Source organism: Lagenorhynchus albirostris, chromosome 3, assembly GCF_949774975.1.
Source record: "Lagenorhynchus albirostris chromosome 3, mLagAlb1.1, whole genome shotgun sequence".
Taxonomy (NCBI): domain Eukaryota; kingdom Metazoa; phylum Chordata; class Mammalia; order Artiodactyla; family Delphinidae; genus Lagenorhynchus; species Lagenorhynchus albirostris.
In genome coordinates this window covers 100,146,427-100,282,053 of record NC_083097.1, presented here as the reverse complement: position 1 = coordinate 100,282,053, position 135,627 = coordinate 100,146,427, and the positions used below count along the sequence as shown (strand labels likewise).

General features: G+C 35.2%; 2 protein-coding genes across 2 annotated transcripts in view; one reads left to right on the top strand and one right to left on the bottom strand.

Moving 5' to 3' along the window:
- LOX (lysyl oxidase) overlaps window positions 1-5,686 on the top strand; it is a 14,756-nt gene extending 9,070 nt beyond the window's left edge. Inside the window, exon 7 of the mRNA XM_060143472.1 lies at window positions 2,039-5,686. Within this exon, the coding sequence (XP_059999455.1) occupies window positions 2,039-2,045 (7 nt within the window). The 3' untranslated portion in view covers window positions 2,046-5,686. The remainder of the gene's footprint in view (window positions 1-2,038) is intronic.
- Window positions 5,687-32,991: 27,305 nt separating this feature from the next.
- SRFBP1 (serum response factor binding protein 1) lies at window positions 32,992-86,422 on the bottom strand. Its single transcript, XM_060143471.1, has 8 exons — window positions 86,237-86,422; window positions 75,882-75,970; window positions 74,729-74,801; window positions 50,140-50,211; window positions 40,536-40,617; window positions 38,811-39,522; window positions 37,517-37,554; window positions 32,992-34,367 (listed from the first exon to the last, which is right to left on the bottom strand). The coding sequence occupies exons 1-8, from the start codon at window positions 86,270-86,272 to the stop codon at window positions 34,183-34,185; spliced, it is 1,287 nt and encodes a 428-aa protein (XP_059999454.1). The 5' UTR covers window positions 86,273-86,422; the 3' UTR covers window positions 32,992-34,182.
- Window positions 86,423-135,627: the final 49,205 nt, after the last annotated feature.

Genomic DNA, 135,627 nt, shown 5'->3' with positions numbered 1-135,627 from the left:
GCTTTTTAAGTGTCATCATAGCATTAGAGACAGATGTAGTCTATGACAGCAAAGGTGTAGCACTGAAAGAAGATTATCAAGTATATTCTTCTGAACATGCCCAAAATACAGAAAACCTGGCTGTTTATGGCCCATATTGTGTGGAGCTGATCACCGTATAACTGAAAATCCCCAGAAGAGGAGGAACTTAAAGTAAAATAATTTAAAATAAGTGGATTAATTTCCCTTAATTTTTATAATTCCTTAATTTATTCACTCATTATGTATTCATTGGCACTTTCATTTTTGATACAAGATGAAAATTCCATGGTGGGGGGTAAAATAAAATGCAGTCTAAACAGGATGATCTCTGCTACAATAAGCTAAGTGACTCTCAGGGACAACTGCTGCCCTCCCATGAGGAAAAGGTCTGGTGAGGTGATTCTGTTGTTGTATAGAAGGTGTCTTGCTTGTCATCAGTAGAATCCATTGAATTGGGTATTGCTAGATATTTAGAACAAATAAAACTTGTTATTTTGTTCCAGCATAGTTTCTTTCTCTTTTTTTAGCCACTTGTCACTGACTATAAATTGCAAGAGTGGTTGATGTAAAATTTTAATGAGCAATATTGATCAGATGAAAATATGAAAAAATGAAAGGACCCATAGGTAGTGATTTGTAATAAAATAACGAGCTCATACTTCTCTACGAGTGGAAAATAATGGGAGAAGTACAGAAACCTTGACTTGCGAAAGAAACCCTCACCTTTAGAATGATGCTCACCTCTTATATTTTGACTTTCACTTTCGCCTCCCTTGGTAGGGATCAGAGTTCAGAGGAAGGCGAAATTTTCTCTGGCTGAGATTCAGGAGTGGCTTTAGGACAGCATTTGAATTGGGCCTTGAGGGCTGAGGAGGACTGCACTGGAGAGAGTTAAGGAAGGGCATGCTGGGAGGAGTCAACATCACCTGCAACTGCATGGCAAGAAGAAATTGCAGGGCATGTTTGGAAAAGCAAGTCTTCTAGTCTGGCTAAGGCATAAGTTTCATGGGCAAAAAGAATGGAAAATTTGGGACCAGATCAAAGCGAGCACTGAAGAGCAAGCTAAAATGTTTGAACTTCATCCTGGTGGCCACGGGGAGTCTTTGAAGTTTCTTGAGCAAGGTGTGTATCTTGCCTAAAGCCATGTGGTCAGTCCATGGCTCTGTAAGCAAGTGCGTGTGATTCCGTTGGTAACGTTATTGTACTTTTTTTTTAACTCTTAAAGACACATCATCTCTTAGTTCACCGATTGTTTTTCATGCTAATCAAATATTTGAGAGCATTCTACTGGTGTGTAAAAACCACCCAGTAAGAAAGTGTGTGCCTTTGATGTGTCCTATCTCCCTCATCTTCCTCACTGTAAACCCAACGTATGAACCAGGTAACTCTGTGGCCCAGTTCAATTCTAAGATACCATGATTAAGTTCTTTTTTCATAGAAATGACTATTTGGAAACTGATGGTTTATGATTTGGACTAAGTGATTCTTATTTCATTTATGTGGGGATCTATGATCACAGTATAAATACAATATTAGGTTTATTGGCTTTGACCCAGTCTCGGCCTGTTAATGTAACATTCTACATCCAGAACCATGCTGGGAAAGGACTAATGCAGGACAGTGCAGAGGTCATGAACCTGCTTCTTAGTGGACATGCCACACTTGCTGCAAGGAGTGAACTCACCGGGCCAGGGCTGCTGTTCCTATAAATCCTGCTTTAGCCTTGATTGTTTCAGAGGATGTTTCTTTTAACTCTAAACATCAAGTTTGTAGGTATCAGGCATACACTTTCTGCTACTGACATAGTCACTTTCTTCAAATCAGTATTAAAATAATGTATTAATGGATAATTTCAGAAGGTGACTATCCCTTTGGTTGAGGGAAATTGCTATCTATCTATCCATCTATCTGTATACACAGACACATATTTTAAAAAGGTGACTTTAAACTTGTCTACTATACTCATTCAGAGTATTATCAGGTTAATAACTTGTCTTATTTTGTTTTCTTAATCTAGGTATTAGAAAGCAAGCCAAAACTTCCAATGGATAAATCAGTACCTGGTGTTCTGAAGTGGGAAAAAATAGATTAACTTCAGTAGGATTCATGTATTTTGAAAGAGAGAACAGAAAACAACAAAGGAATTTTTGTTTGGACTGTTTTGTAACAAAGCACATAACTGGATTTTGAACATTTAAATCGGCATTATTTTGGAAATTTTTAATATTATCATTCACATTACTTTGTGAATTAACGCAGTGTTTCAAGTCTGTAATTGCACACTTGGCTCTTTCAAAGAAATCCAAATTTCTTATGCTCCTTCTGAAATTATAGTGCAAAACGAAAAAAAATATTTCAATGAATGAGTCAAAATTATTTTAAACCGAGAATTTTCTAAAGTTCTGAAACTTTAGTGAACCATAATAACTGGCTTATATATGTCCTAGAATAGATTACTTTAGAAATGAGGCTCCTACTGTTTAAATAGATATGGACACATTTGGTGCTGAGGAAGGAACAAACACGTTACCATTGGTGTCAAGAAATATTACTATATAGCAGAGAAATGGCAATATATGTATTCAGATAGTTACACCCTATATAAAATTTATGTTTACATTTTAAAATTAGTAGATAAACTCCTTTCTTTCTGTCAAGTGTAAAATTTAATTCTGACTTAAGTCAGCTTTTGTTTTGGAATTAATTAAGTAATTGAGCTGCCCAACTCCTGTCTGACCTTTGTTGATGCTCCCCTCTATTCTTTAGTTTTCCTACGGGCAGAGACCTTTTAATTGGCATTCTTAAAATTACTGTTCTGGGGACTGCTATACATAGGACAACTGTGTCAATGGGAAGTCATTCTGATGATAGATGTAATACATCCAGAGATAGTATGCATTTAAGTATATTAAACTATTAGCCAAAAAAATTTCCTTGCTTACATGAAAATCATTCAAACAAGTACCCCAAACCACAACTGTCTCTAAAATACTTAGAAATATTAATGAAAAACACCTTAGGATTTTCAACTTTTCTACATTTTTTAAATGATCAGCTTTAAAAAGAATATGACTGAAAAATTTTAAATTATCCAGAATAAATGACAATGTATATGGATACAAGAACATTATCCTAGGTCATCCAGGAATCAGTCATACATGTTTTTTTGTGTGTGTCTGAAATATAATACAAATTAGCAAAGCACATAGCATTATATACTTGAGATGTTGGTCAATAAGGAAAGAAACAACAACTTTCTGCAAAACCAAGGACTGTGTTGCATGAGACAGCTGTGATTTTATTTTAAACTGTGAAACCATGTGCCACAACAGAATTTGGAGAATTTCTATTTTTCTGAGATTCAAAAGGTACAGAAAGAAATCAAATTACACGTTTAAGTTAGTGGTGCTTAAGCAGAAATTTTCCTCCCCTAACCAGTATTAAAATCTCAAGCAAGGTATTTCCAGTGCCAGGACACATTAGGTAGAATTTAAAAGTGAGTTGGCATCCCTGTATTATATGTCATAGAGCTGTAATGTCAACACCAGCTACAAGTAACCGTTCTGCACTCAACGAGTGCCTAGCAAGGCAAGAGGGGCTAGAGATGGACAGTAATCAAGGGTAGATAGAGTGGGCCACATGATCCTCATCTGCCAGGGCACACACTTACCAAGAGACAATACAGACAGCTTGATAGAGACCCAGAACTTCCACTGAGCTAGTATCTGAGCTATGGGATAGCTTCTTTGATGTACCTCTTTGCCTTAAATTGCTTTTAGTTTTAAGATTGTAGAATGATCCTTTTAAATTGTAATCTTTTCTAATAGAGATATTTTAATATACTTGCTTTTTTAAAAACAAAAACTACTGTCAGTATTAATACTGAGCCAGACTGGCATCTACAGATTTAAGACCTGTCATTTCATTAAGATTCTTACCCCTATACTAAAAACTAGCTAATATCATGGCCTTTGGATACATATGAGAAGATGTATTTACTATCATTCCATGGGCCTTCCATCTATCTGTACATCCATCATCATTTAAAGGCCTAATATACACTAGGCACTCACATGCTAGGCATTGGGATATGAAAATGATTGTCCCTAACCTCAATAAGTATTTGAAATGTCATTATAACCCATGAGGTTCAGCTTATTTCATTTTTAACATCGTAAGTACATGTCTGAAAGAATTTCTGTTTTAAGCACTATTGTTTTTCATGACCATAGTTTATTAAAGAAAATGTTAAAAATGAATAGATATATGCATGTATGTGTTACTAACAGTTAAAACTATGTTTCCAACCCCTGAAGTGTCTGCCTTTTAAATGTAACACATACTATTTCGTTGATTTTAGAAAAAAACAGTTTCGATTAAGAGGCTAAAGATTCTCACTTACTCCTTATATAAATATTCCTCCCCACCCCTAAACACTCCCACATAACTCACAAGTATTGATTTAACACTCAATATTTTTGAACCTCAAGTAATCTCTTCTCTGAATAACCACCAAGACTCACAGATAATGATTAGCTGGTAAAATTTATCCATTAATAAAATAAAAAATATAATCCAGTCTTACCAAACTATAAATAAAAAATCTTTTAAACAGGAAGTAGAAATGATACAAAGAATGTTGAGTACTGAAAAGAGACTGGTTTTTAAACTAATAAGAACTGTGAAAAAGTTGGCTAAATGGAAAGATAACTTAGTGAGTCTTCCACATGCCATATTAGTGGCCTCATAATTATTCAGACCACAGTCTGTATTAAAGATGTCTTGACCTTTGAGGCTAGGATTCAGTCTCGCAACAGTACCATAACAAACACATAACTTGCCTATTTCCAGGAAATCTTTATATTTTTACATAATGACTTTATTCACAATTGCTATCATCTAATTATTCACTAGGCATTATTTTTAATAATGAACAATTTTTTTTCTCCTTGACCTCACAGGAGATAATCACACTCATAAACGTTCCCAATACTTAGATTGTAGAGGAAATGCAGTTCACTAAAATTATCATGGTACTAAGAATTTATCTTTACCAAATTTGTTAAAATATTGAATTTATGGTCAGAAGATATTTTGTTTTAAAAATAGCTTGATAGTTAATAGTATAACTGATAAATAAAATTACCCTTTTCTATATTTTTTATGTTTAGAATTCATATTCACAATCAATATATTCAATCAATAGCCAGCCATATTTCATTCCCAGCTACCAAAAGTCCTGGGTCACTTTTGAACACTTAAAGCATTTCATTTAACCTTCTAGCCAAAATGGTGCTGAATTATTTCAACTTGAATGTAAAATGTGTTGTCTTAGCTCACAGGATATAAACATTTAATATATAACTGCTTGCTATGAACTGAGTAACATGTGATTTGGTATTGTAATGTTTTTAATGAAGTTTTAGTTTCTCCCAAATTTTTCAGGAATTCTAGTTGTAAAACATTTTTAACTTTTTTGAAGAGCTCTTATTTTAAATGCCCAGACACTGGCTTTATATTCTTCTTTACACTCTCACATTCTTTTATTATATGCCTACACTATGATTGCAAGATTATGTAAAAATGCCTTGAATAAATGATTTCAAGTGTCTAGAGTGGTCATTTATTGTTACATATAAATAAATGATATGAATTTCACTTTAGATTAAGATCTTAAAGCCATGTGTATGGTTGGTGGTTTTGCTTAATTGCCTTTTGTATTAACAAATTATTTAACAAGCTCACATGACTTGAAACTTGTCTGTGATGGATAAAAATCTAGCTGACGTTTTAAAAAGAAACTATCATACATGAACAGATTCTAATGTTTGTCATCATTACCGACCACTTCCAAGGATGCAGGGCAAGCATTGTAAGAATAACCACTCTCTGTTTTGATTAGCATTTCTTAGAAATATACAAGAGCATATATACACCCAGGGGACACATCCAGCTCTAGATACAAATTATTTATATGAAGAAAAATATTGCTATCTTAGTAATCCTTATTTAAACGTGTACCAGATTAGCCTGGAAGCTGGTAACCTGAGAGGACAAACAGGCCCCAAACTGTGGGCAAGTGTTTTGGGAGGACAATTTGAAAAATTAACCCACGAACAATTCACCTTTAAGGAGCTCTTGCAGGCAAAGTAGACGTAGGCTTGTGTGTGGCAATTTTCAGATTTGACATTAGCAGGACATTAGTGACACTGGAAACCACCAATTTCCTGCTTTCCTCGCCTGCTCAAGGCAAAATATGTTATTAGTGTAAAAGATGTTTACCTTTCTCTCATCAGTGTTGACTGTTTCAGGCACTGTTCATTATTATTAGCTCACTAACCAAAGATAGGGAAAGGCAGGTTTTCCCTTCTATCAGAAACTTTGACTGCCTTAAGTTACTCATTTATTAATATTTCTAATCCTTGCCACATATTAGTAGGTAATTAACACATAGGTTGAATAAATCACTTAAAGCATGTATTAAGGAATTCTAGTTTCACAAATACTCTACTCAAAAAGAACCCCACAGTAAAATAACTATGGGAAATGTTATCTTTATGGCGGCGATTCACAATACATATTACCATGTTAAAGATTCTGAGAAGCCCTGCAGGAAAGAAACCAGTTTGTTAGCCAGTGTTTCTCAAATTTATTTTGCCACAAGTCTTCTTTTTTTTTTTTAAATAGCACTTGTTATCCTGTTAAACTTTTTTTTCTTCTTGGAAAACTCTGGAATATGACATATTAAGTAATTATCAATTCATAAAAATAAGGTCATTTACAAATTACTTAAAGTATGATTGAGGTAGCATTTGCACTATAGGACATAGGAATACCTGAAACCCACCAATTTACTGCCTGCCTTGCTTCCAAAAAACTGCATGGTTAAATAGGGTCCTTTCAAAGGAAACGATTATTTCAGCTTCTAAATCACGTTCTCTTTCAGAAGGAAACAGAGATCTTTCTTATTTGTTAGGTAACTTGAAAGCTTTATATACCCCTAATTAAAATCTCTCCTCTCCTACATATTGTTTATAACATTCAGGATGAACCAGTCATTTTCTTCATGGCTCATTCATTTTGTATAACTGAAATTATTATGTTATACATAATAGCATAGCTTAAGTAAATTTCAATTAAATCTTAGTACTTCTCACAGTGGGCAGGGAAAAACAAAACTGCTAATGAATGACTTGGAAGGATATATGCATGTATTTACAGTTTGCAATAATTTGCTGTTTAAACTGTTGATAATAGGCACCAACTTTGGAGAGAGAAAAAATAGCCGCAAACCACAAGGTGAACCATCAATACAATGACCAAGAACATGTCTTTGCCGATGTTAGAAATACAATATTTCCAGTTCCTAATTCCTTTAAATACTAAGTCAAGCCAGAGTTCATGACACAACTGTACATAATAGGGACTAGGGACAAATGCAATGATAGAAACTTTTAAGAGATAACTCCTTTTAAAAATGAATCAATAATGCTGGATGTTTATTCACATATCTTTACTGAACTAATGCATACATTTGGAGCCTGAAAATTTTGGAGCCAATATTGCCAACCAGTCATTTGCAAACTAGTAAATTATACCATTGTCATACAGCAAACCATGAGAATCAACCATTTTCAATTATTCCAACGACAGTTTTTCAGTGAGATGGTTTTAGGAAAAAAACTTATAACAATCTATAGTTGGGTTGATGCTGGGGCTAAGATTCATGGATATATAAACAATCTGATAGTTGTGATCACTTCACTTTTGTTTTAGGGCTCTTTGGTTTCTGGTAACAGGAATATATTTTAAACTTGATTACTCCAAAGAGGAATTTTTAGGCTTATGTAACCAAACAGAGGAGGGGCAAGTTAGGGTTTGCCTCAGGAGCAGATGGAACCAGGAAATCAAATACTATCAAGACCACATTCTTGCTACCTTTTCTCTGTTTGTGTGTCAACTTCATTCTCTTAATTTAGTTTCTCAATAAGGATGGAAACCTTATTGCCTGCAGATCTGGGTACACACCAACATAGCTTGTTGATCAGAAAGAAAATGGCATTAGCCTGTTACTCAAGTGTGAAAATTCTAAGGGAAGGCATTTCATAGGCTCAGTCTGGGTCACGTGCCAATGTCCGTTCCAGTCATTGTGGATACTATGACAGGTCCATCTGAGTCAAGTTCTTTACCCTATTAAATCACCAAAGTCAAGGAGACAGAGTCAAGGAAGAGGATGGCTACTCCCATCCAAAGCAAGTGACTGCATTTTTGGCTTCATGTGTGGGTATGAGGGGAAGGTGGGGCATGGACAATGGTAACTCCAGAGGAAGGGGGTGAGTTATGATGGGTATTGTCAATGAAAAGATTACTGGGAGCCAGCAAGTCACTCAATTTATGTCCAGCAAAAAGACTAATAAAATCAATATCTATAAAATTCAACTCATAACGTTTCCTTCCAAAATACTCACCCACCTCATTTCTGTTAAGAGAACCCCATAGTCTCTGTATCTAAGGGCTGACTATTCACCCAGAAAGAAGTAATGCCATCTTGCTCTCCCTTTCAAGATTATTCACCTCCCCTATTGGCAAGTCTGAACACCGTGTTCACTCTCACTCACCATTTCACGACATCTTTAGTAGGGCATTTCAGGAGGGAAGCTCATCTTTACACATGCGAGAAGATCCTAGTTCCTTTTTATTCAACCAGTCACCTTGAAGTTGCAAAAAAGAAAAAAAAAATCCATCCAAAGAGGAAAAGGAAAACAAATAAGAAAAAGAGCCATTCTTTTAAGATTTTGATCCTCCAAATGCTACCCATTCTCACTGACCCGTCTACTATCCCTCTACCCTGTTGTCTCTGACCATCAGTGAGAGACTCCATCTAGAAAGGATATCTTAGAGGGAACGTTGCCTTCTTTAGTTCTGTTAGTTGCATTATGCTTCTAACACATTTACAGTCCCTGTAGAGTAGGTATAATTCAATGGCAGGGAAAGTGGGGAATGAAAACCTCAGAGAAAAGCACAGCAAAATATTAGTGTTCTGGAAGAACTGCAGCTGTAATGAGAGGCTTGGGTGAGAGTAATAAGTAGTCAGCTATACCCATCCCTCTCCCAATATTATCTTAGTGTTTTCACCATTCTTTTAAATCCACAGTATAGAAAAATTTACACAGGGTTGATGCTGGGGTGAGGCAGGAGTGGTGCACAGGTATGACAACTCATCCCAGACGTTTCTGAACCTTAGTCCAAGAGCATCAGCAACTGGGTTAAATTTGCTTTGCAGATGAGGATGAGCTCAGAGGAATGGGATGGAAAACATACATGGTGCAACTTCTTCACTAATTTAGGCAACTAGCTCTCTGGAAAGTGACCTACAAAGCCAAGATATTCTCCAAGGCCTAGGCTGACCAGAGTTGTCTTTTCGTCCGCAGGGAGTTATTCTGTTACTCTTTCAGAGTTTGAGAAGGTTTATCAGGAGCTAGGCACACATAGCCTTATTTCCTGCCCCCCTTCTCCCCAATTTTCTAAAAGGAATACTTTTGAGTATTAGAGACATGGAAAAAAATGACATTCTCCTTTTCTCTCTCATCATGTACAAGATTTCACAATTTAGCAACAGGGGTTCCTCTCTTAATGATCAACAAGAGGCCAATAACAGTGCTTTAACCTCAAACATTGGTCTCATTTGAATGTACTTAGAAAAAAATCTAAGAGTTAGACTTTGCCCTATCAGAGTATTTTAGATTTTCACTCAAAATCAATACTTCCATCCTGGTTCCACTGAAATCCTTTAAGTTGGTTATCATCAATAAATAATTTTCATTTCCCTGCAGTAATTACTAAGGTAACAGTTCCTTAATATCATCAGATATCTAGTTAGCATTCAAATTTCACCAACTGTCTCATAATTTTTTTCCTTCTAAGTTGATTTGTTTGATTGAGGAGCAAACAAGGACCACACACTGGCTTGGTTATTATGTGTTTTAGTCTCTTTAAAATATATATATTTCCTTTTTATCATTCTTTATCTTGCTCTTAATGTGTGTGAAAAAATAGGTATTTTTATAGAATACCTACTGTCTCATAGAATTTTCCACATCCTAGATTTTCCAGACTGTGTCCTGGTGGTGTCACTTAATACATTCTTCTGTTCCTTGTATTTCCTATGAAAAGTCAAATCTAGAGGCTTGACCAGATGTAGGTTAGGTGATTTGGGGGAGCAAGAAGACATGATACGTGGTGGTGTGTTATTCATAAATGCATCATATGACGAAGCCCAGGATGTCTCTACCATCTATCTTTTGGTGATGTTAAGAATGACTAGTGGGTTCAGTGTTGTCAGTCTGATCCATCCAATATAGAAGTCCCCATCAGATTTTCACCTACTCATTTTAGCAGCCATTATTGATCATTGCTAGATCCATTATCAAATTTTCAAAATAGGTGATTTTAAAATTTTTTTAACTTTTTTTTTTTTACTTATTCCTTCTTTTTAAAAAATTTTTATTGGAGTACAGTTGCTTTACAATATTGTGTTAGTTTATACTGTACAGCAAAGTGAATGATATATATATATATATATATATATATATATACACACACACACATATATCCCCTCTTTTTTGGATTTCCTTCTCATCTAGGTCAAAATAAGTAATTTTCTTAAAAAAAGAACAGTGAGTATTCCATAATGCTATATATGCTTTTTCATTTGAATTGAACTACTTGTTTCTTTCATTAATGCACTTTATTAAATTAAATAACATTTAACATGAAACTTGATAACTGATCTTTTTTTTTTTTTCTTTTAGTAATTTGAGATAGTTTTGGAACCTTATAAAAGACATTTAAGGTGCTGTGCTCTTTCACAAGAAAGGCCAAAACGTTGTTTTTGGAGCTGTTTTTCTCATGTGCGTGTATATTTTTCTCCCCTTATTGTCAAAGGTAATTTTAACCTTACACAAGTGATCTGTTGACTTGAAATATCATGGGAAAACTTTGACCTAGAACATTTTCAAAGAGGATAGTTACTGGAAATACACAAAAGCTAAGGACACTTGGCAAGGAGGTTATATTACTTGCTTCAAATCTCTACACAAGTACATAGCTTTCTCCTTCCTCAGATTTTTCAATTTTAAATTTGGTTTCTCAATTTCCTGTAAACTAAATTTCAAGAACTTTAAATGACATTCAAGGCCTACCTTTATCTCACCCTAATTCTTCACTTTATTGGTTTCATATCTACTACTTTTGTGCATTGTCTCCTCTGGCCAAACTAGACAACTGACTATTCTCCTTACCCCTCTTGTCGCCCCAGGAGTTAAGTACTTCCTGGGGTACACAGAGGGACTTCACTTCTCTCTCAAGGTGTTTGTTTTTTTTTTATAGATTCATATATATTCACGCTCTCTTACTAGACTTGTAGTGGACAGCTACTCTTTCTCGGCTAACACCATGTCTTCCCACTATTTAAAAGAAATTAGCACCCTGATTTCCTTTTGGGGGAATACTTCTCCCACATTGCATTGTTAATCATGGTATCCTACACCAAGCAGGACACAGCTCCAGGTCCCAAGCTCGATGAATTAAAGGAGACTTTCTCCCTAAAATTTTAATTATCAGCAAAGTGACTAAAAGATTGATAATGGTTATAAAGGATTAACTGGCAGCCAGATGAGTTTCTCAAGAACTAATAGCTATTATTTACTGGGCGCTTGACAAAGAACCCTAAATACTATGTATAGACTACTATTTGCAAATATAGCAGGGCTAGGTCTTAGTATTTATTTTGTTGTTTTCAGGGTATTTCTTACCCTCTTTTCTTTCTCACTTACCCTCAATTGGTCATTTCTCTACTCCCAGTTCATATTCACTCAGGAACAAAGATTCAAAAAAAACTCACCCCTGAAGTGTCAGATGAGTTCTTTTCTATTTATTTTTTTATGAATTACAGAGATTTATTTAAGAGCTCCTTCTCTTTCCCCCATAAAACACACACAAAACACTTCTGAAAATCAGCAAAATCACTCAAAGGCTTTTGTTTCCTGAATTTTATTTATTTATTTATACAGCAGGTTCTGATTATCTATTTTATACATATTAGTGTATATATGTCAATCCCAATCTCCCAGTTCATCACACCACCCTCCTCCCCGTTTTCCCCCCATGGTACCTATACGTTTGTTCTCTATATCTGTGTTTCTATTTCTGACTTGCAAACCAGTTCATTGGTACCATTTTTCTAGATTCCACATATATGCGCTAATATACAATATTTGTTTTTCTCTTTCTGACTTACTTCACTCTGCATGACAGTCTCTAGGTCCATCCATGTCTCTACAAATGACCCAATTACGTTCCTTTTAATGGACGAGTAATATTCCATTGTATATATGTACCACTTCTTCTTTATCCATTCGTTTGTTGATGGGCATTTACATTGTTTCCATGACCTGGCTATTGTAAATAGTGCTGCAATGAACACTGGGGTGCATGTGCCTTTTTTAATTATGGTTTTCTCTGGGTATATGCCCAGTAGTGGGATTACTAGGTCATATGGTAATTCTGCTGTTAGTCTTTTTTTGTTTTTCTTTTTTTGCGGTACACGGGCCTCTCACTGTTGTGGCCTCTCCCATTGCGGAGCACAGGCTCCGGACGCACAGGCTCAGCGGCCATGGCTCACGGGCCCAGCCGCTCCGCGGCATGTGGGATCCTCCCGGACCGGGGCACGAACCCATGTCCTCTGCATCGGCAGGCAGACTCTCAACCACTGTGCCACCAGGGAAGCCCCTGCTGTTAGTTTTTTAAGGAACGTCCATACTGTTCTCCATAGTGGCTGTATCAATTTACATTCCCACCAACAGTGCAAGAGGGTTCTCTTTTCTCCACACCCTCTCCAGCATTTGTTGTTTCTAGGTTTTCTAATGATGCCCATTCTAACTGGTGTGAGGTGATACCTCATTGTAGTTTTGATTTGCATTTCTCTAATAATTAGTGATGTTGAGCAGCTCTTCATGTGCCTCTTGGCCATCTGTATGTCTTCCTTGGAGAAATGTCTATTTAGATCTTCTGCCCATTTTTTGATTAGGTTGTTTGCTTTTTTAATATTGAGCTGCATGAGCTGTTTAAATATTTTGGAGATCAATCCTTTGTTGATTCGTTTGTAAATATTTTCTTCCATTCTGAGAGTTGTCTTTTCGTCTTGTTTATAGTTTCCTTTGCTGTGCAAAAGCTTTAAAATTTCATTAGGTCCCATTTGTTTATTTTTGTTTTTATTTCCATTACTGTAGGAGGTGGGTCAAAAAAGATTTTGCTGTGATTTACATCAAAGAGTGTTCTTCCTATGTTTCCCTCTAAGAGTTTAATAGTGTCCAGTCTTACATTTAGGTCTTTAATCCATTTTGAGTTTATTTTTGTGCATGGTATTAGGGAGTGTTCTAATTTCATTCTTTTACATAAAGCTGTCCAGTTTTCCCAGCACTGTTTATTGAAGAGACTGTCTTCTCGATTGTATATCCTTGCCTCCTTTGTCATAGATTAGGTGACCAAAGGTGCATGAGTTTATCTCTGGGCTTTCTATCCTGTTCCATTGATCTACATTTTTGTTTTTGTGCCAGTACCATATTGTCTTGAGTACTGTAGCTTTGTAGTATAGTCTGAAGTCAGAGAGTCTGATTCCTCCAGCTCTATTTTTTTCCCTCAAGATTGCTTTGGCTATTTGGGGTCTTTTGTGTCTCCATAAGATTTTTTGTTCTAGTTCTGTAAAAAATGTCATTGGTAATTTGATAGGGATTGCATTGAATCTGTAGATTGCTTTGGGTAGTATAGTCACTTTCACAATATTGATTCTTCCAAGCCAAGAACATGGTATATCTCTCCATCTGTTTGTGTCATCTTTATTTCTTTCATCAGTGTCTTATAGTTTTCTGAGTACAGGTATTTTACCTCCTTAGGTAGGTTTATTCCTAGGTATTTTATTCTTTTTGTTGCAATGGTGAATGGGATTGTTTCCTTAATATCTCTTTCTGATCTGTCATTGTTAGTGTATAGGAATGCAAGAGATTTCTGTGCATTGATTTTGTATAGTGCAACTTTACCAAATTCATTGATTAGCTCTAGTAGTTTTCTGGTAGCATCTTTAGGATTCTCTATGTATAGTATCATGTCATCTGCAGACAGTGAAAGTTTTACTTCTTCTTTTCCAATTTGGATTCCTTTTATTTCTTTTTATTCTCTGACTGCCATGGCTAGGACTTCCAAAGCTATGTTGAATAACAGTGGTGAGAGTGGACATCCTTGTCTTGTTCCTGATCTTAGAGGAAATGCTTTCAGTTTTTCACCACTGAGAATGATGTTTGCTGTGGGTTTGCCATATATGGTCTTTATTATGTTGAGGTAGATTCCCTCTATACCCACTTTCTGGAGAATTTTTATCATAAATGGATGTTGAATTTTGTCAAAAGCTTTTTCTACATCTGTTGAGATGATCATATGGTTTTTATTCTTCAGTTTGCTAATATGATCTATCACATTGATTGATTTACATATATTGAAGAATCCTTACATCACTGGGATAAATCCCACTTTATTATAGTGTATGATCCTTTTAATGTTTTGTTGGATTCTGTTTGCTAGTATTTTGTTGAGGATTTTTGCATCTATATTCATCAGTGATATTGGCCTGTAATTTTCTTTTTTTGTAGCATCTCTGTCTGGTTTTGGTGTCAGGGTGATGGTGGCCTCGTAGAATGAGTTTGGGAGTGTTCCTTCCTCTGCAATTTTTTGGAGGTGTTTGAGAAGGATAGGTGTTAGCTCTTCTCTAAATGTTTGATAGAATTCACCTGTGAAACCATCTGGTACTGGACTTTTGGTTGTTGGAAGATTTTTAATCACAGTTTTAATTTCAGTGCCTGTGAGTGGTCTGTTCATATTTTCTATTTCTTCGTGATTCAGTCTTGGAAGATTATACCTAAGAATTTGTCGAATTCTTCCAGGTTGTCCATTTTATTGGCATAGAGTTGCTTGTAGTAGTCTCTTATGATGCTTTGTATATCTGCAGTGTCCTTTGTAACTTCTCCTTTTTCATTTCTAATTTTATTGATTTGAGTCCTCTCCCTCTTTTTCTTGATGAATCTGGCTTAAGATTTACCAATTTTGTTTATCTCCTTAAAGAACCAGCTTTTAGTTTTATCGATCTTTGCTACTGTTTTCTTTGTTTGTATTTCATTTATTTCTGCTCTGATCTGTATGATTTCTTTCCTGCTACTAACTTTGGGTTTTCTTTGTTCTTCTTTCTCTACTTCCTTTAGCTGTAAGGTTAGATCATTTACTTGAGATTCTTCTTGTTTCTTGAGGTAGGATTGTATTGCTATAATCTTCCCTCTTAGAACTGCTTTTGCTACATCCCATAGGTTTTGGATTGCTGTGTTTTCTTTGTTATTTGTCTCTATGTATTTTTTGATTTCCTCTTTGATTTCTTCAGTGATCTCTTGGTTATTTTGTAGCATATTGTTTAGCCTCCATGTGTTCGTGTTTTTTACAGTTTTTTTTTCCTGCAACTGATTTCTAATCTCACAGCGTTGTGGTCAGAAAAGACGCTTGATACAACTTCACTTTTCTTAAACTTACCGAGGCTTGATTTGTGACCCAAGATGTGATGTATCTTGGAGAATGTTCTGTGTGCACTTGAGAAGAAGGTGTAATCTGCTGTTTGCAGATAGAAGGTCCTATAAATATCAATTAAATCTGGTCTATTGTATCATTTAAAGCTTGTGTTTCCTTATTTTCTATCTGGATGATCTGTCCATTGGTGTAAGTGAGGTGTTAACGTCCCCCACTACTACTGTGGTACTGTTGATGTCCTCTTTTCCAGCTGTTAGCAGTTGCCTTACGTATTGAGGTGCTCCTACGTTGGGTGCATATATGTTTATAATTGTTATATCTTCTTCTTGGATTGATCCCTTGATCATTATGTAGTGTCCTTCCTTGTCTCTTATAACATTCTTTATTTCAAAGTCTATGTTATCTGATATGAGTATTGCTACTCCAGCTTTCTTTTGATTTCCATTTGCATGGAATATCTTTTTCCATCCCCTAATTTTCAGTCTGCATGTGTCCCCAGGTCTGAAGTGGTTCTCTTGTAAACAGCATATAAGTGGTATGTTGTTTTTGTATCCATTCAGCAAGCCTGTGTCTTTTGGTTGGAGCATTTAATCCATTCACATTTAAGGTAATTATCAATATGTATGTTCCTATTATCATTTTCTTAATTGTTTTGGGTTTGTTTTTGTAGGTCCTTTTCTTCTCTTGTGTTTCCCACTTAGAGAAGTTCGTTTAGCATTTGTTGTGGAGCTGATTTGGTGGTGCTGAATTCTCTTAGCTTTTGCTTCTCTGTAAAGCTTTTGATTTCTCTGTCGAATCTGAATGAGATCCTTGCTGGGTAGAGTAATCTTGGTTGTAGGTTCTTCCCTTTCATCACTTTAAGTATATCATGGCACTCCCTTTTGACTTGTAGAGTTTCTGCTGAGAAATCAGCTGTTAACCTTACAGGAGTTCCCTTGTATGTTCTTTGTCATTTTTCCTTTGTTGCTTTTAATAATTTGTCTTTGTCTTTAATTTTTGTGTACTACGTGTCTTGGCATGTTTCTCCTTGCGTTTGTCCTGCCTGGGACTCTCTGAACTTCCTGGACTTGGGTGGCTATTTCCTTTCCCATGTTAGGGAAGTTTTTGACTATAATCTCTTCAAATATTTTCTCGGATCTTTTCTTTCTCTCTTCTTCTGGGACCCCTATAATGAGAATATTGGTGCGTTTAATGTTGTCTCAGAGATCTCTTAGGCTGTCTTTGTTTCTTTTTATTCTTTTTTCTTTATTCTGTTCCATGGCAGTGAATTCCACCATTCTGTCTTCCAGGTTACTTATCCATTCTTCTGCCTCATATATTCTGCTATTGATTCCTTCTAGTGTATTTTTCATTTCAGTTATTGTATTGCTCATCTCTGTTTGTTTGTTCTTTAATTCTTCTAGTTCTTTGTTCTTTAATTCTTCTAGATCTTTGTTAAACATTTCTTGCATCTTCTCGATCTTTACTCCATTCTTTTTCCGAGGTCCTGGATCATCTTCACTATCATTACTCTGAATTCTTTTTCTAGAAGGTTGCCAATTCCACTTCATTTAGTTGTTTTTCTGGGGTTTTATCTTGTTCCTTCATCTGGCACATAGTCCTCTGCCTTTTCATTTTGTCTGTCTTTCTGTGAATGTGGTTTTCATTCCATACACTGCAGGATTGTCATTCTTCTTGCTTCTGCTGTCTGCCCTCTGGTGGATGAGGCTACCTAAGAGGCTTGTGGGAGCTTCCTGATGGGAGAGACTGGTGGTGGGTAGAGCTGGGTGTTGCTCTGGTGGGCAGAGATCAGTAAGACTTTAATCCACTTATCTGCTGATGGGTGGGGCTGAGTTCCCTCCTTGTTGGTTGTGTGGCCTGAGGCGACCCAGCACTGGAGACTACCCAGCTCTTTGGTGGGGCTAATGGTGGTCTTTGGGAGGGCTCACACCAAGGAGTACATCCCAGAACTTCTGCTGCCAGTGTCTTTGTCCCCGCAGTGAGCCAAAGACACCCCCTGCCGCTGCAGGAGACCCTCCAACACTAGCAGGCAGGTCTGGTTCAGTTTCCTATGGGGTCACTGCTCCTTCCCCCTGGGTCCTGATGCATACACTACTTTGTGTGTGCCCTCCAAGAGTGGAGTCTCTGTTTCCTCCAGTCCTGTCAAAGTCCTGCAGTCAATTCCCACTAGCCTTCAAAGTCTGATTCTCTGGGAATTTCTCCTCCTGTTGCTGGACCCCCAGGTTGGGAAGCCTGACATGGGGCTCAGAACCTTCACTCCAGTTGGTGGACTTCTGTGGTATAACTGTTCTCCTGTTTGTGAGTCACCTACCCAGCGATTATGGGATTTAATTTTATTGTGATTGCACCCCTCCTACCATCTCATTGTGGCTTTTCCTTTGTCTTTGGATGTGGGGTATCTTTTTTGGTGAGTTCCAGTGTCTTCCTGTCAATGACTGTTCAGCAGTTAGTTGTGATTCCAGTGTTCTCGTAAGAGGGAGTGAGTGCACGTCCTTCTACTCCATCTTGAACCAATCTCCAGATCGTTCTTATAGGCATACTTGTAGGGCTGTTTTCTCTGGATTCAAAAGAACAAATAAAAGTGGAACTGGAAAAAGAAAAAGGTAGAGTGGGAATTCAACCTGCTGAGGAAGATGGTTAGAAAGAGGAAGGATTAGAACTTTCAGAGTTTGGGGGAGCAGAATGAAAGTTTCTCTGATTTTTTTACCTACAGGTAACCTGTCATTCAACAGTCCTGAATACTTGTGGGTCCTCCTGGAGAAAGGGGTGAGGGAACTTGGATAACCTTACATGAAGATGAGAAAAAATAAACAAAAAACACCCTTACTGTAACTGCAATAAAATTGGAATAAAATGAATGGGAAATTCCACTATAAATGAGGCAGAGGTAGAACCAGTGTTAATCTTATTTCTTCTTTTCCTGTTAGTTATACCTATCGTATTTCTTTTATTTCTAACTACACTGGCTTCAACTTTCCAAACCAATGTGAAGTGAAATTGTAATAATAGTATAATGACAGCCATCCTTGTTATGTTTCTAAATTCCAATATATCTCCATTAAATGCAATACTGGCTATTAGTCTAAGATACCCATTTTCACATTAAGAACTTAAACTTCTACTCCTAGATTTTTTAAGTGCTTTGTTTAGAAATTGACAGATTAATGAATCTCTTGGTGTTTTAACGGGATGAAAAAAGATTTTTTATTGGTCTTACTGGAATGATGCATTTGGTCAAATTCAGTTCCTATCATTTAATTAACCATGGTAATACTGAACAACACTAAAAAATATAGAGAAGTTGGTTTGCAGTATTATTTGACATTTTCCCATTCACATTTATAAATGATTCAGCTCCTCCCACTCCCCATAATATAATCTTTGTTAATTGTAGTACCAAGATTATCCAATCTTCCAAAAAATACAGCAGCATGATGTAGTTGTTAACAACACAGGCGATTCAGTTCACATCTTAGCTTCACCACTTACTGGCTGTGTGACCTTCAACAAGTCAAGTGACCAACAAAGATTAGGGTGATAGAACAGAATGTAAATTATAAACCTTCATAAGGTAGAAATGGTATAAATAACAAACAGTGAGAAGGGAAGAAAAAGCAAAGAAAAATTTGCTACTTTTTCATATTTTTATAGCTGGGTCAAAATATGTAATTGAAAGCAGATAAATATATCCATCCACCTATTCTTAGATTTATTCGTATAAAGATAAACCCTAAGAAAGATAATATCACTGACTAATAGTGATGGAGGAAAGAATGCTGATAGGAAGAAGAACAATTTAATTTAATCATTGTTCAGAATATACTGTCTAAAGCAAGTCAACAAATATGGACAATTGGCTAAATCAAATACATCACCTGTTTTTGTAGATACAGTTTAGTGAAATACAGCCACATCCATTTGTTCACATATTATCTATGGCTGCTTTTGTGCTACAACACCAGAGTCAAGTGGCCACCAGAGACCTTATGGGCTGCAAGGCCTAGAATATTTACTCTCCCACATGTTACAGAAAGTGTTTGATGACCCATGTTCTAAAGCAATAGAGTATTAAGTATGTCTGTGTATATATACGATTACAATGATAAAGATAGCCTCTATTAAAAAAATTCAAATATTTCATATTATAAAAGAATCATTGACACACACAAAAGTTGCCTAGAAAGAATGGCAATGTAACTGACAGCTGACTTCTCAATAGAAACAAAGTCAGAAAACAGTGAGATATTTTCATACTAATGAAGAAAATAATTATTAACCAAGATTAGTTACCCTACTAGAATGTCAGTTGAGAATGAGACTGAAATAAAGACATTATTCTAATAGACAAAAACTAAGAGGGCTTACCACTAACCGATCTTCACTATACAATGTTGAAAAATGTGTACCTAGGAAAGCAGGAAAATGATACCAGAAAGAAGGTCAAAGACAAAAAAAAAAAAAAAAAAATTGGTCAACAAAGAAACTGGTAAACATGTGAGTAAATCTATATAAACATTAACTGTATAAAGCAATAATGATAATGTCTAATTTGGAGATAAAGTTAAAAGGCAGAACTGAAATTTTTGACACAAATGCATGCAAGATAAAAAAGTGATCAAAGAGTTAGGAAGCTTATGTATTGTTTAGTAGGCTGGTAGAGTTACTGAGGTTAATTTTAATTTTTAAAAATATTCACTTTAAATTTTAAAGGGTAATTACCAAAAGAAATTCCAAAATAGCAGAGAAGGAAAATAGGAAAAACATCTGAAATGCAATTGGAAAAAGGTAGGAAAAGAGAAAACCAGTAGCTTAGAAATCACAATGTATCAGAACCTTTGGTATACGGCTAAAACACCACACAAAGAAAAAACTGAATACCCTACTTAGGTAAACCATTAACTAAGTAATCTAGAAAAAATGTATAAAACATAAATACACAAAATAAAACAAAAGACTGAACTCGCCCAAATTTGTAGAGGTAATTTTAAAAATCAAGAGATTACACTGTTTAGCTCTGCAAATAAAATATATATCATGGATGAAATGGTTACTTTTTTTTTTTGGGGGCCACACTGTGTGGTTTGCAGATCTTAGTTCCCCAGACAGAGATCAAAGCCGGGGCCCTGCAGTGACAGCATCGAGTCCTAACCGCTGGACCGCCAGGTAATTCCTGAAAAAGTTACTTTTTAAGAAAAATACAAAATTGAGTTCAGGTGAAAATCTAAATAGATAAATTAATATAGAAAAAATAGAGAAATACACTAGGCAGAAATTTTTTTTTAGAATTATTCCACTAAATCTTTAAAGAACAAAAGAGAAAAATCACACAGCAATTTTCAAAAATGCTTAAAAGGTATGTGTTAAAACTCAATATCCATTCTTGATTTTTAAAAAGTATGTTTTGATAAGAGGAAAAGATCATAACTTCATAAAACATATCTTTCTAAATCTAAAAGTCAACTTCATGCTTAAGTGAAAGCACTAAAAGCATTTCCATTAATGTCAGGAATAGACAAAGAGGTCCACTTTCAGTGTTATTATTTTATGTTGTATTGGAGGTACTAGCCATTCTACTTAGGTAAGAGAAATAGAGTTACAAAAATTAGGAGCAAGTAAAATGATCATTATCTGAAGAAGGTATAATTCTGAACCTGGGAAGATGGAGGAAAAACAGTGGAGTAACTATTAAAAAAACAGTGAGAGTTTTGTAAGGTAGCTGAGAAAGTTTTAGCCTTCATATATACCAACAATAACCAGTCAGGAGGTTAAAAATTAGATATCATTTATAACATGAACAAAATCAAATACCTTATTTGGAAAAAAAAATCAAAGTCAAAAGACAAATGACAAAATGGAAATTCTTTGCAAATCATGGTAGGCACAGGGCTTATTTCAGTAAAATATGAAGAACTCCTACAAACCAGTAGCAAAAAGACTAAGAACCCCAAATAAATATGGTCAAAAAATAGGTCATAGAAAATGAAAATACAAATGGCTGTGTTAATTGTTCTCATTTTAAATTAATTACAGTAAACTTCAAATGAGCTTCTAATGCTGCCTAGTAATCATACTGTTTCTTATTTCAATTATTCTCATACTTTTTCTCCAGCATTAATTCCTACTTTCTCCTCTATAATCAAACATTACCTTCTCTCCCATTCTCATTATCCACTGCTACCATTCAAGTCCAAGCCATTCTATCTCTTACCTGGATTATTCTAATAGCCTCCTAACTGGCAGCTTCAGGTATTCAACTATATGAGTCATTGGTATGCTGAAAAAACTTGTATATAACCATGATTAGTTATTCAATAATAATATTTATTCAAATATTTACAGAATATGTATTTTAAAAGCAAATATTTAACTGAGCACTACCATGCACTTCTATGATGTCAGAGAAGAAAAACCAAGCAAAGAGGAAGGAATAATCAGTAGGTTTCTAAGGGAAATCAGAGAAGCTCTCCCTAATAAGCTGACATTTGAACAGAGACCTGCAAAACTGAGGGAGGGAGACTTGCAGATATCAAAGCGGAGATGATAAATTCAAGCACTAAAGTAAGAAAATTCTAAGCATTAGTAATGCAATTATAGAACTCACTAAAGTAAGAAAATTCTAAGCATTGATAAGGCAATTATAGCATTACAGGCCTTAAAAATTTGATAGGGCTTGCAAACCTCTCCTTTATCACAGGTGGTACCTATGATTTAAAAACAAAACAAAAACAAAATCAGAACTAGTTCACACCTATTTTAGACCTGAGTTAAATTGGTTGTTGTTGGTATATGTGAAGACTATGAACTCCCGTCCATAATAGAGAGAGCTAAGCTAAACACTGAATATTCATACCATGTTTAGTTTAAAAATAAACACAAATAATCCTCCTCCATTCATTGACTCTCTAAGTTTTGGCTGTCTTTACTGAAAAACATCCTTTCAATTATACCCTGAAAACAGCATGGAGAATGACTTTCTTTCAAAACAAGTTTCCCCTTGAGGAGAAACACATGTTCAAAGTACAAACAACATTCCAGTATTCAACTTAAGGCTACTTAATTTCTGCACGATGATGTCATACTTAGACTACTGAACTTGCTCCTGTTTATATCTTCTACAGTTCTATATTTTAGGCCCATCCATGGAAGCAGACACATCATTTTATACAACTAGAGAACAACAATAAGAACATGTTTGAAACACAAATACCTCCCAGGTTACAAAAATATTCTAAGAGTAATCAAAATTAATATCCCAAGACAATTTTTTAAAATAAAACTTAAGACGCTGATCTTAAAATTTGTTTCTAAAGAAAAGACAAAAGACTTGCCAAGAAAATTCTGAGAAGAACAATTATGAGTAAACAGGGCTACTGGGTATCTAAGGAAAATACAAAACTATAATAATTTAAAATGTAATATCTGATCAGAGAAACAGATAAGCAGAAAAGAAAGAGAGCCTAGGAACAATGCTGTGCTTATATGGTGACATTTCAAATCAGTACAGAAGGGATGACCCAACTACTCAAAAATAGCATTAAAACCATATTCATTTCAGAAAAATTAGAAGAGTTAGATCCCAACAACATATCATACACTTATTAGAATAATTCTTAGCTGCAGTAACAGATAACACCCTAAATCTCAGTGACATAACCAAATACTTATTTCTTACTCATGTGAAGTTCAACAGGTGGCTTGGTAGGGTTGTGGGGATCTGTTCCATGCCACCACGCAGGAACCCTGGCTGACAGAAATTTCACCATCTTCAAAATCTATCTTGCAAGGTTGCCCAAGATGTTAACATCTAGCTGGAAAACAAAGAAAAGAAATGTGGAGATTGCCTGGAAAGTTCTGTGTGGCATGTGAAAATCATGTAATCACTTTTACCCATATTCGGTTACCAAAGTAAAAGAAGAAATAGATTAAGCGAACACTTTTTAGCCAATTTCTAACATAGTATGTCCTTCTGGTTACCAGGTGCCCTATCACATAGAGCACATTCCCTCCTTCCCTAAGTGAGACAAGCCAAAATTCCATCCAGTTATTACAAACAGCTCAATGTCCAGGATCTCTGAATAATGCACGGTTCTTTCCACCAGTTCTGGATATGGACACTTGAGGTTCCAGTGACACTTGCACCAGCAACAGATGTTATAGAAATCTCTCTACTGCCAGCAGGCCCAATTTATCGTGGTGAAGCATGGACAGGACATTTGTAATAAAAACTGCCATCTGGTAAAGGGAACATGGGAGACACACAGAAGGCGATGGTCTACAGCAGTTATGACTTCCTTCTGGCAGGTGTTTTGAGGTCCCTCTTATCTGGCAGTGGGACATTTTCCTGATTTCAGTTTTTCTATCTGGAAGGAACTACTTATTCAATATTCTTAAAAGCTCTGGATCTACCTTTTTGGAGGTTTTTTGGTCCATTATTGCATTTGATACAAATGATGGGGATCTTGCCCTCACTGGGGGCCTTCACAGGTTTTGCAACTCATCTCTTTCCTGAGCAAGTTTGGGAGCCCTAAAATACTAGTAATAGAACATTTGAAGGCTATTGAAATCCAGTCTGCAATTTCTTCAGCATTACAAAAAAGCAGACTACTGTTTTTGAGGGAAAGGTATCTATTCAGTCACATATGCTGACAGCACCCCCAAAGTTCTTTCCTAAATATAATTCTCACGCCTGCCTTATTTTTTCCCTCACTTGCCAACATAGCTTAAAGTCATCATGTTTAGGAGGAAATGCCACATCCTTACTTAGAACTGTGTGGAGCCAAAAGTCTTAGTGGGCATTTGTCCATAATCTCTTATTATTTGGGGCTAGAAGCCATGGCTTTTCCATCCTTTTACTTTTTTTTTTCCTGCTTTCAAACTAACAAGTTTTTGCTACATCCATTTCTTGTTTTTTGTATCACCTTGATAAATGCAGATAGTAACAATCAACATTCACTACCAACATTCTTCAGCCTCTCTCCGTACTATGTCAGTAAGCATGTGGTCCACCTTCCAAGTAATTGTAAATGACCATTTAAAAAATTGTTTTGTTACTGCATGCAGAAATCTCCAGTTTTATAGCCCTGGCTATCAGTTTCCATCTTGACTGTATGGTGGACCAATGCCAAGAATTTTGGATTTTTGTTACAGTAGCATCCTTCTTCTAGCAACAATTTCTGCATCAGAGTAATACCTTGTACTATCAACAAACAAAAAGCCCAAATTCTCAGTGGTTTTACACAATAGATGCTTGTTTGATGATAACTTAAGTACAGTTGGCTTAAGTGGAGGAAAAGGTGGATAACTATGGTTTTCACAGTTATTGACGTTCCCACATTGATGGTTGTTTCTTCATCTTGAAAACAGGGTCCTCTACTGTCTCCCTGGGAATTGACACCCAGCCGAGGGACAAAAGAATGGTGGAGGAGAGAAGAGGATTTCATGGGCCAGACCTGGAAGTGGTTTACATAATTTTCACCCATATTCCAGTAAGTAATTCTTGTCACATGATCCCGACCTAACTTCAGGAGAGGCTGAGAAATGCAGATTCATTGTAACTAACTGGTTTGATTAAGCAGTTTGCCAACTGGGGTAAATTCCAGAAAGATTAAGGCCTAAAGGTAAACATAAACCTATACAAGTACTAGAGGAAAATATAGTAGAATTATTTAGGGATGTCAAGTACTCAAAAGGGTATGGGAGTTCCATGGGCCTACACTGGGCACTCAGGTGAAAGATGGCGGACAGAACAAAGATAAGAGAAAACTTTCCTTGATGGTGCAGGCCTGAAAGAGGAGGTTACTGTTACAGGAAGGACACAAATACCCACTGGGATCCTTCTTCCCTACTAAGAAAAAAGCCTTAAGCCACGGTAAGGTCATCAAACAATTAGCCAGGACACAGGTATAAAGACTCACTGTGGCTTGGAAGTGTAAAAGGGAAAACAAAAAACAAAAACAACTCTGTATCCCTGGGAAAGGTCAAGAAGCTATCCTTCACCTAGATCTCCTAACTTGGGAAGGAGCAAGAAACTCTCTCAAACAAGATTCACCACGGATGCAATGAAAGTTTAGCTGCCACAAGGAAGAGGGGCAGGATCTCTGTTCAGAAAGCCACAATACCAAGATCCAGTCATAATGTTTAAGTATGAAAACCACAGAAAAAATTTTAAAGTATGAAAACTACAGAAAAAATATTTAAATATCAAGAGCTCAAATAATTCCTTCCATGAGTCCTTTTTTGAGGAATGTACTAGAAAATGAACTTCATCCAAACAAAACATAACTGAGAAAACTTCAGCAATTTAGCTTTAATATACTTACCTGCAAATCTAAGGCTAAAACTAAGGTGGGGATAAGGGTAGAATAATGTTATATAATAATGTTCAATGTTACATGTTGTACGTTCCAATGAAGTTAAATTAATGCAATTAAAAATTGGAAGGGAATGCAGATGGAAAAAAAATCTGGCAATTTTTAACTACATATATTTACCTTCTGACATAACAGTGTTACCTCTAGGAACTGACCCCAAAGGCATACCTCCAACAATATGAAAATACATACCGCTGGTTCATATTTTGTTTGAAACACTGTTTGTAGCTGTAAAATATGAAAAATAATCTATAGGCTCCTACATAGATGAGTGGTTGAATAAATTGATAGACCTACGCAATGAGGTACAATGTCATTTTTTATTTATTTATATTCTGTAATGGCTTAAACAACAAAAATTTATTATCTAATAGTTCTGTAGTTTAGACCCATGTAGTTCTGACACGGGTCTCACTGGGCTAAAATCGGGGTGTCAGCAGGGCTGTGCTCCTCTCTAGAGGCTCTCTGGGAGGATCCTTTTTGTGGGTTGTTCAGGTTGTTGGCAGAATTCAGTTTCTTGAAGGGGTAGGCCTGAGATACCTATTTTCTTACTGGATGTAAACTGAAGGCTTCTAGAGGCCACCTGCATTCCTTGGCTTGTGATCCTTTTTCTCTATCTTCGAAGCCAGCAATAGCGGGTGCAGTCCCTCTCACACACATTTTTTTTTTTTTAATTGAAGCACAGTTGACTTATAACATTAGTTTCAGGTGTACAACATAGTGAATTGATATTTTTATAGATTATACTCCATATAAAGTTATAAAATTGGCTATATTCCTTATGCTGTATATTACATCCTATAACTTTTTTATACCTAGTAGTTTGTACCTCTTAATTCCCTCCCCTCAAGCCTCTCCCTTCTGGTAACTACTAGCTTGTTCTCTTTATCTGTGTCTATTTCTGTTTTGTTATATTCATTCGTTTTAGTTTAAACAAGAAAGATCTCTATTGACAGATTTGTAGTGATTTTCATAATACATTTTTAAATGAAGAAAGCAAAGATCATAAAAGTATCTAGGAAATGTCAATTTTTATGTAAGAAAGAAGGGGAAATAAGACTATATACCTGTTTGTTAATCTGTGCAAATAGCAACACAGGAAGAATACACCAAGGACAAATGACATTGACTATCTACATGGGGTGGGTGGGATTGGGGTGGAAAGGAAAGAAACAATTGGAAGGGCAGAGTTGCCACTTCTCTGAGTATACTGTTTTGTGCTGCTCTAACATATGGAACAATGTTAACGTTTCACATACATAAAGAAAAAATAAATCAAATTACCAAGGATGGAGAAAAAAATGCTTCAAATTAAATATCATCATAAATATATGAATTAAAATGCATTTCAAATGAAGTACTATATGGAAGGAGAGGGGAAAAAAAAAGAAACACTAACCCAGGTAACTTTTTATTATTATTATTTAAAAAACAGATACAATTCACATACAATAATGTGCATCCTTATAAAGTGCACAATTCAGTGGATTTTTGTATTCACAAAGTTGTGCAACCAAACTACAATCCAATTCCAGAACACATTCAATCCTAAAAGAAATGCCACAGCCATTAGCAGTCATTCACTATTCCTCCTTCCCCCAGCCCTCAGCAATCACTAACCTACTTTTGATCTCAATGGATTTACATATTCTAGACATTTCATATAAATGGAACCCTGTTTTGTGTTTGGCTTCTTTCTTAGCATGATGTTTTCAAAGTTCATCCATATCACAATATGTATCAATACTTCATTCCTTTTTATGGCTGAATAATATTCCGTTGCATGTACATACCACTTTTATTTATCTAGTCATCAGTTGATGGATATTTGGGTTCTTTCTTCTTTTTACCTATTATGGATAATGCTCCTATGAAATTCATATTCAGGTTTTTTTTTTTTTAACAAGTTTTCAATTGTCTTGCAGGTATACAGCTATGATTGGAAATATGGGGTCATATGAGACTCCCATTATGCCTATGTTGGTACATTTGATGGTATCCCCACAAGTCTTTGAAATTTTCGTTATTTTTTTTCCCTCTAACTGGATAATCTCAATTGATCAATTGTTAGGTTTACCCAATCTTTCTTCTGTCTGCTCAAATGTACTGTTGAACCCATCTATTGAAAGTTTTGTTTCACAGTAATGTACTTTTCAACTCCTAAACTTCTTTTTCTTTCTTCTTTATAATTTTTATCTCATTACTGATATTCTCGATTTGATGAGACACTGTTCTCAAACTTTCTCTTCGTTTTTTAGATATGGCTTCCTTTTGTTCTTTGAACACATTTAAAATAGCTTATTTAAAGTTTCTGTCAAATATATCCAAACTTTGGACCTGCTTGGGACAGTTTCTATTGATTGCTTCCCCACCCTGTATATGAGCCACAATTTATTTCTGTGTATGTCTTATAACATTCTGTTGAAAACTAGACATTTTAAATAATATACTGTTGCAACTCCAAAATCAGATATTCTCTTCTCCTCAGGGCTTGTTGTTGTTGCTATTTTTTGTTGTTGTCTAGTGACTTTTTTGAACTATTTTTGTGAAGTCTGTATTCTTTGCTGTATATGGCTACTAAAGTCTCTGCTTCATTAGCTTAGTGGTACACTAATAACTGGACAAAGATTTCCTTAATGCTTGCAATTGATATTTCTCTCATTTTGCTGAGAGTCTGTATGTGTGTTGGGGTACAGCTTCAACACTTGGCCAGGAAGTTGACAATTCCACATCAGCCTTCACTTCCTGCTTATGCAGAGCCCCCAAAGTCAACCAGAAGTGAGAGTTTAGGGCCTTCTCGGCACTTTCCTGAACATGCACATAGCCCTGTCATTCATGTGACTTTTCCTTAATTCCAGGAAATTTGTCAAAACTTATCAAATTCCCTGAAGATACTGAATTTTCCAGATTTCCTTTTAATTTGATTAACTTCTTGTTTTCCCCAACTGTTATTCACTGCCTCAGGCAGCTGTGATGTTAACAATTGCCTCTAATTGATTTCCAAAAGTGATCTGAGGAAAAACGCTTTTCACACTGGGAAAGCTCTTAGTCAAGTTAGATAAGGACAGAATTGCCATGGGGTCTTCCAGTGAACTACCATACTGGCCAAATAGTGATAATTCTCGGGGAATGTGTCTTTGAATAAGCTCCAACCCTGTTCTGGCCCCTCCAGTGTCTGCCAGGCTGCAGGTTTTCATCATTACTGTGGGTTGTTGATTTTCAAGACACCATGGATTTGGGGAGTGGGGGATGAAAATAGGACAAGTTAGCATGTCACAAAGATACTGTTCTTACCAAGATTCAGCCATTTTTAATAAATAACATTCCCTGGATTGCTGTAAACTTTTGGTTAATTCCACAGTTCTGAAAACACTGATTCTGACAATATGGACAGTTTTCTCATTGTTTTTAATGGAGAAAAAGAATTTCTGGATGTTCTTACTCAGCCATTTTTGCTGACATTATCCCAGGTAACTTGCAAACTTAGTTTTGAGACCATATGCCCTCAGGCTAAAGAAAAAAGAACTCTAAACATAAATTAAAGTTTGGTTAGTAGACTTGTATTTTGCAAAGGCATCAGTCAGCAACTCTGAAGTTAACTTCTGCGTACTCTGGGGTTGAGAAAATAAGTAAATATATTGTGGAAAGTAAGAAACCACCTTCCTCACTATTACAGAAAGGATTTACATGCCAAAAGGACAGAGGAGACAGCTTGAGGGGGCTTCCACTAACCAAATTAAGGATAATTTGAGCATGAAAATAAAGAACTTGTATTTCCCATCACTATAAGATAACAGGGATTAGATTTGTTCTTCTATATTAAACAACTAGAAAACTGGACAAAGTGGATGAAACAAAGGTTTCAGACAATGGACAAAAAGCAGTACAGGATATTAATACCTGAGAGAAAGAACTCAAATGAGTTGAGTGCTATAAGTACACCAGTTCACTGTTTGAGGAGTTTCCAAATTACAGTGCAGGGGGAAGGAAATCCAAAATAGCCCAATGGCCTTTCTGAAGAGACAGTTCAAAGTTTAGATAGGTTAATGTGACTAGAATTTGTGAGGTAAAATAATAGAGGGGAGGGCTTCCATGGTGGCGCAGTGGTTGAGAGTCCGCCTGCCAATGCAGGGGATGCGGGTTCATGCCCTGGTCCGGGAAGATCCCACATGCCGCAGAGCAGCTGGGCCCGTGAGCCATGGCCGCTGAGGCTGCACGTCCAGAGCCTGTGTTCTGCAACGGGAGAAGCCACGGCAGTGAGAGGCCCATGTACCACAAAAAAAAAAAAAAAAAAAAATAGAGAAGGAGATGCACAGAAGAGGTAAAAGTGCTCTGTACAATGGTCCCCTCAAGTCAACTGTATTATACTGATCTGTGCAATGTATATAAAGAATCTAACAAGGCCAGGGGGAAAAAGTCACTAGAAAAGAGTTAGTGGAAACATCCTAGGAGCTAACACAGGTCCAGGTACAGTTTGTGTTCTCACCAGACACAATAGAAAAATTTCCTAACAAAGAATTAGGCAGAGTTCTTAGAATTGTAATGCCTCAGTAGTGGCGCCAAATGAGTCCTAGACCAAGATTTCACAACCTTAGTACTACTGAAATTCTGGGCACGAGAATTCTTTGTTGTATATATTGTAGAATATTGAGCAGCATCTCTGGCCTATATCCACTAGATGCAACATCCTTCTCCCCAGCTGTGACACTGAAAATATCTCTAGACATTGCCAAATATACTTTGTGGGTAAAAACTGTCCCAAGTTGGGAACTGCTCCAGACAAGATCATTAAAACAGCTATGAATGTTCTGTATGTTCCAGGAAGCAGAGAAAAACATGGACATGATACAAAGACAAGTGGAATATTACAGCAAAATCAATAACAATGTACTATACGGTTAAATGTAGAAGCAAAAAGTATATAAACAATAGCACAAAAGCTGGGGGGAAAAACTGAAGTGTACTGTAGTAAGGTACTTGGACCATATGTAAAGTGGTATAAATACTACCTGAGGTCACACTGTGATAAATTAAACATGTACACTACAGTAAACTTCGTAAGCCAATAATAGATAAAATGAAGTAATAAAAAATACCTTATTAATAAAAAATAAATAGAAAAGTAGAAAAAAGAGGTCTCCATGAGATAATACTGAAATACATTTAAAAACTCAATAAACAGGAGAAAATGGAAGACTCTTCCTTATTCTAAAAAGCCATCTAAAAAGTGTAGAAAAAAGATGAAATAAAAAAAAATCATCATTTACAGTTACTATAGCAATAGTTGTTTCAGGTGAGAATTATGAATGAATGTTAAAACTAGTGCATGAAAGTTTCAGGACAGAATTAAACATAGTCTCAAAGTATCTCCTCACAAGATAATTATTAATTATAAACAGAAAAACAGTAACTTTGCAGTGGAGAAACCTTATAGATACCACTTGAAACAAGTAAGCAAAGTTAATACTACCAGTAGTGGGCCAGCCATATCAACATCGTCACCTAACTCCAGATATGATGCACTAGGACAAATACAACATTCCTTCTCTAACACTCCTGCCAAAAGTGCAGAGCTTGAATTTGATAATGGAAATATTAGACAAACCCAAATAAAGGGACACTGCAAAATAGATCTGTACTTTTGAAAAATGTCAATGTCATGAAATCCTCTGACTGAGGTACTGTTCTCAACCAAAGAGAGATGACAAGTGAATGTAATGTGACAACTGTATGTAAGGCATGATGTTGTACTTTGTGTTGCTGTAAAAAGACCCTGGGAAATTGGCAAAATCTGAATATTTGATAATTGGAGTGTGGTAATACAAAAGAATAGAGAATGACTTTGTTTTTAAAGAGAATGTAAAGGGGAGAGAGAACAAAGATGGAAATGATAAAAGGGTGAGAGGTAGAGAGTTGTTTTTAAAGAGAGAATATAAAGGGGAGAGAGAAAAAGATGGAAATGATAAGAGGGTGAGAGGTAGAGAGTAGGTAGAGAGGGAGAGAGGGATGAAGTGAAGAAAAGAGACAAGAGAGAAAGGAAGAAAGATAAAAGGAAGAAGAGAAAGGGGAAAAGGAAGGAAAAAAGGAGAGGAGAGAAGGGAGGATGACAGGCAAGGATAAAGTAAATACAGGAAAATGTTAATATTTGGGAAATTTGGGTGAAGGATATTGTGTAGTAAAGGACCTGGCCTTGCCCAAAGAGAGAAAGTGCCTTTGGCTTCAGCTTCGTGGATACACTCTATGTCATACCTGATAGAAGTGTCTTTGTTTAGGGCAGGAGCTGGCTGCACTAAAAAAGACCTACCATGTAATTTAGGATGGGGACTTCGGTATTCTTAATCCATCTGCAACAATCACGCTGGCAGTCAACTGATCACGTCTTCATATCGAAGCCACAATAAAAATTCAGGACACTAAAGCTCAAGTGAGTTTCTCTGATTGCCAATACTCTGTGCATATTGATGCCACGATGGTAATGCAACCTGAGGACAATAGAAACTTTGCTTTTAGAACCCTCACAGACTTTGCCCTAAGCATCCTCTTCCTTTGGCTGGTTATAATCTGTACCCTTTCCCTGTAATAAACTATAACTGGGAATATAATAGGTTTCAGTGAGTTCTGCAAGCCAATTTTTGAACCTGAGTGTATTTGGCGAACCCTCCCCTGCAATCTCCAAACCTGCAGCAGGTGTCAGAAGTTGAGAGTGGTCTTGTATGGGTTCTTTCTTCTAACGTTGTAGGCAAACCGTAATTCCTTGAAGTTGGGGTTAGATGTCTTGGGCTGACAGACAGTGCTCTCAACCTCACAGTTTGGCTAAATCTGGGTAGGGATAGAGACATTATTTTTTAACTTTTCCTGTAGTAATTCTTTATAATTAAAATTTCAATTGAAATTAATTTCAATTTGACATAATTGGAATTATGTAAAAATAAAAATTTAAAAAAGGAGAAAAAAAACAAATTTTGCATTTAATACAGCAAAAATAATTTTCTTTCTCTATGATCTCTTGAATTCTATTGCTCTAGTTATCTAAATTCTTAAGCTCTTGAAAAAGATAAAAATGACTTTCCAGAGCTTCTGAATTCCTGTTAACCAGAAGGTTTTTTGCTGTCATTAACAGCACCAATGCATAGGAAACAGAATTTAGTTAGTGTTACTTAGTTAACCAAGAACCTTAATTTCTCAGAGCAGCAAAAAGTGAAATATTTGAAGGGATTTTTAAAATCCTGTTTTCCTTTTAAATAACAGTACTATGAAGTATAAAACAGTCCCTTCTTCAGTGAGTTATCTCATAACCTCTGCTCAGCTATCAGTACAAATCCTCCTTCAAACACATCTTCAGAATTTGTTCTTACAAATTCCAATCTATGATTCCTCAAAAACTGTTTCTATAAGAACACATGGGAGAGAGCAAGCAAGGGAACCTGTTGTTGGTTCTCACTGCCCCCTGCTGCTGCAGGGACCCCAATAAAGCCCTGCCTGAAAAAAAAATAAGAACACATGGTCAAGATATTACACATTCTTGATTTGACAGAAATTTTATATGCAGTAAAATACAAAATGCATTTTTGGTTGTGTTGCTACATTTAAACATGAATGTTGTTCAACTAAGTGAAGCATAATTCAGAAATCCAAAATTTTCCTGGGAACCTGTTTTAAAAGTTAAAAACTAAAAAATTACAAATAATTAAAACTATAACAAAAGTTAATATTTACTTATATAACTTATTATCTGTATACCCATAATAAAAGTTACCACCTTAGTTTTGCTAAGAGCAATTTTCAGCAAAAATGATCTATTTTAGATAGCTACAATTTCCTCATATTTTTCCATTATTATTTTAAAAGTAAAGAAACAGAGCTAAACTAGTGAAATATACTTCATGATTAGCACAAATGAGAAAATCTGGGACAGCCAATATCTCAATATTCTTTTATAGAGGGAATAGTCTTGACATATTTAAAATTAATTTAAGTATGCACTTTATTTGTGGAAGCTTAAACATAACTTGAACACACTTAAAAAAAAAGACAAAACCAAACTCATTTCTATAACCCATTCAAAGAGACTTATTTAAATACATATTTAAATAATGGGCTGGTTAAAAAAAAAGGTTAAAAAAAGAAAAACAAATTTTCGATAGAGAAGTTCACAAAAAAATAGTACTAATCAATCCTCAAAGGTAATTTTTTTCCCCTGAAACACAGCAATTTTGGATTGCTGTTCTTTTCGCCTCCGGCTTGCTTCCCATGAAGGATGAAGAGGCAGCTGTGATTTCTGTTTTGTATTTTCAGGTCCTCTTCGTGCACTCTTATTAAACTGATTATTGATCTGAGGTTCAATTTGCTGAAAATCTGGAGGAGAAAGCAAAATTAATGAAAACTAAGTCTATACATAAATAGCATAGAAAACAAATACATTTTATCTTCTCAAATCAGTGTTTAAGGAAGAAATTTAGTTTTACTTAAATGGAATACCTCAGTCCAGACAACATATAAGGCAAAAAAATTTAAAAAGGAAGGACATTTTGTATTTTTAAAGGAATATGATTCATTATCATATGACACCTGTGTGTGGAGCAATGTAGCCAGAAAATTCACATGTTTTAACTAAAATATTGAATCCAACAGTGTTGATGGGTGAGCTTTTTAAAGGGCTGTTAACTGATTCCACTCCCTTGTTATTGAACAAAAAGTTATGATTGCAAGGTAAACTGCCGTATCTGCTCAAATTTAAGACTAAGTTCTTTTTTAACCATAAAGTTATCCACCAGATATGAGGGTGGCAACTTGTATTCTAGTCCTTACAACCTCTTTTATTATGAGAAACTTCAATTATATTATTTTGAACAAAGTACTGGGAGACTTGCTAGCCTGAAAAGACTGAATCAATGCATATTTATAGAATCAGAAAGAAAAAGAGAGGCAAAAAATTTAATACAGATTTATTAATCAGTCCTAGGGGTGTATAATTTCTCCACTGCAAGTTAGCCATCATTGTCAGAAGCCTTTTAAAGATCTTAAAAAAGCAAATGTCATAATGTTATACAAGCAAGTGTACAGTTGGGATAACATTTCCAAAACATCACTGCACACAGATTCAAAATGTCCCATACTTGTACAAATCACATGTGCTCTAGAAATCTATAATACTCAAAGAATGCCTCTAGTGATAAAGAGTGATGAATTTAAATGTTAAATGAACTGTTTCATGTAAACTAACATTTGAATAAGGCACTATTTATAAACTGATATATATTTTACATAATTATGTAAAGCATATTTGCATGAGCAAACAAATGAATAAATTAAGTATTATAAATTTATAAACTAAAAACAAAAACATGTTTTACTTGGGTTTCCTCATCGGGAAAATGTGGGAGTGTCTTAAATTTCTAGTTATTCTGTATTTGTGAATATAAGGCCATGTATTTGTCAAACCTAGTATTTTAATACAGCCATTAAAATAACATAAAAATTTGGCATGGGCTTTGCAGTTCAGTGGAGGGTAGTAAGGAAACGGATACCTGAGGCTGAAAAGTGAGCATCCTATGTATATGTTAAGGAAAAGATAAAACTGTTGCCAGTGAAAACTTGGGAAGTAGGCTACATGCCTATGGAATTGCAGCACAAGGGTAAGTGGCTGGAAAGAATAAAAAGATTAGTGTACCGATGGTTCTTTGGCAAAGTATTACACAAAAAAAGAGAAAAGTTCAGGAAAGAACCGGCCAGCTCACAAGCAGAATCAAAAGGGAAGAGAGGGTTCAGATATCTGGGACCTTAAGGTTTAGAAAAGCCTTTGGACTCCTAACAGTAAGAGCTAACACTGAGAAAGATTTTAAGCAGTAAAGGTCCAAAGAGATTTAGCTCTGGAGCAGAGATAAGAGTAAAGGTATGGCCGTCTCAACCAAACCTGAGAATCTGAATGCAACAGACACTGAATGATTGGGACAGTGATTGGCGGAGGGAGGGGGTGGGGAACGACCCACTAACATAAATAAGGCAAGTTTGAAAAATAGCTCTAGGAAAGAATTTTTGGTGTGGTGGCTAGCTCATTGATGGACTGACTGGAAATAAAGAGGTCAGAAATCCAGGAAGTTTTGGAGGGAATTTTTATTGTGAAAGAAATCACAAACCTAGGCTGGAAAAAACCTGACTGTTAAGACTTTAAACCATCTTCACGATCATATATTTTTACTAATCACTTGGGGCAACTCCCAAGAAGATCATACTAACTGTCTACTTCAGCTGTGGCCACGGAACAAAGACCCTCCCAAGAACACAGTCAGAGACCATGGAGAACAGTAGATAAGAAAATTCCTCATAGATTCTTCACAATCTTTGCTCAGGTAGTAGACATGTTGCACACCTCCCATGTTTCCCTAAACTGACTGAGAGTTTTTATTGTGGTTACCTTGTTCCTGCTCTGCCACTAAATATCCGGTCTGAGTTGTGGGCAGGCAGTCTGTCTTTTTAGTGCACAGGTCACCAAATTTTGAGCAGTCACATCATGAGATCTGATGGAAAGCACTGCATCATTACTCAGGGATTCTAGGCTTTCAATTGGATACAATGACTGGATGGGACTTTGGGTTGGCTTTCTCAGGAAGGAAGCACATAGTGTGCTCTGTGTGTTGAGAAATTACCAGAGAAAATTACCAGTGAAATTACCATCTGATGATCAAAAGGATGGTCAGCAGCAGACAGTTATGTGTTCAAGAAATTCCACTTTCTTTTTCCACCTAGCCGCATAGTTAGACTGCATTTCTTAGCTCCCTTTTGCCTAGGATGGGGTCATGTAACTAAATTCTGGCTAATGAAATGTGAGCAGAACTGATCCTTAACACTTTCAGGCCTGGCCCATGAAAACTTCTTACAAAATTCTCCATGTACTCTATTCCCTTTTGTTGGTCAAATGGAGAATACCTGGGAACAGGAGTACAAAGGAGGCAAAAGATGGAAGGAGCCTGATCCTTGAATGACTATGTGAAACACAGCCCCTGTGCTGATTCATAGTAGACTGTAATGTAAGAAATAAATTTTTATTATTTTAAATCAGTTTGAGAGTTTGGGATTATGTAGAGAAGTCAGACCACCCAAATATATTAAATTGATTTGTTACAAATTAATCTGAAAATCTGGTTTCACTCTTAACCCTGGAAGTAACATACTTATTACTGAATGTTTAATGGCATGGCGTTGACTAAGATGGAACTTACATAGCAATTTACTTAAAGAATATGTTGATTAGTTCAAGATAAATTAAATAGACCCAATATTTCCTGATAACTTTTATCTAACATATTTCCTATTGGCAGGACATAGAGGGTAAAAAAAAAAAATTTAAATTTAAAAATTATTCTGATAATTATAAGATGCTCTATTTCCATTTCTGTGGGTACATAATTGATTCAGGCTACTAAGCAACCAGAATTTTTCATCTTTCCTCTTTGGCAAAGCATTGCTCAACTGCATATGGAAGTCAGGCAGTCATTAATACATACCTGGGGTTTTGCTTCTTGGAGCCTGTTCTCTGTAATTTCTAAAAGAAGAAAAACACCATTAGGACATTTAAAAGATAAACAAATCCTCTGACTTTAAGAAGATAACATAATAAAAATGTTGATAAAACTCATTAAATAAAACTATCATACTCCTTTACCCCCCCCGAAATGAATAAAAAAATTATGAAAACCCCATGTTTTAGCTACATCAAAGGTTTGTTAGACCCCAATATTACTATAGAAAAATGTAGGAATTTTCCTCTCACGACCTGTATAGGGATTTCTGGCCATAAAATATCCTGTCTTGGTTACCTTGTACCTTTGAGAACTATCTAGACAAAGAATTTCAAAAATCTTACAAGGGGAATGAGTCACATATAACAATCACATATAACTAAGATTAACATTTTTTTGGGAGAGGGAAGGGATAGTGGTGCTTAATTTTCAAGTGAGGGAAAAACTGTAGCTTTTTTAGGCACAGTTGGGAGATATATGAAATAATGTAATAATTTTCAAGGCTCCAAAGATGGTTTGTGTGTCTTTTCCATACTCTGACTTTTTTGGAAAATTTCAACATCACATTTTTCTATTCTACTAAAAATTATGCCTGACCTATAAATTATAGAAAAAGTTTACTGAAGAAAATAGCTATTCATGATTTTTATTCTATAATGTGAAGATATCCCCTACCAGATTAGAATTACAAATGAAATTAAACTTATTGATTTATAACAAAACAGCTGTGAAAAGTAGTGATTAACAGAAGGGATAAGGATGACAGCATCACCAAATATAAAGCAGTCTGGAGAAACTCAGTGTTAGGGCAAGCAGCCTTATCTACTGAAACAGAAAAACATAAAACAATTGAGTTTTACAATAATGCCCTGGGTCAACAAGAGAAAAAAAAAAACAAAACATTCTTTTCAGAAAGTTCTGTTTAAAAAGTGAGATATGTAAGAAATTTTCAAAAGTTTTCACCAAAAGCTAACTCAAAGTTTCAAAACTTTGATAATCAAAGGAATAAACTTAAATTAGCTAGACAATTAAATTAGACAAATTTATCTATATTGTCTCATTTTCTGATGAGGTTGGAAAAATGTAGCATTATCATATGTGTATTTGTATATATTATCCAATATAAAGTTGGAGAGGGCCAAGTCTAAACACAGGATGTATTGTACAAACTAGAATTATGTATGTGAGATAGTATCTCAATGTTAGGATGTGTGGTTATTTCATATCTTTCGAAAAATTAAGAACTAATAATTCTTTCAGGATGAAAAAATACCCTTACCTTCCAGAGCTTTTAGATCCAGATAAAGAATGGAAAAACACTGATTCAAACTTCCTTGCTTCTGTACGTGGCTTGTTTTTATCACTTCTCATATCCTGATGGGTTTCAAGTATATCTTCTTCAGGCAACAATTTTTTGAGGGGGTTTTGTTCCTTAACTGAAAAATGACAACTACTTTCCTTCTTCCGTGTCCGTTTGACTTTCCCAATGAAGAAGTCATCACCACTATCACTATCCTCAGACATGGAAGACTGTTGGTAAAACCTTTCTTCTGTGCTATCATCAAAATATTCCTTCTCTTCTTCATGTAATTCTTCTCCATCACTGTTAACACCAAGTGAGCTACTGGACTCTTTCTCTTTTTTGGTTTGACTAAATGTTTTCATTTTGGGGTCAGTAGGTGTCTTCTGGGGTTCAGAGGGTACTGCAGAATCTTTTTCAGAAGGCTTTGATAGAGAATTTGGAATGTCCACTGTTTTGGGTCCACGCTCCATCTTGGCTATTTTTTCTTTTGAATTATTTATTGGTTTCTTTGCCAATATTTTGGCTTCTTTCTCTTCTTGCTCACTGATAATAGTTCCTTCATGCTGTAACTTACTGGCATCGTCATTTGAACACATAGTGTCCTTGGAATGATTTTCTTCTGAAGCATTCTTTGATGACTTAACTTCAACAACATTTTGTCTTGCATCTTTAAAGGCTTTGACAGCAGCTGCAAGAGAAACAGGATATGACTTGTTTCAGCATTGAAACAATACAAAACGTTACTGTTTTAGTACAGTATTACAAAACGTTACTGTTTTAGTACAGTATTTCTTAAATTATTTGGAAGTACTTAAGAGAATGATTGGAATTTACATTACATATATATAATGGGTATGAATTTACAAAAAAATCTATTGACTTTTACAAAACCAAACATATACAAAATGCTCAGAGGTATCCACTTTAAATATCTAAAATTAAAAGAAAATTTATTCCTTCATGTATGGATGTTAAGAAGAACAGTAAAAACTTCACTAAATACAAATAAAAAGACTAAAATGACAACTTTAATTTCTGTAATAATAATGTATTAATACAATTGTAAATACCATAAATTGTGCTTTCAGACATAAAAATAAGTATCTTCTAATCTGTGACAGAAACATTTAATTCTTTTAATACATTTTTTTCGTGGTACGCAGGCCTCTCACTGTTGTGGCCTCTCCCGTTGAGGAGCACAGGCTCCAGACGCGCAGGTTCAGCGGCCATGGCCCACGGGCCCGGCCGCTCCGCGGCATGTGGGATCCTCCCGGACCGGGGCACGAACCCGTGTCCCCTGCATCGGCAGGTGGACTCTCAACCACTGCGCCACCAGGGAAGCCCCTTTCAATACATTTTAAAATGTACATACATAAATAGAAATTATGTGACTAAGTGGCAACATCATAAGTAATAATATGAATTATACCAATATTTAGAAAATCAATTGTATTCAATATTATCATGAATATATACTTTAGAAATTTAGGAAATAGGAATTTAGAAAAAATAAAAAATTTTTTCAGACATCAGATAACTTCCATATTTTCAGGTAGCTTCCCACATTTGGAAATATTTGAAAGAGACATTTATAATATAAAAGATCCTCAAAAGGAGAAAAGCACCCTAAAAGTAAATAAATGAATGGCTGTTTATTCAAATCATGTACCATAAACGGCTTAAAAGTCATTTAATTCATACCTTTTAGCACATCTATTTTTTTCTTCAGAAGAGGGTGCACTGCTAGTCTGGCAACTGCTCTTTCAGTTGCAGTAGAATCAGGCTGCAAATTGAAATAACAAGCACATGCGAATAAAAACTATGTAACACTACTAAGAAGTGAATAAAATGCAATCCATTGTAATTTTTAAAAGTTAAGAGTTAGGGAACAGGAATCTGTTAATATTCTACTTAGACAACTCACCTGTAATCCATGCTAAAGATAACACAGTGACAAAAATACTACTGTTCTTAACAGTTAAAATTATCATGTAATCAATGAATAAATATTCTTTGGGTACTTAATATCTTCCCAGAATTGTGGTAGGCATCGTGTGTGATATTAAAAAAAAAAGTAATATAGCTCCTGTATTCAAAGAGTTTAAAAGATCTAGTTAAGAAGACTAAAATAATATGAAAGAATCAAGTAACATATTAGTACTAAGCTGGGTGATATAATCCATGACTACTATAATGCTTGAAGTTCCATTTACTAGAGACCTAAAAATTATCAAATGCTATATATTTTTATTTGGAATGACTAGTACATTACTGTATTCTCACAACCTTCCACCAGTGCCTGGCTTATAGCCAACACTTTATAGATGTTTGATGATGACTGAATGGGACCATATACATATATATATATATATATATATATATATATATATACACACATATATATATACACATACATACATTAGTATTTATACATTTAGAAAATTCATAATTCAGACTAACTGCTTTAAATATCACCTGTAGGCTGAAAACTTCCAAATTTCTACCTCAAGCTCTAACGTGAGTTCCAGACTCACATATCCAACCACCTACTTGACATGTTAAAAGAGAATGCTGTGACTTTCTTCTTAAACCTACTTCTGCTATAGTCTTTCCCATCTTATTGTAGGTAATTTTAATTTTTCTGGTTGCTCAGGCCTAAAACTCAAATGATTCTTCCATTACATTTCTCCTTTCTTCACAGCTCACAATAAATCCTTCAGCAAATCCTGTGGTTTCATCTGCAAAATCTATCCAGAACCAGTCACTTACACCATTTCTACTTACTACCTTTGACCAAATCACCAATACCTCTCACCTGGACCAATGTAATAAGCTCACACCTGGTCATTCTCCATTGCCTCTTGTTCTCTCACAGTCAATTTCCATATAGCAGTCACAGCAAGCTTTTAAACAAAACCAGATCATGCTATTTCCCTATCTGTTCTTTTTAAAGCTTTACTGCCTTCTGATGCTTAGGCTCTTCCTTTGCAAGCTCTTCTCTACTTGGAATACGCTACTCCCAAATACACACGGGCTGATCATCTCATTGTATTCAGGTCTCTGCTCAAATGTTATCTGAACTAAAACACTTTCCATCACTATTTACTTCACATCACTCAACACAGCACGCCAGTGCAGATATTTTCATATCTGTGAGGCAGGGACTTATGTCTTCCACATTCCTGTAGACCTAGTGCCTAGGACAATAACTGATAATAGTTGGCATTCAATAAATATTCCATGAAGCAAGTAAAAATTTCACTAGTGTGTGAAAGTAGAGCTATCAGCTTTAAACATCTTTACCCTTCATTGTTAACAGCCCAATAAGGCCTTTTCCTTCCCAGTAATAAACACTTATGAGTACCTAAGTAAAAGCAAGATGATAACAGTTTGAAATCTATTGTTTGGAGAACTTATCTAGGTAGAGTCCCTCAGAGAACAACTCCTTTAAATTAGACCTGGTGCAAATCCTGTGCCAGGAGGACTTGCTGCCTAATTACCTTTTGTCCTGGGTCACATGGTATCCTCCCCGAATTTTATATCCAACCAGAAACTGAGAATGTGATCCTACTTGGAAACAAGGTCACTGCAGATATAATTAATTAATTAATTATTTGCTAGCTGTATTTAATTAATTCATATCTGTTCTTGATGGTCTGTTACTGACTTGCAAATCTGAGTAGCTCATGATTTGGGGAGTAGAAAAAATATTCTAATGGGGAAAAAACAGTGCAAATGGAAAAACTGTTAATGACATACACATTAGTAATATGCTTTATAAATACTCAGGGTTTAAATTTTCATCCTTTAAGACGAATAAAAGATGTTATACATGTACATGCATACCTTGTTTTATTGTGCTTTGTTTTATTGCACTTCACAGATATTATGTTTTTTTTACAAAATGAACGTTTGTAGCAACCCTGTGTCTATCAAGTCTATTGGCACCATTCTTCCAATAGCATTTGCTCACTTTGTGTCTCTGTATCACATTTTGGTAATTCCTGCAATATTTCAACTTTTTCATTATTATTATATTTGTTATGGCAATCTGTGACCACTGATCTTTGATGTTACTACTGTAATTGTTTGGGATGCCAAAAACCATGCTAATATAAGAAAACAAACAACTGATGTTCTGACTGCTCCACTGAACACTGAGATGTTCCCCTGTCTCTCTCTCTCTTTGGGCCTTCCTATTCCCTGAGACGAAACAATATTGAAATTAGGCCAGTTAATAACCCTACAATGGCCTGTAAGTATTCATGTGAATGGAAGAGTCACATGTCTCTAACTTTAAATCAAAAGCTAGAAAGGACTAAGCTTAGTGGGGAAGGTATGCTGAAAGCCAAGACAGGCTGAATGCTAGGCCTTTTGCCCCAGACAGTTAGCCAAGATGTAAATGCAAAGGAAAAGTTCTTGAAGGAAACTAAAAGGGCTACTCCAGTGAACACACAAATGATTAGAAAGCAAAACAGCCTCACTGCTGATAACACAGAAAGCTTTAGTGGTCTAGATAGAAGATTAAACCAAGCCACAACATTTCCTTAAACCAAAACCTAATCCAGAGCAAGACCCTAACTCTCTTCAGCTCTTTGAAGGCTGAAAGAGGTGAGGAAGCTGCAGAAGGAAAGCTAGCAGAGTTTGGTTCATGAGGTTTAAGGACAGAAGCTGTCTCCACAACATCAAAGTGCAAGGTAAAGAAGCAAGTGCTGATGTAGAAGCTGTAGCATATTATCCAGAAGATTTGGCTAAGATAAACAATGCAGGTGGCCACACTAAACAACAGATTTTCAACGTAGAAACAGCCTTTTTTGGAAGAAGATGCCTTTTATAGCTAGAAAGGAGAAGTTAATGCCTGTTTTCAAAGGACAGGCTGACAACTCTTGTTAGAAGCCAACGCAGCTGGTGACTGAAGCTAAAACCAGTGTTCATTTACCACTCCGAAAATCCTAGGGCCCTTGAGAATTATGCTAAATCTACTCTGCCCAGGCTCTCTAAATGGAACAGTAAAGTCTGGAGACAGCCCATCTGTTTATTACAGGGCTTAATGAATTGAATATTTTAAGCTCATTGTTGAGACTGCTCAGAGAAAAAGATTCCTTTCAAAATATTACTGCTCATTGACAATGCACCTGGTCATCAGGGCTCTGATGGAGGGGTATGACGAGATTCATGTTGTTCTCATGCCTCCTATCACAACACACATTCTGCAGCCCCATGGATCGAAGAGTCGTTTCACCTTTCAAGTCTTCTTTAAGAAATACACTTCATAAGGCTATAGTTGCCATAGCTAGCGATTCCTCCTATGGAACTAGGCAAAGTAAGTTGAAAACCTTCTGGAAAGGATTCACCATTCTACATGCCATTAAAAACATTCATGATTCATGGGAAAAGGTCAAAATAGCAGCAGTAACAGGAGTTTGGAAGAAGTTGATTCTAACCCTCATGAATGACTTTGAGAGGTTCAAGACTTCAGTGAAGGAAGTAACTGCAGATGTGGTGAAACCACCAAGAGAACTAGAATTGGAAGTGAAGATGTGACTGAATTGTTGCAATCTCATGATAAAAGTTGAATATATGGGGATTGCTTCTTATGGATGAGCAAAGAAAGTGGTTCCTGAGATGGAATCTACTCCTGGTGCAGATGCTGTGAAGACTGCTGAAATGACCACAAAGGACTTAGAATATTATATAAACTTAGTTGATAAAACAGCAGCAGTGTTTGAGAGGACTGACACCAATTTTGAAAGAAGTTCTATTGTGGGTAAAATGCTATCAAACAGCACTGCCTGCTACAGAGAAATTGTTTCTGAAAGGAAGAGGCAATCGATGCAGCACACTTCACTGTTGTCTTATTTTAAGAAATCACCACAGCCACCCAAACTTCAGCAACCACCACCCTGATCAGTCAGCAGCCATCAACTTCAAGGCAAAACCCTCCAGCAGCAAAAAGAATACAACTTGCTGAAGACTCATGATGGTTAGCACTTCTTGGCAATGAAGTATTTTTAAATTAAGGTACGTATATTTTTTTAGACATAATGCTATTGCACACTTAATAGTCTACAGTACAGTGTAAACATAACTTTTATATGCACTGAGAAACCAAAAATTTGTCACTTGCTTTATTGCGGTTATTTGATTTACTGAGGTGGTCTGAAATTGAGCCCCCGTTATCTTTGAGGTATGCCTGTAGTTCTTAAAATGTTTGATTTGGAAAAAGTTTTAGTTAAAAATACCAAATTTTATAAATTACAGCAATCATTTAAATAAATGTTTAAATTTCTCTAATAAAAATTTGTCAAATTTAACACTTTAAACCTTTCTTTAATTTTATTCTTAAGAAAGCAATTAGAAATCATTCATTTAATTTTTTAAGTTCAAATTTTAACAAGAGGTTAGAGGTAAAGGGAATATAGACCAAAGATTTTATCTAACAATTAGACTAACAGTATTGACTTGATTTCAAGACCACTTAGCCAGTTAGGAACAAGCTAGAATTCAAAGTCAGGTTTCTGAATTCAGTCTAGTATTCTCAACGAGTTTTCTTCTAAACTATTCAAGATAACTTTCCCTCATTTTGTGACCCAACTCCAAGCCTCCCTCAAATCTTTTTGTAAAGAAATTAAATATAAACATAAGAAAAGAGGCTTGTTAATCAAGAGGGCTCAGGTTTTTACCGTTGGCAGTGTTTTGGGTCTCTGCCGCAATGCGAGATGTCTACATTTTGCTTAAGCCACTGAGCTTAAGTGTAGGAACTCACAAGAGTCAGTACAACAGTCCCTATCATGAGGGACTTCAAATTCTTTATCCTTGGGCTTCCCTGGTGGCACAGTGGTTGAGAGTCCGCCTGCCGATGCAGGGGACATGGGTTCGTGCCCCGGTCCAGGAAGATCCCACATGCCACGGAGCGGCTGGGCCCGTGAGCCATGGCCGCTGAGCCTGCACGTCCGGAGCCTGTGCTCCGCAACGGGAGAGGCCACAGCAATGAGAGGCCAGCGTAAAAAAATTCTTTATCCTTCCTTACTTCTTTCCTGTCCATCTTCCTTCCTCACTTAGTTTCTCCCTCTTTATATTTACAGATATTTATATTTACATAAATATGCATTATGTGAAGGCACAGTCTTACACATAAGGACACAAACACCATCTTTTGAGGTTCATGATCTTGCACTAATTTAAAAGGTTACAACAAATGCACAAATAACTAACCCAAGGTAGAATGTGATAAACTTCATAGGAGAGACTGAAAATGTGGAGGTTTATAAAAGAATTCAAATACAGCCATACTTCTTAAATTTAAATAAAATTATTTTGAAGCTTAAAAGGCTAAGTAATCGCTATTAACAAATAGTTTTTACACATGCATGAAACAATCTTCACAATATTGGGGGATATGAAGGAAACCACAGCTTTCATTACTTGAAGTTGACACAGTGTTTGCCTTGGAAAATTCTCAGGAAACTGTGGTTTTCATACACCTCCAGTTTCTTCCATTTCAAATAAATTAAATTAAAAAAGGAAAACACCTCACTTTTTAATGGACACATTTTATTTTGGCATATGGGTATTTACTGTGAACACAAAGTATTTGGTGTTCAATTTTGAAAAGAATTTTGAGAATGTACATGTAAATATAAACAAGGGTCTAAAAATGAAAAAGCTCTCTTACACACCATGTTCATTCCTTTGAAATGTTGCCTTAAAACAAACTGACGCTAAATGAACTAGTACAGGTAGAATGCTAGTAAGATACTTTTATCATTAACTGGACTTAAATTCAATTCCAGGTTTTACCTAATGATATAAACCAACACATTCATATTTGTATTTATTAAAAACATTCAGAGATATAATAAGAAACAGTCTATTCAGCTGGATCAGAAGAACTGTGGCAAACAAAGCAAAATATGGCTTAGAGTCCACATTTATAAGAGAATGGGAGACTTTTCTGTATTCAATGAACTCTTAAAATCCCTACAACACCATGATTTCCAAAATGCAGTCTTACACATATGGAACTTATTCCATCCTTTTGTCCTAAACTTTCATTTTGTAGGCAGAGACCTGGGTTTAGAACTTGGATCTGACATTTCCTACTGACTACCTATGACCATCGGTATATTTTACCTTTCTGGGCCCGTTGTCTCATCTGTTAAATGAGATTATCATCATCTTCCCTGAGAAAGCTAACGTGTATAAAGCATCTAACAAGTCAGGCAACTGGTAGATGTTAACAAATATTAATTTGCTTCCTCTCATCCTGTAGTTGTTTAATATAACTGTGTTCTATTTCCTTCCTTTTTTCCATAGTGCTTAGCTGATTGCTCTGCATATAACAGATGTTTTGAATTGAGAAGCCCTTGAAATTCTGGCAATAATTGTCTGGAAATATCACAGTTCTAGTCCCCAAACTCTCTAGCTTTAAAACTCTCGTACAAATATTAACTGGCTACTTAATCTTTCTAACCCCTTTCTAAATTTGGAAAATGAAGACACCACTAGTATTACTACACACACATGTACACACATGCATGTGCACACATGAATGTTTTCCATATGAGATCATTGTTGTAAGATCAATTGAGGTAATAATGTATATGGAAGAACTGTGCAAGCTCTAAGAAGTTACACAAATTAGTTTGTTCTGCTCTATTCTGATGGTCAGACAGCTTCAAATGTACAGAGCTCTATATAATAGCCTTATTTCCTCTTTGGTCATCTTTCACTAACCACCCTTCCTATGGCAAACTAATCAGTCTTCTCTCCATGACACTGCTACTTGCCTCATTTTTATTCCAGAGGTTTAATTTATTAACATATTTTGATACAGAACATGAATCCAATCAAAGAATACCACAAATGACATAAAACAGTAGCAAAGTAGTTGAAATCAAATAGCTTGGGAGGAATCTGAAATCATTTTAAGCAAGGCAATTTCCCTTGGCTCTAAATCCTCAAGGGTTCCATCGAGAACTCTGATGAAACAGAACTGTTTTCCTTTTCTCCTTCTCCACCTCCCTTTCCTTCCTTCTGTTTGGAGGAAGATACCAAAAGGGCAGAAATGCAATCAGGTTTTGCTTGACAATATTTCAGTTAGATCCTAAACTTTCTATGTGAATATTATAAATCTCATGACTACAAATATAGTAATATGCAAATGAATTTACTATTACAAAATAAAAATGGATAAGCGAATATAGACACATTTCCCCATTTTTAGGATGACATTTTACACAATGGAAGGTTTAACAAAGGGTTGTAAATGAAAGAAGATACCCTAAAAAAACCTGATGCTACAAATATTACACACACATCAACTAACAGTAACCTTCCAAAGTGAAAAAAATCTGACTGAAAAGTTAAAAAAAAAAAAAAGACAAAGGATATTTTATTTTGGATATTTCAAGTTAAAATTAAATAATATTGTCAAGTTTTAGTGTTGAAATTTAAATGGAAACATAGTATTAGCCAACTAAAAATAAATTGCTTTTTATTCTCATCACAAATTAAATATTATTGAAATACTTTTAGAATGCAGCAACCAGAAAATTCAAAAAATTTTTTCTGGTAAAAACCTTAAATTATTATTTTTTTAAACTCTCAAGAGAAAACAAATATGTTCTACCATATTTTTATACAACTACCACTATTGTATTTAACATCATTATTTTGTCAGAAATATAGATACACCAAGACACAAGTTAAAAACTATACCAGAACTAAAATTTTTTCCTCTCTATGAATGAATGCTATAAAATAAGAATATTTACTGTAAAATCATGTTAGTATAAAATAAGGAAGCTGTTTGTAAAATTACGCTCATGACTTTGGTGTTGCCTTCCTAACAAGGACTGTGACAACAAATCTTCCCTCCCCTGAAACATACAAAAACTTTCATGTTCTGGCCTTCTTACAATAAAATGCTTTAAAATTTAACATGGCTAAAATCAGTGAATTGCAGAGAGGTGAGTGCTAGTGTACATAAATGTAGAATCAGAGTATTTTTTTCCTTAAGGCTGGAATAGGAAACTTGACATTTACAGTTGGAGATTCCAACACACGTCTCTTAGTCAACAATAAAACAAGTAGGTAGAAAGTCAGTAAAGATGTAAATCACCTGAACAACACCATCAATCAGTTGGACCTAAATAACATTTATAGGACACTGATCCCAAAATAATAATATTGTTTTCAGGTGCACATGAAATATTCACCAAGATAAGCCATACTCTAGACAAATAATAAAGTTAAAAGAATAAAAATCATAAAGAGTATGCATATGGATCATAAAGAAAACTAATGAAAAGATACCTGGAAACCCCCAATTGTTCAGAAATTAAACAACGTACTTCTAATTAAACCATAGGTTAAAGGTGAAATTTCAAGGGAAATTTAAAACATTTTAAACTCAAAGAAAATAAAATATATCATATTTATAAGATGTAGCTAAAGCAGTGCTTAGAGGGATATTTATAGCATTAAATGCTTATATTAGGAAAAAAGAAAGGTCTAAATCAGTAATTTAAGCTTCCACGTTAAGAAACTAGAGAAAGAGCAAAGTAAGCACAAATTCAAGAGGAAGAAATAATACAGATTAGAGCAAATGTGAATAAAAGTGAAAAAAGAAATGTAATAGAGTTATAAAAATTAATTAATCCAAAAATCTGTTCTCTGGTGGAACTGTCACATAGCCTTTAGCAAAGTGGGTAGAAATAAAAAAGAGGAAATACTAAGGATGAAGCAAGTGACGCAAATGCAAGGAGCAGAAGATCTGGGTGAAAGTCCTAACTGTGCACCTAAGAGTGGCATACCCTTAATTAGCTCACTTTATTCTTTCTGAGCTTCAGTTTCCTTACTTACAAAAAGGGGGTAAAAATAATTTTCATAGGGTAAATGCAGGGATTAAATAAAATGTTCATAAAAACTATTTAGAAAGAATAAAAATAAAGAGTCTCTATTCTGATTTGTAAGATTAACAGACTAACTGCTATCTAACACACAAATGCCACATTAACTTCAACATACCTTTAAGGTCCTTGAGGGTGTGGTATCACAGCGAAGCAAAATTCATAAATTACCATAAAAATAATTTTTGGTGGCAGTAGTAGAGCTCAAATGGGGAGAAATCATTGTACACTAATAGTAACTGGCAGGTGACTGATTGACTGATTGATTGATTTTTTAGTAACTGGCTTTTGGTAAGTTTTCTCTTCAAGGAAAAAAGTGAAAGGAAAAAAGTAGGTCAACAATACAAATAAGGAACTTTTCCTAAAAGAAATACAACCCCTGGCAGAAGTACCTTTTTGCAGATTTTTTCAAAGTTGATATCATCACCAAGAGCAGATTTAGTTACTATATCAGGTTTCAACTCCTGTAAAAGAATAAAACAAACTAATTTTAGTTATGAGCCTTATTTTAAACTGTCATTATTATATGAGAAATTCCTTCCCATGTGCTTTTAAGAAATCCATTATTTAAAGAAACTACTACTTATTTTAATGACATTTCAGGACATTGGCAATTCTATCAATTTAAAAAGAAATGTAGAGATTTACAGAGAAACACTTACATATATATATATTTTTTTCGGTACACGGGCCTCTCAGTGTTGTGGCCTCTCCCGGTGCGGAGCAGAGGCTCCGGACGCGCAGGCTCAGCGGCCATGGCTCACGGGCCCAGCTGCTCCACGGCAAATCTGGGCTTCCCTGGTGGCGCGGTGGTTGAGAGTCCGCCTGCCGATGCAGGGAACACGGGTTCGTGTCCCGGTCCGGGAAGATCCCACATGCCGTGGAGCGGCTGGGCCCGTGAGCCATGGCCGCTGAGCCTGCACGTCCAGAGCCTCTGCTCCGCACCGGGAGAGGCCACAACACTGAGAGGCCCGTGTACCGAAAAAAAAAAAAAAAAATCTAACCCACAAAACACTTTTCTATTATGGAAGGAATTAACCCACATTTATTTTAGAAAGTTAAAAAACACAGAAAAACAGAAAGAAAAATAAGTAAAATTACCAGTAATGTTTACATGGTTATAATTTTATTATACACCCTTCTACAAGCTTCTTTAAAAGAATTTAAGTTTGATATGCATTCCACTAAGGGAATGAAGGATGACTTTAGATCATATGAAAATGCAATTTTTCTACATTAATAGTTATCAAGTTATTCTAATACGCATAAAAAATGAACTTTTTTTATTATTGTCTAGAAGAAAGCTAAATAGAAAAATCAGTTGATTTTAAAACAACACTGAGTGACAGTAAGGTGGATATGTGATGTGACAAAACTGCAAACATTAAGTGAAAATGATATTTAAATTATACTTTAAACAAAAACAGGACCATAGTATTTTGTAAACTAGCTTTATTTAATAACAGGGCAAATGTCTATTTTTGGTTTTTTTGCTCTTATTTATTTAATCAAATTCTTATTACTGGACATTAATACATTTTCTGAGTTTTGATCTTTTTATAAATAAGAATGTGATGACTATCCTTGTACATACTGGTTTGTGTAACTCCTTCTGAAAAATTACCACAGATTCTATATTAAAGAGCTATATTGGAGTTTTGGAAGAAGAGTAGAATGGGAAAAAAATATCAAATATTGATAATGATGATCCAATGTCAAAAAGATCAGAAAGCACTGTTTCTGAGAGTAAAAACTCAATTTCATTTTGTGTACACTAATATAAATGTGAAAAATGTGTACGTAAAACAAATCCATATAAAAAGTACATAAATGATGGACTCATTTTAAAATTGTATATGTGTGTATATATAAAAAAATTCATTATGTGACATAATTTGGCTGAAAATGTCTTTAAGTTTGATGAGCTAATTTAGGAGATGGCCTCCCTTAAGCAGTTTCAAGTTAATAAAGCTATTTAAATTATAGTTAAAAATCCAGATTTTAAGACTTGCCCCACATTTGTCAATGACTGGCTATAAGCACCTTTCTTTACTCTGTAAGACAAAAATCAGCCTAAAGAGTGAATTGGTTAAATTTTATTGCTAAAATGAACTTAAGTAAGTGCAGATGGTAATGATACTACCTAAATCTCAACCCACCCACATATTCCCTCCAAAACAATAAATTCAACAAGGAGTACAAATAAAACCAAACATGAACCGTGCCCTCAGCATTATTAGTAGATAAATACCTATAAGCAGAGAAACTAACACCAAATTCAACAGCTCTCACTGCTGCTATAAGCTTATGAATTTACAGAGCCAGAGAATGAAAGACTAAGATACTAGGAGGAAAAGAAGAGAGTGGAGTGAAGGACATGCATTAATGACAGACAAAAAGCTCCACAAGAAAGCAAAAAGTACTACAAAAGGTCAAAGTGTTGAACACAAGTCTCAGACTTGGTAATTCACAGCACTACAGAGAAGGAAGGGCTTGAAAGTGAGTGATTTTGAAGGCGACAGCCTCAAGAAGCACTGCTTTGAGGAGAATTAGATAATTAGGGGTCGTGCACTTCCCTTTAGGGATAACAGTGTAGGTAAAGGAAAGAAAGAGAAATTAAGGACACTACAGAGACAAAAGAAAATACATGTAAACCAAGTCCTCCTTCTCATTATCCGCTAAAAAAATGTCACTTTGCCATACTGACATAAGGTGGGCCCTGTATAAGAAACGTCTACAGTTCAGAAAAGAAAAAAAAGTCAAATTCATATAAAATTAATTTAAGAAGAAAAAAGAAAACGTAAATCAAAATATTTTATCTGATTCTCTCCTAAAAATTAAACATCAAAAAGACAACTGTAACATAACCCTGCAAACTTCATTAGGGAGCCTCAAACAAATAGTTGGGGCCTATAACAAAAAAACTTGCAAAATGAGAAATTAAAACACTGTAGAAGAGAAACAGGTAAAACACAGAAGTGCATCAACAGTTGATAAAGCTTAGGAAATAAAATGCAAGAAAAGAAAACCTATCTCAGAAAGAGAGAACAGATTTAAAGAAAAATTCAATAAGGAACACTGAAGAAAGGCAAGAAAACACTGAAGAAAGACAAGAAAATGAAAAAAAGATAAAGAAAAAGGACAGAAAGAAAATGGCAAAGGATAATCCCACATACATGTAATTGGAGTCTCTGAAGGAGAAAAACAATAGACAAAAGCCAGTACTTAAAACTATAGTTCTAAAACAACTTTCTGGAAAAAAACAACCAAAGAATTTAACAAAAGGGTTTTACTATGTACCTAGCTTAAAGAGACCTGGAACAATCAATAATGAAACCCTATTCTGGTAAAACTATTAGACTTTAAAGACAAAGGAAAAAAATCTTCAGAGCTCGTGGCCAAAAAGATCAATTTAGTTATAAGGGTGAAAAAACTGAGCTGGTGTCAGATATCAAGAACAAAATAAAAATAAGTATGGAGCAGCATTTTCAATATAAGCAAGTGTAAGCCAAGAATTTTACAGTCACATAGCTCTAAAGAATCAGGTCTAGAAAAAATAGTTTTGAACTTGCAAAAATTCAGGAAATACAGTACACGTGTTTGTCCAGAGGAATCTTCTAGAGGAGGAGTTCAGCCAGCAAGAGATAATTTTGGTAAAAGAACTGATGGTGAGTATGTATCTGCAGAGCTAGAATTAAAAGAAATGTGGGGGCACAGGAGAAAGAATAACACATAAACTTTGTCCTCATGCTCAGAGCCTGTGAATAAGTTACCTTACATGGCCAAAGAGACTTTATTATGTATTTAAGTTAAGGATCCTAAAATGGGGATCCTGGATTACCCAGAGTGGGCCTAACGTAACCACAAGGCTCCTCCTAAGAGGGAAGCAGAAGGGTATGAGTTAGAGAAAGAGGAGAAAAAGGGAGAGATACTGAGGTACTGAGAACTAAAGATGCTGTGCTGTTGGCCTTGAAGACGGAGGAAGGGGCCATGAGTCAACGAACACAGGTGACCTCTAAAACCTGAAAGAGTCTCCACAAGGGATACAATTCTGTCGACATCTTGGTTTAAAACTTCTGACTCCCAGAACTGTAAGATAATAAATCTGTGTTGTTTTTAGCTGCTAAATTTGTGTTAACTTGTTACAACAGCACTAGAAAACTAATATACATACGTTTTATCTCCCACCAATCTTCATATTATAAAATAATTCATTACACCATATTATTTGGACAAGCACCATATACCATAAATAATGCCCAGAATTAAATACTTGCCTTAAAACCATAAAAGTAAAATCTAGATGCATTTGGATGGCTTAAACTTTCTTTATCACCCCACTCATACTTCAGTATTTTGGGTCAATTCATTTTTACCTTAATTTTAAATATAAACATATGTGTCATTAAAAGGGAATGCTATCTCCTATGACATAGTTCATATAAAATTTTTAAATGGTGCTTAAACAACAAAACTGTATGGACAGGAATGCTGTGCCATAACTAGAATTTTGGTTCAGAACTATCCTAATTAGACACTGAGGAATTTAATAAATCAAGCAGTTTATCAGACAAGGCAAAAACTGCAATAAAATATATATTATGAAGTTATTCTTCCCTCCCTACACTTTTATTCAGAAGAGATCAGGAACTGCCTTTCAGAATAAGACTCTTTGATGTGTTATTCCAAATGGATAGACAGCACCTCCAATGTTAGTATTCCCTTCAGCATGTAAGACGAAATTTAACCCACAGCCTTTCTCAATCCTTCTAAGAGTCTGCTATGCAGTCTACTTGACAAGTTCATGGTAAACTGCCAGGACTTTCAAATCATCTCTTAATTGCTCCAAATTCTAAATTTATATACATTCTGACTCAGAATATCTAACACACATTTAAAGGAAGAAGTCTTAAACAACTATTCTCATTATTCTTGGATTGGACTTAGTAGTTCTCATGATAGGTTATAATTTAGCCACAAAATTTCATTTACTCATATTTTAAGAATAAATTACCCTTCAAACTGATTATGAAAGCCGGTTGCTACAGCAAAATTCACTAGGGTCTAATAGATCAGTAATATAAACTGCAGGGGATAGTGGGAATTTATTTTTTTTTAAAGATCTGAAGTAATTCACAGTTTTCAAAGAATGCCTTGGATGATGGATGTTTTACTGGATTTGCGGCTGTGGTACCTTACCTGACAATACATCTACTCTCTTCGTTATAAATGAATGGCTTCCCACAAGAGTTTGAAAAGCACATAAGATTGCAAGCTTTGTGGATAAAACTCCAAAAAGCCCTCATTTAGGTAAAACGTAGAGAACCCTAAAAGACAAATGGTATTTAGAGGCTTGGACATGAAAGAGTTGCAACAATGCCAGGTTTCTGGCTAACTACTCAGAAGAGGAAGTAGTTGGAACCAGCTTGTTGGGAACACTTCTGCTTAAGCTAGCTTGAACATGGTTAGGTAGTAAGCCATCTGGTCAAAAGGTCTGAGGAACTACATAAAACAGTCAGAGAATAATTTATGCTTATACTAAGCTTAATCTTTCACTTTCTTTATGGGAAAATGGAATGAAGAGCCCAGAGTGTAAGTTCTTCAAGGGTGAGAATGGTCTCTTATCCACCTTTGACTATTTGATCCTAGTATAATGATATCAATACATCTGTTCAACAGAAATGGACCAGAGTGAAAAAATTTTAAATGCCTATTTCTTAGTGAGAGGTCAGTAAAGTCTCTTACCAATAGACAAGTCAAATTCAGAATTTCCAAAGAATTTTTAGTTGCCAATGTGGGTTTTTTTCTTTAGAAAAGCAAAGATGAAGAGATAAAATACTAGAAAAAATAGCTAGGACTACTAGAGTGTTGCAAAACAGAAGACTTACTGCTCAAAAGTATTCTACATTACCATAATTTTTATTCATAGTGGGAGACGGCCAAATACTACTTAAGAACTCACTGAAACGTAGATATTATATTGTGAATGGCTGGGAAACTGCATTAGCTAACAAGCCAGGCAGGTGCCATAAAAGACAAGACTGCTCTTTCTGAGAAAAGATTTCATTACGAACTGGAAAACTAAGATCCATTTCTAGACCCAGCAAAAGACATTTTTACACAGCAGCTCTGTTCCTATTCCAAAGACATTAAACATACTCAATGCAGAAAGGTAGACTTAAACATGGTTAAGAAAATACCAATAAAAATGTGAAAGAAAAGACACCAGTTCAGTGATTATATGATAATTTTACACTATGCCATTCCTAGTATATAGGGTTAAGACAGGAACACTTGGCTTTCTTTCATACGAAACTAATTCCAGTGCCTTTTTTCAGATAAAATATTTCTGTTAAATTTTAGAGTTTTCTGTACTTTAAATTGAATTTAACCATTTCAAATAATTCTGCAATTTCAAATGCAGAATAAGATGCATTATTCCATATGGTAATTTGCAAATTTTATACCAAAGTCATACGTTATGGACTTTGGAAAAAAATACCTACCTAGATTTCAACTTAAAAAAGAAAATTTTAAACACTTTTAAAGTTTGACAGAAAGTAAAATGACAAAAGTAAAAACACAAAACCATTCTCAATTAGAAAACCATGGATCAAGAAAAAACAATGGGAAAATGAAGATACCTGAGTTATGTAACAAATGCTAAATATGGAATACTGCACTAAACAACTTTAAAATGAGTGTAAGAGAGACACATTAAACTGGACAAGTAAAACTTGAGCTACTTTACAAAAATGCTGCAAAGATTTTTCATAAAAATAGATGTTTAAATTTATCATCAAAGGGGAATTAAAAATAACTAATTTGCCACCAATCAAATGCTAATGCTAACAAATGCTCTGAAACTGAGCTTAAGTAGTTTTTTTCCCTTAGATTTCCTTAAAATAACTCAAGTCTGAAAATCTTCATCTTCCCACTTGCAAGCTTATTCATCAGTGAGGCAGGGCTCCGTGTTGACTTGCATAAGACAAACATTCTTTTATTTTAGACATTCAATCCAGCTTTATTTCTAGCATCAGTATAACTCGTTTCTTTTATTTAAGGTTTCAAATTTATAACTATCCAATCCATCTCAAAGATGAAATAAAGCATTAACTTCTTTACAATATATACGCTATGAGTTACTAATCCATTCATAAAGATCAGAATTATAGGGGACTTCAGCTCTCACATAATTCTATACCTGTGTAGGAAAGGGTTAACTCAGCAGGCCTGGGCTGATCAAACTCTGCACAGTCCTGAGAAGGCCTATCTTCAAGGACTGGCCTTTGGCCAGGAAATAAGTTCTGAGCCCTTGGGCCACAGGCTTACCAAGTTGATGAGGCAGTTTACCCTAACAATGTGATTTATGGTGATCATGTCTCTACTCTGGGGAGCTGGAGTCTAAGTAGTTATGGTGAGTCACGCAGGTGATTCATGGCTATGTGACTGGCTCCCGAAAAAAACCCTGACACCAAAGCTCAACTGAGCTTCCCTGGTTGGCAACACTCTGCAAGTATTGTCACACATCACTGCTAGGAGTGTGTCCATGCGACTATACTGGGAGAGGGCATCTACAAGCTTATGCTTGATTTCTCCTGGACTTCCCCCCATGTGCCTTTTCCTTTTGCCGATTTTAATCTGTATCCTTGAACAGAAATAAACTGTTGCTCTGAGTATAAAAGTTTTTTTTTTCCTTGAGCCCTGTGAATCCTTCTAGTTAATCACTTAACCTTGGGGACCCTCAACCACTCAACTTTAAAGCAGAGAAAATGATAACCTAATAAAGTTTAAGAGACTCATTCAAGGTATTACAATAGGGCTCAAACTAGAATCCCCACAGTTTGCTTTTTGCCATAACCTGCTGTCAGTGGTGATAAAGTAGAAATTCCTTCTTCTTCACGTTAAACTAACATTGCTCAAGTTTCCTGCATTAAAGATAGCCATTCACTAATAACCAGATCCATCAGAATATATCTCAGTTCCTTTATTTCACACTGTGCCAGATGCTATTGCTTTGCTTATATTCAAGAGCAAATTTAATTGAAATTAGTTAATCCCAATTTTGAATATTTGGCTGTCTCCTTCTCTCCAAAGGCTTTTGTTTGAACAAATGAATATACTGACTTATAACTATATAACCAGTGTAATGTTGTCTCTGGCTGAGTGGGGAAAGTATGTTTGCAACCAAACTATTCTGTATCAGGCAGTGGGGAGGGACACTGGGTAAAGACAAAAAGTAACTTGGAGGCACTAATCAAGCTGACATTAATTCCAACTGGCTCTAAGATTGGGCTTTTAACGCAGTAAAATATAAAACATGTTTGTAGTTTCCAAAATGTGATTAAAATTGGAACATGATATTTAGATTATGAGGGGTTAATCCCAATACCAGGGAATTACAAGGTACCAAGAAAAGTCTGGATTCTTGGAGGTTTTTCTTGTCTATTTGGAAATGAGGCAAGAAATGCACTTCTCTGAAATAAAGAAACTGAAATAACTCGTGAGAGACCTATTGACATCCAAATTCATGCTTTTCCACAGATGGGAATCTCATTATGGTTACCCTTCAGTGACAACAAAAACCTTATTTCCTAAATATTGTTCTACTGTCTCCTAAATACAGTACCAGATGTAACTTCAATAAGGTTATACTCTGTCATCATATTGCCAAGGGATTTTTCCAAATAAAATATCTTTGTCTTCCTCCTTCACCTATTCCTGTGTTATCTATGGTAATTAATGGCATCTCCAGCCTCTGCTACTCAGGTTAGACAGCTCAGAGTCATCTGACACTGTGGGCCTCTTCGGCATGCTTCTGTTATGCTCCCATCCCCCTTTCCACTTTCTCTGCTGTAGTGTCTGTTGAATTTAGTTCCCTCCTTTGGATTACCGTTATCCTACCCACAGGCTCAGAACTTCATTACTGATTGTGTGGATTATAATAGCATAACTGGGTTTCCTGCTTCCAGAACCAGTTAACTCCAAGGCCCATTTTGTCACTGTCTTGAATACAGAATGAAGCCAAAGAACTTAAGTCTGGTCTTTCATTACCTGGTCTCAATGCCTCTTTCTAATATTACATAATACACTTTTTCTAGGAGTCTCATATGCCATTCATTCAGTTTTACACAGAATTCCCTGAATAAATTTCCTATTCTCCCACCTCAGTATCTTTGGCTGGCCATCTGCTTTTAAAATTTTTATCGTGAAATGCCTTTCTCTAACTGGTCACCTTCCTTTCTCACTCCCTTTCTCCCCAATCAAGATCTATTCAATTCTTGGTTTCTGAATGTCACTAAAATGAAACAAGGCTTCTTAGAGAAATGGCTGATTATGGATCTGAGGCAGAAAAAGTATAATCCCTGCAAAATTTTGTTATGCCAGAAAAGGAAGAACTAATTGAGTTCTCTCAAAAAGTCATAAAAGCTGGCTTAGAAAGGATACTACTGGTCAAATTTGGGTGTCCAACAGAGTAATGACAGCAAATTATAACCACACTGACCATATCATTTGTTGTTCAAACCAGGACCCATTTGAGAGTGAAATGAGGCTCTTTTAAAAATAATGCTGGGACAAGTGATGATTACCAGAACACCAAGGAAATCTAGTCATATGGTCACCCTAATTATAACACTTGACAATTCTTGCTACCTCCAGATTCTCTTTATTTTCTCTTAAAGCCACTTCAAGCAGGCTTTTACCCCACCAATGCTATTCTTGTTAAACTGACCAATCTTCACGTTGCTAAATCTAATGAGCAGACCTCAGTGCTCCTCTTACTCGACATATCCACAGCATCTGACTCTTACCTTCCTTGGCCTATTACCAACTTTCAGTAAGTTAACTGCTCTTTTTTCCTTGATATACTTTCTTTATTTGACTTACAGGACCCATGCTATTGGTTGTTCTTTCTTAGCTTTCTTTGCTAGCTCTTCCTCTAACTAAATACCTTAACAGTAGACCAAGATTCTGTCCTTGTTATTCTTCTCTTCACTATTATCTAAGATTTAGTGATTTCATTCAGTTTCATGACTTTAAAGATCACATACATGTCAACAACTCCCAGAAGTCTCTTTCCAGCCGAAACCTCTCTTCTGCACTCCAGACTTATGTATCAAACTACTTCATATCATCTCTCCTAACCCTTCGTACCCTGCTCTATTTTTTCCACAGTATATCATCCACTAACATAATACATAAGTAGCTTATTTATTATGTCATCTTCCCCAATCCCCCAGAAAAATAAGTTACAAAAGACCAGGAAATTCTATTTTTCCCCCCTCAGGTGTATCATAAGTGCCTAAAAAGAACATGTCATTTGGTAAATGTTCAAAAATACTTGTTAACAGAATAGATACTGAAGTTATTTTTACTTGTTAGACATTATAAATTGTTAAACTGAGTATCTCAGTTATCTCAGTATTGGGTATAGCATAAATCAGACCTGCCAGTAAACACTGCTCCTGTTCAGGAGCTGAATGAACTACAAGAGAGTACATTTAATAACTATGTCTTTCATCCAAGTTTATTATTTGACCAGGTTGATATGTGAATCTAAATTGCTATCACACCTAACACATAACTTCATTTAGGTAAACTAGTAAAATAATCTAAAAACTTTGTATCTCTTGATCCTGCAAGTATTTCCTTTACAAAACAAACACGATAAAGCAATATAAATTTAAGTCTCCATTCTTACCTTGTTACAGTCAGTCACTTTTTAAGACTCAGCTTCATGCTACAGGAAGTTTTCCTTGAATCCTCAAAGCAGTACTAAGTGGTGCTCCTCCAATACATCTATCAGTGTTCTGTACACTGTAGTGAAACTGTTTACATGTCCATGTCTCTCATTAGACTATAAGCTTCTCAAGGGCAAACACCATATTAATTTCTATATATCTATAAACTAGCACAGTATTTGGCATACGAAGTACAGACCTAGTATATTTTTGCTGAGCTGAAATAAAGTACTTTGGACTTGAGGATGGTTCTCAAATGACATTATAAAAATGTGCAAACTTTTCCGGCAAAGTACAGAACTAAACAGTATCAGGTAAAACTTTCATTTTTTGTATCCTACAGTACAAACTAAAATAATAAGGATGATTTCAACACTGGTCTAAATTCACAATGCAACACGGACAATGATGATGGACTGTGTGGTATAGTACATCTCCAAAAGATCTCTGTTCAAGAACTCTGTCATTGAATAGTTTGGGCCTACCTTAAAAAAAATGGTATTGAAGGCAATGGCTATCTTGAATAATATTTCATCTATGCTATTTATATGGAGTGAAAGACTACAGAGATTCAAAATCTTAAAAAGTTTATTAAAAGAGTACTATACTAGGAACACTGATATTGCATATTTTATTTAATCCCCACAGCAAAGAAGTCAGACATGAATTATTTCCAGTTTTAAAATGAAGAAACAGACTCAATGACACACAATTAGTTAATGGTACGAAAACAATATCAACCCAACTTGTTAAAAATTTCAGGAAATAACACAAATGGCTTTATTCTTCTTTGCTGTTGTAATTATACCCTTCCTCATCTTAAAAGTTATCAACATACTGTTGATTTTAGTTCAAAAAACTCACTGTTTGAAACTCAAATTCTTAAACCTGAAATTAAAAATGAACTAATAATAAAGTCTCTAGCATTAGTATTAGATGGAGTATAAGAAAAAGAAACAAAAAAATTACCAAACAACTTTGATAGAGATTTATCTTCATTTTGATTAGAAAAATTTAATGGTACTTTGCTATAACCTCTTTAAATATCTATTTATAATAGATGTGCACATTAATATTTGAAATATGTTACTGAGAGTCTTCTATTGTGCAGAATATCAGGCATTGTTTAAAAATACAAATAACCAGAAAGAGTAGAGTTTAATTTTCAAAATAACATGCAAATGACCTGACATAACACAAAGGAGCAAGCACTGCAATAGACTGTTAAAAACTGATCACCCAAGTACTATACATATGAAGATGAAGTAGCAAGGCAATTTCTCCTCAGTGCTGTCGCTCTCAATGGCGGAAAAAATAAAACGATACCCAGAATCACTGCGGGACCTTTCTCAAATCGCACAAACATCCCATTCATTATGATGTATGTCCCCAGGCATGCATCTTCGACCATTTATCCTCTGCCTCCCCCAACAAAATCACTGTTTCAGAGGATGGTGAAGGCTGTGAAAATGATTCGCTCTGGTTTTGTTAAGAGCATGTACGAGGCGGTGAATTCTGCCTTGTTATCAGATAAAGCTACAGAAACTTAACAACAGGAATGCACAAAGTATGTGGAGGGGATATAATATTGATTGAAACGTAGACAGAAATGGTCAGGAAGAGAGAGGCCAACTGATAAAAAAGCTTTTAATACCCACAAGGAATCAGAACTGGTCTGGTAGACAACAGGAAAAGCTAACTTAGGTTGCTGATTATGAGGATGATATAATAGGAAATTTTACCAGTGTCAGGTTTTTGCTGGCAGCCAGTTAAAAGAATTACTAAATATCAACAAATAGTACAGTAGTCTCCCCTTATCTGCAGTTTTGCTTTCTGTGGTTTCAGTTACCCATGGTAAACAGCAGATCGAAAATAAAAAATTCCAGAAATAAACAATTCATAAGTTTTAAATTGTGCACCACCGTTCTGGGTAGTGCGATGAAATCTTGTGCCATTTTGACCTGTCCTGCCTGGTACATCAATCATCCCTTTGTCCAGGTTTCTTGCCCGTTAGTCACTCAGAAGCCATCTCCTACCAAATTGACTGTTGAGGCATCACAGAGCCTCGGAGTAGTGACACTGGCTATTCGATTATGCCAAAAAGAAGCGATAAAGTGCTTTCTTTAAGTGAAAAGGTGGAAGTTCTCGACTTAGTAAGAAAAAAATCCTAAGCTGAGGGTGCTAAGATTCACAGTAAGAACAAATCTTCAATCCATGAAATGGTGAAGAAGAAAAAGAAATTCAGGCTAGTTTTGCTGCTGCACCTCAAACTGCAAAAATCACGGATAAGTGCTCAGTTAAAAAAGGCATTAAATCTGTGGATGGAAGACATGAACACAAAACATGTTCCAACTGACGGCCATGTGCTGCACCAGAAAGCACTGAGCCTATAGGAAGACTGCAGCCAGGTATCCACTGAAACAAGTGACATTAGCTTTACTGCAAGTAAGGGATGACTACACAGATTCAGTAATAGGTTTGGACTGAAAGATATAAAAATTACTGAAAAAGCTGCATTTGCCAATGACGAAACCTCTGCCACATTTTTGGCAGAGTTAAAGGGGTTGATTAAACAGAGAGACCACATTCACATAACTTTTATTACAGTATATTGTTAAAATTGTTCCATTTTATTATTAATCTCTTATTGTGCCTAATTTATAAATTAAACTTTATCACAGGTATTTACTTTTAGGATAAAACATAGTACTTATAGGATTGAGTACTATCTGCCATTTTATGCACCCACTGAGGGTCTTGGCATGCCTACAGACAAGGGACTACTATACAGTCTCATTTTACTTCCAACTTGACTTTCATGTTTAAAGTTAAATCTTCATATTCTAAAAACTAAACGGAATTCATCTTTTAACTATAAATTATTTTCATCAAGATATGAAAATAATTACTGACACAAAAATAATTACCATTTCAGTGTGCTAAAAACAACTTGCATAATTCAATAGTCCAAAGATTTGTATTTCACTTAAAAATAGATATTAAGTAAGCATAAATGTCGTCAAATAATTTGGTCAAATGAAGCTCCAAAGCCACCTTGTCACGATATACTCCTATCTCTCACAACAGAAATACTTTTAGAAAACAGAAAATTTTTTTTTTTTTTGTGGTGCGCCACCAGGGAAGCCCGAACAAAACATTTTTATCCTCCCCTCCCCTGATCTAAACTGTTCTTGGCACATAAAATGGCCCACTTCTGTCATGTTCAAAGAGGCAGGCAGAGAAAATGAGACAGAGCAATTATATCAGCCCAAAGATTCTACATAGAACACTTCTGCACTCTAAGGAATAAGTCAGAGTGGACAGATTCTTTCATCATTCTAGAGATTCTCTTCTAACAAAATGGCTGGCTTTGGGGATAAAAGTTAACCATTTTGAAGTGGAATCCAAACATTTGTTTAAAAGGGCATTATTTCGTGGCAAATTTATAAGGAGTAAATAAAATACTTAAAACCACTTTATTTAGAATAAAATGTTAAGAATAAGAATAATTAGAAAAGGTGAGATATATATAGGTATTATTTTTTATTATTTAGTATATCAAAAAAATGACAAAATTACAGCTTGGTATGAATATATTATATTCACCTTTTTACTCCTGAATTTTTTAAATCTACATACCCATGCAAGTTTAGGTTTCCTTACCGAACCACAAAGAGTTAAGGAAACAAAAAAAAAAGAAACAAAATCTCAAATTTAATGAACAATTACATAAACTCATAGCACATTTTCCCCCCAAGAGTGTAGCACCTAGGAAATGCATCAAAAGGCCTTAGGAAAATTGTATTAGGTGACTGAGGCAGATTTTCCCTTTAATTTTAGAATTATGACTAAGATATAGGGAGGTACTCTAAAGGGTACAGGTATGTGTTAAAAGAGAGCAGTCTTTAACTGAAAGAATAAGGAACAATCATTCAAAGTCTCAAGAAAGTCAAACTATTTGTTATTATAAGTTCTAATTCCTTCAAAGTATTTTCTCTAGAACCTTCAAGTTTTCAGTAATCTTTTTCAAGGGCATATATGATAATAAAATACATACTTATTTCTTAAATATATTTCTATGTGTTAATAATTTAAAGAACCTTCATCAAGTAATTCTAGAATGTTACATTCAAATGTTTTTAAAATATAGTGCCAAACTGAGTAAGGAAAAAAAATGTTTTGAAATATAATCAGTTACCAATGCACAGTCCCAAGGGAATTGATTATTTTGGTATTTAGCTTCCAGATGTTATTTCTAAATGTTAAATGCACACACAAAATCCTTTACGGATAACAAGACACTGTATCTTTAGGGAGGCCCAACTATTCTAATTATATCAAATTAATAATAAATCCTATTTTTTTCCAAAAGGGGCAATGATGATATATTATTTCACTATTGTTTTCACTTTTCAATTAATAGTGATCATTAAAAGCACAATGCAAAAGCACACTGATCACACCTAATTATTCTTGATAAAATTATGCACTTAATTCTTAAGAGAGGTTAGGTTAGTAGAGTGTTAAGAACATGGGTTATTGATTCAGATAGATTTGGACTGAATCCTGGCTTTGCCATGCTCTAGTAGTGTAACTCTGAGCAAGGCAATTAACGCTTAAATCCCCAGTTTCCACTTCAGTAAAACGGGGCTAATTAGGAACCGTGAAGAGCCACTATGAAGATTAGAGATCATATATGTAGGCTGTAGCAAAGAACATGACATAGAGTAGGTGCTCAATAAAAACTGAAATTATTATTAAGTTATTTATGAGCAGTGTTCTTATATCTGAAATTGAGCTTCCTAGTGCTATAAATAATATTTAAGTCTGGGAAGTAAAGTTGTTACATGACACAGTATCCTTGCTATATAATTGGGATTCAATTAAATACTATCAAGGAAATCATATCAATTTGATAAATCAGTAAAATTTGAATTTTAAAATTTAAATTTTAAAAATTAAAATTTTTTATTAAACTTTTCCAAGAAACCTTCCCTAATTACTAGCTAGAAGCAACCTTTTGCTCTTTTAAGATTTTCAAAGACCCTATCATAACTTACCCAGTTTTTAAAACTGTGCATACCAGCTCCTTTCTCTGATAGTATATGATTTTTGCAGAGCAGGATCAATGAATCACATAGCATATTAGCTTCCATAAAGATAACCTTGATAAATGTCTCCTTAATGAATGAAAAAATTAAGCCAGTAATTGCTTTCTAATCAGGGATCTCACCTCCAATCTTGTTTCCTTTTAATCAATCTTCCACTCTCCTCCAAATTTCTCTTTCTAGAAAACACATATGATTATTCAAAAACCTTTGATTACCCACATTTCCCAAAAGGCTTTCAGTTGTAATCACATCTTCCATCTAGCCACTATCTTCAGCTATTTGTTCTTCCTCTCAATCTATATTCCAGCCACAACATTAATTCATTAATGAAATACTTGCTGAATGTGTTTTATGTCAATTAGTGCACTAAGCACTGGAGACAGAAATATTCTATCCGTAAAAAAGTCATATAAAGAAATAATTACAGTTCAATGTGCTAAATGAATACTATTATAGCCAAAGAGTCCTAAGCAGCCCTTCCAAATCACACAATGTACTTGCAGACCTATATGCTCTGTTCTTGTGCTCTATTTACCTAGACTACCTTTTCTAAAACAGAATCATACTTATTCTTCAAGTTCCAACTCAGTGCCACACATTCTGTAAGATCCTCCCTAAATTCTGTAAGTAATGAAATAAATTGATCCCTTCTCTAGGTTCCTACAAATCTTTGATTGTAACACGGTATGGTATATATCATACAGAGACTCATACACTTGTTTCCCACAGAACAGTATGTTCCCTGACAGCAGAAACCTATTAATCTACATACATAATAGGTTCTAATTTAAAACGTATTTAACTAACCTGAGTATATGATATGATTTATAATAGCTGTACTGTAAATTCTTAATCATCTTTTTATTTGTACATTTTTCATTTTTGGTTGCAAATTTTATGAGTCTTAGAAGATATATGATCATTAATAAACTAGGAGGCTATCTTAGATTGTGATGAACAGAAGAATAACTGTAGTTACTGATTGACTACCACCAAAACTCATAAGTTCCACTTTAATATACTGAGTTTCAACAAAAATCAAGAATTAAAAAAGTGAGAATTTCTCTCCCTACCTCACCCATACATAAAATTAATATGCCTTGTAAAGAGTTTAGTTCTTATAGAAGGGGAGAATAAAAGAACTACACATTTTCAATGTAAATTGCTAAAAAAGCACTTTTAATTGGAGCAATCACTACCCTTGGGATTATTTTTATTTCTTAGAAGACTACATAGTTTATATAATTTAGTGGCAGGTAGAGAAAAAAATAAAATTCTTCACAGCCAAGAAAAAAAACAGAACATTTACTGAGTTTTTCTCGTCACAAAATACTGAGTAGCAAAACACTAACATGAGTTATTCTAACATATAGAATGTTTATGTTCATAACATAAAACATACAGAATACAGAGTTTCCATTACAACAGAAATCTAACAACATAAAACATATGTTCAAATTAAGGAGTGTAAATGTTTAAAAATAATCTATCTCCATTTAACCCAAAATTCAGGTGATATCGCAGTTGAATAAAAAGAAAATCCCATTTAAAAAAAGTTATTTACTATTCTTATTGCTGCTTTTCTTTGGGGCCCTTTGTCTCCCACTGTGTGTTTCCAACAAAATATGTTGTAATATTTGCCCCTTTTCTTAATCACCACATTATTCCATATTGGAATTAGGATAGTAGTATTAGTTGTCCAAATTTTTTAAAATTAAAAGTTGAAAAGGGCTTTGGATACTTTCACAGTTAGTAGGAATGTCCTGCCAAGATTGTAAGTTCAAATTTCCAAAATTACAAAACTTAAAAAATCAAATCAAAACAAACAGAAATAAGAAAAAAAAATTTTGGAAAAAAGGCTCATGTGATACTCCTTCCTTCTTACCCCTAAATCCTGTTTACACACTCAGTAGCCTTTGAACTAGGCTTATCTGGACTGAAGCAATTCCAAAGTCAGTTTTTTATTTTAAAATTAAATGTATATAATGACTCAGTAAATGGTAAGAGCACTTCATCACTTTTACCAACAAGGACCTGTACCTTTTCCTTTGTTTTCAAATAGAAGCAATAAGGTTAAAAAGCAGAGAATGGATACCACTTTTATTTGCTACCACTGCTCTTATTTAAAAGACAAAAATATTTTAAGGTCACCATAGACTTGATATAACATCTTTATATCAACACAGCTTACAATGAAAATTGTGACCCCTACACATTAAAAATGCAACACTGCTAAGGATTTTAGGATTATGAGCTATTCAAAATACTGGCTTAAAGCTGCAGAAACCACATGCCAGGAAAGCAAACTAGAATTCCAATGTGATGATCTGTTTCTAAACACTGTTGCGTGAGTGTGAAGAGAGCGGTATATACTGACCCCTTGCCCTTTTCAAACACCACTATGACTTCCTGTTTATCATTTCAAATGTCACAAGTTGAGTACAGAAGGATATTAAATCAGGGCATCTTGCTTTGCCTTCAGAGGCAATAAAAGTTCTCCCTTAAAGAAAACTGAATTAGAAGTTAACCACTCTTAGAGCACCGGCTAAGCTGGCTATAAAATGGAGAGCCTATTCATTCTTCTGTTTCTGATAATTAACATTAAAACCAACAAACAAAACATACTACCCTAAGTTGAAAATTTTTATTGAGGGTCTTTAAAGTTACCCTAAAGGTTTAAAGAAATTCTTTATTACTTGATTTCTATAATGCATTAGAGAAACATACTCTAAATTAAAAGTACAGATATATAAAAGAGAATTCTAGGTTATATAGTGCTGATCTTGAAGCTATAAAAGACCATAATGTGGGTATGCTCAATGAGTATGGGGAAGCAAACAAGAAAGAGAAACATTATGCCTCTTCCATACTTGGAACAGTGTTTGCAGCTTTTAGGTTTCAGACGAAAGGAAGAAAATATGAATGTGGAAACAATTTCAGACTTTTGAGATTTAAATATACTTTAACAGAAAGAAATAGGACAGGGAAGGGGAAGAAGGAGAGAAGGCATGCCTAGGATCACATGAGCAAGAACAAAACCCTTTCTAATTCTATCAGCACAGTTCTGCAAAGTATTCTAGACCACAGAAGAACAACAACTTGAAAAATTCATCAATAATTAGGATCTAATAAATGAGCTTACACTTTAAAAATAATATTGCTAATTTTGAAAACAAGAACAACAATATCAACATAAACACCTAATTCATCACTCTGTTCTCTTGAAATAGTCTCTTCACTTGGTTTCCTAGATACCATACTCTCTTGGTTCTCTTTGTCTGCCTACACTTTCTCAGTCTCTTTTACTTATTCCATCTCTCTAAGACCTAAATTTACAGTATCAGTGTCGTGGGTGCTCAGTCCTCTTTTTCAGCTATTTACAATTACTTTTAACTTTCGCTACTTCCATTTCTGGGTATAACAGACTAAGGTACTAACAGATAATATGATTAACCCTTCCTCCAAAAAACAAAATAAAGCAAAACATGAAACCTGGACACAGTACAAAAAAACCTACCTGAAGGTAAAGCAGAGTAAATGAAAGAAGACAGGCTCTGATGTAGAGTCTAAACAAACTAGGGTAAAGATGGGAAGCTATATAAATAAGACATCATCTCTTCAGAGTGCAACCTAAGACTAGCTGCAGTCTGCATGGTTCAGGAGCAGTGGCTGAGGAACACATGGAACAGTGAAGCCTGGGTACATTATCCACTTAGAGAGCAGGGGAAACCCAGAAGGGAAAGAACCACACAAGGAATCCCTAAACTTAAATAACTCATCCAAGGAACAGATCCAAAGCATCTCACTAAAAGGCAAAAGATCTGAACTGAGGCTAGAGGTGGTGTCCAAGAACACTGTTTGAAATTAAAGCCTATTCCAAAAGTTAACTGATAAAGCCACCACTCACTGGAGAAAAGTAACCAAACACAGAATCTCTGCTTAATCTTCATAATGTCCAGAGCACAATTCAAAATTACCCAGCATATGGGAATTCCCTGGCAGTCCAGTGGTTAGGATTCCGTGTTTCCAGTGCAGGGGGCACAGGTTTGATCTCTGGTTGAGGAATAATTAAGATCCCGCATGCTGCGCGGCATGGCCCCAAACAAAAAAACAAACAAAATTACCCAGCAGATGAAGAACCAAGAAAAAGAAATATCTTTTCTTCTCCACAAGCACAAATGGGTATTATCACTATCCTCCATGATATTAAAAAAAAAAAATTCCTCTCAATGGATTAAAATCTTATCAGAGAAATAAAAAATCCCAGCAGAGAAACAGAAACAATAAAAAACTGTTAACTGATTCAGCCAAAGAACATCAGTCACTGGGTGAAAAGACCACAGGATATTCACATAGTCTCAAAGTTATCATCTCACAGATTACTTAACAAATACAAACAGAAAAAGGTAACTTTAAAAGGGAGGAATCTGGCAGACAACATCTAAACCAAGTAACTGGAACTCACCATTACCAGTAAAGGGACAAACATGTATGTGATACAATGTATTATTACTGTACTGTAACATTACAATTTTTCTATAGGTTTGAAATATATTCCAAAAAGTTAGAGGGAAATACAAACAAAAGGAAAAAATGCCAAAAGGCATACTATTATAAATCAGAGAGGGGAAGAATTAAAACAGCTGTCTTGGGATCTATTCATGTCCCTTACCAGGAAGAAACTGAGGGAGAAGTAGGTGATGGAGTTTAATCTACTTGTTAATATGCTGATAACTGGTTCTCCTGGTAATTATGCTAATGATTTTTGTTAGGAGGAAAGTCCTTAGCTAATGAATGCTCTCAGTGGGATGTCCTGTTGTTAAGGATGCTTACAGTAAACTAACCCGGAATCTATGAATTTATGAGGGATAGCAAATTGGAGAATATCATGTAAGCTACACAACCTTGGGGTACAGAATGCATAAGTTTCAAAATCTAAATGCTCGCTGCTATTAGGTAATACCTAAACTTCCTCATTTAAAGATCTCATCTACTCTGTGCCAGAAAGTACATGTCTGATGCAGAAAGGAAGGACCCATGGAATCATGGAGAGTCCTAAATCTCTCCTATGTTCACCTATGCCTTCTGATTGCATCTATCTTTGAAACTATTAGTAAAGCTGGATTCTAGGTAAGATCTCTAATATATGAGTCTGAGTTGATGATATGATTCTTTGGATTGGCTTACAAATAAAAGATGAAACTATCAAAAATAATTACAATCTTAGAATAACAATAGTATTAATACTATTACTTTAGTAGAATAAGTGAATTAAATGTTAATTTGACACAAATAATTAACACAGTATACTTTCAGGACAAATAAGGCATCTTTTACCCTGTGGCAAATTTCTTTTTAAGCATTCATAATGGAAAAAACTTGACAAAATCATAGTATGTGAAATTACAGAGAAAAATCTCAATAAATTTTTGAAAAGCATATATAACCTGAAATACCATAAAATTCTAATTAATATATGACTATATATGACAAACATGCAACCAAGGGGTGTGTGCAGTCTAGAACACGTCTAAATATGTCCTTTAAGTTAAGACTTTGCCTACTTTAGAGTTGTGAAGTTCAAATGATATGATATAGAGTCGACCCTTGAACAAAATGGGTTTGAACTGCATGAGTCCACATACACGAGGATTTTTTTCAAGAGTAAATACAATAGTACTACACAATCCAAGGTTGGTTGAATCTGCAGATGCAGAACCACAGATACTGAGGTCCCACACTAATTTATACCCAACTATTACCCAGATTTTCAACTGTACAGAGGGTCAGAGCCCCAAACCCCATGTGTTCAAGGGTCAACTGTAGTTATATTATTTTGATAATGTATTACTTTACTTTATTTTATATAATGCGTCTAAAGATCATAATCTACACCATTTTCCTATCTGTGATCCACTAATGACAACCATTTAGAAACAGGCCATGATGGAGCATGAGATAAGGCAATCCTAACAGCTGATAAAGCTCAAAGGATGCTTTTAATAATAGAGAGTAGAAGATGTAAAAATAGAAAAAAAAATGCAACAAAAGGTGAAAGAGGTTTAAAATAGAGAAGTAAAAGGTAGCAGGCAGAGCAATATCTCACATGATATACAACTTATCACTGCATAGGAATATTCAGCATAAGGAAAATTAATGGTCTCAGAGAGGACAAAGTAAAAAAAAACAAAAAAGAGGTAACTGGGTATATTTAGCTGTAAGGAATTAAAGAATCTGAAAACTTGTTACACATCTTTGGGCCTTTTTTTCCTAGTGGGCAAGTTTCACGCTTATTATATTACTTAATCCAATCTTTAAGAAAGTAGAGACTAGATATATTTCAGAAGTTCTCATCTTAATGAAGCAGCACCGTGAAATAGCTAACAGTATCAGCTTTATAATTAGTTACAGTTAGTCCACCACCTAACAACCATTTGACTTTGAACAAGCTGCTGAACTTCTCTAAGCCTCAGTTTCCTATTCTGTAAGATAGGGATAATAATATCTATTTCATGAGATAGTGAATATAAAACATACAATATAGTGCCTGGCACGTAGTAAATAATAAAAGCTAGTTATATTACCTTTATTGTTGAGAAAAAGATTTCTTGGACATTTTGATTAATTTCACTGTATGCTTTAATTTTACCATCTCTTTCTCTAGCTAAATAACTTAGGGATCTGTAAAAGTCAATAAGCTACTTTAATATCCAAAGAAAAAGGAACTGTTTCAAAAGGCAGGGTATATACTAGTATCAAAGTTAAAAGTGTGAATACTATTAGAAAAGGTAGCAAAGATTTCTTTCGTATTTATACATTACAGTCTATAAAACTAGAATCTTTCATTTTATAGTATCATAAAGATCGGGCCATTTTTTTTCCCTTGGCCAGAAAAAACAAACTCCCATTTCTAAAAATATATCAGGTTTTCTTCTTAAGGAAGTCTTCTTGCAACAAAATACCCTATTATCATATAAAGCAAGTATAGGACAGTATGTCATGAACAAGACTAAAAATGTAATGGTATATAAGCCAAGGAAAAAATTCATTTGGAAAAATGAGTAAGAAGAGGTTTTTCTCCAAATTTAATTGAGACTGTGAGCTTTCTGTTTTGTGACTATTTCTTTGATACTCCTATGTACACAACAAACACTCCCTTAAGAAATTACAAATGACCTTTCAATTTAAAAAAGTGCTTTATGTACTTGCTTCTTTTAGAAAAGTAGACCAATTTTGTAAAAGAACCACGGATGAAGAATGAAATTTGACATGTAAGGAAAACAAACATATAGACTTACTCTTTTTCTGGTTTTTATACTTAGATTTAATCCAGTTTTTAAATACCATTACAAAAGGAGTTGAAGGCAGAGTATCCAAATAAACCACGCTAACCACTGACAATAACTCAAGGAATATATATACTATTAATTTTATGAATTCAAGGACTATACCAGGCTAGGAATTTTAGCTTTATATGAGGCAACAGTTCCATAGTGGTCTTTTATAAACACAAGGAAAAACAGAAACAAAACAAACAAAAACAATGATCATGACATAGTAATCTTGTAAACCTATGAACTTTAATTATCACTGAGTCTGATTTTCTACTGCTGATTAGGTTTAAGAATTACAGAAAATAAGTTTCACATATAGATAAAATAGGACAACTTTTCTTTCTAATTAACTAAATTAAATTCATTATTGAGAGTTATGGAAGGGAAGTATTTTAAAGATTAATGAATACCTTTTCTTCCCAAACTCCTGATATACTGTACATAGGCTTATTATATTATAAGCCATCCTTTCCATGGTAAAATAAAATCAGCAATTATATGGTAGCTCAAAGCCTCTGAATAATTTAGGACTACAAAAATGACTATTCAGAAGAAATTACAGGGAAAAATTTAGGTAAGGAATGTAATTTAGTAAGGAGCTTGGTTAAGAGAAAGTGAAAAACAACGGCATAAACCATAACTTCCTACCTTAGTGTTATCCTCAAAAACAAAAATCTCTAAATATTTTATTTCTCACAGGAATTTTATGGAAAAAAAAGAAAAAGTCTAAATGATGTGTAATACAAAGTGATACAAATAATAATTAAGAGTCAAATACAGAGTATTTTGAATGAATGACTGGACAACAAGGGTATTAAAACTTATGAGATATCAAATGGATTCCATGAATTTCACAGTCCTGTGAAAATAAACTTTAAAACCCCCCACAAAAACCATACCTCACACCAAAGAATCATGTCCTACATCGGTTTCTATTCAGATTAACTATGATAACTCTGTCTTATAGGACACTTTATCATCCTTCAAAAGGAAAAAATTGTGAGAAGCTTTGATAATCTAACTCAATTAAAATATTGTTAGAGATTTCTCTTGCTCTTTTATCTATCTCAAAACTTAGAAGTTCTACCAAAATGTAATAGTCAAACATACATGCAAAATGACCCTGAAATTAAGGTAATTGCTGGTACCAAATGTTGTTTTTCAGTACTGCAATAAAACAGTCTCCCAGACATTTAATAGTATGTCATTTGGTAAATGAAAGTTTCCACAAAGTAAGAACAGAGAGAAGACCTAAAAATTATGCTAGTGAAGAGTTTGGCTGAAATAAAACAAAAATATGGATCATTTTGGTCCAATACTAATTTTATTTCAAGTTACTACAGAGCTGAATAAAATGCTGACACCACCACACAAAAATTTATTGAGTTGGCAATAGGCAAAGCATGATGTCAGCCACCAATATCACCATCCACATTACCAAACAGTATGAACTTAACTTAGATTTGATCTTAACTTAGACTTCATGCCTAAAGTTACAGTAAAAATAAAAATCTTAGGTATGAAGCATTATTAAACATAGATGAGTTTAGTTTGGCATAGTTTTGACTCAAATTAGTCTAGTACTTTAAGAACTTCAGTAAAAAACATAGAATAATGCAAACAAACATATTACAATTTTCTAAACATGCTACATTCTTCACCAAACAGACCCACACAAATAAGTCTTGGTCAACTCACAATTATATTCAAATAAGTAACACCAAACACACACAGAATGCAGGCTGACAGGAGACATGGAAACACACATATATACACATCCACACAATTTCTTACCTTCATGGCATGAATTTCTTCGAGCAATCGTTGTGCTCGTCTTTGGTTTTTCAACAGTGCATCTTCGGTACCCCTGCAAAAGACACATTATAATATGTGGCCAGAAAAACCATTTATTTTAGACTAGTATCATAACGAAAAGTCTCTCCATTTCTTTTAGAAGAGCTTAATAACTCTCTAAGTAACAAACATTCTGTTATCCTGCACTGCCCTCTCCCGCATCCGACACATACCCCAATTCCATCAACAAACCCAAGCTTTTGGCAAAAATAAGCACTGTCCAGGTATTATATTATGACTATTACCACTGATAGACAGTTTGCCTTCTAATTCCTTAATGGGAAAGCCAAATAATACTTTCTAATCAATTGATTAATAGCACATTGTATTTCATGTAAGTTTTATAAGCTACAGTTAAGTTTCATAAGCTACAAGGTTGGATATAATTTTATTAAATGAAAACTGTTCTCTGGAATTAAATAAATACATAAAGATGTTAAATACACAATTATATCAGAGAGAACGGCTATCTTATGAAACATTTACAAAAGAAAAAACAAGAAATTAATCAGAAACAAAACACATTTGAAGACTTTGTAAGTACTCATGCTTAAAGCATAAGAACTATAAATAACATACTTTTTCTCTAATACTAGTGATACCAAAAATACAAAACATTATTTTTTCAAAAAAATTAAATGGAACACAATGTTTTGATAAACACTTCCAAAAGGTCCTAAAGATTTCAAATTAATTATCAATTCAAGGAATAAGGTGATATGAAATCTTTTTAACTGATTAAAGGTATCACTTGATTTGTTAAACTATATCAACATCTTAAAAAAATAACTACTAATAACATAAAATACATGAATAACCCCAAAGGATTTTCACTTTGAAAAAGCCACAAGAAGAGTTTTGAGAAAACAGAATTTATCATATATTTTAATTGAATATGGTCCAAACTATGTAAGGACATGCTGACAGAGCACATTTTCTCTCACTCAGATCCCATCTACATATAAAACAAAGTGCTGTATGAGTAAGACATTTAATTACTCCTCTAGGTCCTACCCTCAAAGTTTGTAAATACTGAATAAAGACAACTTTTGACATTTTATTAGTCATAGGACCATGACTTTAAATGACTAACTTTTTTGACTTCAGTCTGCCAACACTCCTGACAAGTTTTCGGATAACCAAAACTCGGATTCTCTTCACTTCTTTTCTCATCTTCACAACCTTCAAGGAATAAAGCCAAAATTAGAGAGATTCTTAATTCAAGAAGAAACATACCTTATTTTGAGTATCAATATTATAGAATAAGTCTACCACTTTAATCAAAGCTTTATTTAACTATACTCATAGTTTGATGAAATCAAACTTCTTCCATAAACAGTGAAGGAATAAGAAATCAACATTCTAAATATGCGTCTGAGGATTTAGGAGAAACAACTTATTAAAAAAAAAAAAATCACAGCATTCCCAGTGGCTAGTATTTTAAATTACACTTATATCTTGTTGGGCTTGGAACATAATAAATTGTGAGCTCCCTGACATCAGAGACCACCACATTTATCTTTGAATCCTTGTGGTTTAAAACAAAGCTTCACCCGTAATTGTAGGAATTTAATTTACTGAATAGGCATTTGTATTAACAAAAGCAAATGCATGAAAGTGACTTTATTTTACTTGTTTTTAGCACACCCCTTTTATTTATATTCAGTAACAAATTATTTCAAGCATAACTCAAAAAACACAAGGGCACGCACGCGCACACACACACACACTTTAAATCGCCCCATTACAGAACAATGCTGAGGTCTAAGAACAAAAAAACAGAATTATTGGCCAAGAGATACAAATATTCCAATGATAAAGAACCACATGTTATAATAGTACTTAGTGCAATGGGATGCTATTGAGTTTACCTTTTATCTATCACTGTTACGAGGCATACATCTTATAATTCCTCCTGTAATATCCTTCACCCCTCCTCCACTTCAGGAACTACATGAAATTCAGTTCAGAGATAATCGCTCCGGTGAAACCTTCAATGACTTCTTCAGTTAGATAACCATTCCATCCTTGGAGTTCCCACTATACCTGTAGGTAGCACCTACCACTGTACTGTCACTAACTGCTCATGAGGCTGTCTTTTTCTACTGTCTAAAATCTCCTGAAGGGTAGGGGCCTTGCAATATTTACATGTTTTCTGTGCCTGGCAAGAGTGCTTAGCACACATAATCCTCAAATTCCTCTTGCCAAAATAACAGTATCACCATCATTCTGTTTTTACAAGGCTCTTGTATTTAGCTGTTACCTCTTACCCTTCATTAATATCTTTCACCCCCTTATCATTGACAATATTGGCAACCAACTTACAATTTCTCTCCACCCTAAGTTTTGCCATTATTCTGGGTGATGTAGGTGTCTACTTGAATAATCCACCCCAATATTATATCCTCACTTCTTGACTTCCTCCTTTCTAATGACCTAATCTATTCTATCATAGCCACCCACTTCCATGGTCACACGTAGTTCTAGTCATTGCTCATAACTATTCCATTTCTAAAACCATCAATTCAAATACTCTGCACTGAGATCACCACTTCTTTCAGCTTGCTTGTTCAACCCCACCCACCATAATGGTCTTCGAGTTTACTGGAACCACTAGTTCACTGACCCCTATACATTCTCTCAAATGATTAGTCCTTTTCTTTTTAATTTTCCTTCTCTTATCCAGTTTAGGTACATAATCAACACTTGCCAATACCTTAAACTCATCCCTCTGGTTAGCAATCCCTCTAGTGAACCCTGGATAAAAACAACATTCTGAGTTCTTTTATCACAGTACCCCAAGAGCCAGGAAATATCTGAGGCATTCTATCTACTAGATATTCATCATAACTAACCTCAAATGGGTCCTTACACTTCCTAGCAATCCTATTATACATATATATTTTGGTCAATTCACTTTATAATGACTATTTTAAATCTGTGTCTGCTTTCCTAAAACATCTAAACTTTCTCTTCTCTCTTTTTCAATTTCATGGAGAAAATAAACATCAGATGGGAAACATCGTCTTTCTACTACTATGAATGTAAATTTACTTGCATCACCCATCCTCCTCTATTAATAAAGTTACAATATAAGAAATATCCCTGAACTTTTCTGAGGTTAATCTTTTAACTGTATTTTGGATCCCATCCTCTTCTGCCTTCCTATAACCCTTACTACAAACTATCCATTTACTCTAGCATTGTCAATCTCTTAAATGGATGTTTTCCACTAATCTTTAATCATGTTTGAGTCATTTTCATTAAAGAAAAGACAAACAAAACATCTCAGTACAAAGTTCACTAGAAGCACCCTCCCTCAACTGCCCCAGAGTCAAGCTTTTGGAGATGTTCAAACTCACCATCTCCTTATCTGCATGCCACATAAAAATTCCCATCAGTCTACTAAAAGCTGTCAAAATGATTTCTAGAAGTCACCAATGATGTCTACAAGTCCCTGAATCCAACAAGAATTTTTCAGACTTCATTTTGCTTGAAGTCTCAGCAGCATTTGATACTGTTGAACACTTTCTCCTTCTTGAAATACTCTCCTTTTGGTTTCCGTAACAGAATACTATCCTGGTTTTCCTGCTTTTTCTCTAGCTACTTCACTTTGGTCTTCTATGAAGGCACATCCACCTCTAATCAGTCTTGAACTGATTAGGCCAGCTCTTCTTTTCAAGATATACTTTTTAGCCCTAAGTGATCTTATGTGTGTATACAGTTTTAATTTGCCACCTAAACAAAGATGACTTGAAAATTCCTACCTTTACATGAGATCTCCACTTTAGCTCCAGACCTAAATGTGTAACTACCTACTTGACATTTCAAGTATGCTTAAAAAATCACCTCCAACTCACACCTGAACCCACGTTCTTCACTCCCAACTGGATCCCTTTTTTGGTGTTTCATATTTAAGGGAATAGAACAATCCTTTCAGTTATAAACCTAGGCTCATTATAGGTAGCTTTCTTTTCTAAATCCCTCACAATGAATCTATTATAAAGTCCTGATAATTTTATTTCCTAATTACCTCTCAAATTGTACCATTTTTCTTCTATCTTGACTTCTTGGCTCTCTTGGCTGAGTTACTGGCAACTGTTTTCTCAATATCCATTCCTGCCCTTCTCCAATCAGGTACCCACAACTCAATCAGAATACATTTTTTAACACTTAGATCCAATTGCTCTTAGAATGGCCACATGGGCCATCTTTTACTCCATCCTCACCATGCTTATAACTACCACCAAATCTTTACACCTGCTGTTTTCTCTGATAGGACTGCTTTCTCTCCATATTAGCTTAATATCTTATCTTTCTGATTTTGGCCCAACTGTCATTTCTCAATAAAGTGTCTCCTGGCCTCCCTCAGGGGTCAAAAAGTGCTTCTAGAATTATCATGACACTTATTTTAAGTTTAATATTTTACTTTTAATCTGATTATGCTTAATGTGTCTTTCTCCCACTAGGTTATAAACTCCACGAAGGTCAAATATCTGGTTTTATTCAACATTGCATCTTAACACCCAGCATAGTAGATGGCATACAATAAGTGTGTTCAATAAATATTTGTTAAGCAAATGACCAGAAAGGGAGCAATACTCACTTGTTCATTCACTGTTTCAAAAGAGTAATATAATAACAGAATGTAGAGTAATCAGATTTCCACTAGATATGTTAACCTCTTTGAAATTTGTTTCAAAGTTAGATCTACTTAGGAAAAAAATCATACTTGCATAAACAAAAGCCATTTAGACAAGGTTTAAGTGGAAAAATGAATTGCTACATTTCATAAGCGGCATAATAGGGGGTTATGATACATTTTTTGAAAGTTAAGTCATTCATAAAATAAATAGCAAGTAATAAATTATGCATTAAAATATAGTAACAAATATTTCTAATTGCTGTAACCTGTAGGTGCATGACATGATTATATACTATTTGCTAACTGCTCTTAACCAAACTTGATTAATAAATTGCAGTGGGCAGAACTGGTCCTCAGTTACATTTCAATCTTGGGAAAGCTAGACTCCAATTTTAAAATTCCAATTTAAGAAGTACTATGTTTGTCATTACTGCATAAGGGAATTCTGAAAAGCAAAGGGAATGCTTCATGTATTTAGTTTCATGCCAATGCCAAAAAATGCTTTTCTAGCTTATTAACTTTTCCAGTATTTGTTAAGCTTAATATACTAAAAAAAAAGTATATTCACTTCATGTAAAAATGAAACTATTACTTTTATTTTCCTCACACTGCCTGCCCCAAACACCTAGCTTTCTCCAAGCATTTAAATTTATTTTTGTAAAACTGACAAACAGCTACCAGTAGCCTTTTAGTTAGGATTTAAAAGGTTGCGAATTCATTTGTTACCCAGGAATTATGAAGCTGGTTGACAGATAACCCAGATGTCAACAAATAGGCCTAAAACACTCAGTATTGCCAGAAGGCCAATGTACTGCTTAAGGGCAACGTGCTTTGGTGAATTCTTCAACCAAAAGCAAATAGAACTGTCATTGTTAGAAATGTGAAAAGAGTATAATATTGTTCAGGAGGAAAAGAAGGAAAGAGAAATAAAGTAAGCAAGGACAAAACAGGCAGAATAATGAAATGTGCTGAAAGAGAAGAGACAAAATGAAAAAGAAGTGGAAGGGAAGAGTTTGAAGTCAAAAATAGAAGGACAAAACTCTGTAGGTCATCATTAGCAAGACTGATAAGTCCAAGCTGAGTGCTTCCAAGCTGCAAAAGAATGCATTTAATAATCTATAAGAGGACAAGAAAAAGAGGTAAGACACACACATCCACACCCACACAAAATACATGCACTGAAAATGAGGTGTCGCCTAAAACCTAGGCATAGAGATGCCCTCAGTTAACCTGGCGAAATCTGAACACAGTAATGCAACCTGGATCAACTCTTAGGTAGACAGTACAAAAATACAATCATAAATAAATAAAAAGCTAATATACCTGACTGGGAAAAGAACATGTGAACATATGGGCAAGAGTCAACTTAAAACACAGGAAAGGGAACCACAAAGAGCAAAAGCTGGCAGTGTCTGAATCAAGAAGATTCCAAAGAAAGGTTCCCCAGCTCAAAGACCTGGGAACTCCAATTTGTACTGGAATAACTCAATTATGGGGACAGATGTATCACAGCCCAACACTGAATCATGCACCTGAAACCCTTTTTGTGGCTCTGTACTTCAAGTAGCTCCTGTGGATCAGTAGACAGGAAAAGAATGTGTCTTACAATGTGAGCATTAGTAGCCACATTAGATATATTTCTCAATAAACTAGTTTTGTTATGTATATGGTCTCTTAAAAGTTTATGGTTGATATGAATTTGCTTTTGAGAGAATACTTTTTTGAGAATACTTTTGGAGTGACAACAATAGCAAGTTTCTGATCTACAAAGCTGAGAGCAAACTTTGGTTCACAGACAAAAGTAAACGTAAATGTTACCTTGAAATGAGTCGTAGTTGGCTATCTGCTAGCCAGTCAATTAGCCAACCTCTTTTGGTAATGTACTAACTTTGCTACACATATGAATTAACTTATAACAAAAACCCATGGTTACTAGAAAACAATTATTCTAAGAGCTAGTTGCTCTAGAGAAGACTGCAGTGCTAAGAAAAATCTGAGTGTATCTCTGTTTCTTAGAATATATTAAAACTTCTGCTTATTCATTACCCACCTGTCAGACTGGCAAATACAAAACAATATGACAACACATTCTGTTTGTGAGACTGTGAGGAAACAGGCACTCTCATACATTGCTGGTAGGAATGCAAATTGGTATACTCCTTCTGGAGGAAACTCTGGCAACACCTAACAAAAATTCTACTTCTAGAAATCTGTCCAGAAGACATACCTCCAGCTATAGCAAAAGGCTATGCACAAGACTATTCAATGCAGCATTTTTACAAAATGTTGCATAAGAGATAAAATATTGCATATAAATAAAGCATAAGCAACGTACCATTTTAGATCAATGCAGGAAATCTGCATGTATTATGGATAAACACTGTTGGGTGAAAAAAATAACTTTTTGAATTATACATATGATACTGCATTTATCCAGTATGATACCACACATGCAAAGTGTAAAAATATACAACACAATACTATACACTGGGTATGAATATGAAAATTATAAAAAATACATATGAGAAAACACACTGAATGAGTAATACTTCTAAGGTGGAAAAGAAGCTGGGTGGAATTAAGCCTTACAATATGGCAAAATATTGACACTTGCTAAATACAGAAAACAGATTATAAGGACATTTGTTTTATCATTTTCCATATGTTTGAACTATTTCATAGTTAACAATATTAATTACAGATTTATACAGAGGACTTCTAATTTGGCCATTTGGATGATAATTTACTACTGAATTATACTTTTTATTTCTGATGAGCAACAATTTTAAAATTCTAGAGTGCTTGGTGATTATCTACAACTTGAGCATATGCTGCCACCTAGCAAAACTTCCCAGAATTGTTTAACAACCAAACAGAAAATGGTTCTCTTCTGAAGGATGGACCCTAGTTTACTACTTCAGTAAAGAATTATTAAAAAGTATCACATATTTAATTATGAAACTGGAGTTTTGCAACTTCAGAAGCACGTACAAACACAATTCTTGACATTCTTATCTTTTACAAATAAGTAAAGGCAAATCATTTTGTTCTCTGGCATTTTAGTTTCTACCTTTACTATCTTGCAGGACATGGAAAGCAATTTTCTAATGAGCTTCTTAATAATTTGCTATCAAGAATAAAATAATGTCAGTTTCATACAGAAGCCTTTGGCCCTACTGTGGAATTAGAGTACCAGATTAGAATGTTTCACCTCCTAGTTCTGATTTTATATATCACTGCTGCCTAAAGAAACAAATGACTGAAGGAAACCCAGCTCTAGTTTTCCAAATTCTTTACTCATTAAATGCTTACTGTTGTTTTCAATTGTGCATCCCTTCTCTGGTTCTAATGGAAAGGGAGAAAAAAGTCTTCATTTAGCAGATTTCTCCCCCTCATCTTAACATTAGGTGATTCAAGTTGAGTTAGCCATACTTTTACCTGCCCAGCAAGTATATGGTACTTATTATACACAAGGTACTATGTTAAACATTAGGGAAGCTGCTATAATAAATCAATTAAATATTCTCTCTTCAAAGTCCACATGAGTGCTTGTGAAGATAAAATATGCAATAAATAATCATAAGATAAAGTAAAAAGTAATACTTTATTTTTAAAAAAAAGTAAAGGTAGAATTTTACATTATTTCAGAAGAATACATGTATTTTAAGAACCTAGAGCCAGGAAGTGTGTTATAAATGTCAGCCTTTAGCCCTGGAAAATTATTTAAAAAAACAGAATTAGAGCTGAAGACATTGAAAGTTAGCATAATATAATAGTTGTGTCTGCAAGCTGGCTTTTATCTTCACAAAAGACATTTTGGGAAATTAAATATACTGTAAATTAGCTGGCCACATAACTTTTTAAAAGAAAAGACTATAATTAAAAATTATGGACAAAGGATTCCAATCAAATTAATCACAGATATGAGTACCAATATTCCAAAGATAATACCAGAGATTTACAAATTTTTGCAAATGTGATAAAACCTATGAAATATTTCGCCCTCTCCCAGAGACAGGCTAAATACAACAAATTACACATAATTTCAGGCAGTTATACGATCCCTGAAATTCATTCCTGAATCTCAGTTAAGGAGACCTAATTTAAGTTATTAAGGATCATAAAAATGATGCCTCAAGTTTCTCATTTAACAGACAGGCACTGAGGAGATGATGGTGAGCGAAAATTTAGTCAGGTTGAGGGCATAAGAAATCTCTCTCACATTCACATGCCCCACACATTAAGCAGTTCTTACACATGCTAAAAAGAAATAAATAGTGCTACAAAAGCTCACAAAAGGAGTAAATGAAAGTCAAGAAGCATTTCCCTGAGAAAGTGACTAAGTAGAAGTATAAAATGTACTGAGAGGAAAAGGAGCTGTGGGTAAAAGGAACAGCAAGTGCAAAAGATCTGGAGAAGGCTATGCTAGATAGTGGAGGAAAGCCAGTGTGGCTGAAGTACACAGCCTGAGGGCGGTGAGGGTAGTGGTATAACAGTGGAGACTGGCTTTGTGTAGATCGGTCTTGACCAAAAGCAACAGGAAGCCACCAAATCAGTTCTAAGCAAGGAAACACATGATTAGATTTGTTTTGAAGAGAGCACTCCAGCTATACTAGAGAGATGAGATGAGAAAACAAGTCAAAGTAGCTGGGAGGCTAGGATAGTAGTTCTGCTTGGAGATATAACTTGGACTAAGATGGGGTGATCATGGAAAAGTAATGGAAAGATAGAAAGATAACAGTGAATTTAAACTCTTTTTCATATATATTTCTTCCATGAAGAAGTTTTAATTCATTTCTTTTACCAATTTTCTATGAGATGACTTTTCTTAAGTTCCATGAGCTATTTTACAGTAATACATTAGCCATTTATCTGTCATATTTGCTGGATTTTTTTTCTAATTGGTTGTCCCGTTTTTCCCCCTTTGTTTTTCAATTTTTATGTAAACAACTGTTTTTCCCTTAGTAGTGTTTCTCCCATTAATTTTAAATTATAACACTTTTCTTCCACCATCTCCACTTTCTTCTATCCTTTTTTTTCTACCTTCATATTAGAACATGTAAGGTTTACTTCAGCGTGGGATGTACAAACTTCCTAATTGGATAAGTTCATTCAATCATCCAGCAAACAGTTACAGACCACATATGTTGCAGGTGACAGACATACACACCAAAAGAGAGAAACAGGTAAACAAGTGTTTTCAGAGTAGAAAGCATCCTGGTTGCATAAAGAATAGACACCTAGCCCAGACTGCGGTGAATTAGTGAAGACTTCCTAAAGGCCAAATTTTAACTGTTTTGAAGAGGCCTGGAAACTAAGTGGAAAAAGAAAGAGCCTTAAGTGAAGAGTGGGGTAAATGACTGTCACCACTCCTTTCACAGTAATTTCGAAATTGAACAGGAAGTTCACTAGTATTTCCAGTGAATTTCCAAGGACATCCCTCCGATTAAGATCTTTTATACCTCCTAGGGAATCTAATGGAAAAATAAACCACCAAATGCTTTCTGTAACTAGCACAAGCTTAACATATGTTTATCAATATAAACACCTTCAAGAGTTCTCCTCTTCGGTATACCCTGTTCTCCACTGTCAAGCGAAACCCAGACTTACTAACCTGGTAATAAGGCAATAATACATTTCAGCTTTATTTCCTACTTTATCCCAAAAGTTCTCATCAGTAGAGAGTTATCTACTACTATACAATCCAAGGGGATTCCCACTCCCATTCTTTCCTCACTTATACTGGTCCCTCTGGTTAGAACACCTTCTTTCTCCATCATTGAATTCCTGAATGCAATCCTGTGTAGGACCCTTAAAGACCAAGACCAAGTATACTCATTTCATCTTGCCCTCTTTGGAAACTTTTCTGCACTACGTAACTTTTTTCTGTGAGCATTATCCTGTATCATTGATGAACGGTGCTTAACCTTTCCTACCTCAGAACAGGTTGCTTACAGAACTGTGTAATATGAACAGTGGCTTGCTCACAGCAAACTCATATATCCACTGAATAAAAATGGCGAATAATTTCCTTTGCTGTAGTTGTGAGGTCCTCATTTGATTCCCGCTTTTCCAGCTTATTTTAAGTCTTTGATGACTATGACTTCCTTGAATAGAAGCAGAAACTAGAAAGGAGAAAATGACAGAAATGATAACCTGGTGACATGTAATGGTGGAGGTGATGAGGGCAAACGTCTGATGAGACTGGATTTAAGAGAAAAGGAGAGATGAAAACTTGTGGACAGCAAGTATTAATGTTTTGCTGTAAATGGAAGCACAGAAATAGGACAGTAGCGGAAAGAAGAAATGAGGTACTGAGCGAGCGTACATCCTTATAAATGATATGGTCTCATTCAAGATGAACAATTTCTTAGGAAAAGCTACAGCTCTCAATCTCTCCCTTTCATTTTATGCAGTCAACAAAAGGCAGGAAATATATACTGAGAGTTTACTGTCAGGCACTGTGCAAACACTACATACTCCAGTTAATTTAATTCTCACTCCAGCCTTGTTGGGAAAGGTACTATCATGAGCTTCATTTTACAGATGGACACTGAATAAAGAGATTAAATGATCTTCCCAAAGTACCACAAATAAAAACTCATGAGGACTGAGGGCCAGAGACACTTCACCTAGAAACCAGGGGGTAGGAGGGTGGGGGTGGGGAGTTACGGTTGTCAGTCTCTGAGTTCCGGAAAACTCACCTGACTCCCGCCTCGCCCAGGCCCCTCAAAATGACGCAGCAAAGCTGTTCTGAGGGCCCTAAAGGTCAGTCCCACAGGTTTCTAGACCCCGGTGCTCACCTCGTTATTGAGGTTCAAAGTCCCCGGCTGGTCCATGGTAGCTCTAAGAAGTTCCCCGGCTGCCCGCACGTGAACTTCATCGGCCGGAACGCGGGTGCGTTGCCACGCCCCTCCAACGGCGGCCTCGTTGGCCCAAAATTCATCCGCCGACTGCTTCAGCCGAAGCGCGAGTAAAAGGTACACCGACTCTGAGGTGAAGGACGGAAGTGACGAATAACAACTTCCTGCGTGGGGTGCTCCCATCTGATTTGCGCGTTCCTATGGAAACTAGGTAGGGGCCGGTGGCAAAGAGGGCGCTCCAGAAGCCGTTGCCTTGTTTAGAAGTTTTTCAAGATGCTAATTTTCTTATATTCGTTCGCAGAGTGGGTCCAGCTGTGTAAGGACCTTGTTTTTCGTGTCTCAATGGGAGTGAAAGCATTTATGAAATGATCACTTGAGCGACCAGTTTTGCTCCGAATTTTTATCTAGCGTTTGTGAAGATTTTTGCGCTTCTAACAAACACATCTGTTAGATTCAGCTTTTTTACCAGCCTCACTTTATAGCTCAAGCATGGACATATTTTTCTGCACACTGTAAGAAGATATAATGAGCTTATAAAACAGAACCAGGATGCACATTTCATGCTGCCTGTGAGATTGGCTGTTTTGAAGTATTAGGCTGCGTGTAGAGGACACATGAGGGACTGAGTCAAAGTTAAATAACATATTAATAGTTAACACCTGGTAGTATAGAGCTTTAAAATGGGTCAAGTGCTGGGACAAACACTTTGCGTGAATTATCTCCAAAATAGTCAAATCCAATGAGATAGGAAATATTATTCTTATTTTACAGGTTTGGAAACTAACTTTCGAGGGGCCAAGTGTCTTGTCAAGAGTTGCCCAGCTGGAGCCGACCACTGCTACAGGATTCCAGGGCTGGTTACATAATCTAAGGGGCCCAGTGCAAAATGAAAATGCAGGACCCCCCCCATTCAAAAAGTAGGAAAAAGTTTCTTCTTTTCTTCCGTGGTGTCTTTTGACCTGTCATGTGCTTTCTATTTGGTATTTAGTGTGATGCTCCCTCAAGCACAGGGATGCCATGGGGCTAGTGCACATCTTCACAGGTGCCTGGGACCCATGCTTGAGGACTCAGGGAGGAGTGCCTGTACTGGACCAAGATGGCAGTAGTTGCTGGGCAGAGACAGGGAAGTAGGAAGCCAGAGAACCCAAATGGAAGTATGTAGCAGGTAAGACCACACTTGACCTGAGACTAAGCCGTTGACATATGTTTCATTGTCCCACTGGATTTCACTTACAAAACTCAAATTCACAGATAAACTTATTAAGTATTTCAAGACTGTGTGGAAAGTAAATTTAAGCCAGGCCCACTTCTGAGCTTCTGTCCAGGAAGACAGTCCTGTGCAGGGCCAATGCTCTTGACTCCTGATTCTGTACTCAATTTACAATAACTCAGTCTTGTGTTTGGATTGGTATTCTTCAGTGTGTGATTTGGGCAGAATTGGATTAATGCGTGACTTCCTGTTTGACTAGCATTGCATAAAGGTAGTTTTTGCATTCATAAATCATACGCTGAATTTTAATTGTCTCCTTATTCAGCTACTTCTCCTCATTAAAACTGATCTCCTGGAGTGCAGGGGTTTTTCACCCCAGGTGGCTAGTAGGCACTTCATACATAAATACTCAGGAAAGATTGTTTTAAAGATAAATGTAGAGCTTTATGGAAAATGTGTCTTCTAATTTAGGAGAAAGGTGTTAGTATGATTCCATAATGCTTCAAAAAATGTATTAATATGAAGTTTGTCTATAGCTCTTAAAGTCTCTGTAATGTTTTCTCTTCACCACTCCTCTTGTTCTCCAACATCTCATTTCTCTAGCCAGCACAGTCTCTTCAGGCTCAGCATTTGTTTTCTACCTTTTCTTAGCAGAAGCTCTCTCCTTTGCTTATGATGCTCCCTCTGCCAGATCGGCTTTCTCAAGTGCTACTTTTCAAGACAGGTTCACATTCTATACATCCTTTTTTAAGAATGGTCTTCATAGCCCCCAACAGAAGTTAATTTTTCTCATCAGCAGTTCATTCTTATATTATTTACAATATTCTGCTTTAATTTGAAATTTCTTATGTACTGTCTACTCTTTTACATGATAAGCTCTCAGCAACTTTAGATATTCATTTTTAAAGTGACTCGTAGTTTTTCATTGTACCTGATATATCACTTAAATATCAATCCATCTCTGTCTTTTGATGTTACAACCTCAAAAATCATTTTGATTCTTTACAGGGGTGATTCTACTAACTAATCTGCTTTCATTAAGCTATACACATGTCCTCTAGGAATAATAATGCATTTGTGTTCATCAGGCTACAAGTTTCTCTAGAAAGCAACACCTGCCCCTTTTATTCCTGAAGGGCTGGTCCTGGATCATTTAAATGCTGTCAGAGATATGAAACAACAAAACTACTATCATTAAAAGCAACTGGTATAAGATCTTTTTCCTCTTTATTGCAGTGTTACATTTAGTGGAAGTAAGGATTCGCAAGCATATACAATAGGGACTCAAGTTTTCCAAATTCAAACTTCTTAAGACTTTCTCAAATCCCACTGTACTTGTCTACTCAGGCTACAACAAAATACCACAGAATGGGTGGCTTAAACAACAGAAATTTATTTTCATACAGTTCTGGAGGCCAGAAGTCCAAGATCAAGGTGCTATCATGGTTGTTTCTCCTGAGAGTTCTCTTCCTGGCTTGCAGAAACAGCCTTCTTGCTGTGTCCTCACATGGCCTTTCCAATGTGCATAGCCGGAAGAGCCTTCTCTGATGTCTTTCCCTCTTCTTATAAGGATGCCAATCCTATTGTATTAGGGCTCCACCCTTATGACCTTGTTTCACCTTAATTGACTCCCTAAAGACTTTATCTCCAAACCTCATTATATTGGGGATTAGAGTTTCAATATATGGAGACACAATTCAGTCTATAACACCCACGTTCTTTGAAAAAAGGAAATTACCTCAAAAGTAATATTCTCCTTATCTAACATGCCTGATGACTGACATTTCTATCATTTTGCACTTTCAAAAATTATAATCATACATTTCTAGATTACAACTAAACTCATGGATGTTTAGCATTCAGAATAGAATTGAGGAATAGACCCATGCATATATGGACAACTGATTTTCAACAAAGTTGTAAAGATAAGTCAGTGGAGGAAAGGTAGCCTTTTCAAAAATTGTGCTGAAACAATTGGATACTCATATAAAAAATTAACTTTGACCCACATCTCACACCAAATACAAAACAAAAAGCCTAAAATGTATTATACACCTAAATGTAAAGCACAAAACTGTAAAACTTCTAGAATAAAAGATAGGACAAAGACGTTGTGACCTAGGGTTAGGCAAAGATTTCTTGGATATCAGAACAAATGCAGAATCCATATAAAAATGCACTGATAAACTGGACTGAATCAACATTAAAACTTCTCTTCAAAATGCACTGTTAAGATAGTAAAAAGATAAGCTCTACATGTAGAAGAAAATTTTGCAACTAACATATTTTATAAAGGACTTCTATCTAGAATATGTAAAGAACTCTCCAAACTCAATAAGGATAAAAAGAACCCAATAAAATAAGTGGCCAAAAGATCCAGACAGAAAATACACTTAAAAAGATATGTGGGACTTCCCTGGTGGTGCAATGGTTAAGAATCTGCCTGCCAATGCAGGGGACAAGGGTTCGAGCTCTGGTCCAGGAAGATCCCACATACCGCGGAGCAACTAAGTCCGTGCACCACAACTACTGAGCCTGCACTCTAGAGCCTGTGAGCCACAACTACAGAGCCTGCATGCCACAACTACTGAAGCCCGCACACCTAGAGCCTGTGCTCCACAACAAGAGGAGCCACTGCAATGAGAAGCCCGTGTACCACAACAAAGTGTAGCCCCTGCTCACCGCAACTAGAGATAGCCTGCATGCAGCAATGAAGACCCAATGCAGCCAAATATAAATAAATAAATAGTTTAAAATGGCTAAAATGGTATATTAAAAAAAAGATATGTAGATAGCAAATAAGCACATGAAAGTATGTTCAACATCATCAGGGAAAAGCAAGTTAAAACCACAATATGATACAGTTACACACCTAATAGAAGAGTTAAAAAGTGATCATAACAAGTGCTAGTGAGGATGTGGAACAACTGGAACTCTCAAGCATCATTTGTGGGAATATAGAATGGTAGGATCACCTGGTAACTGAGCCCACTGCAGCAGCATTCACAGTATCCAAGACATGGAAGCAATCTAAATGTTCATCTGTGGATGACTGGATAAAGAAAATGTGTTATACACAAACAATAGATTGTTATTCAACTTTTAAAAAGAAGGAAATTCTGCCATTTGTAACTACATGAATGAACCTGAAGGACATTATGTTAAGTGAAATAAGCCAGACACAGACAGACAAATACTACATGATACCACTTATATCAGGAATCAAAAGCTGTCAAACTCATAGAAGCAAAGAATAGAATGGTGGTTGTCAGAGGCCCGAGGGAGGGGAAAATGGGAAAGTTATTAGTCAAAAGGCACAAAGTTTTAGTTATACAAAATAAGTAAGTGCTGTGGATTTACTGTACAGCATAGTTCTCAGTTAACCATACTTTATTGTATACTTAAAATTTTGCTGAGAGGACAAATCTTAAAAGCATTTAAGTGTTTTTATCATCACACAAATAATGATAGAGGGGGCAGGAAGAAACTTTTGGAGGTGATGGATATGCTAATGGCACAGATTGTGGTGATGGTTTCATGGTGTATGCTTATCTCCAAAGTCATCAAGTTGAAAATATTAATTATTTACAGCTTTTTGTATGTCAATTATACCACAATAAAATGTTTTTTTCTTTTTAAAAAAAAGCTATGGGGTTTAAAAACACAAATGTTACACCTTTCTCTTACTTGAATAAGTGGTAAAGAGATTATTATTGGCAAACCTGTCATTTTTTCAGCATATCATTTACAATCTTTAGTACTTGAGCTATTATTAGTAATTCACCTCACAACAGATTCCAACACAACTGTTTCAATCCCAGCTTACAACCACTGCATTAAGTTTCTCCGTTATTCTGGCTCTGCATTTTTTTTTTAATTATATATATACTTTTTTGAATTTTATATTTTTATACAGCAGGTTCTTATTAGTTATCCATTTTATACATATTATTGTATATATGTCAGTCCCAATCTCCCAATTCATCACTCCCCACCTGCCCCCCACCCCCCACCCCACCCCTTTCCCTACTTGGTGTCCATACATTGGCTCTGCATTTTCAATCCTCTATCCCCTGGATGGCAGTCTTCTCCACATTTCACATTACAGTTGAAACTTGGCATCTTAAAGAAATCAATCTGAATGAATGGCTTACGATAGCGTTTTTGAATTAGAAGGAAAATAGATGGATCTATCAGACTTTATATATATATTTTTTATTCAAACAGAAAGTCACAAAAATTATAATCATCCTCATCAGTTCACTCAGTCCCATGTAATTAATTTTTTTTTCATCTTGATCTTTTGTTAGCACTTTATGAATTCATCAGTTTTCCATTAGAGTTCTGAAAATGCTTATTCATTCAGTTCAGCAGTATAGTCAGAAACCAGAAACCAGTACTTGTCAGAGTCTTTTCCATGAATTCCTTGAAAATGAAGCCCTTTTATAGGAACATTTTTGCAAAAGCATCAGAGTACACCCAGAACTCTCTGTAAATGACAAAAGACTTGAAAATGACCACGGTTAAAGATTTGATGAAAGTTCATAATAATGCAATTGACAAGGAAATTTAGTTATTTCTGAGATATACATTTTAAAGTAATAACTAGAATTATGACTTATTACACCAGAACATATAAGATTTTTAGGAATTTCATGTAATGTCTGAAACATTTATATTAACATATTTCCATACAAATAACCCAAAGAAAGTTTAGTATTAGTTTTTTTTTTGAATTTTATCTTTTTATTTTTTTATACAGCAGGTTCTTATTAGTCATCAATTTTATACACATCAGTGTACAGACTTTATATTTTTAATGTCTAAGATTAACTTCTCAGGTTTCAATTTTTGACTTGAAGTGAATTCCTAAACAATAATAAACCCTCTAATTGAGCTACTAATGGATTTATGTAAGATTCAAAGTTTTATATATATAACGTACCGAAGGGTGTAACTAGTTACTGTATAGGAGACAAGTAGTTGGCAACTTACTAGGCTAATATGTTTCCTAAATCAATCTTCTAACAGATTATTTTTTGCCTAAATTTCATGTCAATGTTTATGGAGTGTTTTGGTTAGATTTGTTACTTTATATCTCTAGGAAATTTAAAGAAAAGTTTCTACTGTAGGAATTTTAGATCTTAAAAATTTTGAAATAGCTAGTTAATATTACATAGTCAAGTTTTATAAAATCTGAAGGAATGGAGCCGACACTTAGCAATTTAGCATTTTGGCCTAGAGCTTTGGCTCTGGAATCAGATGGATATCAAATTCTAATTCTATCTTTTAATAACTATGTGCCCTTGGGCAAATTATATTAACTCTCTGTGACAAGACTTCTTTTTTTTTTATAAAAATGGGAATGGTAAAATGAAAACACAATGTAGAGTTCTTGAATATTTACCTCTCAATAATTTAATCTGCTATTATTTTCCATTGTCTAATTTGATCTTGACAGTAACTTTGGGAGATAGGCATGGTACATATGAAGGATGCATGTCTTACGAATAACAAATATGCCTGAGATCACAGAGGTAATAAGAGGGCAATCCAAGTAACTTGACATAAAATCACTGGTGGCAGTTTTACAACAACTCTATGATATGAATGTGTAAATTACATTAATAATTTATGACCACTATTCTTTCCCATTCACCTAATTATTTATTGATTTTTTCAGCAATTAATGAGCTAAGGCACTTTATAAACTATAAATCTTAACATATATATGATTTATTTTTTAAAATTATTTTCCAATTATCCCAAGATAGACTCAAGATTATGCAACAAAGCCTATAATATTTTAAAGCTAAGTTCAGAAAACATTATTAAAGCCCAATTCGGATTCATTTTCAATAAAGTGATTGGCTTTGATTCACTTAAATCAACATTTTTGACCATCTGTTTTGCAAAGCATGGTGCTAGGTTCAGTAGGAGATTTTGAAAAATGATTAAGACATTGTCCTTGTCCACGTTCACCATAGACTTACAGAGTAATAACTTTAATAATTCTAACACCAAGGCCAACTCAATATATTAAGTGCCAGAGAAAGAATATTACAGGGAAGTGAGAGCAATTTGATTAGAAGGCTTCCTAGAGGAGGTGGGTTTTGAGTTCTATTTTGAAAGAAGGGTGGGACTTCAATAGGCAGCTGTAGAATAGGGAGAAAATTCCTCAGCAGAAGAAATTAGTTAAATAAAAGCAAGGTAATAAAAGGCACTCTATTTCATAAATAAAGTAAAGCATCTAAAAGTTTTTTTATATACTCTTATTTAAAGTTTCCAAAAACATTGTTAGAAAGACGTAGAAATTAAAACCTTTTAAATTTCTTAAATATATCTCCCCTGCACATACCTCTGAAAAAGGATGCTCTCTTAAGTTATTGAAATTTTTAAAAAGTGAAGCAAAATCTTTTGAGGCAAAAACCAAACTTCATGAATCATAATAGACTGGAAGAGGTGGGTTTTAAAATACCTGGGAATTTTCAGATTTGTAAATGAGTAATATTTAAAGGGAATTTTGCTGCAGTTATATTTAAACATAAAGATGGAAATTCGAGATAGAATGAAGTGAATGGTGTAAAAGCCAGTTCAGAGAAAACATTTTTAATTGAACATACCATCAAGAGCAAGGAATTTATAGCAAATATTTCTGGTTGCATGTCCATCAAGACCAAGACAGAGAGAAAATACGTAGCTTGGGAGTTAAATTTAGCAGGTCGTATAGCTTTTCCTTGAAGGAATTCAATGCCTTTTCTCTGGCAAGGATTAAGTTTAAAAAAAGAAATTCCATTATTTTCCCCAACTCTTACTCAAGGTTCTTGAAAGTGCTGTCTCTGCTTCTTCAGTTTTTAGCTGTTGCATAGTTTTGGAATCCCCTTTTAAAACCCCACTGAAGATCTGCTGGTCAGAGTCACCAGTAACCTCCCAGGTACTCAACTGACCTTGGGGTACAAGATATCACCTCTTTTCTTTGCCAGCATTGACTCACCTGAATGTGTTGGCTGAGCCAGTGACTCCTTTCCTCTTTCATCTCCCCACATGTATCATTGTCCAAGCTAGAAATCTTGCCAGATAGGTTTACCTATGTAGTGGCATTTCATACCAGACCTTTTTATGCCTGACCCTAGCCATATGAACACTAATGATTCAACAAAGAATTACCCAACCCAAATGTCACTAGTGCTGAGATTGAGAGCTGCTAATCTATGTTCATGTCTGTAACAATCCATTTTATAGTGCAGTGAAGTACCAAGGGCCAGGCTGTGGGAGAGGTCAGATCTGGGTACAAGAAATGAGGGAGGGTGCAGGGATTGGTCTGTGTAGAATTTTTTTTTTTTTTTTTTCCGGTACGCGGACCTCTCACTGTTGTGGCCTCTCCCGTTGCGGAGCACAGGCTCCGGACGCGCAGGCTCAGCGGCCATGGCTCACAGGCCCAGCCGTTCCGCGGCATGTGGGATCTTCCCGGACACGGGCTCGAACCCGTGTCCCCTGCATCGGCAGCCGGACTCTCAACCACTGCACCACCAGGGAAGCCCTAGAATTTTTTTTGATGTGGACCATTTTTAAAGTCTTTACTGAATTTGGTACAATATTGCTTCTGGTTTATGTTTTTTTGGTTTATTGGCCATGAGGCATGTGGGATGTTAGCTCCCTGACCAGGGATCAAACCCACATCCCCTGCATTAGAAGGTGAAGTCTTAACGACTGGACCGCCAGGTAAGTCCCTGTGTAGAATTTTAAACCAGTTATAATTCTGACTAAAAGTCAATCTGGTTTTATTACCACCATGCATTAGAAATTCTAAAAAAAAATTCAGTGATAAAAATTCTCCTCCCTGAACAAATATTTTGTCAGTCTAAGTATAAATAACTAGTTCAGTTTTACTGTTAAGTTTTAAAATTATATATGTAGGCTTCAAAATTAGTAAAGTTTTATTAACTTTAATAAACATTGTATTCTATATGAAAGTAAGTTTGGAGCACTGCCAGTTATGCAGTAGGCCCCTGACACATGTAGACCTAGGGACACCTATTCAGTAATGAGTTTGTAATTGTTTGGAATCAACTGAGCTCACTTTTTGACACAGTTCATTTGCAATCTCTGTGATAGGACAAATTCCTGCATTTAACAGTGATTCAAAATAAACAATGATAGCTGTGCGTGATTTTTTTTTGAGTTATCTTGCTTTTTCTAGTGTGAGGTTTTAGATGAGGTTAATCTGACCAAAAAAGAAAAATCACAAACAGCTGGAATTATCCTGGAGCACTGTACAGTGAAACACCAAGCTTTAAAATCATTTCTTAAAGAGAGGCGTACAGAAAATGTGGGAAAGGATATTAACTATTTAACAACAATGACCAACAAAGTAAGAAAATGGACATTCATAGAGAAAAAAGAGTCAAATTTCAGAGAAGAATGCCAGGAGAAACAACAGAAGATGCTAGTATTACATTGCCATTAAAAATAGCAACATGTGAATGCCTTAATTGTTTCCATGAAGAATGGACACTTGTTCTAAAGCAATGGATTAAATAATGTCCATGTTTGTTATCATTCGGCCATTTTCTTTCACTTTTGCAAAAGAAGAAAAAATTTGTAGTTATAACCAGTGTTATAGAAATTTATGATGCATTTTATGGTGAAAATATTGTAGTGGAAGTATTTTTGACTGAAGAGCCATTTGAAACCACCAGCATACATTCTGAAGAAACAAAGACATGGATAGTATAACAATCTTTGGAATTTATTGTGAATCAGATTATTATAAAGTTTAAGTTTTTTTTTACTAGTTGCATATATGTTGCTTCGTGTGAAAGAAACATAAATGTTAAAATTAGTTAAAAGTGCTCTTCGGGCTTCCCTGGTGGTGCAGTGGTTGGGAGTCCACCTGCCGATGCAGGAGACACGGGTTCGTGCCCCAATTCGGGAGGATCCCGCATGCTGTGGGGCGGCTGGGCCCGTGGGCCATGGCCGCTGAGCCTGCGCGTCCAGAGCCTGTGCTCCGCAACGGGAGAGGCCACAACAGTGAAAGGCCTGCGTACCACAAAAAAAAAAAAAAAAGTGCTCTTCAATTCTAAGTGAAGAGAAGTTGACAAATCTGGCTATACTATCTTGTAAATATGAATATGTGAAGAAGATCAATTTTTGATGGAGTTTTTGACACATATGCAGAAGTTTGGGCTTGAAAACAAAAACAATTATGTTATTATTGAATGCTGTGACAGGGATTTTTGCAGAAACTAATGCCTGTAATGTGTCTCTGGTCAAAAATGTGTTAAAATATAGTTAAAAATCATTAGTATGTTTTCTTTTATATTTTTATATTCCAGCATTTAATTAATCTTTTCAGTTTAAAGGTTTTTTACTAAATGATTTTATATACAAAATTCAATAAAAAATAATTTCACTGTGTGCTTTCTCTTCTGGCCATTATTTGTTGTTTCTTTTTACAACTTTTTCTGAAAATAATTTTTTTGTATAGAGAATAGTAATATAATTTGTTCTGGATGTACAATAGGTTATGCCATTGATGTTCTAATATCTGAGAGGTACTTGAAGTTGATATGTCTGAAACTACTGATAAATTCACTACTTACCCTTCATGAAGTCATGTTTAAAAAGCAAACAATAAGAACTCCTAATTCCAGTAAAGGGCATTATCATTCACACCATCATCCTTGACTTCTTCCTTCATTCAGTCCTCACTCCCACATAAATAGTCAATAATAACATTGTTTAGCTTCTCCTTCTTTCATCTCTCTCCTGAATCTCTTCATTTCTATCCACACAGCTGCTGATTTCAGTTAGGCCCTACCCTTTTCTCTCGTGGATTATGTAGTAGTTTCCCAAGTTGGCTCCCTGCCTTCACATTTACCACTACCTATCCATTCCTCACATTGCCAGGGATGTTTTCTAGATAACTAATCACATCATTCCCTCCATAAAACTTTCACTGGGTTTTCATTGCTTTTAGTATAAAAACCAAACTTCTTGGTATGGTATATCAGACTCTTTATGATTTGGTCCGTGATGACATCTACAGGTATATTCCCTGCTAAAACTTTATAGTTATAAAATGTACCCCCAAATTTTCATCTCTTTTAACATTTTCTGTTGGATATGTCATTGTAGATATGGATTCTTGGCCCAAAACACTTAACATTTCACTCCTCACGCTTGCCCAGGTGTCCATTTATCTATTTCTATATTTATCAGTCTGGATTACTTAACTCTGATGCCATTTTCCCACCAGAAACTGGTGTAATCTCAGGTTAGGTTTAGTCATATTTCTCAGTTCATATACATTTTCATCATTGGTCAGGACAATATTCCTTTCTTATTTTAGTTATGTATTTCCTCTATCCACTCCTATTTCCACCCTTCACCCTGGTAAGTAACTATTCTATTATATTTAATATGTATCTTTTTTGAGGGGGCAGGTGTCTTTACAAAATGTGTATTACCTAATTCTGTTTTAAAATCTTCACATTCCACCATACGGATCAAACAGTCAGAAGCTCAAAAACATAGATAATTGTATGATGTTTGGACTTCCCTGGTGGTGCAGTAGTTAAGACTCCACCTGCCAATGCAGGGGACACAGCTTCAATCCCTGGTCCAGGAAGATCCCACGTGCTGCGGAGCAGCTAAGCTGTTGCACCACAACTACTGAGCCTGCGCTCTAGAGCCCGTGAGCCACAACTACTGAGCCCATGTGCCACAACAACTGAAGCCCGCATGCCTAGAGCCCATGCTCTGCAACAAGAGAAGCCATCACAGTGAGAAGCCTGTGCACCGCAACGAAGATTAGCCCCCACTTGCTGCAACCAGAGAAAGCCCATGTGCAGCAACAAAGGCCCAACATAGACAAAAATAAATAAATAAATTAATTAATTAAAAAAAAGTATGATGTAGTAAAAAAAAATTAGGAAGGGATGAGTTTTGAGTATCTATTACCTTTGTTTCTAATGTTTAATTATAAATTTAGATAAATTTTAATAATGGTTTTAAAAAATTTATTTATTTTTGGCTGCATTGGGTCTTCATTGCTGCACGTGGGCTTTCTCTAGTTGCGGTGCATGAGCTTCTCACTGCAGTGGCTTCTCTTGTTGCAGAGCACCGGCTCTAGGTGCACGGACTCAGTAGTCGTGGCTTGCAGGCTCTAGAGCGCACGGGCTTAGTTGCTATGTGGCATGTGGGATCTTCCTGGACCAGGGATCAAACCCATGTCCCCTTCATTGGCCGGCGGATTCTTAACCACTGTGCCAGCGGGGAAGTTCCAATAATGGTTATGTTTTGCAACAGATTATATTCTTGGTTTTTTTTCCTCTTTTGGTGTACGTTTACTCTTTGAGGAATCTCATCTACCCCTAATGTTTCACCTTTCTTTTGAAACATTTCCCAAGTAATGTTCTATGCAATATCTCACGGCATTAGGTCTAGCTAGAAAAATAGTTCTATATTTAAATACATTTAGAATTTTCTGTGTGATTCATGATGTAATGTAACATTCATAATGTAAACTAAATCCTATGATAATTCTGAAGTAATGATCCTTCTCAACCATGTTTAAACTAATCCTTTCCAATACCATTGGAGTATAGATCACATCATGGTGCATTTATCAAATCTACTGAAACTGTGTATACTAGTTTGGGAAATATTGGCATAAAAGTTGATAACTTTCCAATGTATGTATCCAGTCCCTCCTGTCATGTGAACTCCAAGACTGAATTTCCAACTGTCTCTTACATACCCAGAGGTACTTCAAGATTATATAGTCCAATATTAGGCCTGTTGCTGTATCAATGACCTGAAGCCAAAGACCACCAACATACACTTATAGTTAAACAAGTTGAATTTATTACTGGTTACAGTGAGGGAAAATGCACAACATAGCAAAATGCAGAGTGTCTCACAAAGAGGATGTTAGAAAGATCTTACTGTGAGATTTTAGTTTAGTTTGAGTAATTTTGGAGAGGATCTAAGGAAGCAGGGACTAGCTCTAGATTGGGTGGTATCAGAAACAGGGAGCAGCTCTATTATTGAATATCTCAATACATTTTATGTTTAGGAGGGCTGGCTAGAGTGAGAATAAAGCTGTAATTGGTAAAGAAGTAGCAGTCATTTATTTTAGCTGAGGGAGGGGAATATTTAGTATTTTGTGAATTTCCCAATTCATCTTTTTGTCTTATTTAGTCATGGTTACAGAGTTATTGTGTTTGATATTCATGTTTGATGAGGTTGTTTATGTCTAAGAGCAGAACAACATGGCTTAACTTTTAGCATCAGAAGGACTTGTAATAACATTGGGAATAGGTGTGTATTAGAACAGGTCTCCAATATCAAGAGCTGTTTTGTCCTTTCTTAGATCCATTACAGTACTTGTTCTTTGTTTTGTATTATTTACTGGCACAACCTTAGTCATCCAAAGAAGAAGCATATGGTTAACATTCATCTCTCATCTCTCGTACTCCTGACATTTTAGAGGATTATTAATCACCAATTTTACTCCTAATTATCTATGAAATGCCTTTCAAAATTATTCCTGCATCTCTTATCTCAATATCTAGATTCAGGCCCTTATTATCTCTTACCTGAAGAGTTACAATTGCTAGCAAACAGATGTTCCTGATTCTAGTTTTATAGCTAATCATGTTATCCTCTCACTATTATCAAAGGTTTACTTCCCGAAACATAAATAAGGTCATGTCCTTCCTCCATTTTACAACCTTAAATGGCTCAGTTTGTCTATACATTTTCTTATGCATGGTATAAGTACCTATGCTGCTATTTAAGGCCCTTGACAATTTGGTATATCTTAACTTTAGATCTCACTTCACATCTAGTCCTAACTGTCATCATGTATGGTCTGTGCCCTAAAATTCATTCAGTAAATATTTATTGAAATTATTTATTACTAATTCTATAATAACTGTGACAGAGATTAAGAGTTTCTTCTATTACTTCTTTTCCTCATCTGATATTGTAAAAGAATCATTGATTTTTTTAAAGCTGGGACAACTAAAAATATATTCAGCCACCCAGGGTATAGATTCTGTGTTAGCCTCCTTTACAGATAAGCTAGCCACCTTATCGATTTCTGACCAAAGGGTTATAAATGAAAGTGGTTGGTAGCTTATGTTAAAGTGAATGTGCCTCTTGCTGTGCCTCCTTACTACTGGCTGAAATGTTGACATAATGGTAGGACCTCCAGCAATATTTAAGAACATACAGATGAAGGCTACATAAAATAATGATGAAGTCAAAATTTGGAAGGAGTTTGGGTCCCTGATTACTTCATTGAACTGTCATACCAAGACTGGGCTATTCCTTGGGTGAAAAGAAATATAAGACAAAACGTGTGCTTGAGCCACTTAAATTTGGATGTTTTGAAACATTGGGGTGAACTTAATTTCCTCTGATATAATAATAATGGTAACTGTATTTTTAAAAATTTCGTTTGATTTAGCTACCCATTTGTCACTTTCCTTCCCATACAATTATCTATCTATTCAAAAGAACTCAATGCAGTGTGGTGGGATAATATTATAAAACATCAAAATTACATAATATAAAAAAAAGAATATCTGCCTCCTTTCCCCGCCTCCCATAATACTTTCATCTGAACCCTGAAAGCTTCTTCCCTTCTCAGTCAAAAGGACAAAAATTACCCAGAGAAAAGCATAAAGGCTACAGAAAGTATTAAGAAAACAAACAAACAGAAGAATTAAAAAAAACAGCCACTGGCCAAAGCAGAATTTAGAAATCTTAGAATATGCACACCCCATGTTAATTTTCTTGCTTAGATAAACTGAGTAGAGTGCATGGGCAGAGGAGGGAAAAAGTTGAGAGAACCATGGGGTAAAAGAGAATGTGCTGGAGAAACTAAGAACCTCTGCTGAAGTTTCAGAAAACTGTATTTCTTGATTACCAAAAGCTAGCTTTTGCCTATGGAATATTAGGTTTCAATTAAAACTTGACTGTGCCAGTGTCACATCTCCATCCAATACATCCTTTAAAGGCAGCCCTCTTTCTGATGGCTCAGGACGATTGAAAGCCTCTACAAATGTATATGAGAGACCTGGACCCTGAGGTTCGATTTTTAATGTGAAAAGAATCCTTGCCTCTAGGCAGGAAAATAAGATGGAAGAAGAACAAAGGTTAATATACAAAATGGATGCCACAAGGTCCTATATATTTTTTAGGGATGAGCCATGAGTTAAAATCTAAAATTATAGTGCTAATATACAGGGAGAAATACAGTAATTTTGATGCTTTAAAAGTCCATAACATAACATATTCTCATTGTTTAGAAGGATAATTAACACTGATACTAAGATCACAGAAAACCAACCTCAACTATATCCTCCTCCCTGAAGCCATCATGTCAATGAAGACATTGTGAAAATTTTTATAGTCAACACTGTCATTTTTCCTGTTGTTTACTATTTATTTGTCCTTAAAAGAATGCTTATATTTTGTGTTCTACAACTGAAGGGTATCCAAAGTTTTGATTCACCAAAGTGTTGTTTCAAAATATTGAAGATCAAGTTAAAAAAAAAAAGTGGAGGGCAGGGTGGTTCATCTCCCAACCCTGAGAGACTAACATGATCTGGGATTACTTTCTGCTGTAAACAACTAGAAAGCTGTATGAAATGTATGGAAATGTATGGAATTGGACAATAGGCAGCACAGGCCTGTAATCACTGAAAGAAAGCAAACAAATGAATATAGACCTATTTAAGATGTTCTTCTACAATGGAATATTACTCAGCCATAAAAAGGAATGAAATTGGGTCATTTGTAGAGACGTGGGTGAATCCAGAGAGTGTCATACAGAGTGAAGTTAAGTCAGAAAGAGAAAAACAAATATCGTATATTAACGCATATATGTGGAACCTAGAAAAATGGTACAGATGAACCAGTTTACAGGGCAGAAATTGAGACAGAGATGTAGAGAAGAGACGTATGGGCACCAAAGGGGGAAAGTGGCTGGGGGGGTGGTGGCGTGATGAATTGGGAGATTGGGATTGACATGTATACACAAATATGTATAAAATGGATAACTAGGGCTTCCCTGGTGGCGCAGTGGTTGAGAATCCGCCTGCCAATGCAGGGGACACGGGTTCGTGCCCCGGTCTGGGAAGATCCCAGATGCCGCAGAGCGACTAGGCCCATGAGCCATGGCCGCTGAGCCTGCGCGTGCTGAGCCTGTGCTCCACAACGGAAGGGGCCGTAACAGTGAGAGAGGCCCACGTACCGCAAAAAAAAAAAAAAAAAAAAAAAAAAAAAATTGGATAACTAATAAGAACCTGCTGTATAAAAAAATAAATAAAATTCGAAAATTAAAAAAAAGATATTCTTCTATGCTCTCAGTCAGTATTAATTATACTTCTAAACAAGATATATATTGTTATGAATATTTTGAGTTTTAAAATTATTTTATTGTTTTTTTAAGTACTAAAACCACCTCTAAATACCATAGTATCATTTAATCTGTCCCCTAACCCCTATATTTTTTGTGATGTAGTACTTAGATCTGGAGGCTAAATAGGATTTTGATTTTTTTTAAAAAATAAAGACACTTCATTTGTAATAATGTGTACCTCCATGAGAAGGCATGGATATTTGTCTCCTGTGACTTAATGTAGCTATTGTCATCATTGTTTAGCTCAATTCATTTCTTAATGGCTACAAAATGGTGATATTTTAATTCCATCGTTTGTTTATTTAGGAGTTTTCTTACTTCTATAAAGAGAAACTTTTTCCTTTTCAATTATTTGATTATCTTAAAGAGCAATAGTATAAATAGTGTTCTTTCAGTGGAGACAGGTCAGCAAGTTTGAACAAAACTAGATAATTAAGAATCATGCAAAGGTTTTAAAATAAACTTTATTTTTTGTGAGAATGCTAAATGTGTCTGCTGCTAGTAGTAGGTCAATCTAAGTACTGACAGAAGTAGTTTAAAACATGTCAATTTTGATTAGAATTTTGACAATTTTCTAGCCTTAAATGATTTTATGTCCATCCAGCATAGAATACTGTATCTAAACAGAAATGGGAAAAACGGACTCATGAACTTGGCAGAATGATGAATCATTCATCCGTAATATTTTTGTGTCAAAAAAAAAGCTCAAAGCTATAGTTATAGATTTTGATTTTACCTTGTAGTTAAGATTTTTACAAGATAGCTTTCATAACAAAGTAAAGAAATGACATTTCCCTTTAGGATAAATGTGACTTTTTTTTTCAGTTTTCAAGAAGTGAACTTTAAATTTTCATTTTTCATATTTTAAACAAGAAAACCTCATAATATTAATATTTTTAAATGTAGGAATCAATTGCAGTGTTGTATGATTTTATATTCTTAATGAAAAGTTATCTCTGCATGGATCCACTGATCAGAGAAATTTTATACCCTAAATGTATTGGAACATGATACCAAAAATAAAAACGCATTTATGAAATGGTTCTTAATTTTTTATTTGAGCAACAGTTTCCTATGGTCAGGCATATTTAGTATATTTACTAGGGCTTAAGCCCATTCTTCATTGGCTTTGCAGTGAGGTTTTCAGGATAGCACCCCTCTGATGCCATAGCCAAAAAAATTGGGTCATCACTGCTTGTAGAGTAAAGGAGCCATGTGAGTACCTAGGTTAATGCAAGCAAAGGTATTGGAATAACATTAAGTTTTGTTCAGTTCAACTCTGCAGCTATTCTAAGAAAGTGAAGACTTTGCTTCCAGTTTTGTTGACTCCATAATATATCAGAGTACATAATAGTAATAGGCTCATAATTACAATGTTATGGCTCTTAAAATTATTAATCAAAAATATTGAGATAATACATCAGAACTATTCTTTTCTAGCTATTTGAATATTTTAACTTATTATTGAATACTACATTTTTTTCAAGTGAGTGTCTTATAATGTATTAATCTTGTATATCTCTCTTGATTTCCATGCTTCCCTCCTGGTAATTTGCATTCTTTGATTTTAATGTTTGGGCTAGCAGTAGACAGGCAGGGAATGATCAGATTTTAGTTCAATATTTAAAAGCTACTTAGCAATCCACACACATTTCCTGATTCTAAAATCCAAATTGTCACCATACAAGTTTACATTTGTATTCAACCTCATGTTACAAAAGCAATCCATTATATTTCCCTTATTCCAAGCTGTCTCAACTTCCATTAAATCCTCAACTTTCATTACTTTCTGAATAGTGACTGGCTCCAGGATCATCCCAGAAACCTGAAACTGTCGTGAATTTTTCTATTTATCTTGCTTTTTGCATCAATTGCTGCAGCCTGTTGGTCCTTTTACTTAAACACATCTCATTTCTCTCCATGCTTCTCCATCCCCTTGAAACAATCCTCTTAGCTGGACTTTCTGTTTCTGGAATAAAGCCATCCAAACCAAAGCTCTATCATGCATCCAGAGTAATCTTTGTAGCGAGGATATGTTATCATATCACTTCCCTCTGTACAATTTTTCAGTGGTTCCCCACTGCTTACAGAATAAATTTTAAATCCTTTCCACATAGCATATAACATCTTGCCTTTCTCTGAAGCTTTAACTTTTAGGACTCCCACCTGTGCACTTGTAATATACCACAAATGCTCAACTAATTGTAATCCCTGGAACATCTGAGACTCACAAAGCTCTGAGTCTTTGCTCAGGCTGTTCCCACTGCTTGGAAATCCCTTCCTCACCCGTCTGCCTAATAAATATCTACTCTTTCTACATGCTTTTTGGCAATATGCCTACAACTCCTTCTCCCCTTCCATCATTCAGAACTTTATCAGCTCAGTTAGTCTCTGAGACCACCAAGACTATTCCCACCGCAATTTTGATTTTTGTGTATTCCAGTCCCCGCTGGAAGCCCCAGACTCTCATAACCACCACACTATTTTTCATGTATGTTTTTCAGGTACCGGTTATTTTTCTTCTCCTATGGCCCTTGTGACTCTGAGCCTGAAATTGAAATAAATGGCCTTTTTGTTTCTCTCTGTTATATTCAGAACACTGTCTTTCCCTCTTTCCAAAAAGCCTCCAGCATTGAAGCTTCTGCCATCAGACTGTGTCACTCATTATTATTTCTGTTAGCTACACACAGGCCAGTCTCTCCCATTTCTTGAATACTTAAGTACTGGTTCACTGTCACACTCCAGTACAACAAACACAAAATTTGATGATTTCAGTATCCACATAGATTCAAGTAGATGGACCTTCCACTTCCTTGTCCTGGTTTCTCAATTCTTTGACTTTCCTTTATTAACCATATTTTTCATCTTAAAACAGGCAACTCTCATGTTCTTACTCTAAACTAGTCATAACCAACAATTGTACTTCTTCATCCATCATTTCATGTTTAAGTATACTGCTTTCTTTTCCTTTCCAGCGTTTTATTATAAAAAGTTTTCAAACATACAGAAAAGTTGAAAGAATTTTTACAGTAAATATCTGTATACCCACCACCTAGATTCTATCATTAACATTTTACTGTATTTGCTATACAACATTATCTATCTATCTATCTATCTATCTATCTATCTATCTATCCATCCCTCTCTCCGTCATTATTTCATCTTATTTTAAGTGCATTTCAAAGTAAATTGCAGACATGAGTAAAACTACTTTAGTACCTTAGAATAAATATCATTAACTATAGTTTAATATTTGTTTACAATAATAGTGATTCACACACACACGTAATTATTTGCATCCTGCTCCTGCTTTACCATTGAACTGTGATCTCCCTGAGGGCATGCACAATGATCCACTTATATTTGTATTGGCTAGCACAGGAAAATTTAATAGGTGGTAAATAAATGCTAGTTGAATGAATGAAGGTCTCTCCTCACAGTAATACCAATCTAGTCAGTTAAGATAATAGGATAAATCCCACTGGATGACTCAAATCCAGAATTAGGTTATCTTGACAAATCAGGCAGAGAACATTGCCAAGATATCAGGACACTTAAGACTGAGTTCATAGACAAGTTGGGCTCTTTCTTGAACCGCTTTTCTTACATTTCATTACATCCTGAAGAAGTGACAAAATTGAAATTTATTGCATGAACAAAAGGCATAATGCTTAATTGCTTTCTTCAGAAAGGCATGCTTATCACTGTCATCACATTTACTTTCTATTATGGCTAAGTAGAGACTAATATTTTTATTATTAGATTAGTATGTCTAGAATAATTATGGTTATAGCCTCTTAATATAGAATTACTTCCAGACTGCTTTTTACCTTTGAGCTTGGTTAAGCAAGACTATATCATATATAGCAGAAAGACACCATTAACGAATAAAATGTTTACATCAAATCTTCTTAGGTTACATGGATCAGGCATTTAATAAACAGGTTGCAATCTGACTTGGCTTCATACATCTTGTTGATTTTCCATGGTTGCCTATAGTGTAAGTTATACTGATGTCATCATGTTAATCAGAAAATTAAGACTGTGCAATATACCATACTTTCAACAATGTAATTGGATGATTTATCCCTCCTGCTAAGGGAATCAGTAAGCATACTTACAGAACAGATGCAAAGAAAGAGAAATGTGTGAGATGCTCTGACAGGATGACACCATCCACAATACTAAACAAGAAGCATGTGTCATAAATGTGAACCTTATATAATAGAATAACACCTTTCAAAACACAAGTGTGATCATAAAACCATCTGCTTCATAATCAGCTTCTCAAGTACATCTGGTATTGCTATATGCTCACTAAATTGTTCCTAAATGCATTTTTTAAACATAAAATGATTACAGATAGTCTGTGGGATGAGAGACTAAATGTCCAGATGGCTTCCTTTAGTACCTTTACTAATTTCATCATTGTATTTCTTAATTAAGCTCTCTCAGTAAGCATGTAACTGTTACAATTAAAAACGCACATTGATTAAATGAGTGTTTGAAAGACTCAGGTAAGTGGTGGTTTCAATTTAGCTGTGTAAGTTGAGTACAATTTTATTTCTACTCAATTATTTCTATTAAAATAAAAGAAAATACAACATCACTAGAGTCCTTATTTCAATCATAGTATCATATACAGTATGACTGTATTGTTAGAAGTAGCCAAGCTTAAAATGATAAATTAATGTAGAGCAGAAAAGTGGTTCTGGCTTTAAACATTTTTAAGAAGACAGTTAAAAACTTAGTCTAAACTCAGAAGACACCCTTAGCTTTTATTATTGACATCAGATAATTTGTTATTATATCTTTTTAAGAATAACGTTTGAGTCAGAAATAATTATTTCCTGGTTGATCAGTATTTCACAGGCAAAGGTCTTCTTTATACTTGCTGAAGAAAAACTGCAAAGAATCTATGCCTGTTAGGAGGTTATTTTAATAATCATGTGGACTACTGTTTTTATCATATCTTTTCTGTGAGAGTTTGAACTGTTTCCTGGATTAGGATTCTAGGATTTACTTTTGTATGTGTGTCTCTCTCCCGTCAATATTGTTGTTTTCAGTACAATTGTTTATTTTTTCTCCTGTCCTGGGAAGAAAGGCAGAAGTGTTTCTACTAGGGTGTTTTAACCATTTTTAAAATAAACATTTAAGAATATTTAATTTTTTATCTGGTGTCAAAGATGATCATATAGGAAGACCCTCAACTCACTTCTTCCTATGGACACACCTAATCTACACCTACATATAAAGCAATTCCACATAAAGAGTAAATGAAGGCTGATTGAACAGCTTCTGAACAAATGATAGAGGGACCACATAGAGACAGATAGAAGAGATGGAAACATGGAATTGATGGGAACCCCCACTCCTGATGTAGTGACCTGCAGTAAGAGGAGGTAATAGTAAGGGGCCTACATGCAGACTTGCCTGTTCTGGGGTACAGTGAAAAAAACAGTGGTTTAAAGGGTACCAAACTACACTTGAAGGAAATCCATTAACTGACCCTAGAGAGTCTTCCAAATGGGCCAGGAATTATTGGAACTCTCTCCAGGGTCTGAGGCACCAAGAGTGCCATTTTTTGCACTCCCCATCCACCTTGATAGTGCAGCTAGGAACATGGTCCATGCACTCTAGCCAGCCTGCTAGAACTGCCCCATCACATCCCAGGCCCCTTGCTTACACCAGCTCCAGCCACATCCCTACAACCCAAGGCCACCCCAGCCCATGCCTGCTCCAACCCCAGTCATCCTGAGGTGGCCTTGGTGCAGAGCACCCTGGGACACACTCATCCTGTGCCTGCTCCAGCTACAGCCATCCCACCAGGGTGGCCTTGGAGCACAAGGCTGCAGGACCTCCTGGCACACACCTGCTCCAGCTCAAGCTGTCCCACTGGGTTGGCTCTGGTGCAGCATGCCCTGGGACCCCCTTGACCCACACTTGCTCCAGCCCCAGCTGGCCTGCCAAAGCTTCTTGGTACATGCAGACTACACATGGGATGTTCTTACTCTAAGCCCAGTCTTTAAGACCAGGTGAGGTACCTGTTTTGCTTAATTCATAGAAACAAACACAGAAAGTCAAACAAAATAGACATAAGAATACATTCAAAACAAAAGAACAAGATATGATCACAGAAAAATCACTGATGAAATGGAGATAAGTAATTTATCTGATTGAGAGTTCAAGGTAATGATCATAAAGAAGCTTATCGAACACAGGAGAAGAATGGAGGAACACAGTGAGAATGTCAACAAAACATTAGAAAATATGAGAAAGAACTAATCAGAGATGAAGACTATAACTGAATGAAAAATACACGAGAAGGAATCAACAGCAGATTAGATGATAAGAACAGATAAGCGATCTAGAAGACAGAATAATGGAAATCACCCAATCATAACAGCAAAAAGAAAAAAGAATTTTAAAAAATGAGGATAGTTTAAGGGAGCTCTGGGATAACATGAAGCATATCAACATTTGCATTATAGGGGTCCCAGAAGAAGAGAGAGAGAGAAAGGGGCAGAAAAAATATTTAAATAAATAATGGCTGAAAACTTCCCTAATCTGGGGAAGGAAACAGATATCTAGGTGTAGGAAGAACAGAAAGTCCCAAACAAGATGAACCCAAAGAGATCCACATCAAGATATACCATAATTAAAATGGCAAATGTTAAGATTATTAGAGTGGGAAGAAGGGTACTAGGTACCAAGAAATTCAGGTAGCCTCTAGAAACTGGGAAGATGGAATGTTCTGGGGGAGATTAAGATGGCAGAGTAGGAGGATGTGAAACTCACCTCCCTCCAGGATCACATGAAAAGTACATCTATATGTGGAACAATTCTCACTGAAAACTAACAGGAGACTTGCAGAAAGACTCCTGTACAACCAAGGCTGTAAGAAAGATCCATGTGGATTTGGGTAGGAAGAGAAGAGAAGCAATCAGGTCGGGACCTTTGCCCCTGTGAGGGGACTCAGAGGAAAAGGGAGATTACACAGGTGGAGATCCTCCCTGGGAAGTGGGTGGTTCAAGCCACATATTGGGTGTCCAAGCTCTGGGGCCCAACACAGGGAATACAAGCCCCCTTCGTTGTTTGGAAGGCTGATGAGGCTAGCAGGAGGGCTGTGGGAAGCCGGAACTCTGCTCGTAAGGAGGACACATTTTCTTGCTCCCAAAACAGGGCAGAGAGGTTGGATTGAAAACTGCACCAGTGGCTGGAAAATTACCTATGATTGTCCTAGTGTGTGCTACAGCCTGAGCCAAGCGAATGGTCCAGCCTGAAGCTTCACGAAACAACTCCACACTGGGGCAAGGGCTTGGCTGTGAGACACAGAGGCAGCTCAGAGCCAAAGCTGCATCTCAGCAGGGTGGGGCAGCCATTACTGGCACTTACAAAAGCAGTGCATCAGAAGTAGTCCAGATCTAGACCCAGGCTGGACTGCTGCAGCCTGTGCCTGGACACACACCAAATGACCACACCACACACTTTTGCTCCAGCACTGTTCTCCTTCTGGATGAGGATGCAGGTGCTAGGAGGGGGGAGAGCACACAACTAAAGAGAATGGAGCCAGGTTGGACATGATCCTCAGGGCTTCTACTCATGCAAGTTGGGACCTGCCTCTGCCCCTGATAAGGTGGTGACAGCCATGGATCTGATGGGTAGCCCCAGCTCATAGCTAGCTCCAGTGTTAGCCCCTCCATTTCCAGCCCCACCTCTCACCAAGTGATAGCTGGCAGCACACCCAGAGAAAAGATGCGACTTGTGTTCACATCAATTCCAGTTCTCCCACCAAAGCACTGGGCATATGCAGACTATACAGGGATGCTCCCATATGAGGAAGCCATTCAAGACCACCAGAGATAATTGTTTCACTTAATTTCATAGATACAGAAAAAGTTAAGCAAAATGACAAGACAAAGGAATTTCTTTCAATAGGTAGGAAGAAGGTTTCTTTCAATAGAAAGAACAAGAGAAAATCCCTGAAAAAACAGCTAATGAAACAGAAAGAAATAATTTACCAGATAAAGAATTCAAAGCATTAGTAATAAGAATGCTAACTGAATTAGGAAAAAATAGATGAAAATAGTGAAAATTTTAATAAGAAACTAGAAAATATTTAAAAAGCAATCAAAACTGAAGAGTAAAATTACTGAAAAGAAAAAACACACTAGGAGGAATTAATAGCAGACTAGGTAATACATAAGAACACATAAATGATCTGGAAGATAAAATAATGAAAATCACCCAATCAGAAGAGAAAAAAGAAAAAAAATAATAAAAAAAGTTTAAAGGATCTCTGGGATAACTTCAAGCATACCAACATTCCCATTATAAGGGTACCAGAAGAAGAAGAGGGAGAGGAGAGGGTTGAAAATGTATTTGATAAAATTATGACTAAAATCTTACCAAACCTGAAGAAAGAAACAGATATCCAGGTACAAGAAGCAGAGGGTCCCAGACAAGATGAACACAGACCCACATCAAGATATATCATAATTAGACAAAAGTTAAGGGTAAAGAGAACTCTAAAGGCAGCAAGAAAAAAACAATCATATGCAAGGGACTCCCTATAAGGCTACAAGCTAATTTCTCTGCAGAAACTTTGCAGGTCAGAAGGGAATGGTATAATATATTCAAACTGCTGAAAGAGAAAAACCTGCAACATAGGATACTCTACCCAGGATTATATTTAGAATTGAAGGAGAGATAAGGAACTTCTTAGACAAGGAAAAACTAAAAGAGTTCATCAGTACTAAACCTAAAAGAAATGATAATGGATCTTCTCGAAGTGGAAAATAGAAGGCAATAAAAAGAGGTAAGAAACTAGAGGAAAGGAAAAATCCCACTAGTAAATGTAAATATATAGTAAATGCAGAGGATAAACCACTTAAATAAGCTAGTATGAAGATTAAAAGACAAAAACTTGTAAAAGCAACAATGACTACAATAAACAGTTAAGGAATAAACATGAAGATTTAAAATATGACATCAAAAACCAAAATGTGGAAGAGAGGAATGAAAATGTAGAGCTTTTAGAATGAATTTGAACTTAAAGGAAAACCTACTTAAAACAAGTAGATATAGTTATAGGTCAACATTTAAGAACCCCATGTTAACCACAAATCACAAACCTATCATGCAATAGATGGGCGAAAGCTAGAGAGAAAGGAATGCAAGCATAAGACTAGAGAAAATTATCAAACCACAAGGGAAGAAACAAAAATTAGATGAAGAGAACAGAAAAGAACTTTAAAAACAGCTGGAAAATAAGTACTAAAATGGCAATAAGTACATACTTATCAATAATTACTTTAAATGTCAATATACTAAATCCTCTAATCAAAAAACAGAGGGTGGCTGATTGCATAAAAAAAACAAACAAAAAAACAGAACTCATCTATATGCTGCTTAAAAGAGACTCACTTTACAGAGAAACACACAGACTGAAAGTAAAGAGATGGAGAAAGATAGTAATGTGAATGGAAACGACAAGAAAGGGAAGATAGCAATACTCATATCAGACAAAACTATAAAAAAGACAAAGAAGGGAATTAAATAGTGATAAAGGGATCAATAAAAGAAGAGAATATAACACTCATTAACATATACGCACTCAATAAAGGAACACCTAAATATATAAAGCAAATACTTTCAGACATAAAGGGGAAAATTGACAGTAATACAATAATGGTAAGGGACTTTAACACCCCTCTTATATCAATTGACAGATCATCCAGACAAAATCAAAAAGTTAACAGGGGTCTAAAATAAAACAATAGATCAATTGGACTTAATAGATATCTATAGGATATTTCATCCAAAAAAAAAAAAAAAGCAGAATACACATTTTTTGAAGTGTACATGGAACATTGTCCACAATAGCTCACATGTTAGGCCATAAATCAAGTCTCAGTAAATTTAAGAATATGGAGATCATGTCAAGCATCTTTTCTAATCTCAACAGTATGAAACTAGAAATCTATTACAAGTAGAAAACTGGAGAAAAATCACAAATATGTGGAGACTAAACAACATGCTACTAAATAGCCAATGGGTCAATCAAGAAATCAAAACAGAAATCAAAAACTACCTTGAGACAAATGAAAATGGACAAACAACTTTCCAAAATTTATGGGATGTAGCAAAAGCAGTTCTAAGAGAGAAGTTCATAGCAATGCAGGCCTACTTCAAAAAATAAGAAAAATCTCTTGGGCCTTCCCTGGTGGCACAGTAGTTGAGAGTCTGCCTGCCAATGCAGGGGACACAGGTTCATGCCCCGGTCTGGGAAGATCCCACATGCCGTGGAGCGGCTGGGCCCGTGAGCCATGGCCACTGGGCCTACGCGTCCGGAGCCTGTGCTCCACAACGGGAGAGGCCACAACAGTGAGAGACCCACGTACTGCAAACAAAACAAAAAAAAAGACAAAACAAAACAAAAAAAGAAAAATCTCAAATAAACAATCTAACTTTACACTTACAGAAACTAGAAATAGATTTTTTTAAAGCCTATAATTAGTAGAAGGAAAGACATAATAAAGATCAGAGTAGAATTAAATAAGATAGAGACCAAAAAAAAATCAATGAAACCAAGAGCTAGTTCTTTGAAAAGATAAAGAAAATTTACAGACCTTTAACCAGATTCATTAAGAAAAATAGAGAAAGGACTCAAATAAAGAAAATCAGAAATGAAAGAAGAGAAGTTACAACCAATACCACAGAAATAAAAAAAACTATGAGATTACCATGACCAATTATGCACCAACAAATTGGACAACCTAGAAGAAAAGGAAATTTGTAGGAACATACAATCTTCCAAGACTGAATCGGGAAGAAATAGAAAACCTAAACAGACCAATAACTAGAAATGAAACTGAATCAGTAATCAAAAAACTTTCAACCAACAAAAGCCCAGGATCAGAGGGTTTCACAGGCCAATTCTGCCAAAATTCAACATCCATTTATGATAAAAAAAAACTCTCATGTGTGGGTATAGAGGGATGATATCTCAACATAATAAAGTCCATTTATGATCATCTGACAGCTAATTTCATACCCAATGGTGCAAGGCTGAAATTATTGCCTCCAAGATCAGGAACAAGACAAGAATGTCCACTCTCACCACTTCTATTCAAAATAGTATTGGAAGTCCTAGCCACAGAAATCAGAGAAGAAAGAGAACTAAAAGGAATCCAAATTGAGAAGAAAATAGTAAAATTGTTGCTGTTTGCAGATGACATGATATTATACATAGAAAATCCTAAAGATGCCACCAAAAAACTACTGAAGCTCATCAAAGAATTTGGTAAATTTGCAGGATACAAAATTAATACACAGAAATCTGTTGCTTTTTTATACACTAATAATGAACAATCCAAATGAGAAATTAAGAGAAAAATCCCATTTACAATTGCGTCAAAAAGAATTAAATACCTAGTAATAAATCTAGCTAAGTAGGTAAAAGACCTGTATGCAGAAAACTATAAAACACTGATGAGGGCTTCCCTGGTGGCGCGGTGGTTGAGAGTCCGCCTGCCGATGCAGGGGACACGGGTTCGTGCCCCGGTCAGGGAGGATCCCACATGCCGCGGAGTGGCTGGGCCCGTGAGCCATGGCCGCTGAGCCTGTGCGTCCGGAGCCTGTGCTCCGCAACGGGAGAGGCCACAGCAGCGAGAGGCCCGCGTACTGCAAAAACAAAACAAAACAAAACAAAACAAAACAAAACAAAAAAAAAAACACTGATGAAAGAAACTGAAGGTGACACAAACAGATGGAAAGATATACTGAATTCATGGATTGGAAGAGTTAAAGTGTAAAATTACCATACTACAAAAGTCAATCTACAGATTCAATACAATCCCTATCAAAATACCAATATAATTTTTCATAGAACTAGAATAAATAATTCTAAAATTTGTATGGAAACACAAAGGATTTCAAATAGTCAAAACAATTTTGAGAAAGAACAGAGCTGGAGGAATCATGCTCTGTAACCTCAGACTATACTACCAAACTACTGTAATCATAACAGCATGGTACAGGCACAAAAATAGACTCATAGATCAATGGAACAGGATAGAGAGCCCAGAAATAAACCCACACACTTATGGTCAATTGATCTATGACAAAGGAAGCAAGAATATACAATGAAGAAAAGACAGTCACTTCAATAAATGGTGCTGGGAAAACTGGACAGCCTGATGTAAAAGAATGAGTTTAGAACATTTGCTCATGCCTTATACAAAAATAAAATCAAAATTGATTAAAGACCTAAATGTAAAACCTGAAACCATAAAATTCGTAGAAGAGAACATAGGCAAAACACTCTGACATAAATTGTAGCAAGCTTTTTTTTTTTGTTTGTGCTTCCTAAAGCAAAAGAAAAAAACACAAGAATAAACTAATGTGCTGCTGGATTCTGTTTGCTAGTATTTTATTGAGGATTTTTGCATCTATGTTCATCAGTGATACTGGGCTGTAGTATTCTTTTTTCATGACCTCTTTCTCTGGTTTTGGTATCAGGGTGATGGTGGCCTTGTAGAATGAGTTTGGGAGTGTTCCTCCCTCTGCTATATTTTGGAAGAGTTTGAGAAGGATAGGTGTTAACTCTTCTCTAAATGTTTTATAGAATTCACCTATGAAGCCATCTGGTCCAGGGCTTTTGTTTGTTGGAAGATTTTTAATCACAGTTTCAATTTCAGTGCTTGTGATTGGTCTGTTCATATTTTCTATTTCTTCCTGGTTTAGTCCTGGCACGTTGTGCATTTCTAAGAATTTGTCCATTTCTTCCAGGTTGTCCATTTTATTGGCATAGAGTTGCTTGTAGTAATCGCTCATGATCTTTTGTCTTTCTGCAGTGTCAGTTGTTACTTCTCCTTTTTCATTTCTAATTCTATTGATTTGAGTCTTCTCTCTTTTTTTCTTGATGAGTCTGGCTAATGGTTTATCAATTTTGTTTATCTTCTCAGAGAACCAGCTTTTAGTTTTATTGATCTTTGCTACTGTTTCCTTCATTTCTTTTACATTTATTTCTGATCTGATCTTTATGATTTCCTTCTGCTAACTTTGGGGTTTTTTTGTTCTTTCTCTAATTGCTTTAGGTGTAAGTTTCAGTTGTTAATTGAAATTTTTCTTGTTTCCTGAGATAAGATTGTATTGCTATAAACTTCCCTCTTAAAAGTGCTTTTTCTGCATTCCATAGATTTGGGTCATTGTGTTTTCATTGTCATTTGTTTCTAGGTATTTTTTGATTACCTCTTTGATTTCTTCAGTGACCTATTGGTTATTTAGTAGTATATTGTTTAGCCTCCATGTGTTTGTATGTTTTATAGATTTTTTTCCTGTAATTGATATCTAGTCTCATTGCATTGTAGTTGGAAAAGGTACTAGACATGATTTCAATTTAAAATGACTATACTACCCAAAGCAATCTACAGATTCAATGCAATCCCGATCAAACTACCACTGGCATTTTTCACAGAAAAACAAAAAATTTCACAGTTTGTATGGAAACACAAAAGACCCCAAATAGCCAAAGCAATCTTAAGCAAGAAAAATGGAGCTGGAGGAATCAGGCTCCCTAACTTCAGACTATACTACAAAGCTACAGTAATCAAGACAGTATGGTACTGGCACAAAAACAGAAACATAGATCAGTGGAAGAGGATAGAGAGCCCAGAGATCAACCCATGTACATATGGTTACCTTACCTTTGATAAAGGAGGCAAGAATATACAATGGAGAAAAGACAGCCTCTTCAATAAGTAGTGCTGGGAAAACTGGACAGCTACATGTAAAAGAATGAAATTAGAACACTCCCTAACACCATACACAAAAATAAACTCAAAATGGATTAAAGACCTAAATGTAAGGCCAGGCACTATAAAACTCTTAGAGGAAAACATAGGCAGAACACTCTATGACATAAATCACAGCAAGATCCTTTTTGACCCGCCTCCTAGAGAAATGGAAATAAAAACAAAAATAAACAAATGGGACCTAATAAAACTTAAAAGCTTTTGCACAGCAAAGGAAGCCATAAACAAGATGAAAAAACAATGCTCAGAATTGGAGAAAATGTTTGCAAATGAAGCAACTGATTAATCTCTAAACTCTACAAGCAGTTCATGCAGCTCAGTATCAAAAAAGCAAACAACCTATCCAAAAATGGGTAGAAAACCTAAATAGACATTTCTCCAAAGAAGATATACAGATTGTTGAAGATATCAACAAACACATGAAAGGATGCTCAACATCACTAATCATTAGGGAAATGCAAATCAAAACTACAATGAGGTGTCACCTCACACCAGTCAGAATGGCCATCATCAAAAAATCTACAAACAATAAATGCTGGAGAGAGTGTGCAGAAAAGGGAACAGTCTTGCACTGTTGGTGGGAATATAAATTAATACAGCCACTATGGAGAACAGTATGGAGGTTCCTTAAAAAACTAAAAATATAACTATCATATGACCCAACATTCCCACTACTGGGCATATACCCTGAGAAAACCATAATTCAAAAAGAGACATGTACCACAGTGTTCATTGCAGCACTACTTACAATAGCCAGGACATGGATGCAACCTACGTGTCCATCGACAGATGAATGGATGAAGAAGAAGTGGCACATATAAACAATGGAATATTACTCAGTCATAAAGAGAAATGAAATTGAGTTATTTGTAGTGAAGTGGATGGACCTAGAGTCTGTCATACAGAGTGCAGTAAGTCAGAAAGAGAAAAACAAATACCATATGCTAACACAAATATATGGAATCAAAAATAAAAAAATTGTTCTGAAGAACCTAGGGGCAGGACAGGAATAAAGATGCAGACATAGTGAATGGACTTGAGGACATGGGGAGGGCAAAGTGTAAGCTGGGACGAAGGGAGGGAGTGGCATTGACATATATACACTACCAAATGTAAAATAGATAGCTAGTGGGAAGCAGCTGCACAGCACAGGGAGAGCAGTTCCATGCTTTGTGACCACCTAGAGGGGTGGGATAGGGAGAGTGGGCGGGAGGCTCAAGAGGGAGAGAATATATGTATACATATAGCTGATTCGCTTTGTTTTATAGCAGAAACTAACACAATATTGTGAAGCAATTATACTCCAATAAACATGTAAAAATAAATAAATAAATAAATAAACTAATGATACCTAATTAAACTTATAAGCTTTTGCACAGCAAAGGAAACCATTGACAAAAATGAAAAGACAAACTACTGAATGGGTAAAAATATTTGCAAATGATATGATGGATAAGGGGTTAATATCCCAAATATAAAAACATTCCATACAACTCAATTTAAAAATAACCTATTAAAAAATGGGCGGAAGACCTGAATAGGTATTTTTCTGAAGAAGACATACAGATGGCCGACAGGCACCTGAAAAGATGCTCAACATTGTTAATCATCAGAGAAATGCAAATCAAGACTAGAATGAGTTATTACCTCACATCTCTCAGAAAGGTTATCATCTAAAAGTCTACAAATAATAGAAGTTGTCAAGGATGTGGAGAAAAGTAACCCTGTACACTGTTGGTAGCAATGTAAATTTGTGCAGTCTTGTGGAAAACAGTATAAAGTTTACCCAAAATACTAAAAATAGAACAGTCATATCATCCAGCAATTCCACTCCTGGGTATACTTCCAAAGAAAATGAAAACACTAATTTGAAAATATACAAACACCCCAATGTTCATGCAGCACTATTTATAATAGCTGAGATATGGAAACAACCTAAGTGTCCATCAAGAGATGAATGGATAAGAGGATGTGGTATATATACACAATGGAATATTACTCGGCCATAAAAAAAGAATGAAACGGTGCCAGTTGCAAAAATATGGATGGATCTAGAGGGTATTATCCTTAGTGAAATAATTCAGACAGAGAAGAAAAATACTGTATGTTATTGCTTATATGTGGAATATAAAGTATAACACATGTGAATGAATATAACAAAACAGAAACAGCTTTATATATAAAGAGAACAAACTAGTGGTTACCAGTGGGGAAAAGGAGGAGGGAGGGGCTAGATATAGGGGTAGGGGATTGAGGCACAAACTACTATGTATAAAATAAATAAACTACAATGTTACAAGGATATATTGTACAGCACAGGGAATATAGCCAGTAGTTTATAATAACTTCAAATGGAGTATTATTTGTAAAAATATCTAATCATTGTGTTGTACACCTGAAACTAATATATTATAAATCAACTGTACTTTGATCAAAAATAAATAAATTGAAGCCTACAGAACTTTGGTGTTCAGTCCTTCTCACTGGCCCCTCCTCTGGGAATAGTGGCAGAGAGATCAAGGTGATGGATTTCTGCTGATGACTGTTGTGTGTACATGTTGTGTTTCTCTAACAATTAGTCTTAGTGACTTTGCCTATCCCTTTGCTGTATTGAAAATGTATACATTTGTCTCACTGGACATATATTTGACTAATCTTACAAACAGACCAGTGTGCCTGAGGCTCAGCTCTCTAATTTTCCCCTCAGCTACTGTCTGTCACAATTTTTATGACAAAGCCTTTTAAAGTATAATTTGTCATTTTTGGATTACTTCCATGAAATAATTTTTAGTCAGTGCTCACCATTACCAGGAGTTGGCTAATTCTCCTTTCAGTTTTACTACATATCTTTCTATAATTTTTCTCAGTCAGTTTTATTTATTGAAGTATCATTACATACAGTAAGCTATACAAATTTTATGTGTAGAATCATGTATGTGTTATTTGCTTCTGAATTATGATACTGTTGACTTTTGGTATTGAAGCACTTGTATCTGGAAAAATTTAATGTAGTCTGTATTTACTTAATATTCATAGTATGTATAATTTAACATTTTTCCCCTAAAAAGAATGGCTCAAAGTGGAAGCTTATATCCAAAAGTAAAACAAGAGAAATAATTCACATTTAAAAAATTTTATTTTTGAGAATTAATTTTATTTAATTTCCCTCTACTAAATAAAAAAGCCACAAATTCACACAACTTGAGAGAGCTAAGAGTGGATAGAATCAAAACTTTACCTAATCTGATTTACAGAAATTATTTGTACCACTTTCGCCTTTGTACCTATTAAATGGAACCTGCTTTTTCTCACATTCGTATTATAATGTAGCATCAGGAATGGAATCTACTTTACTCCTAGTTTTCCTTTATTTTACATGGTTCCTCATATTTCTGCCTCAAATAAATTTCTACAAAGCCTTTTAAGAAGCATTTATAAATCTTTTCGGGCCCTTGGTATTTTTGTCTTTACAGAATAAAGCACACATTTGAGTGGGAGAAAAATCTGTAAATATTATACATTATTTAAAAAGCTGCAGATTTTATTTCTTTGCTTGGTTCGTAAAAGTTAATGCTTACAATGTCACATTGAATAAAACATTGGCTTTGAGATATGCCTGAAGATATTACCCTCTAATATGGAACCAAATTATTCTTTTTTTTTAAACTTCAATAACAACTATGAATTAGTTACAGTAATTTAGGTTGGCCTAATTTTGATGCTTCTTTTGAGACCATAGTCAACTTTCAATTATTTAAACATTATATCTGTTTTTCAAACTTAGGTAATTCTTATAGAGTTTTCATAAGTTTTGACTTGTCCATTTACCTCCTCTCCTATTATTTGCTTAATATGTTCTGTTAAAATGACTCTCTTAAAAAGAAAATAAAACCTAAGTAATGTTTTAGCCTTTTCCTTATAATAGTATGACAGTTTTGATGTATTAGTAATATGGTTTGATATATATATTTAATAAACACATTACAATTCAAATTAAAAATGTTTATCTGTGTACTAGCTAAACCATATCAAGTACTTAGTATTAAGTATAGCACATTTGGGGAATGACTCTATTATATTATGCATTATTACATTATGAGGGAATCAATTTGTTTAGGTATATCTCTAGCCTCTGAGTATAGTGCTATACAACTCTGCCATCTTTGTGTCTGGCAAACGTGGGGATACTAAAATCTGGTAAAAGGATCAACCAGTCTGAAGCACAGGTTTCAGTGTAAGGAGGTCTTAGACAAATATAGATAAACTACTTTAAATTTCTGTTTTAAAAAATGTATGTTACATTAAAATATAATTTAAGGCATTATGATCTGGACAAGTGGAGAATGGTCCCACAAAAATATATATTATCTTTGTGGAAATCCTGACCACAAAATCTTGCCTGCTAACAGTAGTGGCATGTTAACTGTTTGTCGGCAAAAGTAAGAGTCAGGAAAAAAGGAGATGAAGCTTCTCAAAATGGGGAAAATAACCATCTACAATATTGATAAGGAAACAATAGACCATCATGCGGTTTCCATAAGAGCTAGATTTTCATGGTGCTTCTTAATTTTCCATTTTTGTGGATTTGGAAAGAGTTAGGTTAGGTGTAGATACTGTACAAATAACTGAGGTTGTATTCTTTGGTAAGTTCTAAGTATATAGTTAGATAGAATTCAGAAGGTCTCAGGAAGATAACTGAAAACGCTTTTAATGTAAAGCAGATTAAAAAAATTGTAAATTAGAGCATCAAGGGAAGCCCATGGGAAATATTGTGTACGATTTAAGAGATTTAGGATGTATTAGACATTATCAAGTTTAGAGAATACTATGCAGAACTATGTAATGTTTGAAATGTGTTTTTGTTGAGATTTGATCTTATGAGATTGAGATTCTCTCTTCTGCTCTAAATAATGTATTGGTGTCTGTAATTTAGAAATTAATGTTTAGTAATTATTAGGCATGTGTATTTTAATAAAGCATCTATTTCTATGGAATAAGCTGAGTTGAACTGAAAAACTTGCTCTGACCTGTGGTACACGATGTTTATGAATCTGGTATAAATTGCTAACTGTAATACTCTGAAAAGATCAAGATTTAACAGCAGTTTTGCTCCGTCTTCTTTCTGCATTTCAGAATTTCATTTTACTGTTTATAGTCTAACTTAAAATAAAATCCTGTTTATAGTCTAACTTAAAATAAAACGAACATTTTATGAATAACAAGTGACTAAAATGAGACTTTGAACGGTACGATCATGTTCTCTGTTCAAGCAGTTGAGTTTGTGACTAAGAGCGTAAGTTCAGAAATCAGACAGATCTGGGACAGGCTCAGTTTCTGCCGCTAACCAGATCAAGAAATCCTTTCTAAGCCTGAGTTATCTCATCTTTAAAATGAAGTTAATAAGAGCACCTGTTTGATCTGTTTTTTGTAGAGATTAAATGAGATAATCTGCAAAAAATTCTTGGTATAGTCCTAAGGACAGAGTAAGCACTCCACAAAAAGCTACTATTTTTTTTTTTAAAAAGCTACTATTTTAAATAATAATTTAAGAATAAATAGTTAAAATGAAGTAAACTAAAACTGATGACATGATTCAAGAAAACATAAAATTTGTATGTAAGTAATTAAAGAGTGATTTCTGGTTAAGATTATTATTACCATATTGAAAAAGACTTCATTAGCAATCTGTCTAAAACATGCAATTATCATGTAAACAAACTCTCCTTGTGGGGAGCCAAGAGGATAACTATCAGAACTGTGAAAGCCAAATGGTGACAATGTAATTTTTGTAACTTATCAATATCCTTTGATGATTGTTGAGAAGAGGTAAAAATTTTTATTTTTAAGTCAATGGCCATGAATTTCTTTAGGTAAGAACCCAGTTTTGAACTGCAATTGTCAATTAAATTCTGTATAAAGTAGTGACTCACCGTACTCTTACTTGTTCATTCATGACATTTTCTTTTTGTATAATCTGTACAATCAGATTTGCTGCCTTCACACCTCTCCTCAAACTTATAGTTGCCCCGAGCTGTCCCAAGTGTTAGAGAAAAATATATGTAATCCCTAAATCAACTCATTTGCTGATATATTTTAAGAAACAAATATGAAAATCGAAAATAAACACAAATATGAACAATATACAAGGCCAAAGAATTGTAATTGAAAACTTCTTTACGTTGACTGCCTTTTAGAAGTTTTCCAAAAGCATCTATATTATTACTCAGATTTTCCAGAAAACCTGTAATGACTGTAAGAAATAAGCTTTTTGGTTGTGTATCTTCTCCCTTGTTTTCTGCTTTTGCATTGCTCTTTTGGAAATTTATAAAATCTACTGAAATTTTAGGACAGTGGTCATCACGTTTGCTGCTTTGATAAGGAAGAAAAATTTTTTGATTCTCAAATTTTCAGCTATTCTTTTTCTTCTATTTATAACCATTGTCAAAAATAAAATAGCATCTTGTCAACACACTCTTGGTTTCCAGATACGTAAGTTTTTGAGATATTGGAAACTATGCAATGCAGGCTTAGACCATGAAGCATATTTTCTTCCAATAGTAAAATATAGAGGAATGATAAAAACAAACATCAACGTGAATGGTATGCCTTATTTGTTATGGTAAAATTCCAACCAATAACAAATATTTGAAACTTTAGTAAGTGATTTATTTTTAGGCTTCAAATAAGATATACTTGATTTTACTACATTTATACTAAAGAAAACTTGAAATGGAATTCTATTAAAATATGTTCCAAAACTAAAATGTTAGTGATATTGTTAACATTGGCATTTTTCTGTTATGTGACATTAAACACTGTTTTTATTGACAAAACAATGAAAAAATATGAAACAATATTCCTCGTAAATGGCTCTTAAATTTTACTGTTGTACACTGCTAATTTATTATTCAAAACTCATTATAAAAATTGCTGTGATGATATTCATTTTTTCTGTTAACTTCTGCATTCATCAAAAGAAAGTATTTATAGTGAATTGACTGCAGATAGCATAATCATGTTTATGTAAATACCTCCATTATAATTAAGCTGATCTAAGGACCACAGAAACAATAGATCCTGCGTGTAGTCCTCTTTTGTCAGGAAGGGATGCAGCTGGATTTCTTTCCTTCAGTTACATTTTGTATTGTAATGAGACCAAGCATTATTCCATGGGTTTTTATAGCTGTAGAATACTATTTATCAAATATGCCATTTGATCATTAAAAAGCCACCAGTATTAGAACAATCTGTTATTTTATTCATCCATCCATCCATCCATCCATCCATCCATTCATCCATCTGTCCATTCATTAATTCACATATTGAGCTTCTAATATATACAGGCACTGTGTAAATTAATAAGAATAGCATTAGGAATAAGACACAGTCCAGACACTCAAAGAGCTCTTAATCCAAAAGAAGAGATGGATAGATCAACAAGAGCACTGATGATGTAGTATGATAAGAGTTGTGAGAGAGACATGTCCAGGATGCTATGGGAGCACGGCAAGGGGAACTAAGGCAGTCTGGGAGGCTTCTAGGATGAGTGTTGATTGAATGTGGGCTAATTAAATAAAAAATTAGCAAGGCAATCATCAGGAGGCAAGAACATTTTCAGCATGTACAGAAGTATGAAGGCCAGAGAAAGCATGATATGGCTAAAGTGGATAGGCATGGCAGCTGAAATTCAGAGATATTAAATAACTTGATCAAGGTCATAAATATAGTTAATGGCAAAGAAAACTAGAACAAAGGTTTTTTTTTATGATTGAAATTCTGTGTTTATTTTAAAAATTAAATTTGGCAGGACCTCTTTAAAATCAGTAAGAGACAATTTAAACTTATTTTCCATTATACAAGTAATACATGATTATATTCTCAATATATAACAATGAAATAACAGGTATAGTGAAAACCCTCCTTGTGCCCTAATCCCCCACCCATTACTTTGAGGTTTTTTTTTTTTTAACATCTTTATTGGGGTATAATTGCTTTACAATGGTGTATTAGTTTCTGCTTGATAACAAAGTGAATCAGTTATACATATACATATAGAACAAAGTTTTTTTGTTTGTCTTGATAATCAGATGCCTCAGGGTAAGGAGTCTTTAATTTCTTTTTTTTTTTAACAGAAACTGTTTATTTTATTTTTTTTTATTTTATTTTTTTTGGCTGCGTTGGGTCTTTGTTGCTGCACGCGGGCTTTCTCTAGTTGTGGTAAAGCGGGGGCTACTCTTTGTTGTGGTGCGCGGGCTTCTCATTGCGGTGGCTCCTCTTGTTGCGGAGCATGGGCACTAGGCGCGTGGGCTTCAGTAGCTGTGGCACGCAGGCTCAGTAGTTGTGGTGCACGGGCTTAGTTGCTCCATGGCATGTGGGATATTCCTGGACAATGGCTCGAACCCATGTCCCCTGCATTGGCAGGCAGATTCTTAACCACTGCACCACCAGGGAAGCCCCATGGAGTCTTTAATTTCTGCTTTGGATTTCAAATCCCACAGCTCCAAGGAGTAGAGTGACTTCACTAAGTTCAGAAGTACAGTATACTTGCCACATCTTTGTTCAGTTATGGGGACCACTTCCTTTAGAACTTTCTCACCAACATCCATTTTCTAAATGACAGTTTTATTGAGATATAATTCACATATATAGAATTCATCTATTTCATATGTACAATTTGATGGTTTTTAATGTAGTCACATGTATGTGCAACTGTCTCTACAGTCAATTTTAAAACATTTTCATTACCTCAAGTAGAAACCACATCCCTTTTAGCTATCACTCCCCTATCCCTCCCATTCCCCTCAGACCTAAGCAAACACTAATCAACCTTCTTTTTTTTTTCTTTTTTTTGTTATTACTACTAACTACTTTTTAACTTTTTTTCTTCTTTTTTAAATTGAAGTGTAGTTGTTTTACAATGGTGTGTTAGTTTCAGGTGTACAACAAAGTGATTCAGTTGTATATATATATATATATATATATATATATATATATATATATATTCTTTTCCAGATTCTTTTCCCTTATAATTATTATAAGATGTAGAGTAGAGTTTCCTATGCTATACAGTAGGTCCTTGTTGGTTATCTACTTTATATATAGTAGTGTGTATATGTTAACCCAGACTCCTAATTTATCCCTCCACCCTCTTCCCTTTTGGTAGCCATACATTTATTTTCTATGTGTGTCTATTTCTGTTTTGTAAATAAGTCCATTTGTATCATTTTTTTAGATTCCACATGTAAGAGATGTTATATGATATTTGTTTTTCTCTGTCTGGCTTACTTCACTCAGTATGATAATCTCTAGGTCCATCCATGTGGCTACAAGTGCCATTATTTCATTCTTTTTTATGGCTGAGTAATATTCCATTGTATATATGTACCACATCTTCTTTATCCATTCCTCTGTCAATGGACACTTAGGTTGCTTCCACATCTTGGCTATTGTAAATAGTGCTACAATGTACATTGGGGTGCATGTATCTTTCCAAATTATAGTTTTCTCCAGATATATGCCCAGGAGTGGGATTGTTGGGTCATATGGTAACTTTATTTTTAGTTTTTTAAACAACCTCCATATTGTTCTCCATAGCGGCTGTACCAATTTACATTCCCACCAACAGTGTAGGAGGGTTCCCTTTTCTTCACACCCTCTCCAGCATTTATTATTTGTAAACTTTTTGATGATGGTCATTCTGCTTGGTGTGAGGTGATACCTCATTGTAGTTTTGGTTTGCATTTCTCTAATAATTAGTGATACCAACATCCATCTTTAAGTGAAACGTAATATACATAAGACCAAGGCTCAACTCTGTTGAGCGTCTCGTGAAAGTGATCCATTTGGCTCAGGATGGTGAGATAGGGATGGAGTAGAGGTAAGTGTAAGGCTACCTGGTTCTTAAAGCTCTGTGAAAGAATAACCTAGGTCACAGAAATTTTACATATGTTATAGTGATTTCTGGATCATGTGCTTCAGCAAAAAGGACTGAGAATATCTTGATAAAGCTGTTGATAATGGCAGTACTTCTGACAGAAATCAGTGCTACTAATTAATTTAATATTCAGTGCTCCATGGTTCTCACCTTAGACCTCAACAGACCTAGTATATTGTTAGAGAATTGGAAGAACTTGTGCTACTGTATGACATACGTGATAGCCTTAAGGAGAAAATTTGGCAAGTAATAAAGATAGTTTGGGCAGAATGTTAGGTGTGAACTAGAGTAGGATACAAAGAGTTTCTACAAAATCAAGTCACATTAATTTATATCATGAAAATTCTAGGGTGCTGTATACTTTCAATATACATTAATTTACTAAACAGATAGTTATTGAATGACAGCTATGTACTAGACACTTTTAGAGTTCTGGAAATACAAAAATAGAAATGGTTTTCTATTTTTGGAGCTTACTATAAAGGAGCTTACTTAAAGGAGCTTACTATAGAGTGAAGGATGTTCATGATAGCAATAATTACTTTTCTAAAGAACATTCTCCAATAACTGGAAAATTCACCTGTATCTCTCTTTTCAATGAACTCAATGAATTTTAAAAGGTCTTTGTTTGTTGACATATTCTTATATCTGTGAATATTTGTCAGTTCAAAACATATTTATTGACTACCTGCTATGTATGCCAAGCATTTTGTGAGAGGCTAGAGATACCATATGAGTAAAATTTCATTCTTGCTTTCAAGAAACCTTTAGTCATGTGTGATATATTATAGAGCTGAATACATGCCAATTTTAAAATGTATTAGTAAGTGAATCCAAAGTCAGAGAAAGGAATAAAATGTTATGCACAGTCTTGTTTTACTCTTTTCTATCCTTTTCTCAACTCTTGAGTGCTTTTTGGTCTTCTCCTTTGATGTTTGTGTGTTTGGACTTGTTTTGTTTAGGTTAGTGTATCAGGATTCTTGGCGGTGACCAATAGAAACTGACTTTGATTAACTTAAGCAAAAAAGAAAAAAGGAATTTAAAGGAAGCCTAATGTATTACTCATAATAGAAAATGGTAGGTTCAACAACATAGGCGAAAGAACAGAAACCCACTGTTGCTCCAGGGATCTCAGTAGTGAGGACTCATAATCATTTTCCTTGGACATAACTCAGTTCTGTCTGTCTTCCACTTTTTATATGGCTCCATCCAATAGTCACATTCCTAGGAGAGAGAATTTTGATCGTTCTAATGTGAGTTATGTGTCCATACCTTGGATAAGGGAAAAAGTAGCAGCATGATTTATAGTTCTACTAGAACCACATGTAATAGAGGAATAGTTTTCCAAGGGAAGAGTGGGATGCTATTACTAAAGGTAGGACAAAAGATGCTGGGTATCTAAGAACAGTGTTCCTCAAAGCTGAGACATGCATGGCCTCTTTTAAATGAAAAAGAAATGATCACAGCCCTCCTCAGTGTAGTTTAAAATTATTTTTATTCATCACTATTTTCAATATTTTAAAAAGTTCAAGCATTTTGTGCTTATTAAGAAATATACTACCTTCTTTTATAAGTTTGTTGAATGGGGAAGAATAGAAACATGATCACTATTTTTTGTTTCTTGGTTTAAAACAACATGGAAAATTACATGTAATAGTACAGTAATACTGTGTTTCTGGTTTTCTACCCAATGCGGCTGTCAACTGGTAGCCGAGGGTGGAGAGTAGTTCCCCACAATCTCCATACAACTCTTCCACATAATCTTCAAAATAATCTTACCGATCAAATGCAAACAGAACTAAAAGAGAACATAAAATTTTATTTTAAAACATTGTTTTACTATGACAGATGATGTTGTTTGCTGAAACAGAATCATTGCTCAAAATATAAATATGAAACCAGCTGCTACACAGGCAGGTTCTATTAAATTTGACCTGCCTATATCACCATATGCTCACGGATACCTCAAAATTTCCTTCACTTTTCTTCATTGAAACAGCTTCATAACCATTGTTTTGAGAGTGTTTAGTGATATCCATCTAACCTTCATTTGGCATGAAAATATTATTTGTATATTAAGTTCACATCTGTGCTTTTGTCATTAGCTTCAACAAATAAAGCAAACTGTTTAGTTTCATTTTGATAGTACAGAAAATTCAACAGGTGCTGAAATAATACGGCTGCACTCAAGTATAAGGCAGATATCCAGAATATGCTTATGTATAAAATTTTAGATTATTAGCAGAATAAACATATCAAATTTAAAAATTAACTTGAATAGAACTCATATACCCTAATTGGGAAACACTTCTTTGGGCAATTGGTTGTGAAGGATGGAAGGACTGGAAAGATAATCACTAGGGGCGCAACACGCCCTACAGCTCTGCACAGCTCTCTTCTCTCTTTTATTTAAATTTGGTTCAGTAATCATTAGTGAATGGAAACAGCACTGATTAAGTTTCCTTTTTCTTTTACAAAGGATTTTATTAGGTGGATAAGAATGAGAGAAACCATGCATTTTATAAGATGATTTCCTATATATTATTTGTTGATGCAGATCAGGAAAGCACTGCCTCTCCAAATAAAAGAAGTCGGCTTTCATTTATTTGTAAGAGAAGACAGTTATCATGAAATTGTACCTGCAATAGATCCCGTTTCACACTTGGATAGTTCTCAAACAATTGTTGTTAATAAAAATTATTTTAAATTTGAACTTTGTATAAGCAGTTTGACCCAAGGTGTAGTAGAGCAACCAATTCCTTATTAGTAAATATACTACCCCCTTTACAAGAATGAAGAATGATTGCCTCTGAAGGAAATGAAATCAGTATCTTGAAGAAATATCTGCACATGCATGTTCATTGCAGCACTGTTCACAGTAGTCAGTATATGGATACAACCTAAATGTCCTTCGACAGATGAATGGGTAAAAGAAATGTGATGTATATATATATATATAATGGAATATTAGCAAGCCATTATAAAGAAGAAAATTCTGCCATCATTTTTGATAATATGGATGAACTTGGAGGGCATTATGCTAATTGAAATAAGACAGACAGAGACAAACAATACTGTATGGTATCACTTATATGTGTAATCTTAAAAAAAGAAAGCTAGTCTTCATAGAAACAGAGAATAGAATGGTAGCTGCCAGAAGCTGGGAAGAGGGTGAAAAGGGGAGATGTAGTCAAAGCGTACAAACTTCCAGTTATAAGAATAAGTTCTGAGGATCTAATGTATAGCATGGTGACTATAGTTAATAATATGGTATTGTATACTTGAGAGTTGCTAAGACTAGATCTTAAGCATTCTCACCACACACACACACACACACAGACACACACGCACACAAGTTAACTATGTGAAGTGCTAAATGTGTTAATTATCTCAATATGGGTAGTCATTCCACAATGTATATCAAATCACCATGCTGTCTATTTTAAATATGTACAATTATATCTGTGAATTATTCCTGAATAAAGTTGGGGGAAAATGATTGCCTAATTTTTGCTTCTAAAGCAATGTGAAAAATTGTCCCTAAGTATAGTAACACTAGGTCTTTCTTGACCTGACTGGTGGTGCCATCAGTTGTTGGTATGAGAGTATGTTCCCCACAATCTACATCAGCTTCCATCCAAGCCACTCCAAATGGACATAGAGTTTAAATAAAAATAACACACTTATTATGAAATCATACCTTTAAGACAAGTCCTGTAGTTATATCAACCATGTTGTTATACTTCCATATAGAAATTTGTGAGCTTCTGTGGAAATTCTAGAGCCGCTGGCACATTGTCAGCCCTCAAGAAAAGCTGGTTGGACTGATTTGACACGAGGAGAGCCACATATCTAGCAAATATTTCATGTTGCTGAAAAAAAATTGGCCTTTTAGCAAACTGACATATTTCTATGTGAAGAAGTTAGTATATTTACATGCGAAAAAGTTTAACAGGCTTTGAAAGGAACTTGAACTATACAAACGTGAAATAAACTCTATTTGCAGGGTAAACACAATAAAATCAAAATGAATTTATTTAGAAATGATTAAGTTAGGGTTTAAGACCTTCACTTTAATGAAATGGCAGAAAATGTAAACTTCATTTATTCTCACTTAGACAAGAATTTATACTGATTATCTGAAGTCAGAGCTAATAATCCCAAAGGTCCTTCCAAAGGTCAATTGACCTTGCAAAGGTCAATTCCTACATGTGGGTTTTACAGTGTGTAAAAAGTATTCATTTAATGATTTTTCCACTCAATTAGATTGAACAAAGATTTACTGGACACTAGCTGCACAGATTTGTGCAAGGTGCTGTCAGAGAGACAAAGGTGAACAGAACAAGAAGGCTGCAGATAAGATGCATACACACATCATCATTTCATATTACTGCAGTGCACATTCTGTTTGAGAACTCCTCTAGAAACTTTGCACATAGGAGGTAAGAAGGGGGAATGATTGCTACAGGTTCTGGTAATACAGAGAAAAAATAGATACCAGTCTTTGCCTTTATGGAGCTTACTGTTTTGTAGCAGAAACAGAAGTAGACAAGTAATTAGGCAAATATTTAATCATACATGCTATGAACAATACAAAGGAGAAACACAATGTCAGGAGAGTATGAAACAGAAGACCTAACCTACTCTGAGTTTTTAACAAAGTCTTTCCTGGGGAGATGAATCTGAGCAGAGACCTAAAGGAGGATAAGTGGAATTAGCAAGGGATTAGTTTATGGTATTGTTGAGGAGGCCAACCACAGGAAAAGAATCTTGGGCAGTATATACAGTGGACTCAGCAAGAGAAGGAGAAGTTTGCAGGACAGATCCAAGAGAGCATTTAATTGTTGGGATCATAGCATGATTTGAAGGAAGCAGTGGGAAAAAATTATGGGAGAATTTAGGGTCAGATCTGAGTGTGTACTTGAATGCCGTCACTGAATACTTACCAAGGTACTTGGACTTTATTTTGTAGGTGTTCAGGAATTGTTGAAGTCATTTGAGCAGGGAGTATAACCAGAAGCAGGACATGAAAAGGTTACTCTCTTATGAATATGCACAATACATTTATGAGAATCAGAGTTGCAGTTGGAGGTGTTACTGGACCTGAGAGCCACAGTCCTCTCAGGTGAATGAGAGTAACTCCAGTGGAAAAGGAAGGAAGGTTGAGGTTAGATGTTAAGTGTGAATGGAATGGCAAAAAAAGTGACTTCCAGGTTTTGAATTTCGATAGTTGTTTGATGCCAGAATCAGAATTATGGGGCACACAAAAAAGGATGAATTTTTGCTGAGACATGAATGGAGTTTGTGAACTTCAGCTAGTAAATGCTCTTTTTTTTTTTTAAAGGAAACAGTAACATCTAACACGTAGATAGAATGAGTAAATTCCTGTGACAAATTTCAATTAATAACAAATGTAATGGGGGGAAAGTCTAGTTTTTTTCTGCAAATCTGCATATATGAATGGAATATAAATTATCTTTGTTTAGAAATCACATTAATTTTTTAACCTTTTTCCCTTTTTTTCTTGTTTCCCAAAACTATTGGCACTCTAGGGTTGTTAAAGAGACAGGGAAGAAATACGTAGAAAAGGTTATTTATATTGTAATTCCTGCCACTTAGCCAGCAGCCTAATGGCTATCCTCCAGGGAGAGACTGGCAGATGGTTCAATAGTATGAGTCAAAAGGCTAGGGTAGAGCCAGATAGCTTGGCTGTCCCTTTAATGAGGGACATCTTCACGCACATTTATAGTGGCTTGTTTACTCTCTTTCCAGAAGCTTAATTTGTAAACCCAACAATTAACAAGTGTTTATTTAATTCATTTAAAAAGAAACATCAACTAATCCCAATTTTGTGTGGAATAACCAGCCAGGTTGAACCAATTCCAGTCCTCTTTAAAAAAATTTTTATTTTGCACTTATACAATTTAAGAAGAATGTCTTGCTAGTCCACAATTGCTTTTTATTTGTTCATTCTTGGACTCTTATTCTGCTTACCCTGCAGTATGGAGAAACTCAACATTTTCACTCATTCTGCATTCACATTTTATCTTCAACTGTGGAAGCAGCTTAGTGAATTGACTCTAGGCTATTGGATGGGAAAATGCTCTGCTGATCAGTTTTAGGAATAGTCCTAATGCTGATCCAGAAAATACACTTTTTTCTTATTTCCAAGATATCTATGTGTCTGTCCCATAGAAAATTAAATTATTTTAGTTTTAGCTTGGAGCAGCTTCTGGAGCTCACTTGGGGTGGACATGGGGGGCCAAATAATCATTGATGCTCTCTCAGTATTTAGGAGTGCATCTTCTGAATCTTTCAAAGAAAAAGTACAACTGCTATAATTAATTGGAGTTTGGGAGTCAGTTTTATATTCATAGTAAACCTACTTTTGAATTGAGATTTCCATACTGTCGCTTGTTGACAGCAGTAGAAAGACTTAACCAGCAAATAAGACAAAGCATGTGTTTTTGTCTTTGCTATTTTTCCATTTTGAGGATGACAGAGATGAAATCATGTATAATTTGAAGAGAATAGGACAAGGTTAAAAAGAAAAGTTGTTCAATCCATACTGTGCATGAACTTGAACTTGTGTCTCTCCTCTTTCCCCTGCGGCACTTATTTACCTTCTCTGTGAACTGAGTGTAGTAATCACGCTGCTTCACTTGATTGAGGACACACCCTTATGAAAATTTACTTTAAAGGCAACATTTGGCAGACAGAGTTTTCCTTCCATTAAAATCCTTCAAACACTCCTGATGATACAATTTAAAAAGGATAGGCTCAAAACATGAAACTTCAAGAATTTCCATGGACTAGAAATCTGCTGAAAGATCATTTGGCAAGAGGCATTGTACCGTTAAGCAATTTTCAGAGATTGCGAGTTGAATTGGGACTTGGATAACAATAAAATGATGTATTCAGTCAACTAGGGGTAAAGAGGTAAATGTAAATTCCATGTATCTCCAAGTATTGGATTTTGGCTTATTTTGCTCTCTGTATTGCGGTGTGGGAAGAAATTTTATTTTACTATTGGATATTCCACAGGAAAATGGGTTTCTTTAAAATATAGACAGATTTTGGTGCAAGAATACGCTCAGTTTATAGGGATGATGTGAAGCTCTGCAGTTTTGAAAATGTGTTCTCACATCTTATCAAAATACACTTTTTCTCCAGTGTTCTAAACTCTTAAACACTTTAAAAGTATGTAATCCAGGGTGAAGGCCTGGAAAAAATTGTTAGATCCTCTTGTTTGCATTATAAATTCCTGGGGGAAATTGCACAGAGAAATGTGTTTGTAGTGTACCCTATAATGTCATGTATTGTGCTGTTATGGCTGAAGAATTTCATAAATACTTCCTTGTATAAACAGAAAGATCAGAATAGAAAATCACCTGGAAATCTGTTTAAAGGTTCCTTATCTCCTTTTAAAAATGAAACGCTCTAGTTTAGTAGAATTCAAATAAAAACATATAGAATGGTTTTTATTTTTATGTATTTCATTCCTTTCACTGGTGCATCTTAGCCTTGAGACAATTTTTCTACCCTGAAATTCAGAAAATGGAGGTTTCTTTATGAAGACAAATTGTCTCCAGGTCTTGCCAGGCAATAGATTAAAGATGATGTTGTTTTTTGAAAGTACGTATGGGTTATACGGACAGAGCTGAGTAAGAGTTAAGTTTATAAAATAATATATCCACGGTTATATAAAATGCTAATAAATGTAAGAAATCATTTACTATTTTGAAAGTTTACTGACTTTCATAATCTCTCTCTTAAAAAGTAAGTCATATTCTGAAGAGCTGTGGTCTTCCTGCTGTGTGCACATAATTAGCAGTAATGTGAATTAGATAAGCACATGTAGTGCAAGCTCATCCTTGCTTTTACACTGTGCTTGTCAAGTGGGGATATAAAATGAGATGTGCTGTTAATGCTTCACTGTTTTGTGGACATATGGTAGGCTTTTAGCAAAGTGGCACCCTGGGAGGATATTTGCTTACTCTTCGTACGTGGCATTGAGACTCTCAGCACCCTCTCTCCTAATGTCTCGTAGAAAGTACTAAGAAAACAAGTGGCTGTATTTATGACCTAACACAGGGTCCGCATTCATCCTAAATTATGTCTAATATGAACCTTTATAATTGAAGGTTATTTAATGCATTTTTTAATCCGTGGTACTCTTTTTTTCTGTCCAAAATTTTTCTAGAAAAGACTATAATCTCAAAAATAAAAAAAACTTTTGTTACAGAAAGATTGGAGAATGTAGGATGGAGGAGAGCATGTGGTTAAATATTTTTGAGAATCTACTAAGTTCAGCAATGTTTTAATGTTATTTTGTTTAAGCTTTACCATACACTTTTGAGTTAGGAATTATTCTCAATTCATAAATGGGGAAACAAGCTGGTTTTGTTCCTTGCCAATAATCACAAAACTTGTGAATGACAAAGTTGTAATTAAACCCCAAATCTGTGGAACTATGCTCTTTCACTACGAGTATTGCTCACAGCTCTTAATTCACCCTTAACTTCTGCATCCCTGACTTGGAGGGGTGAAGTTAAAAGTCTGCTAACTTTATACCATGATTCTCTCATACTGTCACAAAATCACTCTACCAAGGAATATTCACAGTCTATGATTATATAGTTATTGATTGACTTTCAATTTTCTCCCAAAATTCAGTGAGGATATTGAAATGGGTTCAGTATCCATTCTTTGCAAATCCTACTATTATCCTAAGTACTTTCAATGTCCATGTGCATAATCCATCCAACTTCCTCACCTCAAGTATTTCCAAGCTCCTCAGTCTTTTATGTTCTCTACACTTTAGCAGATTAATACGCCTGAACATTATCATCATCCAGAACTGCTCTACCTCTAAAATGCTAAATACGAACAGAACTATGGTGAAGGTTGCTAGTTACCTATGTTCAATATTTT

Excerpts from the sequence above, each read along its gene's own strand:
- SRFBP1 (XM_060143471.1), bottom strand. The coding sequence starts at position 86,272 with ATGGACCAGCCGGGGACTTTGAACCTCAATAACGAG. Across the intron at positions 39,523-40,535 it reads AAAAATAGATGTGCTAAAAG|CTGCTGTCAAAGCCTTTAAA; the intron begins GTATGAATTAAA and ends TTTCTCTTGCAG. Across the intron at positions 34,368-37,516 it reads TCCAAGAAGCAAAACCCCAG|ATTTTCAGCAAATTGAACCT; the intron begins GTATGTATTAAT and ends TTTCTCCTCCAG.